Source organism: Sorex fumeus, unplaced genomic scaffold (assembly GCF_029834395.1).
Source record: "Sorex fumeus unplaced genomic scaffold, SorFum_2.1 ptg000075l, whole genome shotgun sequence".
NCBI classification, from domain to species: domain Eukaryota; kingdom Metazoa; phylum Chordata; class Mammalia; order Eulipotyphla; family Soricidae; genus Sorex; species Sorex fumeus.
The window spans coordinates 18,072,833-18,217,011 of NW_026606132.1; positions in this window are offsets into that span (position 1 = coordinate 18,072,833).

A 144,179-nucleotide genomic window follows, 5' to 3' on the forward strand; every position below is an offset into this window, starting at 1 on the left:
GCTTTAGAAGAAGCATCGTTCTTGCTGAAAACCAGAATGCATTCTATATAAACCTCTTAAATACACATCAGAGAGCTGGAGGAAAAGGCATTTTCATGTACACAGATGCTAGAGATTCTGTAACAGGGAAGGCTGGCCCAGAAAATTTAGACTCAGACACCATTTAGCACAGATTTTGGCAGGAAACTTCCAGACAGTCACTTTACAGACTTTTGGGAAGGGAAGTGTTAGCACGTTTAAGCACCCTCTCAAAGCGTAAGTCTACAAGTCCGAAGAAATTGGATGCCTCACCAGATGAACAAAACATCTCCCCTTGCTTATGAAGAGCCATAGACATTTTGTGGTAGATTGTGCTGATTAAGGGCTGGAGCGATAGCACAGTGGTAGGGCGTTTGCCTTGCATGCGGCCAACATGGCCGACCCGAGTTCGATTCCTCCGCCCCTCTCGGAGAGCCCGGCAAGCTACCGAGAGTATTCGATATGCCGGACACAGTAACAACAAAGTCTCCAATGGAGACGTTACTGGGACCGCTCGAGCAAATCGACGATCAACGGGAGGGCCTTTACTTACTTTACTTTTAAGAAAACTCACAAATAGTGATTGATACAGAAGACAAAACTTTCCTATACTTTTGGGGTAACTGGAGAGAACAAAAGAACTCCACATGGGAATTGCTTTCGCTTCGCCAATCATTGTATTCTTCTTCCTTTGGTGAAACGTGAGACCAAGGAGTCAGGGAGAAGAAGCGTGACTAATGACCAGATGATGAACTTATTTGGTAGATGAGTGCTTAAGTTATAAGTCAACTATCCCTCTGCTCCATAACTTAATATTAAGCAAGATGAGCAGAAGGGGATATTTGAACTAGGATTGCTCAATCTAGGCCATTCAGGGTATTTTGTAAGAAAACTGAAACAGGGAGGAAGATTAATCTGAAAAGTCATCAGAGAAAAGAGACAGACTAAAACAAAATCACTAGGTTGATTTAGCCCATCAGCAAAGATAAGTGTCAGAAGATGTGCTTAAATAAATATATGGAAAATCCACAAATACAAAGACTGGTTCTCTGAAAAGAATGATTACAAAAAATCTCGCAAAACATATCAAGAAAAATTAAGAGGAAAATGCAAAACTGAATAATATAGACATTGATGTATCACAGACAGAAAATTTAAAGATTTAAGAAAATAGCAAAATAGAATTGTGACAAGTTTTTTAAAAAATTAATTATTAAAACTTGCAGTGTTTGTGTCTGAAATTAAAATGGTTGTATAGGACTGGAAACCTAAATTTAAATAGTTAAATAACAAAATACATCTACAATCACTTATCAAAGCAAACTTATAGTTAATTTTTGCCACCACCCCAATAAAAATAGAACCAAGATAAGGAAGTTTGATAGGAAAATTTCACCAGATATTTAAGCAACTGATAATAAAATTTATATTAGTGGATAACAGAGAAGAAAGCAACTCAAAACATTTGCAAAACTAGTACAGCCATTGTACCAAACAGAAAAAGGAAGTTATTAAAAATAAGCAAATGTCATAAAGTCAAAATTCTAAATATACTATCAAATATAATCTCTATGTATGTGTACATATGTAAACAAAATGATCAAGCGTGTTTTACCTTCAGAACACAGGAATGCATCAGTAAGAGAAAAAAAAATCTGTACCATTAAAAAAATCAGTATCAGCTGTACTCTTAAAAACCTTGATAGTTGTAGAAGAAAAAGAAAAAAAAATTCATGTAACTTCACAATTATCACTTGTATCACTTGTCATCCCATTGCTCATTGATTGGCTCAAGCAAGTGCCAGTAGCATCTCCATTCATCCCTGTCACGTGCTGGTGTAGCAAAATGCTGTCTCCTCTCTCTAGGAACACGAAGAGCATCAAACCATTCATTCAGGGTCTTGACAAAGAAGTCCGACTATCTCGTAGGTGGGCGGCCAGGCGTTCTTTTGAACTCCTGTGGAATCCAGTTGGTAACAGCTCTAGTCCAGCAGTCATTTCCAAATCGCATTATGTGTCCGGCTCATCTGATTTTCGATGCCTTGGCAAACGAGGCAATTATTTACAACTGAAATTAATGACAAAATAGGAAATGATGAATAACTTTTTCATGAGACAAAATATACCTATTTATTTATTTTTTTAAAATTTTATTTATTTATTTTTAAATTTTTATTAGTGAAACACCATGAGGTACAGTTGTAGACTTACAAATTTTTGTGCTTGGGTTTCAGTTATACAATGATCAATTACTCATCCCTCCACCAGTGCCCATTTTCCACCACCACGGGAAACAGTATCCCTCCCACTCCCCAACCCCCCATCTAACCCTGCCTCTGTGGCAGGGCATTCCCTTTTGTACTCTCTCTCCTTTTGGTTGTTGTTGTTTGCAAAAGAGACATTGAGTTGCAATCATGTTTGGTCTATAGTCTACTTTCAGCATGCTTCTCCCATCCTGGGAGGATCCTCCCAACACCCTTTATTTGGTGCTCCCTTCTCTATCTAAGCTCCTTTTTTCCCCTAGCATGTGTGGCTGGCCTCCAATCCATGGAGCAAAATTCCTGGAAAATATATCTATTTAAAAACTTACAAATATATATTTAATAGAGAATATTAAAAATAAGGCTGTTATGCTGGGACTAAAACAAATATCACTGTGATTTTTATTTAGCATTGGATTGCAAATTTGGGGGTGGTGGGTCACATCCAGTGGGGTTGGGGTCTACTGGTTCTGTGCTTGGAGTTTGTTCCCAGCAGTATTCGAGCAGTATTCAAGGACCAGAAGATACCAGGAATGAAATCCAGGACTCTTGCATCCAAAGTAATCACTCAGCTCATTGAGTTAACTTTCTGGGCCATGGTAGCACACATTATAAAGAAAGCACTATAGGGATACTGAGAGGGTTGGAGGAGTTGCTGAGACATTGGTGGAGGGAAATTAGCACTATTGTGGAGAGTCTGGTGTTGGAATATTATATGAAAAAACACTTACTATTGACAGGCTTGTAAAATTATAAATCTTGGTGGCTAAATTTTTTAAGAGGAAACAAAAACAATATAAGAAAAAGAAGTAAGATGTAGTTTTAAAAGTCATGGCAATACAATTTTCATTTCTATGTTAAAATTTTATTTAGAGGACTAGAGACCACGTAGTGCAATTTAGAAATTTGACTTGCATATGACTGATCCCGACTCAATACCTAGTACTGCCTATGATTCCCTGAGCACTGTCATGATTCATTCCAGAACACAGAGCCAGGAGTAAGTGTGCCACCAAACTCTACCCAGAAAGAAAGGTTTTCTCATAAAATAAGAGAATGATAGATCAAGAGAACTGTTTAAAAACTTCAGCAAGATTTCTAAACATATGTCAGCATAATAATACAAACAGTGTTTCTTTATATCATAAATAATCATTTGAAACTTGCAATGGAATATAAATGATGCAGTTTTATAAAAGTTTAAGGTGCATCCTCATTGGAGCAAAATTAAAGACCTGAGAACTCCTTTCAAGGGAAAATGTTACTTTTTCAAAAAATATAAAAGCCCCAACCAAAAGGTAAAAAAACCACATACACGAATGAAAGAGCTAGAAGTCATACAAAGAAAATTCCCCTCCAAATTAAGGTAGAAATTAAATATCATTCAATCAAAATCCCATAAGAAAATTTCTGGCACTAAAAAGGTTTTAAAAATTAAGAAACCTTAAAATAATTTTAATAAAGAAAATATGGTAATAGTAAACAAATTTATTCTTCCAGACATCAAGATATATATTGATATATTTGTTTTGGGGGGTCATACACATGTTTGGGGCCACTCCAAGTTCAGTGCTCCGCTGTCACTCTGGGTGTTTCTTGTGATTTTGGGGTGTGTCTCCTCATGTCTAGCTAGTGTGCACTCATCCCCGTGAGCTATCTCTCAGTCCTCGGATATCAATATTTAATTCAAAGGGGCCTGAGAGAGAGTACAGCAGGTAAGGTGCTGAATTACATGAGGCCAACCTGGTTTTGAGGTTCAATCTACAGGAGCCCTGTATGGTCCCCTGAGCTCAGAGCCACGAGTACGCAATGAACACCACAGTTGCACCCTCTCCCCAAAAATGTGAATCAAATTTTAGCATTTGTTAATTCTTGATGTTAGGTATATATGAGTATCAATATTAAAGTATTATGTTTTTCAGTCTTCTGCACATTTAAACTTACATAAAAAATCACACATGGGTATACACCAAGAATTATTCCAGTGGAACTAACTGGATCTTTTTTTAATTGATTCACCATGAGATACAGTTACAAAGCATTCATGTTTGAGTTTTAGTCATACAATGATCGAACACCTATCACTCCACCAGTGCACATTCTCCACCACCAATGTCCCCAGTATTCCCCCTTTCCACTCTCCTCCTGCCTCTATGGCAGACAATTTTCCCCATTCTCTCTCTCTCCTTTTGAGCATTATGGCATTATGGTTTGCAATATAGATACTGACAGGCCATCACGTCTGGTCCTTTATCTACTTTCAGCCCCCTTCTCCCATCCCAAACTATTCTTCCAATCATCATTGACTTAGTAATCCCCTCTCTATTCCAGCTGCCTTCTCCCCCAGCTCATGAGGCAGACTTCCAACTATGGAGCAATATTCCTGGCCCTTGTGTCTACTGACCTTGAGTGTCAGTCTCATATTATCTAACTGGACCTTTTAGGGTGGAGAACAAGCTAGCATTTATACTGTGAATAGGTTCAGACTAAGGTAGAGTGCAGGGACACAGCAAAAAACAAGAACAAAAACAAAAAAAACAGCATTAAAAAAACCATGAGAGAGAGAGAGAGATATCTATACATGGAATACTATGCAGTCACCTGGAAAAAGGAATTCATGAAATTCACTTATAAATGAATGGGCACGCAGAGTATCATGCTGAGTGAAATGAGTTAGAAGGTGAGTGACAGACAAGGACAAGGAATGACTGCACTCATTTGTAAGATACAAAAACATAATTATACTAATATCCATGAAAAGTAGAAATAAGGTCCAGGAAGACTGACCTAAGCCTGGAAGCTTGCCACAAGTGGTGAGGTTGCAGGCAGTTAGGATAGAGAAAGGACCAATATGACAATGATAGTTGGAAATGATCACTCTGGACAAGAACTGAGTGCTGAAAGTAGGTGAAGCAAAAATCATGATGATTTTTTAGTGCCTATATTGCAAACCATAATTCCAAAAGGAGAGAGAGAGTGAGAGAAAGAGAGAAGAAGAAAAGTGGGGGTGGGGATGTTAGGGTGCAGGTCGAAATCTCCCTTTAACGTCAAAGAGACTCCAGAGACTGCAAACAGCAAACGGGGTTTATTGTAAGACTGGATAGCCAGGGTCTAGCTGCCTACGTGGATACGCAGGTCTAGTTGGTTAGGCAAGACCCCGAGCTTCTCCAAAGTAGATCTTATATAGGCCTTCACCGGCTGTTACAGCAGAGCCTGCACATTTCATAGCCAATAGATTTGTAACAACACATACTTTCCTAACCAATCTATTTAAAAGTACATCACTCCTTAGCCTGTAGTTTAAAGGTCAGCATTTGCATCAGTGCTTAGGAACGTCCTGGTTTTTAGGGCAGTCCTGGGTCTTGTGACATGGGTTTTGTGAGAGACATCTTATTATCTGGTCTGACCCCCACCCTTCCCGTGACTTGCAACTCAGGGCACCTGTATCCGAGTTCCCTGCTCAGGGGCAGAAAAACAAGTTATTTTGCAATGCGGGTTCCTGTAAAGAGGATCTAAAAAGGCTATCTAGACCTGATCCTGAACATTCTTAATCTAGGAAAAACAAGTCGGTCAGCATTCATCTAGTTCAGGGCCTCGTTCCTCACAAGGAAATGGGGAAACTGAGGACATTGGTGGTGGAAAATGTACACTTGTGAAGAGATGGGTGTTGCAACATTGTATGACTGAAATCCAATCATGAATAAATTTGTATATCTCACAGTGATTCAGTAGAAAATAATTATATAAAAGAGAAAGCGTGAGGTAGAAAGAGGGAGGGAAAAAATGAGGGAGAGAGAGACTCAGCTTCCTCTGGGGTAGAAGGTGGAGGCAGAAGGAAGAGGACTAGTAGGCAACAGGGATGTGTTCGGAAGGAATAGAACTTACCATGGGTAGTAAGTAAGATTCATGCAGTACTTGAGAACAACAAAAAGATAAAGTTGAATGATAGGAGGGTCATGAAGTCATAGATAAATCTGTCTTTTATCTAACAGGCTACTGGAGGTAAAACATTTCTGAAGTAGTAGGTGATAAAAGTCATCTCAGGAAATCCACTGGAATGGGAGTTAGGAGCTGGTCTGACTCTGCCAACCATCCCCCTCTTCTCTGCCTCTGAAGCAAAGGCGGGACACAATGGGAGCTTTGATTCCTGACTTCCATCATCCCTTGATGCTCTTCTATAGGAAAGGATCTGACAGCCGTTCTACATCCTGTCTGCCACTTTGCTATACAAAGAGTTTAGCAGCTTGGAGATTTTTTTTTTTAATCACAGACACTATTCACTGTACCAGATAGTTCATCTATATGGTGGCAATTTCAATAAAATTTTATTTATTCCTGACTAAAAATGCCATCAAAAATAATTTTGGAGAGCCATTAGGTATAGCAGGTAGGGCATTTGCCTTGCACACAGTCTACCCGGGTTCAATCCCAAGCCTCTCATATGGTCCCCGAGCACTGCCAGTAGTAATTCTGAGTGAAGATCCAGGAATAATCCCTGAGCATATCCCAAAAACAACAACAACAAAAATAAACACAAGAATAATTTTGCTCTGAGCAGAGATTAATTCATTGTCCTCTATCATATCCCTTCTACAAAAAGAAATGAAAGAGGCAAATGATTCAGCATTCTCATTCCAGGAAATAAACACTTCTAGTGAATACTTTCAAGGATTCTGGTTGTTATTTTTCTCCTAAAGTCCCAAAAGAAAATCAGTAGAGAAAGAGTTTAAAATGCTGCTGATTCAAAAGAACTGATATGCCAAATAGTAAGTATTGTTTCTTATTGCTGCCCTGTGGGGACTTGGAAAGTAATCAAAGATTAATTAAAGAATTAACTATAGCCCAACATGACAGAGAAAACAGCTTTTTTTGCCATGGAAATTTGGAGTAGTTAGCATAACACTGGATTAGGAATCAGGGCACTTGAGGTGGAGACCAGTTCCAACAATATTTGCTGCTGGTCCAAAATGGGAAAATATCTGCTCCTCATTTTAATTGTGGGGCTAGGATGATAATTAGCCACTACAGGATCCTTTGTAAGCTTTCAAATGCCACTTGAAGGCTCTTTTTCTGTTTACCTTTTTAAATAGAGAGCCAGCATCCAATGAAATTGGAGGGAATACCTTCTATTGTAAGATCTCATGAAAGTCATTATGTTATAGATTAGGTGGGATGATAATGGCAGGAAACCAAGAAAGTTATTTTTGCACAAATAGAAAAGATGAGGGAAAATGCTTCCTTCCTTCCTCATAAATACTTCTTTCTAAAGGAGCATTCCAAGATGAGTTAAACAAATACTCTCCACCGAGGAATTGGAAGAACAGAAACTCTCATAATTTTTTAATATTATGCCTTTAATTAATTTAATGGGGGGGTGGGCATTGCAGGTGGCATCAGGATCATATCTGGTGGCGGTCAAGAAGAGTGCTATGTGAGGGATCAAATTCAAGATCAAACTCAAGATCAAACTCAAGGGATCAAACATGCAAGACCAGACCTGAGCTTGACCAAGTAATCTACATTCTCAGCCTGTTTCATGCCTTTTAAATCATTTGTTCTGTTTTTCAATTAAAATACACATTTATACATATTTATATAGTCATGTATTTATAATTTATGTAAATAGCTGAATATCCGAGTTATACCATTTTATGTTTTTACCAAATTTTCTCTAAATTTGTGTTCTGATTGGTCCTAGTGACTCTAGTCTTCGCTAGATTCCCTCCAATCCCTTCTACAATGCTGCTAGAGCATTTTTCTAAAGGGTGCATCTGATTTTATTATTCTACATAAAATCTCTTCAAAGCTTCCTGTTGCCTGAAGGTAAAAATTCACAAGGCATGTCATGATCTGTTGAGCGCCTCCTTCTCCAAGTTAATTTCTCATCAGAGCCCCTTGATACTTTCACTCACACTGCACTGAATGACTTTGATCCATGTTAAATTTGTTCATATCATACTTCACCCATAGCAGTATTTTAAATTGGAAGTTTGAACTGAGTCACCACAGTCTAATAAACATGGAATTCAAGAGTGATGACCCAGAATACAAAGCAGACTTCTTTTTACAATGGAAAAAGAATTTAGAACCAGTTTGAGATTAATTTCAGGTCAAATGTCTTGGCAACAGACTATGAAATGAGAGATTACGCACAAGAGTTTCATTGGGAGTATTCTACGGAGATCTACTTGAAAAATCAGGAAGATAAAGTTAAACAGAGAGAGAATCTTACCTCCACTTTTTAAAAAATAGTGCTTTATGGATTATTCTGTAAATATTTGGGGCTTGGATGAACTTGGCAGGGCAGTGGGGCAAGAATGGTCCCGATTCTATAGATCCCAGGGCTTCTGGAGTTTGTGGCTACATATATGGCTGTGTGACACCTCCAAATATCACAATACTGACAACCCAATAGGAGCAGAGGATATTAGATGGGAAAGTAGCATAGAAGCACACTAAGTTCAATAAGTGAAAACAGTTCCATAGAAAATTAGCACCTAGTAACACCAAACAGCTCAGTAAATCCTCAATGACTTTCATAAAACCATCATGAGATATAAATATTATCACAAATTTTCTTCTTTTCATGACAATCCATTTACCATTTAGATGTAGCATGCAATATAAAATACCTTGTGCCTGTTAGGGTATAGGCTTGGGAGGTGGATGGGAAACTTGGGAAAATTATAGAGGGAGGGTCACACTGGTGGCGGGATTGGTACTGGAATATCGAATGCCTGAAACAACTGGACTATGAACAGCTTTGTAAATCACATCGGTTAAGTAAAGTGAGAAAAAAAAAACTGAAAGTGAAGAGGTTTGTGGTAGGACTAGTGAATTACTTTCTCTGATTAGGAGAATTAGTTAAGAAAATTGTTTCTATATGGTTTAAAGGTGAAAGATTTGAAGGGGAATCTTCCTTTCACTTATAACCTAGAAAAAGAAGCTTCAGAGAGACCAATTAAAATTTTTGAACTGGGTCTCTTGAAGTTTGAGAAACATATTGGATTATGATCTAACTCTAGGGGTTGGGTGAAAACAAGTTACTATATTCCACGGAAGTCATGTACTCCTCTTGAATCATCATTCAGAGGCCCAGGAGATAAGTGTGCAAAAGATGCAAATTAGTATGGTACCAGAAAAATCATGAGAAAAGTTCAAGAGAATTGCTAGTGGGTTTTGAAGGAGGAAGAAATTCTTTCTAGTAGGAAAATGAGAAAAACGTTCATACATAAATTAGCATTTTATTTGGGGATATAGAACTTCTCTAGGAAGGAAAGGAAAAGTCTAAGCAGAAAGGTTTAAAATGAAGCAAATAGCTTGAGGCATAGCACCTGAGCAGAAAGCATTATGAGAAAATATGTCCAATGACAAAAACAAAAACAGAAAAACTAAAAGACAATTAAATGCCACCATGGATCAGCATTAGCTTGCTAGGGCTGCCATCATAGAATAACACAGGTACACTCCACTACCCCTTGAGTGTGGGGTGTGAAATTCCTTGCCTTTCCCTCTCTAAGCTTTCTCCTCTCTCTAGGGAATTCTGATTCCTCTCTCAGTGCATTCCCTTTTACTCTCTGCTTTTCATAAAACTTCTTCGGTTAAAAAAGAAAGAGGAAAAGGGGGGGCACAGTCCTAGTGGCATAAATTAACAAATTTATTTTCTCAGAGTCATGGAGGCTCAAAATCCCAGATCAGCAAGTTCAATTTCTCCTGAGGCCTCTCTCCTTGGTTTCCTCAAGGCTGTGCAGGGTCATACCTAGTGACTTTGTGGACAAATTTCTCTGATAATGACACCAGTCACATCCGTTTAAAGCCTAGCCTAAAACCCTCACTTGAACTTGATTACTTCTTTAAAGGCCCTATCTCAGTCACAGTTCCTGGGGTTATGGTTTCTCCACAGGAATTGGAACACATGGATTTTATGTATTGGAATATCTAGAAGCTTATAACTGACAGGACATTAGTATTGTATATTAGCTTCGTGTTTGAGATTTAACAGGCACAATTGGCCTATAGAAGTAACAATAAAGATGACTAAAGAGTTTAAGAGTTTGGAGGGACCAGGATTCCGTTCATAATAAGTCTTTAGAATAAATAACCTACTCTACACTGTTTCTATGAATAAATGAGAGGCAGAGTTGTTTAACAGAAAGAATTTCAGGTTTTAACATGAGACACTTCTGAGATGACTCCTTCTTCTGCTACTTGGAAACAGATTAATAAAGCACTGTTTAAGAGTATTTTAATTTCACTATCTCCCCAACATTAAAGTGTGGACAAAAAAATCTACTTAATTAGGTGCTTGCTAGTACTAAATAATGATAAAGTTAAGCAGAGATCCAGATAAAAAGTTTTCCAGCTTTACTTTGTTGTGATGATCAGGAATCATACAAGTGCTTGGTTGAAGTGCTCCCCAGAAACTATACATCGGGGCAGTGTGCCGAACAAGCATCCACAGGTAACTGGAAGACCCCTCCTTGGATAAGGTACCTACATGAGCATCTAGGCCAGAGGGGCCTCCTGTGGTTTTAGAAGTACGCCAGAAATAGAACTCTAACACAGGATTGCCACCAAAGAGGGTCCTTCCCCCACAGGTACAGTGGAGGCAAGAGCCGTGACCTCCGGGGCAGTGGCTGCTCATGTGGCCGCAGTTGCAGTTAATTTCCCCTTTCATAGCACTTTGGATTCATATCTTAGCCTTGTTTTCTTAATTGTCATGAGGATAGCCTGGCTATCCCAAACACATAAGGTCAGTAGTCCACTAGCCTATTCCATTCAAAATACTCCCCAAACTCACCAAAATAATGGTGATCATAAACGAACATATCTCCTGAAGCTGCACTAGAGGTCACACATAAGTCACACAGGAGCAGCTAAGAAGTTAGTATTCTTGAAGGGAAAAAGGAGACCACCATACTGAGCTCATCCAGAATGCTCCCTCCCAGCAAGAGGGTCACACTGATAGTGAACTGGAGGGATCCACCTCTATATTAGTACAGTAACATGGAGAAACAGTGAAGATCCCCACCACAAACAGTGCATGAAGAAAAGAGCCCTGAAGCCTCAACAGGGGATACCCACATACGCAATATCTCTGTGAAAGAATTTAGAGATGAAATGTTGAGAATGTTCAATGAGCTCAAAGAAACGGCGAAACGAACATTCAGTAAATTAAAGGAGAATATGAAAGAAACCATGGAATGGACAGTTAATAAAATACAGAAATCATACATTTCATTGCCACTTTGAGGATCCCAGATGGTAGAGCTATGCTTGGTGCTTGTAGGAAAGTACCAGGATTGACCTTTCAGTCCCTTGCTTGCAAAGCAGGAATATTTGTGCTAAGCCATGCCATTTCATGACCCCTCAACCATGTATCTTTCAATTGAGGTAGTATTGTAGAGGTCTCATATGTCCAGCCTCATAAGTCAACCTATGAATAATTTAGCTATCAACATTAGTTCCTTTTACCTTAGCACTGTATAGTTTTCCTCCACCCTTAATTTGGTAAAAGACATTTCCTTTGAAAATTAGGAGTTATAGCACAGTGGGTAGGGCCTTGTACACAGCCAACCTGGCCAACCTGAGTTCAATTCCTCCACCCCTCTCAGAGAACCCCGCAAGCTACCGAAAGTATCTCACCCACACGGCAAAGCCTGGCAAGATACCCATGGCATATTCGATATGCCAAACACAGTAACAATAAATCTCACAATAGTGACGTTACTGGGCCCGCTCCAGCGAATCGATGAACAATGGGAGGACATTGCTACAGTGCTACAGTGCATTCTTCATGCCAACGTGACTTTATTTACCCTATTTATAGGGTATTTTCATTATCAACAGTAAATATTTCCCTTCTTCATTGATGACTATTTCCACTAGAAAGTCAGACCAGTTGCAGTGGAAACTTAATCTTGTTCTCTGGGGTGTTTACAGTGCCTAGAACGGGGCTCAGTGCATAATAAATAAAAGAATAGGGAATATTATTTAGGGGAAAATGACTCATCTGCTATATAGTCAAGTTTCTTTTATGTTAAAATTAATATTCAAAGAGAATTCAATACAGGAATTAGAACTACCATTAGAATAGATTGAAAATATGTATTGGAATACATGTCATACATGTATTGGAATATATAAAAAGTTATCATTGACAGGACATTAGTGTTGTGCACTACCATCACATTTTAGATTTAGCAGGCACAGCTGGTCTATAGAAATAACAACAAAGCTGATTGAAGAGTTTTAAAATTATGCCATTTGTATTGGCATGGAGCAGACTTGCAGAGAAAGTATAACATGAAAGCATTTTATTTATTGTTATTGAATATAAATAGACAACCCCCCAAAGTTTAAAATACACATTGTACTCTACTTTTTTCACTCTTAATAGAGAATAGTATTAAAATGAGTATTATAAATTATAGGAAGATATTATTTCTGCAACAACTATTTGTGTTCTAGGCACTTTCTGTATTTACATTAATCCAATTAATCCTCACAAAACCAGACTATAAAGGTACTGTTATAATCCTTGCTTTAAAGATAAAAACATGAGGCTCAAAGAGGTAAAGGGGACTCAGCATAAAGTCACCCATCTGAGCAGTAATTCATGCTTTGAATCTTATCTTCTTACACAGAGGTCATTGTTTTCCTTACTTTTCCATGTTGTCATGTTATCATTAATATTTTTTTCTGAGGGTGCAATTTATACCATAGAATTATGAATTAAAATAATTTCAAGCGATTTTTCTATTCAATTATATATTCTACATAGCTCAGCAACAAGTTAAGAGCATATGCCCAGATCATGCATGGAATAGCTTATGAATAGTTTATTAAAAAGAAACATAGATTAATACAGTTGGTAGTATTAAGTGCATTTTCCTTTTATGACTACTTAGTATACTCAAAGCAAAAACCATCTTAAAGAGACACTTTTGATGATCTTGAAGATTTCCCATAAGACTTTGATAGTGTTTTACTGTATGAATTTAGAAGAAATGTACTCTTCCTTTTCTGATTCAAGTAGAGGTGTGGAGAGTAATTCCAAAGTTAACTACTGGTTCCAAACCAATATATGTAAGTTCTATGCAGGACACATGACTCTACACAAAATTAAAATATTACAGTTTTTTGTTTTTTGTTTGTTTTTTGGTCGCATCTGGTGATGCACAGGGGTTACTCCTGGCTTTGCACTGAGGAATTACTCCTGGTGTTGCTCGGGGTACCATATGGGATGCTGGGAATTGAACCCGGGTTGGCTGCGTGCAAAGCAAATGCCCTACCTACTGTACTATCACTCCAGTCCCAAAATATTACAAAGTTTTGAGAAAACTGTTGCTTCGAGTAGTCATTTCAATTGATCATTGGGCTCTTAATTATAATGTAATTTGCTATAAAGATCACTGATGAAAATAGGAAGTTATGACCTAATTGCTCAAAAGTCAGTGCAGGAAAGTAGAAGATGGGAAGGTAGAATTGGCCACCATTTATTAACTAATTATGAGACTCATTATATGAAACTGGAAGTAATAACATATACATCATGATTGTTGTAAGCATTACATGAGTGAATATAAAGGATCTCAAGAGTCTGATACATAGTTGATGTGAAAAAATTGAATACATTTAGTGTTGACGTTATTATTGTTATTATTCTAAAAGGAGGCTAGAGTGAATAAGTAATGAGATAAATCTGTTGTAAAATGATAGAGTGCTACTTTGGTAATGAATGCCACTGCTAATTTTTGTTTTTTGTTTGTTTTTTTGTAATTTGTTTTTCTCAATGAGCTTGCATAATGCTTTTTTTATATTTTTTTTGGCAATTTGTTTTTCTCAGTGAGCTTGCATAATGCACTTTGTTACCTATGGGGGGACAAGTATGCTTCTTGTACAAAATTATTTTTTATGTCACTCATATGCAAAGTTCTTTCACATTCACAAAAAAAATCCTGGGAGTAAGTCAGAGCAAATTTTGCTGTCCCAGTTAAACAGGGGACAAGAAGTGGCTAGTTAGAAATGGAGTCAGGCTCTCCTGACACCAAGCACAATGAATTTGGTACCAGACGCAAAGCCTCTGATTTTAATGTGTTCCCGTTCGATGTCATTGACTCTAAACAAGTACGCTAGCTGGAAAAACCATTGAAAGGAAAACTCCATTTAATATTTTTCTCTATACCCATATCTATCTTCAGTAAAATGCAATGGTTTTACATTTTGAAAAGTTTGCAAGTTTGTTTGAGGCACCATAATTCACCATACTCTTTATGATAGGGTTCCATACATAGAATGTTCCAATCGATTTATAAGTCAATCCCAGATGAATATCAACAATTTTATATGGTTTTGCCTGCTTTGTTAGAGAAACGACCTAACTTTAAGATAGTGGAAGATACCACTTAAGCGGTAGCTGGTGCCATGGGACAGATGTCAACTTGTAGTTCAGCTCTTCTCTTAGGTTGCGTGATCAAGAGAGAAATCATTGACTAGTGTGAATCACAGAACCCTCCTGTTTTCGTGGAAATACTAAAAGAAGACTTTAAAAATGGAGTTGTGGCTAGCAATAACAAGCCTTCAGACTTTTAATTACTGGTAATAGTACTTAGCAGTACGTACTCTTGGTAAGAGTATAGTACTGGTAATAGTTATCATCATAAGAAGCAGTGAAGGTACTTAACTACAAAGCAGGAGCCATCCATATTTCCATAAAGCCAGTCATGCTAAGTGTTCCCCAATACATAAAAAGACTAATGTTGTATCCACTTTGACAACATTATATAATAATATAATTACTATAATAACAGTCACATTATGCTAGCTGCTTATAGTCTATACACAGTGATTACTAAGTGGCTTATGGGGAAATTTTATATATTACAGACACAAAATAAGAAAATACTATACATATTTAAACACAGGAAGTTCCTCGCAAAACAATGTGCATGAGTGTTCACATGTGAAAGGTATGTTGTCTCTATATGTGATGCCTAACCAGATGCGCCAATTTGTCTGACCCACATGGTATCCAGTTATTTGATGAAAATATTCTGGGTGTTTCTGTGAGGAGGTTTTTAGACTACATTGACATTTAAATTAGTAGATTGAGCAAAGAAAATTGTCTACCTAGTATGTCTAGGCCTTGTCCAATCGATGATTGGAATAGAACAAAGAGGCTAAAGGAACTACTGCTGCCTGATTGGTCTATGTTGGAACACTGGGCTTTCAATGATTTAAAATGTGCCTTGAAACATTAATTCTTCCTGAACCTTAAGCCTGACAGCTTTGGGATAAGAAATACATCTTCATCTCCTCTACTTCTTATTCCTTAGCCTCAGACTATAACTACACCATGAACAGGTCTTACAGATCTCCAGTCCACCAACTCCATATCTTGGGGTTTAGTCTACATATAGTGTGAGTAAATTCTTAATAATGACTCATATTAAGATTCATATACATGTATGTACACCCCACTCTAAGATATAAATTTATTATTTAATTTTTACATTTAATATATGCATTTTTTTCATTTTCTCCCCTCTTGGAGAGCCCGGCAAGCTAACGAGAGTATCTCGCCTGCACTGCAGAGCCTGGCAAGCTCCCCGTGACGTATTCGATATGCCAAACACAGTAACAACAAAGTCTCCAATGGAGACGTTACTGGGCCTGCTCGAGCAAATCGACGAACAACGGGAGGGCCTTTACCTTTTACCTTTTTATTTTTTCATATATGTACACATATATGAAATCAAATAAAATCTGACTTACAAATTTTATGACTACTTGTGATGAATAAATAATTAAGAAGTAATATCAAGAAAATTCTCGTAAGAAACTACATATCCAAAGCCCATGAGAGTGGAACGTGATTTTCTATACTAAAATATTGATCTTATTTATTTCAATATTGAATTGAAATTCTTGTATTAGCTACTACTACTTGGCTCCCACAACTTCCCCAGCCTTATAGTAATGTTTAAAAAATTAAATATTGCTTTGTTATGGAAAATTTTGACATTTTAATCGAAACTAACAGTTCTATTATAAACTTACAAACAAACAAACAAACACTGTCCTCCCGTTGTTCATCAAATTGCTCGAGCGGGCCCAGTAACATCTCCATCGTGAGACTTGTTGTTACTGTGTCTGGCATATTGAATATGTCACAGGCGGGCGAGATACTCTGGGTAGCTTGCCAGGCTCTTCAAGAGGGGCAGAGGAATCGAACCCGGCTCGGCCAGGCTGGCTGTATGCAAGGCAAACACCCTACCACTGTGCTATCGCTCCAGCCCTGAGGCAAATATTTTATTTTTTAAAAAACCCACCACAATACCATTATTTCCAAGACAGAAAGCACTGATTCCATCTCATGAACAAATACAACTAGTACTTATTTTTTTTCATTTTGTTTGCTATTTTCTTGTTTCCTTTCTTTTTTCTCTACTTAATTTTTGCCTTTTTTCCTTTCCTTTCCTTCCTTTTTTTCTTTACTTCTTTCCTCTTTCCCTCCTTCCCTCCATCTCTCCTTCCCTCCTGCCTCCCTTACTTTCTCCATCCCTTCCCTCCTTCTCTCCTTTCCTCCCTTTCTCCTTCCCTCCTACCCCCATTCCTCCCTCCCCTTCCTTCCTTCCTTCCTTCCTTCCTTCCTTCCTTCCTTCCTTCCTTCCTTCCTTCCTTCCTTCTTCCCTCCTACCCCCATTCCTCCCTCCTTCTCTCCCCACTCCCTCCCTCTCACCCCTCCCTTATTTCCTTTTTTCCATCATTCGTTCCTCCCTTCCTCCCTCCCTCCCTCCCTCCCTCCCTCCCTCCCTTCCTTCCTTCCTTCCTTCCTTCCTTCCTTCCTTCCTTCCTTCCTTCCTTCCTTCTCTTTTGTTTTTGTTTTGCCTCCCTTGTGGTGCTAGATACCCCGGGAGACCAATCTAGCAATGTGGGTCCAAGGGTTCAGTGATTGGCCCAATGCTGCAATATTGCTCAGACACAGAAAATCTGGGGGCCACTAGATCACATCTGGTGATGCTGTGGGAGTTAAGGTTCATGTGGAACCTGGAATTATATAAAAGGCCTCTTAAAGGTTACATTGTTTGAATAAGTATCCGCACAAATTTCCTATATTGATATAGGTTCATTTTCCTTTGAATCTCTTTTAGTCTATAGTTTCTTTCTTTATCCATTCCCTCCATATTTTTTTTAAAAAATTTTTAAATGATTATTTTTCATAGTAGCACTGTAGTACTGTCCTCCCGTTGTTCATCGATTTGTTCGAGCAAGAGTCAGTAACGTTTCCATTGTGAGACTTGTTACTGTTTTTGGTATATCAAATAGGTCATAGGTACCTTGCCAGGCTCTGGGTGCAGGCAGGATACTCTTGGCAGCTTGTCAGGCTCTCCGAGAGGGGCAAAGGAATTGAAACTGGGTTGGCCTTGAGCAAGGCAGACACCCTACTGGGTGTGCTATAGGGCGTTTGGCTTGCACGCGGCCAACCCAGGTTCGATCCCCGACATCCAATATGGTACCTCAAGCACCGCCAGGAGTAATTCCTGAGTGAAAAGCCAGGAGTAACTCCAGAGCATTGCTGAGTGTGACACAGAAAACAAAAGAGAGAGAGAGAGAGAGAGAGAGAGAGAGAGAGAGAAATCCATTTCACATAGTAGGCTTAAAAATATCCCCTCTCAAAGAATCATGCATCATAATCTATGGATACCTGGAATGTACCATATATAGCAAGGAAATATATGCTTTAGAAGAAATACTGTAATTAATAATCTTGGGAAAAAAATGAATTATCTTAGATTAGACGGGTTAAACCTAAATGCAATTATGAATATCTTTAGGATAATCCAATGGAATAAAGGAAATAGAAATTAGAGTGACATGGCCACAAGCCAAGGAGAGTTGACAGGAAGAAGAAACTGGAAGTGACAATGAATAAATTTATCCCAGAATGCGCAGAGATTTTTATTTCAACCAGTGATACTTATTTTAGGTTTCTGCCTCCAGAACTGTGAGAGAATATTAACTTCAAAACCACTGAAATTGTGGATATTTGTTACTGGAAAAATAAGAAACTAACATGTTTGACTTTAAGAATTCTATACAGTCTTGGCTTTATTAAACCCCTTTAATTTTCTTTAAGCAATTTTGTTATTTATATATACTGGTTTATAACAGTGAAGATTATTTTATGGTTTCAGGCATATGTCTTCACATTTCAATAATTTTATATACCATACTATGCCCTTTGATTTTCTTTAATATATGCTTTCTTCTTTATTTTCTATCAATCGATTTTCATTTTATAAGAATATTTTGTAGGTTCTTTGTGTACATTTATCTGAAAGTGTATATGCTCAGTTGTTTATTATAAAAATTTATAATGTTTTTGTCATTATTATTAAATTTTATGATTTAATTTTGTCAATAACCTTCCACTTTTGATATCATGGTCAAAAAGTCAATTAAAGAACCCCATTTTGAAAGGAGAGGTTAAAATTCAGTCTGTAACAATTATGTAATGTTTCACTTTTACCTGGGATCTTGAATAAGATAGAGACGAGATTTAGACCTGTTTAAATGACAACACCCACCATTGCTCTTAGCATTCATTATGCACTGATTAGATGGAGACTAGGACCCTTTGTGACAAAATTTTTCTCATCTAGATGTTATAGAAAAAACATGAACATTATTATCCTTCGGCTTTTCTTTCTCTTCTTTGTAAGATTATCTTGACCCAGATTTGAAGCCCTGGCTAGAGCCTTGTTGGTTCCACTTTTTGAGCGGTGAATAAGGTCCACACCCTAACAGTTTCCTCTGAGCAACTCTGTACCTGCTATAACTGGCCTTGGCAGGCCCTGTGTCCAGGATCAGAATCTATTCAAATCCCTCAATCCACAGAAGTTAGCTAACCCTGCCTTTCTTCTGTGTGTAAGCTTCCTGCCTCGAGCTCCAGCTGTTGTTACACTGGCTCCAGGTACAAAACTCTGAGTCTCTACCTGCTGCTTCCTCTAAATTAGAGCTTTGTGTCATAAAGCATCCAAGAATCCCACTTTCATTTCCTTCACTGTCAGTGCATTGTGTCCCATCACAAATAAATAAATAAATAAATAATATATATAATTTAATATATATGCATGTATATACTATTACGGATTTTCATAGGAAAGATAAGGTTAGGTTATTATTTGATTTATTTTTCCTCTAAAATCAGCAATAGCTGGGGACTGGAAAGATATCACAGCATGTAGATTGCTTGCCTCGCATGTGGCCAACCCCTGTTCGATCTCCAGCATCCCATATGGTGAGCACCATCTGGAGTGATTCCTGAGTGCATATTCAGGAGGAACTCTTGAGTATTTTCAGGAGTTGCAAAAATAAGTAAATAAATAAATTAATAAAATCACCAATAACTCTGCATAGACCTTTAAAACTTTCTTTTAAATATGAACCATTATATGTTTTTTTTTTCTAATCTCAGAGATATTTTTTGGGGCAGGAGCGATAGCACAATGGTAGGGCATTTGCCTTGCACATGACCCATGTGGCCGATGACCCGAGTTCAATTTCTCCGCCCCTCTCGGAGAGCCCAGCAAGCTACCGAGAGTATCTCGCCCTCACAGCAAAGCCTGGCAAGCTACCCATGACATATTTGATATGCCAAACACAGTAACAAAAAGTCTCACGATGGAGAATTTACTGGGCCCGCTCGAGCAAATGGATGAACAACAGGAGGACAGTGCTACAGTGCTACAGAGATATTTTATTTATATCTAGTTTTTCGAATTAACTCCCAAGGAAGATAGAATATGGATTATTGATTTTACTGTATAATGGAGGAATTTGAAACTTGAAAGAGTGAAGTGACTTGCTTAAAAATCAAAGAGTTAATAATAGGCAAGTCTGGGAATTAATCCAAGTGTTGTGACTCTATTCCATAAACTTAGTTTCAATGATCAGCCAGCCACATATCATGATGCAGGTCAACACTAGACTTTGGGAGATACAGTGTTTTATCAGGCGCAATTGCTGTACTCAAAAGATCACAAGAAACAAACAAACAAAAAATTAAATATAGTGTCCTGGGGAGATAGTGATGAAGGGAGGGCACCATGTATGAAACAAAGTTTGCTTTGAGTCTGGCACTGTGTTGGTCCCCAATACCCTGCCATGAGTATTTCTGAGTATAGAGCTAAGAGTAAGTCTTGACAGCAGACAGGTATATCCTCCAAACCAAATAACAAAAAAAATTAAAGATAACATATTTGGTTCTATTATAAAGACTTGATACTTTAGGAGGTAACAGATGGTACCTTTGCCCTGAGCCAAAAGAATGTTTTCTATTAGCATTTATGTCTGAATAACATGTGATAATTTGTATTAATCAGCACTGTAGCACTGTCCTCCCATTGCTTATCGATTTGCTTGAGCGGGCCCAGTAATTTCTCCATTGTGAGACTTGTTGTTACTGTGTTTGGCATATCAAATACGTCACGAGTAGCTTGCCAGGTTTTGCGTGCGGGTGAGATACTCTTGGTAGCTTGCCAAGCTCTCTGAGAGGGGCTGAGGAATTGAACCCTGCTTGGTCAGGTCGGCCACTCGCAAGGCAAATGCCATACCACTGTGCTATCGCTCCAGCCCCTGTATTAATCAGGAACACTTGAAATTTATTTCCTGAAACACCGCATGGACAATGGTAGAACACTCAGTTTTAAAAACTAGCATCAGAGATTCTTCCTTCAAAACATTTCTAGGCTAGACAAATGTATAAAGAAACATTAACGCTGTCTGGTAGTTAAATGAGTCAGGAGTGTACATATTGCAGTGGACACACACACACAGTAACAAACTCCACCTGGGGAAAGAGAAAAGAATCACAGACAGCTTCCAGCATAAGAGACTGGAGTAATGTTTTGATGTACTACATGATAACCTTTCAATATCTGTATTGCAAAAGATAATGCCTGAGACAGAGGAAGGGAAGAGGTGTAAGGAGAAGAAAAGTGTCTGCCATGAGATGGGGGGAGGAGATGGGAGCAAGACAGGGGGCATTGGTGGTGAGAAACGTGCATTGGTGAAGGGCCAGGTGTTGGAACATGATATGACTGAAATCCATTCATGAACAACTTTATACTTTGTAACTGTGTATCTCACCGTGATTCACTTTTTAAAAAAGTAAATAAAAATTTAAAAAACTAAAAATATCAAAAATATAAAAGAAAGAAAGAGTGAAGACTCATTCCTCCGGTAGGAGGAATAGAGGAAAGAAAGGGTATTCAAAAGTAAACCCAAGTAAGCTTACATAAACAGAAGGGACTGCTAGCCAATGAGAGTACAACCCTACCCTAGGCAGACTAACTACATATAGGTCACATTCTTAAAATAGCCAAATGGTACATCAAGTGCTTTTAACTCTTGGCACAGGCCTTTGATAACTTCTGTGCTTTGCATCAGATTCCTTTAGTAAAATTCAGTTTGATTAGATCCATTATTTCTGGTCTACCTCATTAAGGTCACTTGGGATTCCCTAGCAAGGCTGATACACTTGCCACTTGGCAAGGTAGAATGCCTTTGTACAGGGAAAGAACTGAACAAATCGCATTATAATTTTGGAAACAACTGTGCAAAAGATAACTTGGAAAGCAATGCACACATTTCCATATTACAACCCAGGTCCTTCTCTTTTGTTCGAGAAGGAAAAAAGAAGCCAAACCCTCAGCTCGGATTCATCTCACATTATTACTTCAACCTATGCCTCTTCAGTAGCCTGACCTTCACTGACTCTTTCTCACATGAATGCACTTTCTGAAAGAGTTATGGATCACTCCAAGAACTGGTTGGCCCCAAAGGGTGTCCTGTCATTCTTCATAAAAGGAATTCAGAAAGCAAACAAATAACGACCATTACAACTTTAGGCTAAAGCATGTAGAACGGAACATTCTTTTTTTCTTTCCACATTAAGAACAGGTTTCCTTGGGTACCAGAAAAATCCCTCCAGTTATGTAAATGAGTGTAGGACTTCAAAAAACGGACAAGTCATAAAGGGAAAAGGAGAGTAGGAAGTGTATGATATGTGCAGACATCTAATGAGTAAGTATGATTGAAAGCGAACTTTGATGTTCTTGCCCTCTAACTACTTCAACGTCCTGATTTTCACACACCACATACACATTCCTGTCAATCCCTTGAGAGATTTTCAAAAGCATTCTCTTCTCCTTTCAAATATAAAGAGATATTTTAAGTTTTAAGTTTTCATTTTAAAGCTTTATTTCTGTTTTTATACCTGAAATCACCTCGACTCCTCATATGTCTTTCCAAGATTTAAGCAACTCCCCAAATCTTTCCATACTAAGCTGCATTCTCATAGAATTTCTGAAATTTTTGTCATCAGTTACACATTGTAGCATCTAAGAATATATATTTTTTCAAAGTTTTCAGGACATAACTTAAACTTCCGGCATGACTAGAGTCATTATTTAGTTGTCCTGCTTTCACAGTAGCCAATTGATGCTATTTCCTAATAGTTCTCATACTGCAACTATAAGACTTCATAGGTTTGCAATTAAATATACTGCAATTGACTCAGAAAATAATACTTTTAACCACATTATTTTAGTCAAATATTACAAAAGTGGGGCCAGAAAGGCAGTACAGTGGTTAAGGTGCTGAACTTGAACCTAGCCTGCTCAGGTTTGGTCCACAGCATCTCACATGGTTCCCTGAGTCCCACCGGAAGTGGGACTCCAAGCACAGAGCCAAGAGTAAATCACACAATAGGGTGTGGCCACAGAACTAAACGAACAAAAATAAAGACATCAGAAAGCAACTTTGTCAAATATTCAATGATATAATTTTTTTTAAGGATTCTGAAGCAGGCATTACTCTGGTATTAAAAAATATAGGCTCCTACATACGAATTAGCTAACTGAAAACAATTAAAACAATAAAAAAATCTTGAAAAATAATACATTTACATGTGTATATCGTATGTATATATAAAACATTTAGATTGTAGTAGGAAGAGTTTAATATCAGGTCCACCCTCTTAACAAATGTTTATATGTGCAGTACAGTATTGGTAATTAGAGGTACAATGTGATATAACATATTGATTTATTTAATAAACTAGAATTTATTCATTTTGTATAGTATAAAATCTACACCCATTGAAAGTCAACTCCCAATATCCCCCAACCGCTCCCCACACAAATTTACCATTCTGCTCTGTTTCTATGACTTCAACTACTTTAGATATCTCATCTACATGAGAACATTTGTCCTATCATTGGCTGTTTTCAATTAATTTATTATCCTCCAAGTTCATACTTGTTCTCACAAATGGCTTGCTGTCCTTATTCCCAAAACCTGAAGAAAGTTTTGTGATATGGATGAAAAATAAGCTCATTCCACACAAAGATGGCCAACAAGCATATGGAAAATGGTCATCATTATTGACTATAAGGGAGATGCATGATTGTCATTTTATTTATCTGATGATATCACCTCACAACAGTGAGAATGGTCTATATCAAAAAAGATGAGAACAATAAGTGCTAGTGGAGATGTGGTTAAAAAAAGAAAGTCTCATTGACTGTTGGACTATCATATCGCGTGGCTCAGCTTCTTTGCAAAGTTGTTTAAAGATGTCACAAAACATTGCAAGCAAAACTTTTGTATCACACAGTGAGTCCACTCCTGGGCATCTATCCCAAACATGAAAGTACTTATGCAAAACTAAGCTCATTGTAGCATTATTAACAGTAACCAAGAGATTAAATCAACCCAAACATTTAATAACGGATAAGTAAATAAAGAAGTTGTGGTATGTTGGTACAACAAAATACTAATCAGCCTTAAGAAAAGATAAAATTTCGCAGTTTGCTTGCTGAAATTGGGTGGAATTTGAGTGTGTCTTATCAAGTGAAATGAGTCATATGGTAAAAGAAAAATACTGCCAGATCTCTCTCATATGTGAAATATAAATAAATAAGGGAATGAACATCTCTAATAGAATTAATCTCTAAAACATCAGTTATAAAGGTGTAGGAGGAGGAAGGAATTGTCAGACAGTGGTGGTGGAATCTTGATGCAGGGAATGGTGTGGTACAACTACAACCATAAAACAATGATTTCACTGTTATAAATTATGATAACTCAATATAAATCAATTAAATATTAAAAATAAAGGGCAATGCTTACTTTTCAAGTAAAAATTTCCTTTATACATACATTATTTCTATAGTCAGGATATTTTTATAATATTACAATGAATGAGGGACTATAGCATATCTTCAAAATCTCAATATCTATTCTTCTAAATAATTACCCTAAGGTGGAACTGCTAAACAATATGATAATTTTAGTTTTAATTTCTATAGAATTCTGTGCTTTCTTCTCTAAAATTGTTGCTTTATTCTGTGTTCGCAACAAGAGCACAATCTATTTCCAACGTCTCCACATTTTTATCTGTATCTATCTTAATTTTATATTTTATATTTTTTGCCACATCCAGAAGTCCTCAGGGATTACTCCTGGTGGTGATCAGGGACAATATGTGCTTTCAGGGATGAAATCAGTGTTGAATGCATGTGAGACAAGTGGCTTAAGCCCTATATTGACCCTCTGACATCTGTTTTCAGATTTAAAAAAAAAATGTTTATTATACATGATATAATGGATTGTTATCATTTTGTTTTCCTAATAATGTTTCATATAAACCCCAAAAATAAATGAGTACATAATAGTTGATAATATGACACACATATGCATATATATGTGTATAACATATATACACATATGTACATGTGTATATATATACATATATATACTTCTTTTTACTGGGGGGTCACACCCGGCAATGCTCAGGGGTTACTACTGGCCCTGTACTCAGGAATCACTCCTGGAGGTGCTTAGGGACCATATAGAATGCTGGGGATCAAACATGGATCGGCTGCATGCAAGGCAAATGCCCTACCTGCTGTACTATCCTACTATCACTCCAGCCCCTATATTAATTTAAGTGTAAAAATATGTAGTTATTTTTGTGGTAAAAATAAGACAATATTGGACCAGAGAAATAGTAAAGGAACTAAGGTTCTTATCTCATAAGCTGTCGACCCTGAAGAACAGAGAATTCCCATGGTTTCAAGACTCCCCAAAAACATTTATAGGTCTGTAAGCACTATGAAGTATCACTTCTGAGCACCACTGGGTATGACCTAGTTTGCCCCACACACAGAGCACAAAATTTTACACCTAAACATTTTTAAGCTCACTAGTATTAAGTATATTCACACTATTGTACAAGAGATTTTTAGTTCTTTAATTCTTGCAAAACAAACTCTGTGCATTTAAAACTAATCCTCCCTTCCTTTCCCACCACAGCTCTTGGCAACTTTTTGTTTTCTTATGTTATAATTGTATTACTTTGGGTGCTTTCTATGAGTAAAAAAATTTCCTATCTGCCCTTTTATGACTTTCATTTTTTTTTCACCTCATATAATTGTCCTTAAACTTAATTTAACCTGTAGCTCAGGATAGAATTTTCTTTTTGAGATAATATAACAGTCCCTTGTATACATATACAACATTTCTTCTTGTTTTATTGATATGTATTAATATATGACAGATATTTCAGTATAGGATAATTTTATATACATATATTGCAAAATGGGCTGGAGCGAGAGCACAGCAGGGTAGGGCATTTGTCTTGCACACAGCCAACATGGCAGACCCGAGTTCGATTCCTCCGCCCCTCTCAGAGAGCTCAGCCAGCTACCGAGAGTATCTTGCCCTCAAGGCAAAGCCTGGCAAGCTACCCGTGACATATTCGATATGCCAAACACAGTAACAATTATCACAATGGAGACATTACTGGGCCGGCTCGAGCAAATCAATGAACAACGGGAGGACAGTGACAATGACAGATATTGCAAAATTATTACCTCTTTTGGTGATGAGACAATTTAAGATTTGTTCTCCTAACATTTTCAATTCCTAAGTAAAGTATCACTAACTATAATTACCATGCCACATGTTATATATGCCCCAAACTTATTCCTTCTATAGCTGGAAATGTGAACACTTTAAACAGCATCTGTATATATCTCTCATTGCATCCATCCCTTTGGAAATATTCAGTCTGCTCTATTTATGAAGGTAACGTCTTGATAAAGTGCAAGATGCAGTGGTTAGAACCCTTGTCTCTTCTATGCTCCCTGAGAATCCCATATGATGCTCTCCCTGCAGTTCCCCATTGCGGAGGATCACAGCAATAAAACCAGATGAACCAGCACCTTTGGCTCTGTCTAGTCCAGTTGGTAGTAGAAAAGAAAAGCAATCTAGTGGTTTGTCTAGGTATCAAGTTAGGCACAACAGCCCCAGGCAAAAGGCTCCTTGGCCTTTTATTAGGTACCAAATCCATTTCTCTCTCTTCTTCCTGTCTCATGTACCATTCATAATGGCTTTGTATCTAAAACAAAGGAGAAACTAGTAATGTAGCAAAGTCCCATGGTAGCATAGTAGACCAGGTACAGACTTGAGACTATGGGAATCCTTTGCTCTTCTTGGAACGACTCTCTCTGCCAAGTTTTCTGTGTTGTAGCCTTTGTAAATGTCTAAGTCTATTTTTTCCATCATTGTCACTGTCCTCCCCTTATTTATCGATTTGCTTGAGTGGGCCCAGAAACGTCTCCATCATGAGACTTGTTGTTACCGTTTTTGGCATATCGAATAAGCCACGGGGAGCTTGCCAGGCTCTGCTGTGTGGGCAAGATACTCTTGGTAGCTTGCCGGGCTCTCCAAGAGGCGCGGAGGAATCAAACCTAGGTCGGCTGTGTTGGCCGCATGCAAGGCAAATGCCCTACCCCCTGTGCTATCGCTCCAGTCCTAGCAGGCTATCTCCTGCTTAGACCCCAATGCTCTCTTGCATGGTATTCCCTGCTTGGGCTTATACTCTGTCTACCGACCTAAACCTAAACTTTGCCTAGCACTATGTGTCCCACTTTGCTGACTATTTTCAGGTCATGAAAACTTGACAAGGGCTTGCTTTACCCAGGATACTACCCAGATTTTAGGGCATGCATTTTTACAGGGTGATTTTCCACACTCCACATCCCAGTCATGTAACTCTTTGGTCAATACTCTGGATGGGGCAAGAGACAAATTAGCCCCTTTGACAGTATCTCACACAGCTAAGAATGGCTAGTACTTACTTTAAGGCTCTCACCTTTCCCCACAACAGAAGTAATGGACTGAGGTCTTGGTTGGCCTCAGAGATCTGTGACTTCTCGGAAGAGGGATGACTTTAGAAAAGAAAAAGTGTTCCTTTAACCTTCTCCAATGAGTAAAATCATAGGTTTTAACCGCTATAGTGTTCAACGTGAATTGGAATGTCTCTGGTGGAAATCTAGACCTATAAAAAGGTTCTCTTACTCAGAGGTGACTGTCTGAGACTGTTTTCCAGGAATTCCTGGACCTTGGCAGTAGCAGTTCACAGTCAGGACTATATGTGTTGGAGAACAGTGTTTCCCCAATGTGCCCAGACACATTGTGTACCAGGTCAGCCCAGGCATGGGGTGAAGGATAATGGGTGCATGGAGATTCCAGTCCTGGAGACAGCTGATGGCCACTTGCTTTATTGCCAAATACACACATATCAGAGAGCCCAGCAAGCTACCAAGAGTATCCGTCCCGCCCAGCAAAGCATGGGAAGCTACCCATGGCATATTCGATATGCCAAAATCTGTAACAACAAGACTCACAATGGAGACATTACTGATGCTCACTCAAGAAAAGCAGTGAACAATGAGAGGACAGTGCTACAGTGCTACACACATATTTAATAGAGGGTCTTGGCTTAAGAGGATGGTCCAATCACAAAACATTTAGCATTTCTGACCTATCACTTTTCCAACTCTGCTTTACGCCACCCAATCCCAATTAGGGCTAGATGCTGCAGTTAGGAATGACTTGATAAGTGTAGGGTAGGTGACAATTCCTGGGGGTTTAGGTGAGATTGAAGGTTGTCAAATGCACTCAGACCGCTCCCTATGGGTTGTTATGCTGGGATAAGTCTTATTTGTTATGCAGAGACAGATCTTATCTGCTCTGGTGCCTGTTGCCATGCTTCACATATATGCCTATTAATAAACCCACAGTAGGCAAGACTCTTCTCTGATGGCTCAGAATATGGTGCTAGTTTATTTCCTCACATGTGGGACCCAGCGACAGCTTCCAAGAAGACACTGGTGTCTGTAGATAGTTGCAGAATTGTTTCTATTGATTGGTGGAATACGATGAGTCATATCTTGTAAAAAACTATGCATGCAGAAGGTTGTGTGTTCGCGGGCTCTCTGGACGGCTCTATCTCACCACCCGCATTTGGTGCCCTAGAGCCACTGTGTGTGGCCTGGATCCGGACAGCTGTTGGCCAAGGGCAGATGAAGGAAGAGACGAGGGCCAGGCTGGTTGATCTTTGTAGCAGTTTATTAGAAGGTAGTTTATCCCATAGAAGAAATTTTATGTTATGGAGGGCCTAGGTTCTCTCAAGCACATGTTCTCCTTACTAGTCTCTCTGTGGTCCATCTTGCAGCCCTGCCCTCTCTTTCTCCAGCTCTCCTCTCCTCTGGGCTGACACTCCACCCAGTCAGGTAGGCAAATCAACATAAGAAAGCCTTTCCTGACTGTCCCAGGCAAAATACCTCCTTAAGGTGTTTTTCTCTTTTCCTCAGTCCAATAAACTATCAATAAACTATCAACTATCAACTATTCCTGAGGCTATGCAGGAAGGACAGAACAGTGTTATCCTATTTAAATATGCTGCTGATTATTATAATTCATGGGAAATTTGAAGAGATTAGACAACCTGTTTTGATAAATATTGAAAATCATTTTGGTGGAATTACAAATCTGTCCTGACCTAATTTTTTGCAAAGTAAAAGTATTAGGGTCTGGTATCTGAAAGACCCCACACACAGCAATGAGCTTTGTAGTATAAAGTTTTACTTGGTATGTCAATAAAGTGTTGAGTACAGAAATCTGAGAAAGCTGAGAAAGCTGACACGCCAGGGCTGACCCCTATAGTAGAAGACTGACCCCCTCCTTTATTCTCGCACCCTTTTATCCCTGATTTCCTCAAGTTGCCTGATTCTTGGTGGTCTAGTTAACTTCCTGGTGACCTTCTACTTTATTGGTTGCCTCCAGCTGGTTTGTGCTGGGCAAGTGCCATGTCAAACTCCTATTGGTTGTTACGGTCTGGGGCTTCATGTCTCATCTCTCTCTGAGATCTGGCCTTCTGCAGGTTTCCACATCCTGCTGTGCGTCAGGGTTTCTAGCTAACTCTGCAATCCTGAGATATGCCTCAAGGCCACAGTCATGGCTGTACAAATTTTCCACTAAGCAAGCTTTGGGTGCAGAATAACTGATACTTTAAAATGCTGGTGTTTATGCTATGCTGAATTTTGCCTATTTACTCTGGCGGTAGTGGGGAAGGACTCACAAAAGCAAAAGAATATCATTACAAAAGTTGGCAAGTAATAACTAGCATCACAATTCCTCATACAACTTTATAATACACACCACTGTTTCTCAATATTTTTCCACTCTGGCCCCTTTTGGACTGTTTCCTTCCTGTGGCCCCCATACCCTATCTGTTGGTTCCCTAGTGTTGTATGGGACTTGTATCTGTTGACATGATTTTTCCTATTGCCCCCCCCCCCCCAGGAGTACCATGGGACATCATAGGTGTCGTACTGGGATAGAGATGCACCTTTCCCTTAAGAACACAAAAATGTCTGTTATCTACATATAAGTCCAGCAACTGTACTTGTTCTGCAGAAAAACAACATCAATAGGCTATTAATTTATTGATAACGAGGAATGCATAACACAATTATGGAGCCTGAAAAGTCCCATGATCTGTAAGCTAGAGACTCATAGAAAGTAGGCATTTTGGTTCCAGTTCAAGTCTGAGGACCTGAAGGTCAGACAGAAGGAGAGCATAAATTTTAGTTCAAGAGCAGAAGACTGATGCCCCAGCTCAATCAGCCAGACAGGGAGGAAACACATGCTTCCTTCCTTTGTTACTTTTATTCTCTAACTCTGTCCTTTTATTGACACCTCAGAGTTTGCAATAGTATTGATATATTTTATACACGCTTTGTAGTTGTACTCTACCCGATCCTATAGGTCACCCCAGTTCTGTGTGTTCACAAAATAAATGTGGAACACTCTTGTCATGTGTGTCTCATGGTCAGGCCACTTTCACAACCCAGAGGGTCAATGGTGTTGGACAAAAAAAAAGAGAGAGAAAATGAGGGCAAGGTTGGTTGGTGATCAATTGTTTATTGCAATCTAGTTTTCCTCTGCCTCATTCCAGTTTCTCTCACTCATTGCCCATATTCCATACACTCCATTCCCCAATCCACTCTCACGGCCTAGCTACAGAGAATAATCAGCAATGGTTTGGGGTAGCAATTACACATAGGTGTGGTAGCAAAATAAACATTTAAAAGTCCTTCCTACTGGGAAGCTCTACTAACACAAATATCTCATCCCGCTACGAGATCTTCTCAAGGTCAGAATTTCATCTAAGGCTGTATTATCCTTTCCTTAGTCCATAAACATTAAAACAGTCACCTCAAATTTACTTCTTAATAATCTTTCTAGTCATTTTGTATGGACACAGTAAAATACATGTTAAGCTTGTAGTGTGACTCTCCTGGACATCTCACTATAGATCCCAAACTACAGTCTTCGGGCCAGATCAGTCCTTCCTAACCCTAGCAGGGTCCTTATCCAGTCACTTCTGTTTGGGTCATGACAGGACATGTCCATGACCATGCTCTTAGCTTATTATAAGTTTTATAACATTTAGCCTGTCCCATCTTGATACCAGGGTAGCTTACCACTTGCCCTGGGTCCATACAATCCCTTTGTCGGGACCCTGCTTCTGGGTGCTAGGAACTAAAGGTAAATGAGACTTAAGCGAAGTAAATATGGCATATTACCAGGAGTAAATGTTATTCGGAGTCAATTAATTTCCAAACTATAAAAGCATAGCACTAACTGTCTTCCTGTGTCTGTACGAAAAGGACATTGCTCTAAAGTAAGCTATGCAAAGAATATACAAGGAAGAGAAAAGCATTATTTCACTTATAAATACAAATCCAGAGATCTTTGAAGAATTTTACTTTACAAGTCACTGGTTCTGGTAAGGGGAAATGAGTGATTAACAGATAGGGAACAAATGAGAAGTTAAAGATGAATACCAAGGAAATGGAGTACTTCAGGAGCATTGTGATGGTTATTATTCATTAAACCTAAGACCCTTGCAGTGGAGAAAAGTCAGAAAAGAAATGGCAAACCAGTGTAAAACCTAAAATTTTTAGAACAGTAATCCAACAAGTTCTATGTCTCAGTACTTTTCCACTACTCTGTTAATACCCTCAGATCACAGTTTTGTTGATTATATCTCAGAGTATTATTTCCATTAGAAATTTGAGCCCTTTTTATAATTATTTTATACTATGCAATATGAGTGAGATCCAATCATGTGGTATTAGTCTTTCATTTTGTTCTGACTCACTTCATTTCACATGGTACCTTACGATTCCACCAAGTTAAAGCAAAATTCAACTTTTAATTTTATGTCATAGCTGAATAGTATTCCATTCGGTGTCTAGGGCACAGCTTCTTTATTCACTCACCTGTAGTTGGGCAATTGTATTGTTCCAAATCCTGAGATTGTACATAACACTGTAACGAACATAGGGCATAGGTTCTTTAGGGTGACTGTTTTTATTTTCTGAAGTAGATGACCACAGTGAAATTGATGAACAATAATGGAGATTCTGTTTGTAATATTTTTAGACATCTACAATCCATTTTACAAAGAGGGTGAATAAGATAACAATTCAATCAGCAGTGGGTCTGCCTATGCTTTTGGCTTTATATAGATCCTCAGTGGGTTATATAATGCCCACTTAATTGATTTTGCTGAATTCTTCAATCACAGTGTTAATATCATCTGGAAACATCTTTTCAATCATATCCAGAAATAATATTTAATATGGACATACATGGACAACCAGTGTGACACAGAAAATGTATCATTACAGGGATGTTGTTGGCATATGACAGTGGGAAAACATCACTTAATCACTTAACTTCCCGTTAGTCTTTGATTTGCTCGAGCGGGTGCCAGTAACGTCTCCATTTGTCCCTGTCGTGTGCTAGTGTAGCCCAGTGGCATCTGTTCGCTCTGGGAACATGAAGAGCCTCAAACCAATCGTTCATGATCTTGACGAAGAAGTCTGGCCATCTGGTAGGTGGACGGCCATGCGGTCTTTTGACATCCCGTGGAATCCAGTCAGTAACAGCTCTAGTCCAGCAGTCGTCTTTAAATCTCATTACGTGACCAGCCCATCTGATTTTTGACACCTTGGCAAATGAGACAGCGTGCCTGATTCTTGATCGTCGACGGATGTCGGAACTCCGGATTTTTTCTCTCATTTGAGTGAAACGTGATATTACAAGCATAGTTCTTTCTATTCTTCTTTGGGAGACCTGAATAGCGTTCTCATCCTGTTTGCGTAGGGCCCAGGTCTCTGAGGCATATGTTAATGCAGGAAGAACAGTGGAATCAAAGAGATGTGCCCGGAGCCAGAGGTTCTTCGTCCTCTTAGCTATTTCTTCGACGTTCTTGAAGGCGTTCCAAGCTGCTCTCTTCCTCCTGCGCAGCTCGGGTGCCAGGTCATTTGTCATGTTGACTTCTCGACCTAAGTACACATAGCTGTCGCATTCGGAGATAGTCATTCCATTGACAGCAAATGGGGCATCAGGAACGAAGCTGTTTCTCATAAACGTTGTCTTCGTAAGATTCAGCTGTAGTCCTACCTTTCCACACTCACAGTCAAAGTCGGCCAGCATTTGTGCCGCTTGGCTGATGTTTGGTGTTATTAAAACAATGTCATCAGCAAAGCGAAGGTGGTGTAATTGCCGACCATCTATCTTCACTCCCATTCCTTCCCATTCCAGTCGTCGCATGATGTTCTCGAGGGTGGCACTGAAGAGTTTCGGTGAAATGGTATCACCCTGCCGAACCCCTCTCTTGACATCAATGATCACTTCTTTGTAGAATGGTGAGATCCTGGTAGTGAATCCGCAATACAGCTCATGGAGGATCTTGATGTATTGGGCTTGAATGCCCTGATTGGCTTGGGCTTCCATGACCGCTTCCGTCTCAACAGAATCAAAGGCCTTCTTTAAATCAATGAACGTTAGACAGAGCGGCATCTTGAACTCCCGAGAAACCCCAATGAGTTTGGTTATTGTGTGGATATGGTCGATGGTGCTGAATCCTTTGCGGAACCCTCCTTGCTCGCATGGTTGTCCTTCATCTAGTGTTCTGCCAATCCTACTTAGGATGACTCGAGTGAACAACTTGTAGATGACAGACAATAGGCAGATCGGGTGATAGTTGCCAATGTCATGGATGTCTCCCTTCTTGAACAGTAGTACGGTCCTGCTGGTTTTCCATTGGGATGGAACCTTGCATTCAGACAGGTAGCAAGTGAAGAGCCGAGCCAGTGTATTGATGAGTACTGATGGCAGGTTCTTCAGGTGTTCAGGTCTGACCTTGTCTGGGCCGGGTGCTGTTTGTTTCTTTACCGTATGTATATGTGGGAAAACATATACATTTAAAATTTGATAGCTTGGTTTGAAGACAGAGTCTTTCTTATCACCTGTGGCCTTAAAGAAATTAATTTTATTTTTATTTTGGTATTAGGCCATACCAGGTGGTAGTGCTGAGAGGACCATATAGAATGTCTAGGATTGGGACTGGAGCGATAGCACAGTAGAAGGGCATTTGCCTTGCACATGCCTGACCCGGGTTCGATTCCCAGCATCCCACATGGTCCCCTGAGCAGCAACAGGAGTAATTCCTGAGTGCAAAAGCCAGGAGCAATACCTGTGCATTGCTGGGTGTGACCCAAAAGTAAAAAAAAGAATGTCTCGGATTGAACCCAGGTGGGCCACATGCAAAGCAGTTGCCTTATGCTTTGAATTATCAGTCCAACCCCCAAAATTACTTTGTAGACCTTACATTCCTTACCTTTTTAATCTGTATAACAATGATAGCCACATCTTTACATTTTAGTAACAATTAAATAAGTTCATTGAATGTCTGCAACACACTGGTAAAACATCATACATCAGCTATTAATATTATTATTATGCTTTATTTGCAATTCAATGCTAAATAAAACTCAAGAAGATACACAGTAATTATAATATTTATTTTATCAATTATTACCAATGGTGAATCTGCCTGCTTAGAAATCTCAAGATAACCAATTAAAAAAATGGTCATATTTTTATCTATGACTTGATGAAAATTTAACAAACAGAAATTCCCTTAGAACTGAAGTAAAAAGTTAAAATAGAGAGGGAAGATTATAAAAGGAACAGGTATATTTTTAAATTTTTTAATATCACTGTGAATTACAAACTTACACTGATATTTGTGACCTAGTTTCAGGTATACAATGTTCTAATACCAATCCCTTCATTGTCCATTAGCTTCCATTAGTGTTTCCAGTTTCCTTTCTGCCCTGAGCCTGCCTTTGTGGCTGGCACATTTCCCCTCAAAGACTGTTCTAGTGTTCCCTTCCCTTAACTTATTCCCCCATCTCCAACCTCACCCCAATGACAAGCTTCCAACTGAAGACCAGTTCTGCTCTTAATTTCCATTGTCTTTGGGCATTTAATATTCAGAAAAAGAAGGTTTTTTTCTATCACACATATGAGAGAGATCATTCTGAATCTGTTTCTTCTTGGAACAGATGTATTTAATGTAAAGAAGTAGTGTAGCATGAATGTACAAAATCTATAATGAAGACAAGTTTTGTACAACTTCACAAGAAGTAATAAACAAATGGTGGCATAACCATTATCTGTCTTGCAAGATGCAACATTGTAAAAATATTAAAGTTAATTGATGTATTAATATAATTCATATAAATAGTGGTTTCATTTTTAGAATATCACAACATCACCATGTTTAAATATAAGTAGTTAATAACCCCTCAATATAAACAATTAGTGAGAGGAGTCATTCCTCATTATATATTAAATACCGATAAGAATTGAAATAGTTTGAGGGATATAATAAAAATTACTTTGTGGAGGATTTGATGCCATATGTGACGGTTTTTGGGTATTCTAGGTCTGTGCTCAAGGGACCATCTTTGGTTTCAGGAATCAATCCATGGTTGGCCACATGCAAGGCAAACACTTTGAAACCTATACTATCACTGCAACTCTAGAAATAACCAGATTGCCTTTTTATAAAAATAGATAGTGGAGGAGTACGCTTCAGTAACTACAATAATTACTTGCATTTATTGAGGCTAACTATGTAATGGGCATTCTTATAAATGTTTTAGAAATATTTAATCTGTGCCAAAAAACTTTAGCTCAAAGACCTAAAGGAAGTGAAAAGCCCTGGTTTGAGCCCTATATCTATCGGTTCCCTGAGAACCTCTAAGAGTCACCCCTGAGCACAGAACCTGAAGAAGTCCCCAATCTCTGCCAAGTATGACTCCAACATCCAGCCTCCAACACACACATTTAATCTTCAGAGTCACTTTCACATGACCACTGTAGACTTTTTTTGTGAATGAGGTAACTAAAGTTTAGAAACGATCTTAGGCACAAAAGATTTACTAAAAGGATGAACTTTGAACCAGGTCTCTGAATGAGTAATCCAGGTCCATAGATTTAGGTGGAAAGACAATTCCAGCCAAGAAAACAGCAAACCCAAAGGCCTTCAGGTAGGAAGTAGAGGCAGAGCAGTCAAAGATAATCAGGAAGAAGGAAGTCAAAGTACAGCAAGGGGAGTGGAAAGAGCAAAGTAGAACGAAGCAGGAGATGGCTTTAAGGAGGAGATAGTTTGAGTGGTACCTAGATCAAGTAGGGTTTCCAGGTCTTTTTTTCCCCATGCTCCAATGTTTCAGTAGGGTATTATGTATAACAACAATAAAGCACATTGTTTATTTGCTTACTTTTTGTTATTACCACAGACTACTTAGTCTATATTTCTTAGAGCATTTTTAAAAAGCAGTATATTTATTCTACTGAAAGAACATTTCACTAGAATATTATGAATGACATGACTTCCGTTAATAATCCGTTTCTTAGAGCATTTTTAAAAAACAGTATATTTATTCTACTGAAAGAACATTTCACTAGAATATCATGAATGACATGACTTCTGTTAATAGTCACCCCTCATTTATATCATATACTTAAAATATTCACTTAAGATGTGCCTGTCCTCTGATCCTATGACAGGTACAAATTATACCTGATGGGGTCTCCTTGTCCAGGGTATATAAAGACTTTTTACAATTCAATAACAAAATGTACTCAACTTAAAAAAATAGACTGCACTACAACATTTCACTAAAAATAGGTATCAATGGCCATAAACAAATATATACATGAAAGTAAATACTATACATTAGAGAAATACAAACCAAAGCCAACAGTGTGCTATTTCATACGGACTAGGATGGTTATGATTCAAAGAAAAACTAGATGAAGGCTAAATAAAAATGTGGAGAAACGGAAAGTTTCACCTACTGCTAATGGGAACTTAGATTATCCCAACAGCATTGGAAAACATTTTTGGCAATTTTACAAAAGGTTAAACAGGGTAAGTGTATGACCCAGTAATTCTACTCCTAAGTATCCAACTTCTACCCAAGAGAACTGAAAATATCTATTACATAAACCAGCACATGAATGCTCACAGGCGCATTGCAGTAATCAAAAAAGTAGAAACAGACTCCAAGCCCATCAGTTGATAAATGGATACATCAAATGTGACACAGCTATAAAATGATATAATTTTGAAATAAAAATAGAATGAAGCATTCATACCATGTTGCAAAGATGAATTCTGAAAGCATTATGCAGAGTGAAAGAAATCAGACTCAAAAGGACACAGATGATTCCACTGTGAGGGAAGGTCTAGGATAGCAAATCCACAGAAATGGAAGCGGTTGAGAGGGACTAGGAGAAAGATAAATGGGAATCGCTAATGGGTATTAGGTTTTTTGAGGTAATGAAAATGCTCTGAAATCAGATAGAGGTAATACTTGTACAACTTTGTGAGTATACTAAAACCACTGAATCATATACCCTATAATTGTTAATTTGATGCTAGGTGAGTTTTATCACCCCCCCAAAAAAGACTGAATGAGGTGTGGAAGAAGGGGTACCTGTTCTAGATAGAATGTTTAGTGAAAGGCTTTTTTACAGACTTAACATTCAAGCAGAAGCCTGAATGAGAAGATTGAAAAAGCCATGAGGAGGTCTAGGAGAAGAACACCCCAAGAATAACAAGAATAACAGCAACTAATGTGTAATCGTGACTGGAATTGTTTAGATAAAAAACACAAAAAGGTTACTGCTGTGGAATAAGCAGCGATCAGGACAGATTTTACTCTGAGTATAATAGGTGGCCTACATGATCTCCTGTATATTTAATAAATTCTGGTTTACTCAATAATAGTACCAACATTCTCCCAATTAGCCAGCAAAAAACGTCATCAAAGTCACGTTAGCAAACCCATTCATTTCCATGTACAGTTTACATCAGTTTGCTGATGCTAGTTCTTTCTGCAATAACTCTTTGAACTTGTCCTTCCTCTTCAGTCCATAACACCGTCTAGGTTCATGTCCCATAATCTCTCATCTGGATCATTGCAATTAACTTCTTAATGGGTCTTATGCCACCAAGCCAGACATCATGCTGATAAAAGTTATCTTCTTGAATTATAGGTGGCATCCTCCTATCTCAAAAACTTTATGGGACTTCATAATCAAATACTAAACTCTTTAACCTGACATTCAAGGTCCTACTTGATCTTCGTTTTATCGCAAAGACTCATTTGCCCTTTCATAGCAAATATGTCAAAGCTATTGATAAACTAATTACTATTTGCTCAGACATTTTCTACCACTACTGTCTGTCCTTCCCTCAGTATCATACCTAAACCTCTCTAAGGCTGACTTCCAGATTGACAAATAAAAGTCTTCCTATCTTTATAAATATCAAGTGACTCTCAGATAAATTCGATTTTCCTTTTTTTTTTTTCTTTTTGAGTCACACCTAGCGATGTTCAGGGGTTATTGCTGGCTCTGACTCTGCACTCAGGAATTACTCCTGGTGGTGTTTGGGGATGGGATGCTGGGTATTGAACCTGGGTCAGATAAATTCTTAAAAAGACCTTTTTCAGAGTATATTATAGGAACATTTTTTTCTTAAATATATTTGGAAAATACCAGGATAAAGAAAAGTAGCAACTTTTTGTGTTGTCAAACGTTTCAAGCATTTAAAACTGTATTGACAATACCAAGAAGAAGATACTGAACACGCCCATTCCCATTAAAATCACAGAGACATAAAAGCCAGGAAATAATTTTTAACGAAATATATGTACTAGCATTCCAAATTCCACAGAGATATTTGATAAAAGACTCAAAAGGTAATTTCTTATTCTTTAGCATGAACCAAAATTATTGTTTACTCTATGAAATGATAGGCCTTGATAAAGCTACAGTCATCTTTAAGGTTTGGAAGTCACTATAGTTCACTCACATTTCATTTGAGAGGAATCCATTTGACAGCTCTCTGCAAGGTTAGCAAAGAAGTAGCAATTAGACAGAAGTTGACTCTCAGATTTATTCCAAAGCTTAGTATCAGATGCACTTCATATGAACTATGTCGTTCAGAAGTATAAGGTCACAGTGCACAGTTTCCATTATTTTTTTATAGGTATAAGACAGCCTGTGTCAGGTTGAGTACCAGATTTCCTAAAACTAGAAACAAGATTCTCTTACTTTACTCACCCAGAGTTCTCAGAATCATTTGAAATAATGCTAGAGGAAGAAGAGAAGGATTATATAAGGTCAAATGAAAAGTTATTTGACCCTCAATATTAATTATCTACCTGTCTAGATATTAGCATCTTCATGGGTGGGCGTGGGTTGGCAGTGCTCAAGACTTACTCCTTGTTCTGTGCTCAGGGGATTCCTCCTGACAGTGCTCTCTGATTCTGATCAATATTTTCAAGTTAGAACAACCTTCTCTCAAATTGGCTGTATGGGTTTCTGCATCTCTGGCTCTAACTCCTCTTCAGCTTTCTCTGTCTCTCTGTCTCTCTGTCTCTGTCTATGTCTCTCTCTGTCTCTCTCTCTTTCTCACTTTTCTATGGTGCTTGTAATTGTAAATATATCTTGGCAGCTTTCTAGTACAATCCGGCTTTACCTGGTTGCCGTTAAACTAACACTTCCAACTGGCAGCAGCAGCTCCTGTAAAATCTCTTTGTCTGTAAGGACGTGCCTTTCATCTCCGTGTTCATAAAACACACACTCTGACCTCCAGTCAGCAGTTATGCCAACTTACACAAAATTTAGTACCCAACACTCTGTGATAACGGGCTTGGCTCCTTGCCAATGACACCCTAATCATTATTCTCCGGCAAAGTAATCTAGATCCCGAGACCAAACCATTTCCTGGCAGGAAAAATATGAAGAGAGTGACACCCTGATCTTTGCAACTTAGCCTCAGTTAGTCAAGCAGTGCAAATTTCTCTGATATTCATTCCCCTTTGCTTGCCAAAGATATGTGATGGCAGGGTCCCAGGCAATGAAGCAAGATCTATGATCGTCATGGTAGCGCCGCATCTGTTTGACAGATGACTGTGAAACTTTGGTACGTGACAGGGTCCTGGCCATAAGAGAAGTCTGTTGGAGCTCGAGGGGGAAATTTCAGAAAATACACTCTCCTGATTGGTTTCCCCTGATGCACCAAATCAGAAACTTCTTGGTGCTGCCTCTGTACACGATTTTCAGAATATCAGTTGCTTGGTTCTGTGGCAGGCACCTCGTGAATAGCAGAGGGAAGCAAATAGCAGAGGGAGTGACATACTGAAAAAGGACAATCCTGAAGCCAGGATAATGTGACATGGGGGTCCGAGGGTGCCCTCTCCAGCACTGCAGTGAAAAGAACAGAAACAACAAAGGGGACTTTTCTGGAACCCTGAGTTCACTAGATTGCATTAACCCTGCGCTGCGTCTGGCGACAATCCAGTTATGAGATTGACAGGTGCATTCTAGTATTTCTAATCCCGGAACATGTAGTCCCATGAGGGATCCGAGGTATTCCGATATGGTCATGGGTGGGGGTGGGGAGATCATGCATATGGAGGGCCACGGTAGAACAGAAAGGATAGGAGGGCAGAAGGGCTCCACTTTTAGAAGAAGGTTGAGAAATACTGATCTAAGCCAGTGCTCAGTCTTTTTACACGTGGCAACTGGAGAAAAAAAGGGAAACTATTTTGCAGACTTGCTGACGGCTGAGGCAGAAACACTGAAACATCAGTGTAAATAGTATTGTTATTTATGAAACCCACCGTCCTACAATTTGCAATTTTTATTGTGACACCAGTGACTGCTTAGATGTTAGGAATGTTTCGTGGACCAGCCGAGAAATTTCCACAGCCTGCTACATGCAGGTTCTTGGGCTACAGACTGAAGACAGGTCTCAAAGCTACTTTACATCCTGAAAGGAGTTAGTTGCTTACAAGTCATTTTAACTAAGAAAACCTGACTTCATATAAACAGATTTTTTGTGGGTTTTTTTTTGGTAGATTCTTCTTCCAAGCGCCCCCATCCCCACTATCCCCCTGGCCCCAACCCTTCACCCAGTTTGGATGTAGGATGTAGGACTCTTGGGTCAGAGCGCCCTCTACTGTTCAATAACTTCACTCCCTTCAAATGTCAGATTCCAAATTGATTCCCTTGACAGAACTGCTTTCTACCAGGCATTTTTCAAAGTCCTAATGTATGTCGAGAATTTTCACAGTCCGCACTTCAATTCTCTCTATAAGCCTAGATTACTACAGTTTTCTGCTAGTCTAACCTTGGTTTCACATGAAATTGTTATTGTTCATCCTGCTGCTTTTACCGATCAAAGGCATGCCTATTTATATGATAATCTCCAATCTCTGCATGCCAGGTGGAGATCCCACATCACTGGCTTTCAACATAGGGCAACGAGTTTAAATATGACCTGAATATTAAAGTCCCTATAGGAGATTAAATATAATCCAGTTCCTGCACTTCACCCAAGAACAATTCCTTAAGAATTTCTGGGGGTGGGGCTCCGTGTCTTGATTTTATTAAATGACTCTAAGTGATTCTACTTGCAACTATTGCCAGGAGTCATTGATTTTGGAGGTAGGGAATGCATTCTAAATTTACAAGGACTGAAAAATTTCTTTAAAACTACAGTATATCAGGGCTGGAGAGATAATGACTGGTCCAAGGGTAGAACTTGCATGCAGCTGCCCTCTGTTCTACTCCTGGCATCATAGTCGCCAAAGCCTCTATGGATGCACAGAGGGACCTAAATACTGCCAGGGTAATCTCTGACATCACAGCACCAAAGAAATAGCATGTCCCTGGCCCTCACATTGAACCAACAAACCCTGTTGCCAAGAAGTGCTTGGGATAAAAAGTAAAGCTACAACATACCTCTTCTAGATCACTGAAACCATGATTTTATATGTCTCTGGCTGTCCTACTGGATTTGGTGGGCTCCTGGCGGGTGGCTTGCGGAAGGCCAAGAGGAGAGAAACATCCCTTTCTCCCGATCTGTCTTTCTTTCCCAACTTGGTGCTAGGAAGTATACAATGGTGCAGAACAGGTGTTGGAAGATTATATGACTAAAACCTAATCATGCACAGCTTTGCTCATGATTCGGTTTATCTCACAGGAGGGTCTGTCCCACGGTGATACAACAAAAAGAAAAACTTAAAAATCAAATAAAGATACTCGGAGTTCAAAAGTAAACAAACTGTATTGAAAAGTCGAAGATAAAGGAAAAGAAGCTCCCCACACAGGGATGAATGCAGTATAGGACTAAGTTAAAAGTCAGTTCTGTGTAGGCCTCTTTCAAAGCCTTTCTCATTTCTTATCAATAGCCAAGTATTCCTGAGAATGCAAGGAATGTACCAGGGATCTGGCTTTGGAATCTTTCTGGGCAGCTGCTTCATGTATTGTCCATTATCTCCGTCTCCCTGGAGCTTAAGCTGTGAGGCAGAATTTTATGAAGGACAATTGTTAAACTCCCTCTTTCTCAGAAAAGTCCAGGAATTTGCCAAGGTCAAAAATACTGGATGGACCAGCAAAATAAATAAATAAAATTAAATAAAAGAAAAACAAAAACAAAAAACCCTGACAACTGCTCCCAGCTGCTGGCAAAGGAAAGCTGAGGGATCTGCTTCAGGGATCCACATAATGGGTGTTTGGAAAAAGAGTCTGAAACCTACAGCTGCCCTAAGGCTTGGAGATCTTTGACACAAAAGACTCATCTCAGGAGCCAGGAAAGTCATTGAGATGCAGAATACCTGAGAGGAGAGGCCCCAAGGAACTCAGGAACTCTAGCATGGACCACCACAACCAGTGCTTTTCCCCACGTAGAGCCCCATGAACTCCTATACGTGTAAAGAATTGGGGACAAAGGCAGTTGTGCAAAATATTTAATGTTCCCCCGAATGTTACGTGTTCTCTCTGAGCATGAATCAAAATCTAGCTCCCCCTTTCCCGGCCTTCATTTCCCCAATGAATGGATGTGTTTTACTTCCCTATTCATGTCCTTTTGAAATTCATTTTTTTTTCTATTGGGATTTGGGCCATTCTGGCTGTGTTCCAGCTTACCTATGGCTCTGCAGCGTTCAGGAATTGTTCCTGGGGTCAGGACACCGTATACAGGACAGGGGATTGAACCCAGGATGATGTTGTGCAAGGCAGGCAAGTATTTTACCTGTTGTACTATCTCTTCAGCCCCAGTTTTCCTGAACGTTTTTTTTCTCTTTTATCTGGTTTGTTTTGGGGTCACATGCAGTGATGCTCAGAGGTTACTCCTGGCTCAGCCACTAGGAACTACTTCCAGTGGTGCTTAGGGGACCCTATGGATTACTGGGCATGGAACTTAGGTCAGTCACGGGCAGCACATGTGCCCTACCCACTATGCTATCTCTACAGCCCTACTAAAATTTTCTGTGAGGGAAAGGTAATGGCTCTGAAAGCCTGGGTAAGATTTGTACTGGGGACACTGGAGCGATAGCACAGCGGGTAGGGTGTTTGCCTTGCACGCGGCCAAGCCAGGTTCGATTCCCAGCATCCCATATGGTCCCCTGAGCACTGCCAGGAGTAATTCCTGAGTCAAGACCCAGGAGTAACCCCTGTGCATTGCCGAGTGTGAACTAAAAAGCAAAACAACAACAACAAAAAGATTTAGGACTGACTTTTCTCTCCTGCAAGGAACAATTCTGAGTCCACAGCTCCCCAGAAGTTTGGTGGTACAGATCATATCCCGTGTTGTACAGAACAAGTGGACTTCATGTTCAGCTTGACGGCCATGCATGGGGTTCACCACAGACTGTCATCAGTCCTGGAAGTCCCAGGAACTTCCCTGGCTGACTGAGGTGGGTAGAGAGAGAAGTGGTAGATTTCCTTCTTGAGGTCACTGCCTCTCTCCTCCCCACTGCACGTAAGCCACCCCAGGGAACCCTTCTCCTCCACTGCTGGGGGTTGAGTCTACCACAAGCAACAGTAACACTGAATAGAAGGAAGATATGAAAGTGATCTTCAACTTACTCCCCCAATTCAAACCCATAAGTTCTAGAATCTTCTCTGGTTCCTATAGACTTATCTAGAAAAACTCGTCAATTCAAGTGTGTATCTATGTTTACGGTCATTGCCAGTAGTACTGTAGCATACTGTAGCATTGTCCTCCCATTGTTCATTGGAGAAGAATTTGTCACCTACAGGTATGGCTATGACTCAAATGTTACATGGGCTCACATTTTTAAATGGGGTCAGAGGGCAACACCTAGCAGAGTTTGGGACTCAGGGCCACACCTGGCAGTGCTGCAGGGGTGGGTGATGTGCTTGAGGTCCCATAGAGGCATGAGGGATTCAACTCAGAGTCCAGAATATATTCTGCCACATGAGCCATTCCCCAGGCCTATAGGACCGGTAATTAGTGAGAAACATCATCTAGGGTTGCAGAACCCCACAGCAGGTATTATCTCTTTGCTTGAGCTTCGAAAGCCCAAGAAATGCCAGGAATGGCCCACAAACAAAATCAAAATAAGATAGAAAGTTTCAAAAGCACACAGGAGAAGTAGAAATTACTCTTTCAAATAGAGCTTTGTCTCAAAAAGCCATCCTACCTTACAAAAAGGATTACCCAATTTTTCCTATAATTCCAAGACAGCCTGGATTTTACATATTATGTAAATATGTTAGTAAAATAAATATATGATATATACATGTAGGTATATATACATATATAATGTACATATGCATGTTAGTAAAATAAATACATGATATATATACATATATATGCATACATATGATACACATGATACACATACATATTATGTATTTATTTTGCTAACAGAAACATATATATATATATATATATATACAAACACACAAACAAATACATATGTTTTTCTGTCAGGATCTGGCAGTCTCTGTACTATCAGATGTCAGACTCAAATCTTGGGCTACAAAATATGTCCAGTTTTTCAAACAGGGCAGAATATGGGCACCACAGTCAACAACAGTTATGTAATAAGCTTCCTTTAATTTCTGAAAAAGGCTTCTTTCTGACTCAGTTTTCATCCTTCTGCCCTGCACTTAGATATGAGTTGGGAAGTTTCTGGTTTGATTTCACCTGTGTAGACAGATGTCACTGCTGCCCTGGACTTGGAATAACTAAATTTGCTCTTGGGCTTCTCCCCATTCTGAAAGAGATTAGAAATCCCTGCTTGCTTACAGCAGCCCAGTAGTATATCCCAGTTGTTAATGCCAGCCTTGAATATCTTTTCTTTGTGGAAGGGTAGATTTGGACCACAACTGGCAGTGCTCAGGGCTACTCCAGGATCTGTGCTTAAGGAGCACTCCTGGCAGCGTTCTGAGGACCAAAGGTGATGCAAGATCAGCCCATGGTTGCAGACCTGCAAGGCACACATCTTAACTCCTGTACCATAACTCTAGCCCTGATCTTGAATATCTTGAACGGCCTATTTCCTGCCTACCAATCAAGTTTTGTAATAGAAGTTTTAAGCCTGGATTTTGGCTTGCTCCTCTGTTTTCTGAGGGCAAAAGTTCCATGCCTTAGCAGTCTGCACTGTACCTCCTCCTCCCAGGCTATCCTATACCTTAGCTTTCAAGTAGGTCATTCCTCCTGGTTTCACACAGAGAATCTCCTGAAGATGGTGATGGGGTTCTCAGATGATGGTCATGGGAACTTTTTTAGTGGGATTCCAGACAGGATTCAGGACTTAACTTGGTCTTTGATGTCCATTTTGTTGTGGGATCGGAGGAAACTCTCGAATCACTCCCTCCCACTATCTTGAGAGAACAATTTGAGAGTGTTCCAACAAAACTTAGTCTGATACAAACAAATCCTGTGTGATACACAAGCAAAGCAGAGTTTTCTTATTATCACTGAGTAGCTACCATCAGGTTGAGTGTATCAAAAAGAGGAGAACAATTAGCTTTTAGTTTCTGGTCACTGTGATTTTTTGAACATGTCTCCAAGGAATGAAAAACTAAGCAAAGAACATCTTTATACTAATTGGGTATATTTTATGCTTAGGGACTTGCTTAATTTTAACCCTCCATTCTGTGTTGGCCTGAGATAATGATATTTCTTCTATTAAGAATCATTATGAAATAGTTCAATCAGGGGAGGATTAAGCTAACAGAGTCAGATTGACGATCAAAAAGGCTTATTTTTGTCCTTAATTTATTTTTTTTTTACTATTCACTGTATGACTTTGAACAAATTATTTACTTGCTGAGATAATCATTTAAGCAGTTTTGTTGCGAACAAAAGAAACCAAATCTAAGTTAAGCAAAAGTAACTTATTGAGATGATAGCAAGATAAATCAGTGAATGAAGGAGGAGCTAGAAAATCAAACTCTGCTAAGGATGGGAGTCAGAGTCATGGTCACGGTCGTGGTTGTCCCGTTGTTCATCAATTTGCTCGAGTGGGCCCAGTAGTGTCTCCATTGTGAGACTTGTTACTGTGTTTGGCATATCGAATACGCCACAGGTAGCTTGCCAGGCTCTGCCGTGTGGGTGAGATGCTCTCGGTAGCTTGCCGGGCTCTCCGAGAGGGGCGGAGGAATCGAACTCGGGTTGGCCATATTGGCTGAGTGCAAGGCAAGCACCCTACCCGCTGTGCTATAGCCAATATGGGGGGGGGGGGGTGGGTCAGAGTAACTGACAAAGCAAAGGGAACTCTTAAATTCTATTTAGGATACTGCTCTCAGATGATTTACTTACAGACACTTCAGTCTCTGTATATCACTGCAATATTGAAACTCTAGAAAAGTAAGGAAGGTGTCTTTAGCCCAGTCTTGTGTGGCAGCCTAGAACTCCATTGCATATAGCATCACAATAGTTACAGAGAAACAGGTAACTGGAAGACTTGTAGGATAGTTATAGTCAAGTCTATGTTTCCTTGTCTGTCAATAGGTAGTGTGGCTGAACCTCATCAGTGTTGAAACAAGTAGATCAATAGATTCACAGATGTATGTATCTGTCAGTATCTGGCAGGTATACATATCCTATTTATTAGATATGCATAGTACACATGGGCTGGAGCGATAGCACAGCCATAGGGCGTTTGCCTTGCATGCAGCTGGCAAGGCTGAGCAGGGTTCAATTCCTCCACCCCTCTCAGAGAGCCTGGCAAGCTGCCGAGAGTATTTTGTCCGCACGGCAAAGCCTGGCAAGCTACCCATGACATATTCAATATGCCAACCACAGTAACAAGTCTCACGATGGAGATGTTACTGGGCCTGCTTGAGCAAATCAATGAACAACAGGAGGACAGTGCTACAATGCTACAGTGTTACAGTGCTACAGTTCATAGTATACATAGTATTATGATATATATATATATATTTATTTATAAATAAAAATCTTCTACTGATGAATCCGACATGGAAGTTATTAGTAAATCAGCAGTGGCCTGCCAGGCACCTCTGTGAAAGTAATGGTTGAAAATGATTTGGCTCCGTGTTGTTTAATATCCTAGCCAAAGTCCTGTTTTTTTAACTGTTTTGACAAAAATCTTTCTCTCAGAGTTTTTGTTTTGTTTTCAATAAATTGAGTTCTATTTATAGGAGGTCCAGGGTCATTGTTGTGAACATGAAATACTGTCATGGACTCTAAGAGTGCCTTGTTTTCATTTCCTCCCTTAAACCCAGGATGCCAACTGTCACTACTTCTGTCACTACACTTAATATATCTTTTGTCCAGCCTGCTTCCAATGTGCTATTTCTGTGAACTCAAAATCTAAACACCAAATTATTAAGAGTTTAGAAGAGGAAAGTTGGAAAATGTGTGATAAAACTGCCTGCAGTTATTAGAAATCTTGTATCTTCTTGCCACTGATGTATTGACAAGGAGACATTGGGCACATCACTTCCTCTCCTTGACTTCTAATTCTTCTAGCATGAATTAGATCATTTGTGTCTAGTACAGTACCTGACTTGTTGCTCCTCAAAGCACGTTGTTACCTTGAATCTCATATCCTTCTACTTCTGAGTTGATGAATTTTAATATTTTTCTTATGAGTACTATTGTATTATGTCTAAAATGGAATATATGCACAATGGAATACTATTTGGCTCTAAGGAAAGGTGAAATATTGGCTTTTGCTACAATAAAGATGGGACTAGAGTCTCATGGTTAAATAAGTAAGGAGAAAGGCAGATTACAAGATGATCTTATTCATAGGTAGTAAATAAAATAAGAACAGAAGGGAATAGAAAACTTACAGTAAAACAACCCCTCAAACTCTGACAACAGAATTAAGATTACCTCGTATGGTAGGGTCGGGGGTGGAGTAGAAGAGAAGGGTTCTATGGACTGTGGTGAAGCATTACAGTACTTAGTGGCTATATATGGATATTTAGTACTTAGTTTTATGTACTTAGTGCTTAGTGGGTAACTTGTGGATCCTTTTCTTTCCTATTGGCTCCCCTTTGATGTTGGGCATGGTGTGGTAATATTGTCTCCCTAAAACATAAACATTTACACACTTGTAAACCAATGTTGCCTTAATAAATTAAGAATAATCATTAAATATAATAAAAAGCAAACTACGCTTATTTCTAATTTCTTAATTCAGATTTCTATTGTCCAGGATAACTAATGAAAACATACAATGATGCAATATGCAAGACATTTTAAACATGCTTTCTTCTCTAAATTGAAGATCAAATTATTTACATGGCGTTAATCATATTACAAGCTTAGAGTGAGGTACACATTTTCAAATCAGACCGGATCCGATTTTCTCAGGATCAAAGGCCTTGAGGACGGGGAGAAGAGGATCAGATTTCTTAGCTCATAGAAAGTTTGTAGGAATAGAAACAAATAATGTGTGTGAAAGATATTTCAAAAGTCCAAATGAAATAAGCATAACATCACCATCAGCACTATTCTTATTATAAATTGAGTATGTGAACTAAGGTAAGAAAAATCCTGAGGGCTTCCATGATGCAAACACAGAGCAGAGATCTGTACCATTGGTGAAGCTTTCTCAGTCTCCTTCTTTGTTTTATTTTGTGTGTTTTTGTTTGTTTGTTTGTTTGCTTGGTATTTTGATCCAAGGAAGCCAAAAAAAAAAAAAACTCCTAAGAGCCACTTCAAGTCCATCAGAGATCAGGCACAAGTGTGCAATGCATGCCTATAGTATAAACTATTCTAAAGATGCAAATTTGAACTAGGAGATGCTGCATCAATCAGATGGAAATGGAACATTAGTTCCATCTTCTGTCTACTGACTTTGAAAGATATTGTGGATCTATGTTCAAGTAATCAACTAATCACATTTATTGGCTCTAAGTTCATTTGAGATTTGCAATAAAAACACCTCTGCCAAAAACTAATTTTACAAAATATATTCCACATTGCAATTACCAGCAAATAGGCTCTAACATTTGAATCTTGGGGATCAGAACTTGGAATGAAAGCAACCTTTCCTTCAGCAGCTGGTGTTGGTTTTTTCTACTGATCACTTCCCCAATAATGACCCGTATGGACTGTTTAAGGCAGAGATAAATTTTGCTATATATTTTCTGGAAGTCGTCTGATAACGTTTTTCTATACTTGTTCTGTCGAATGTGGTAACTGTAAGCCTGGAAAATGTGGTCAGTCCCTTTTGAAATGTGTGGTGGAGTAAAATGCTCATGGACCTTAAAAGAATAAATAGTAAAAAAAGAAAATAAAGAATCTCACTAATACATCTTTATAATATTGATTACGTGCTACGGTGGCAATGATTTGGGATAGATTTTATTAAATAAAATATATCATTGAGATCAATTACATTCATTTCTTTTTAATTTTTAATGTGGCTGCTAGACAATTTAATATTGTGCATGTGGTTCATATCCTCCTGTCAGAGAGGGTTGCCTGAGAATAACGGGCACTTATTTGCCTTATATTCGCTTTTTACATTTGAAGGACAATAATTGACTTCTTTTTATAAACACAAAACCCCAAATTAGGCAAAACTATCTCCGAACTTTCTTGGGGAAAGTATAGTAGTTTTGCATGGGACCTGAGAGATAGCACAGGGATAAGGCACATGTTTTGCACATGATCTTCCCTGGGCATGCTGTATGCTCCCCAAGCACTGCCAGAAGGGATCCCAGAAAAGAACCAGGAGTAAACTCTGAGCCCAGTGGGCATGGATCCAGTTGTTCCTTCCCCCAGTAACTTCAAAAGGAATAAGGAAGCAAATCGGTCGATTTTTATTTTTTAAATCCACGCCAGCGCCAGGTTGGTCCCATCAACGGCCAAGACGCAGAGACTATAAAACTCAGCTCCCAGAGGAGAACGGCGCAGAGTCTCCTGCCCCCGCGCCTGGCTGTCCTCACCGGGGCCCCTTGGAAAGGGGAGGGTTGAGTTTCTCTTCCCCCTCCCCGCTCCGAGCAGAGCCTCAGCAGCTGAGGACCTCCGGAGCCAGCCATGACCATGCTGGGACCACTCTCCGCACGTCCGGACGGGCCTCATGCATGAAAGAACTGGCAGAGGAACCCAGGCATGCAGGTCCCAGGACTGAGGTCTCCAAGCCTACTCAGATTGGGACTGCGCCTTCTCCACCCAGATACCCCATCTTCCAGTAGGTAGGCGTCACACCCACCAGCTGACGCCAGCGCCAGGTTGGTCCCATCAACAGCCAAGACGCAGAGCCTGTAAAACCCAGCTCCTGGAAGTGCATGGCCACATTCGCAGCCTCGCAATATCTTATTATCTTATTTTTTCTTTGGAGAACCTGGAAGGCTACCAAAAGTATCCTGCCCACAAGGCAGAGTCTGGCAAACTTCCCGTGTTGTATTCAATATGCCAAATACCAGTAACAATGATGGGTCTCATTCTCCTAATCCTGAAAGAGCATTGAAATGGCTCTTTTAAAATCTCAGGGCTAGGGCAAAGGAGGCGTTACTGGTGCCTGCTCGAGGCAATCGACAAACAACAGGATGATCGAGATCGTGATCATGAAATCCATGCATGCAATATTTTGCACCAAGAAACAGTACTGATTCACCATGAGACACCATGGCTTTTCTCTACATCTTAATTTTATTCAGTCTACTATTTCAAAGTGTCCCTAGATTGGGGAATATGGCTCTAATGGAATTATTCCTGCTAAATGCTGTTTCAAATGGTTTTAATATTAAGATTCTGGAATTATTTTTCCTTGGTAAAATAAGCCGAGCCTTGTTACTATATAATTGTCGATGCTTAGAGATGACATAGTGTTGATACATTCTTCTTTTAAAAAATTATTAATGGGAAACCTGACAAAGTAGCAAAAGGCTGAATCTGACCTATTTACAAACAATAGAGAGCCTTCTGGATTCTGTCACCTGAATCACTTTTTTTTTTTACTAACATGGCGCACTTACGCAACTATTTCCAAGTTGATCCATCGCTTACCATAGACATAAAAGCTTCAGTTGTTTTAAGAGTCTGGGTCATGGTGGCCAGAGCTATGAAGAGCAGGCAGGGATTTGGACTTTCAGGCAGCCAACCTGAGTTCCAGCCTAGATCCCCGACACCCTATTTGCCTCTCCCAGCCCACCAAGAGTAAGCCCTGGACTCAGAACTAGAAGAAAGCCAGAACGCTGCCTGATGTGGCCCCCCAAGCCCAAACCAAATACCCAACTAAAAGAATATCAATCAAAAACGAACCACTAGCTAGCTTTCTTTTACAATATTCAAACAATAAATAAATGAATAAATAAAAATAAACTTGCTATAAAAACATGGATAGAATATAAAATGTGGGCGGGGGGTCTTCACACATTAGACAGTGACTTGGCGCTATCTGCATAGCAGTTTTTCCTGCTGAATCAAAGCATGCATTTATTTCTTCTTTTTTTTTTTTAATTAGTGAAACACCATGAGGTACAGTTGTAGACCTACAAACGTTTGTGCTTGGTTTTCAGTTGTACAATGATCGAGTACCCATCCCTCTACCAGTGCCCGCTCTCCAACACCAATGATCCCAGTAGCTCTTCCAACCCCTGACCCCATCCCCCCCCCCTCACACACACAACTCTGTGGCAGGGCATTCCCCTTTGCTCTCTTTCCTTTAAGGTGTTGTGGTTTGCAATAGAAGTATTGAGTAGCCATGGTGTTTGGTCTATAGTCTACTTTCAGCACACATCTTGCATCCTGAGCAAGTCTTCCAAACATCCTTTATTTGGTGTTCCCTTCTCTATCTGAGCTCAGGCTGCATTTCTAAGGGAGCAATGCCAAATTGAGTGTGTCCTCTTTGCTGTACTTTTAAAATTTAAATGCAGTTTATGCAGTTTTCTCCCCAAACTGCTGAGATTGTTAAGGTGTCTGGCCCTTTGCCTGCTTTACAGTCAAATAATTTTCTACAAATCTGGACATACAAGAGCCTGTGTTTCCTCACTGTATCACTGTCATCCCATTATTCATGGATTTGCTTGAACGGGCACCAATAACGTCTCCATTCGTTCCAGCTCTGAGATTTTAACAGTCTCTCCTTACTCGTCTTTCCCAATGACTGGAGGCTCTTTCAGGGTCAGGGGAATATTTTCTCAGCTCCCAAATTATTTGTGATTCAGGTTGATTTAATTTACTCATTTTAATTCATCTTAGTTTTTAATGAAGGCATGCTAATGTTACCAGTTAAGTGAAATCATGCAATCCTTATATTCTAGAAATCTTAAACCTTCCCAAGTTATTTGTTCATTCATTTCCTGAAAAGTACATTTCTTTCTTTCTTCCAAATAAATCTACCTTTGGTGTCTTTTATGATGAGATATTTCAAAGATAAATAACATACAAGTAATAATATAGCACCCAAACGTCTACGATATAAATATTAAAGTTTTAATTGAGTCATACCTACCTCAGAATTAAAATCACTGTGGTAAGATATGTGTAAGATGTGCCAACTTAATCAATTTTAAGTGTATGATTCAACTGGGCAGCGTTACTACTAAATTCAAAGCTTTTTTATCATCCAAACAGAAAATCTGTTCCCACTAAATAATTATCCATTATGTCAATATATCAAAGTCTGCATACGTATTTATTTGTTGAGGAACATAATTATATTCACCTATTGACTATTATAAATAATGCTTCAATGATATTTATGTGTGTGTCCGTCCCCACTTTCTGTTTGGAGTGATATTTCTGGATCATATGATAATTCTGCTTATCTTTTTGAGGAACCAACACATTTTTCTTTAGTGGACACACCATTTTACATTTCCACTGGCAACATACATGAGTTCCAAGTTCTCTGTGTCCCTGAAACACTTGTTCTTGTTTTGAGGATAGTCATTCTAGTATATAGAAGAAGATTTTGATATGAATATTGATTTCCGTTCCCCTAATGTATAATGATGGTGAGCATTTTTCCATGTGCTAATCCTCCCACATGCACAAATTTGGAGAAAAGACTGCTCAGGAACTTTTCCCTTTTTCTCTCTCCTTCTCTTTGTTGTTGGGGTGGCTGAGGTCACACATTTTGGTACAGTACACAAAGAGTCACACTTGTGGTGCAGGGGATTACATCAACAATGCCAGAGATTGCACTTTGTGATCTGGGGAGGTGTTGGAGCTTGAAGTCATGACTATGTGCAAGGAAGATAGATACTCTACTGGTGAGCTATGGCCACAGCTCCTTGATTGTGTTCTTAGTGTCTGTGGTGTTTAGTTGCAGAACTTTGCTTCAGATTTTAATTTTTTTATTGAATCACCGTGGAATACAGTTACAAAGCTTTCATGTATGAGTTTCAGTCACACAGTGATTGAACACCCATCCCTCCACCAGTGAACATTTTCCACCACCAATGTCACCAGTGTTCCCCCACCCCTTCCCAACACTCCCTCTTCCTCTATGGCAGTCAATTTCTCTCATACTCTCTCTATACATTTGGGCATTATGTGTCGCAATATAGATACAGAGACCTTATCACGTTTGGTCCGTTATCTACTTTTAGCACACATCTCCCACCCCTAAAGATTCCTCCAACCATCATTGACTTAGTGATCCCTTCTCTATTCCAGCTGCCTTCTCCCCCAGCTCATGAGGCAGGCTTCCAACTATGGAGCAATATTCCTGACCCTTGTGTCTACTATCCTTGGGTGTCAGTCTCATGTTATGTTATTTTGTATTCCAGAAATGAGTAAAGTCATTCTATGTCTGTCCCTCTTTCTGAATCATTTAACTTAGCATATTACTCTCCATGACCACCCACTTATAAGCGAATTTTATGACTTCATCTTTCCTAACAGCCGAATAATATTCTATTGTGTAGATGTACCAAAGTTTCTTTAATCGGGAGCTTGGATTGTTTCTTGGGAGCTAGGGTTGTTTCCAGGTTCTATTAGGTTGTTCTTGGGAGCTAGGGTTGTTTCCAGGTTCTGGCTATTATGAACAGTATTGCAATGAACATACAGGTGCAGATGTCATTTCTACTGTGCTTTTGTGCACCCTTGGGATTTAATCCCAGAAGTGGTATTGCAGTGTCATAAGGAAGCTCAATTTCCAGTTTTTGAAGGTATGCCCATATTTACTTCAGATTTTTAAGAAATCTGGTTGACTTCCTTTTCATAATCTCTCCTTAAACCCATAATTTCAATCACCAACCTCATCTGGACAAACTTGCAGGCTATCGAATGTAGCCTGCCCACAGGGCAGAGGCTGGCAAACTCCCCGTGGCGTACCAAATATGCCAAATACCAGTAACAATGATGGGTCTCATTCTCCTAAATAGCCTTGAATATAATCTCAGGGCTAGGATGAAAGAGACGTTACTGGGGCCTGCTCGAGGCAATCGACGAATAACAGGATGATGAAATGAAATGAAATGAACCTCATCTGGAAGTGACCACTATTTTAAATATCTGCAATACACCTGTTTGTAAATTTACATTTTGTTTCTTTTTTTGTTATGAACACGTGGAAAATTACATATAGAATGTAGTAAGACATCTGCGTTTTTGTTTCATCCCTAATTTGATGTTCTGAGATCTGAGATTTTAACTTTCTTTTACTCGCATGTGGTTTTCTGCTGCACGATGATTAACAACTCATTAGCCACTTGATACTGCAGAATAATAAAGAATTTTCTCTCTAAAAATACTTTTTATTTTAGTATAGCCTACAATGTTGAATCAAACGTATGTATGAAAGATTTGATAGTGCTGGCCAAACAGACTGCTTCCGGGTCCAGGGAGAGCACTGTGGTACCAAACAAGATATATTGGATGTAAAAAAGTGGGAGTCGATGATCAAATGTGTGAGAGAACTGCAATAAAGTATTCATCCTTCAGAGAGGTACAACCAAAGTGTGTGAGCACTACAGTTGAGTGCAACTGGTCATTGAAAGAGCAACAGCAAAACAATGAAGGGAAGCCAGGGGGATTTGACTTTTGAAGGGAACTTTTAAAAAGAAAAGAACTAGACTTTAGAGACAGACCAATTGTGTGTCAACCCCAGGTCTTTGGCCTGGTAGCTACGCATGCCTGGACACCTAATGTCATCTCCCTCTGTCTCGGTTTTCTATCTGTAAAATGGGACAACCGTAGTGCCTGTCTCATGCACTCAGCTTGAAAATTCAGGACAGTACTCATAACTTAGCACAGAACTATCCTTGAATCAACTTTTACATGTCAGAAATATACTCTATACCTAGAGGTAGAATGGAAGTCATATGATCCACCCAAATGTTAACTTTATAAGATACTGGTATATTGCCTTCCAAAATAGTTCTGTACCAATTTATCTTCCTACCAGAACTGCATGAGAGATCACATATCTTCACATCCCCTCAAGCACTTGGAAATATCAGAAACTCTCATTTTAACTACCTGTTGAAGAGGAAATGACATTGTATTGCTTTGATTTGCTTGTCTGTGTCTACCTAACACATCTTCAGATATGTCTTGCAAATAAAGACATCACTATTGTTTTAATCTACTACCTAATTCTATGTCCTCTTCTCTTATTTTTTTGTGGTTTGATGTGTTCTAATTTCTTTTTCTAAGTTCTTTACATATTGTAGTTATTTTATCTACAATATATTTTGCATATTTCTCTTCCAAGTTTGTGGTTAAACATTTTATTTGCTCACAGTGTGACTCATTTAATGTTTCAAAAGATTTTTATGCACCAAACTGTTATGTAGCAAACTAATCAATACTTTCCTTGACAATTTTTATTTATTGTGCTTAAGAAATTCATTCACAAACAGAGGTCATAGAGATATTATTATATATTTTCACCAAATGAACATGTTGTTTCTTATGTTGTATCTTTTAGCACGCATTGGTTTACTTTTGACTATGCTGTAAAGTAGGTATATGTGTGTATGTGTGTGTGCATGCGCACATGTGTATATATATATATATGTCCATATGAGAAGTCAATGGCCACAACCACTGTGTTTACTAACATCATTTCCATCCACACAATTTCTGCTCTGCTCACATAATTAGTTCTGGATTCTCAAATTCCACATGACAGTCAAATATTATTGCATTGATCTATCAATCCCTGCATCAATAATATGTTGTTATAATCAATAGCATTTAAAAATATTTTAAAACATGTACTAGGATTGCTTTGTCACCTTCGAAGAGACTCTATGTTGTTGCTGACTCTTCCCCCTGTTTTAAAATGTACTTACCTAATATACTCTGCTTACCATGTAGCAAGTCCTTTTTGCCGTGCTTTAAAAATAGTTCCTCATTTGTTTCTCACAAGAAAAAACCCTATGATGTAGCAGTGGTATCAGATGCATTTTATAGATGAAGAGCCAAAAGCACAGAGTTCAATTAATTTCCCAAGGTCACACAGTTTGCAAGTAACAGAGCCTGAATTTGAATCTATTTTGACTCTATCGTTTCTGATCTTATGCACTATGTTCTGACCTCTTATTATGAATTTTTCATTATTTGTGGTTAAATATCCACTCCACTCAAAAACTAATAAAAGTTGCATTGGAAGGCCAGAGCAATAGTACAGAGACTTAGGCACTTGCTTTGCATGTGGCCAACCTGGGTTCAATCCCTGACACCATATGTGGTCTCCTGAGCCCACTTGGAGTGATCTCTCAGCAAAGAACCAGGAGTCAGTCCTGACCACAGCAAGGTGTGACTTCAAAATAAAAAAAAAGTTGCATTGGACACAATGAGATATCACCTAACACCAGTTAAGTAACCTACATAGAAAAGACCAGAAATAACTGGTAATAGCAGGAATGTGGGGAAATAGGAAATGTTGGTAGGAATGTAAACTGGTACAGTCTCTATGTGAAACAGTAAGGAGATTTAAAAAAAATAAAAATAGAACTACCACCTGACCCAGAAAGTCCATTCATATATCTACAGCAAGAACACACACACAGAAACACACACTCGGACACACAGACACACACAACCAACAATATGAAAATAGCTATGCAAATCTATGTTCACTACAGCATTATTTGCAATACTCAACATCTAGAAATAGACCAGATACCTAACAACAGATAAATTAATAAAGATGTGATATATGAACACAATGGCATACTACTAAATTAAAATAAAATATGATTTTTTGTTGTTAGTACACATATGCAATTGGACAGGATCTTCCTAAGTGAAAAACACCAAAAAGAGAAATACAATGATACAATGGTTTGTCCAAAATGTGAATATAAAGAAACAATGAAATGGCAGAACTCAACAAAAATAACTCCTGCTCAATCACAACAAAATGGTGGTTACTTAGAAGAGTGGAAAGTGTGGAAGTAGTCAATCTGATGGTGGGGTACAGTACTAGATCTTTGGTAGATGACATGTGGTATATGAATTCACTGAGGTGTAAAACTATAGCCCTAAAACTTACATACTTATGGAAACCAATGGGAAATCAACAACAAAAAATCGTTGGAGTCGTGTATTAATTGCGACAGAATTAATATCACATTGATGTTGAGTTTTCACCTTTACAAACTAGCAATAACTTTCAAGGTAGTAAATGTAGTGTGAACTGCTGCTTCCCTATCCAATACCCAAACTCCTTCTTCCTAAGTTCACTTGATCACTTGTTGTCCTGCTGTTCATCGAGTTGCTCGAGCAGGAGCCAGTAACATTTCCATTTGTCCCTACTGCATGATAGTGTAGCAAAATGGCATATTGGGGGTTCTTTCAGGGTCAGGGGAATGAAGCCCGTTATTGTTACTGTATTTGGCGTGCTGAATACATCACAGGTTGCTTGCCAGGCTCTACCCTACGGGCGGGATACACTCAGTAGTTTGTAGGGCTCTACGAGAGTGATGAAAACTTTTGGGGCAGACTCTAATCATTTTTACAGGTTTTACCAGTATTGAATGAAAGTTTTTGGTCGACTGGCATGTTGTAATGATCTGCATGCTGACAAACACACACCTTCTACGTCTATGGGTAGCGCCTGGGACATATGCGGCCTCAGGTTGATCTCCTTGAGGTGGATGGAGTATGCCAAGAGGTTGTTAAGCAGCTGGCAGAGAAGGACCCCATCACAGAGAGTCTGTGCCAGGTCAGAATAGCATTCTCATCCTGTTTTTCTGAGGCATATGTAAATGCAATAAGAAGAGTGGAATCAAAGAGATGTGCCCAGAGCCAGAGGTTCTTCATCATCTTAGCTATTTCTTCGATGCCCTTGAAGGTGTTCCAAGCTGCTCTCTTCCTCCTGCGCAACTCAGGTGCCAGGTCATTCGTCATGTTGACTTCTCAACTTAGGTACACATAACTGTTGCATTTGGAGATGTTCATTCATTTGAGAGTGAATGGAACGTCAGGAATGAGACGGTTTTTCATACACATTGTCTTTGTGAGATTCAGCTGTAGTCCGACCTTTCCACAATCACAGCCGAAGTCAACCAGCATTTGTGCTTCTTGGCTCATATTTGGTGTTATTAGAACGATGTCATCAGTGAAGCGGAGGTGGTGTAGTTGCCAACCGTCTATCTTCACTCTCATTCCTTCCCATTCCAGTCATCACATGATGTTCTCGAGGGTGGCACTGAAGACTTTTGGTGAAACGATATCACCCTGCAGAACCCCTATCTAGATATGGATAATCACTTCCTTGCAGAATGGTGAAATCCTGGTAGTGAACTCTAATACAGCTCACGGAGGATCCTGATGTATTGAGTTTGAATGCCCTGTTTAGCTAGGGTTTCAATGACCGCTTCCATCTCAACAGAATCAAAGACCTTCTTTAAATCAATGAACATCAGACAGAGAGGCATCTTGAACTCCCAAGAAACCTCTTTGAGCTTGGTTACCATATGGATATGGTTGATCATGCTGAATCCTTTTCGGAAACATGGTTATCCTTTGTCTAGTGTTTGGCCAATCCTTTTCAGGATGACTCGACTGAACAGCTTGTAGGTGACAGACAATAGGCATATCAGGCGATAGTTGCCAATGTCGTGGATGTCTCCTTTCTTGTACAGTAGTACAGTCCTGCTGGTTTCCCATTGTAACGGAATCTTGCATTCAGACAGGTAGCGTGTGAAGAGCTGAGCCAGTATATTGATGAGTAACTGATGACAGGTTCTTCGGGTGCTCTGGTCTGACCTTGTCTGGGCCGGGTGCTATTTGTTTCTTTACCGAAGAAATGGCGTGTCAGATTTCAAAAGGGAGAACATTGGGGAAAACATATCCATCCTGCGGAATTTGGTGTGTGCAGGTGGACATGGCTATCGAAGATATCAGAGTAGAAGTCATGGATAATCTTCGCCATTGCCCTTCTGGAAGATGTGATAGATCCATTAGGATGTAGGAGGGCAGTCATCTTGCTTGGTCTTGTAGTTGGCAAAGGACAGGTGGGTGTTAACAAATGCTTTTCTGGCTTCTGCCACATCTGCCAGCACTGTTGCTCTTCTCTCTTTGAGGTCTTCCTTCATCGCTTCTCTAAACTGCTTTGTGAGCTCAGATGTTCGCTTGCGGCTGCCTGAGGCTTGCGCCAATAAGCTCAAGAGTTGTCAAAGATAGGCGTCATTTTGCAGCTATCTCTCTCTCAGCGTTCCTCACACAATTATGGAAGTGCTGAACCAGTTGATCCTAATCCTCATCAATGTTATCAATGACTACATGTTCCCATGTTTCTTCAATAGTGCCAAAGAGCTTCCAGTTGGTGGGTGTTCTGGGTATTCTCTTAAACTTTGCAGCCCTTTCTCCCTGCTCTGTGAAGTAGATTTTTGCACAAAGGAGATGGTTGTCTGATCCTGTTTGGAATTTTGGGACAACAGCAACATCAGGTAGGCAAAAACGTCGATTAAATATGATGTGGTCAATTTCTTTGTGGAACTGTCCACTGGAAGACTCCCATGTTCAACGTTTATATTTGGCCTTCTGGAACTGTGAGTTACCATGGATGGTCTTGGTCGACATGATGAACTCAGACAGTCTCTCACCCTGTTCGTTCCATTCTAGGCCATGGGTCCTGATGTGGAGTTCTTCAGATGATCTTCTTAATCCTATCTTGGCATTAAAATCACTGACAATGATCTTGTAGAAGTTGTGGTCTTCTTTATAGAACTTCTCCAGCTCCATGTAGAACTTCTCAATTTCTCCTACATCATAATTGGATGTTAGTGCGTAGACAACGAAGATAGAAACTACCGGCAGTGAGCCACATCTATTCAAGTGTAATCGTCTGATTCGGGTTGTTAGGCATTGGAATGAATCAATGCTCATGGCCAAGTTCATATTGACAAGGACACTGACACCACCGACACCTCTTTTGTCGCATGTTCTGGGGAAGATTTCTTCTCCTGTGTCGAAACCGGCATGATGTGATTGATGCCTTCTCATCTCGGTCAGACCAATGACGTCATACTTGAGCTTTCGCGCTTATACCATCAGGTCCTTGATGAATGCATCTGATGCCAGTATATGTGAATTGAAAGTACAGGCAGTCACTTTTATCCTTCTTTGTTTTGGCAGCCTAGTTCGGCCTTGAGATTTTATCACCCTCTCCTTCTTCACCCTTCTTAATGCTGACATATTGGTGGCTCTTTTAGGGTCAGTGGAATGAGCCCCATTATATTTACTGGTTTTGGCATATCAAATATGCCACGGATAGCTTACCAGGCTCTGCGGTGCGGGCAGGATATTCTCTGTAGCTTGCCAGGCTCACCGAAAGGGATAGAGACTTTTAGGGTGGCCTCTAATCGCCCTTGCAGGTGATCCCATGGTTCAAACCATATTTGAACCCTATCAAATATGGTGCAGTAATCTTGGAAGTGAGTATTATGTTTCCTGGAGCGTGGCAGCACCTGGATAGTGGAGGTAGTGGAGGAAAGAATAAAAAACAAAAGAAAACCTTAAAATAAATAGGGACCACAGAAAATAGTGGTACATGGTGCCACTAGAATGAACGTGGCAGTTGTTTGAGAGAGGTATGCAGCGTCAATTATAATGCTGTTATATCAACTAAAATGAAAATAATGTCGTCTTCTCCCAATATTTTCCATAGCAAATACCTTGATGCAGTCTCTGACTCAGTAAATTCTTCTAAGACCACTGGTGATAAATTTCATGTTTTAATTTTGGCTGGTCTAAGGGAGGCCAAGATAGTAAAACTTTATTTATAGGTATGTCTGTGAGTAAATTGAGTATATACTGTTCTTACCAATATGGTGAACATTCTTTAATCACTTGAAAATATGAATAGAATAACAAACACTTGAAAATATGAATAGAAGGAACAGTCATCTTCTCCTGCCCTCAGGGATCAGAATTCCTGAGTATTCCTACTGTCTGCTCTGGTTCTCAGGCATGTAAGTTTGCAATAGGACTGCATGACCAGTTCTCCTGGAATGCCTGCCCCCACTCTTGTTTATTGTGGATTATCAGTCTCCGCCATATCAGTCTATCCTTCATAATAAATCCTTCTATACACTGATATGTATCTCATAGCTTTTATTTCTTTTGAGAATTCTTACATATGACCTTCAATATCTTTAATACTATTTTTTCAGCCTCATACATGAGAGGAAACTATTCTACTACTGATTAACATTCTGTGGATCAATAATGCTTGACATTTTAGCTATAAAATCTTCCATGAGTTTTGCTAAATTCTTTACTAAGTACTTATGGGTTTGTATTTAAAGTAACGCTTTTTCTTTAGTAGTTTCAAGTGGGCTGTTCAGGATACAGGGTAGTTAAAAAAAACTATTTCACATAATGGTTTACTCTCTAAACTGTTATTATTTTCCAAGTGATAATAGTTTTAGAGGTCACTGAAATTTGTGCAGATAACTTTGTCATCTGTGAGCAAAGACAATTCTTTTAAAATTTTATTTTATTCTTTTCTTTCTCTTGCATTTTAAAAACTTTTCTTCTTTTATTGCAATGGATAAGCATTGTGTTATAATGTGGATAGAATTATACTTATAGATTCTCTTTTGTTAGGTTGAGTCAATTGAAAGTGTGCTTAGGGCTTTATAAAATCATGAAGGGGGCCAAAGAGAGTACAACAGGTAGAGGAAGTGTCTTGCCTTTCATACTGCTGAAACTGCCCTTCAGTCCCTTCTACCCGATATGATCTGCTGAGCGCCACCAAGAGTTATCCCTGAGCCCAGAGACAGGAAATAGCACCGAGCACTGCTGTGTGGGCCTCCAACAAAATAGAAAAACCAGGAGTGGGTATTCTATTTAATCGGCTATTTTTCCTACATGTATTAATATAATCAGATTTTTCCCATTAATCTTTAAATAAACTACAGTGTTGAATTAAAATGACAGGTTCTGAATGGTGAGCCATAATAAAACATTTGCACAGATGGCAAGTTTCCCTAAAATGTCCTAGGGGCATTCATGAGAGGAATTGTACTCCAGCCTGGCCAGGTGGAACAGCTCCTGGAGCTCTTTTGCCTTATGTGAAGTTGTAATTTCTTCTCCTGTAGATTCAGGTCTATTTATCTTAGAAATGTGCTTCTATGTGAGTAGATGATAGGATGAGAGTCCAGTGGGATGTGGCAACCTGGGTTTGATTCCCTGTACCTCTTTTGTTCCCCCGAGCGCAGCCAGGAGTGAGCCCCGAGTGGAGAGCCAGAGGTAAGCACTGAGCATCAAAATTGTGCCTCCTGTTCCCCCAAATAGTAAACCTGTTTTTCCTGAAGCATATAAGGAGTATTGGAATCATTTAGGGTCTCATCAGCTTATATTTAATGCCAAACTTGAAAGTTTTTCTTAACTTCTATTACCTGAAGATTGTTTTTCCTTTTCCTTGAGTTTATGTAATGAATTACAATATATGTATAGTATATGTATTAAATACATGCATTTAATTTTATTTATATGTATTCTGAGAGTCTGACATATTAAATTACTAGATATTTAACTAGGAAGTAAAGTATGTCTTGTTCAAAGACTGGTTACATATGGTGAGAGATGGGGAATTTTGCCTAGTATTTTTTTTCTTTTGGGTCAAACTTGGCGGTGCACAGGGGTTACTCCTGGCTCATGCACTCAGGAATTATTCTTAGCGGCACTCAGGGTACCTTATGGGATGCTGGGAATCGAACCCGAGTAGGCCGTGTGCAAGGCAAACGCCCTACCCACTGTGAACCACTTCAGCCCCTTTGTCTAGTATTTCTATATGCTTAGAATATTGAATTGGTGAACAATGAGATATAAACATAAACAAAGCTGTTTAATTAGTACATCTCTTTAAAATGGAATTGCAAGGACTTCAGTTGAAAAAACTTTTGTTAGGGCTTCACAGTTTCCTTGATTCTTTCCTGCATTACATTTAGTCACTCCAAGTATTCATTTGAATCTTCCTGGACACTAAGAATATTTCAATTAATGAGTTCTATCAATATATTTAAAACCGGAATCTTCAAATTAAACACATCTTTGTGATATTATTTTTGAATGTTTTGAATAACTATTATACACTAATGAGCGCATTCAAAAATCTCTTAAAACTACTATCTCTTTTATTTTTAATCAAAATCCTATTAGGCAGATATTGTCATTCCAGATAATAGATAAGGAAATAAAATTTTAAGAAGATTGAGCCACCTGTCCAGCATTATGCGAAAGTACAAAATAAAGCTGTACTTAGCAGTTGTACACAATAGTCTTTAATAAGTCTTCAAAACCAGATTTGTCCTTAAAACATGTATCCTTTTTAATAAATAAAATTTGGACTATTACTGTTTCCATCATATTTCATTTTACAGTTAAACAACCCAAGAGCTATTGTCAGTAAGTCACTTTAAGTGGAGTACAAAGCCATTAATTCTCCAATATGTCCTTTAACAACTTTCATGAAACAATCTTGGGATGGCAATTTATTAAAATCAGAAGCTATGGTAGGTTGGCTTTTTTTTGTTTTTGCTTTTTGGGTCACACCCAGCGATGCACAAGGGTTACTCCTGGCTCATGCACTCAAGAATTACTCCTGGCGGTGCTCAGGGAACCATATGGGATGCTGGGGATCAAACCCATGGTGGCCATGTGCAAGGAAATGCCCTCCCCACTGTACTATTGCTCCAGCCCCTAGGTTGGCTTTGGTATTTAGAATTTCATTTTTCAATCCATAAGACATGAAAATAAGTGGAAAGCAAATTATAATTTTGTATGTCCATGATGAAGTTATGAGACTAGAATCTTCTCTATTATGTTACCTCCAACCATTAATTAGCATAATAGCTTTGAAAAAAATCCCTTTAAACTTAATTATACAGGGCCGAGGGCGATAGTACAGTGGGAAGGGTATTTGCCTTGCTTGAGGCCGACCTGGATTCGATTCCTCCATCCCTCTAGGAGATCCCGGAAAGCTACCGAGAGTATCCCTCCTGCAATGGCAGAGCCTGGCAGGCTCCCCGTGGCATAATCGATATGTTAAACACAGTAACAACAAGTCTCACAATGGAGACGTTATTGGTGCCCGCTCGAGCAAATCGATGAACAATGGGAGGACAGTGATAAAGTGCTATGATGGTTAGTCACTGTCACTGTCAATGTCCTCCCGTTGTTCATCGATTTGCTCGAGTCGGCTCAGTAATGTCTCCATTGTGAGACTTGTTGTTACTGTGTTTGGCATATCGAATACATCACGGGTAGCTTGCCAGGCTTTGCCATGTGGGCGAGATACCTTCAGTAGCTTACTGGGCTCTCTAAGAGGAGCGGAGGAATTGAACCTGGCTCAGCCAGGTTGGCTGCATGCAAAGCAAAAGCCCTATGCTGTGCTATTGCTCCAGACAATCAGATTTACTTTTTTGTGTGTTTGTTTTGGGGCCACACCTGTAGTTCCTCAGAGGGTATTCCTGACTCTGTGCTCAGGTCCCTTGCCAACCTTGGGGGACCATAAGTGGTTCCTCATCTGGTACCCAGATGGGTCACGAACAAGGCAAGGGTTCTACTGCTGCACTATTGCTCATGTCACGGCAGTCAGATTTTAGAAGAGAATGGGTAATTTATTCCAAAGCTCAGTCTACCAAAATCACCAATGGGTTAATTTGTATTTGAGGTCTGTCAGGATGACTTTATGTTACTAATTATGAAGGTCCTGGGGAGCAGTCCTTGGCGAGAAGCTTTGACTTTCATCTTTTAGAGCTAGATTTTTCTACAAAGTCAAGCAGAAAGGCTGGAGATAAAGAATGCAGAGCAGAAATATGGATGAAAAGTACCCTTCACTTAAGGTTTTATCTCCTCAGAAACTTCAAAAGAAATAACTTCCCATGAATTTTAAGAAATACATGACATCTAATATATATTTTTAATTAAGGACAGAACTATACAAAGCAAAGACTGTCAAAATTGATTTGTTTTAGGAAGAGAAAAAAGAGGAAAGTTTGAATCTGAAAAAACAATGAAAAACTTCAGCACGTGTCAATTTTAAAATAAACATTAGAGGAAATTAAATAAATTCAATAAAAATATGACACAGTGAATAAATGTCAGAATAAATAGGTTCAGAGTAATTCAAGTATAATTATGAATGTCACTACTTGTACATATTATCTGTGACTTTGATCTAGCTTTGGGAAATTCAACATCTTGGTTGTCCGATGGAATATTAATACTAACAATATCTATGTGCAAAGAACTTTGATTAATAAGGAAATTGGGCTATATGGTCAGAATACTTTTGTCTGTGTCATAATAAACAATTTATAAATGCTTATATTATTCATTTTCCCTTCTCTTTTCAAATAGTGACACAGTTCAAGGAACAGTTGATTTGACTTTAGGAGAACTGACTTACGACTCTGAGCAAGTGAGTTCGACTCTATGTCCTTCAGAACACTCATCATTTTAAGTGAGTACTGGTTCATTTTTGCCCTTGTTGAATGTCTAAGAGGTAGCAAATGCTGGATCCACATACAGGTTTATGGATTTGTAACACAATCCGGATTTATTTTTGCTGTAGACTTGATAGTTTTATAAGATCTTTTGGTACTGCCACATGAACAAAAGGGCACTATCCCTACCCCCAATCCTCAACACCTTGTAGCAACAAGAAGAGAGAAGATAAAGTACTATGGATTGAATATAGTGAGAACTTAACGTTTTTTAAGTCCTTATTATTTAATATCTGTGGTTAACAGTCATGAAAGTAATAGCTATTTTCCAATGAGTCTATGTGCACAAACAAGTATCTGTATTTTTCTCCAAGGATAGGTGATAGTTATGAGTCTGAAGACTTGCGTTTCCAAGTCTACAAGAAAATCTTGAAGTTTTGTTACCTACCTGCAACTTTAACACATGGTCTCTTTTAAATTTTGATTGCTCCAAAACAGACCACTTCAAGCTTAGTGGCAATAAACAATAATCAATTATAATTTCTCATAATGCTATGGCTTTACATTACTCACCTTCATCACTCTCACTTGGAATTTCTTGTATATAATCTCAGTCAGATGAGTGGAACTTGATTCATCTTGAAGGCTTCTTCATTCATAAATCTATCAGCCCAAACAAGCTGATAGCTGGTACACTGCTCTGGTTACCAGTTCCACTTATAGGTAAAAAATATATACATTTATTTAACAGTAAGCCATAAGGTTAAAAGATGGTGGATACATATCCTCAAAGCAGCCATCTTTTCTGCACAATAATAAGTAGTGATTTTTATAGAAAAAAGAGCAGGAAAATACATCTTTCCAAAGGTCTGTTCCAGAGTAGTAGGCGTTTGGGTGATCAATACATTGCTTTGTGAGCCCCTGAAAGCAATCTTCTGAGGGACTGACCCCTGGGCCCCTGGGGCACATTTCCGTATTATCATCAAAGATTTCTCATTAAGGGTTCCCTGCTAATTTAGATACGCGATGAAGGTTTTTCAATCCCCCTCTTCTTTAGAATAAGATGAGTTGTATTTTGGGGGGACATTCTGGACATTTTCAAATATCCCTGCCCAAAAAGTTCCCTGATTTTGAATTCATGCCAATATGTTTGAGTTGGATTCAATTTCTCAATGTGTCAAAGACTTCCTCCAAGTCTGGCATCTAAGTAACGAAGATGGAAGACAAAAAGGGGGAGGAAGAGGAAGAGAAAGAAGAGGAAGAGGAAGAGGAAGAAGAAGAAGGAGGAGGAGGAGGAGGAGGAGGAGGAGGAGGAGGAGGAGAAGGAGAAGAAGAAGAAGAAGAAGAAGAAGAAGAAGAAGAAGGAGAAGGAGAAGGAGAAGGAGAAGGAGAAGGAGAAGGAGAAGGAGAAGGAGAAGGAGAAGGAGAAGGAGAAGGAGAAGGAGAAGGAGAAGGAGAAGGAGAAGGAGGAGAAGGAGAAGGAGAAGGAGAAGGAGAAGGAGAAGGAGAAGGAGAAGGAGAAGGAGAAGGAGAAGGAGAAGGAGAAGGAGAAGGAGAAGGAGAAGGAGGAGAAGGAGAAGGAGAAGGAGAAGGAGAAGGAGAAGGAGAAGGAGAAGGAGAAGGAGAAGAAGGAGGAGAAGGAGAAGAAGGAGAAGGAGAAGGAGAAGGAGAAGGAGAAGGAAAAGGAGAAGGAGAAGAAAGAGGAGAAGGAGAAGGAGAAGAAGAAGGAGGAGGAGGAGGAGAAGAAGGAGAAGGAGGAAAAGAAGGAGAAGTAGGAGGAGGAGAAGATGAAGGAGGAGGAGGATGAGGAGGAGGAGAAGGAGGAGGAGAAGAAGAAGAAAAAGAAGAAGAAGAAGAAGAAGAAAAGAAAAAGAAGAAATGAAGAAGAAAAGAAGAAGAAGAAGAAGAGGAAGAGGAGGAATGGGAAGAGGAAGAGGTGTAAGGGGAAGGGGAAAGGGTAGGGTAAGGAGAATGGGGAGAAGGAGAGGAGGAAAGGAGGAGGAGGAGAATAAGGGGGAGGAGGGAAAAGGAGAGGAGGAGGAGGAGATCAGGAGAGGAATGATAGGGAGGGGGAGAAATTGAGATAAAGAGAAGAGTGGAAGAGAGAGACTATGGCTTAGTACCAGGTAGAAGCTGTATTGTCTTTTTTAATAGTGTCAGATATCAGAGTATCACTTCTGTAATATTATGTTAGATGAAACCATCACAACATTCCAAGGAGAAAATCTCTGAAAGCACATTGAACTTTAATAGAAAATACCATTCTTACTACCTGTACACATACATGCCATCATGAGAAGAACCACAAAATTGTATTCAGGTGACACTTCCTGACCCTCATTATAATGTCAAAAGTAAATGTGGCACACCTATAAATCTAGTGTCTTGCAATACCAAGTAGGTAATTGCAAGTTTTCAATTCCTCTTGGCACATTAATTTCAAAGGCTATGCTTCATTTTCCTTCATAGAAGCTACTGCTCAAGAGAAGTGTTTATGCAGACATCTCAGACAAAACAAAAGAGAACATGTTCATTTATAACTGTCAAATTAATTGTAAATTATTTTTCATTCAACTGAGAACAAAAGAATCTCATAATGGCAGTGAAAATTTGTTACATAGCGAAGTCATAGTGAAAAAAGGGGCAAGAGTGGATTAATTGAACCAGGTGCCATGTTCTGACAAATTTAGCAAGGAAATTGACTGGCTAGTTGGCTTGCCAGTCTTTCTTAAGGGGGAAATATAAAATAAACAAGTTACAAATAATTCAGTAAGCATGTAGAAAAATCTCAGAAATGATTAATGATGTTTTAACATGAACCAATCTTTTAAACATCAATCTCTCTTCATTCTGTATATGAAAAAAGGTTCCTTTTCTTTTTGTTTATATATCTTTGGGTTTTGGGTCATGTCTTCCCATGTATGGGGCTTACTCCTGACTCTGCACTCAGGGATCACATCTGGCAGAGTTCAAGGTGCCGTAAGGGATGCTGGGAGCGAAGGGTAGGTCAGCAACATGCAATGCAAGAACCACGTCTGTTGTTTTATCTTCCCAGCCCCCAAACAAGGCTCTGAAATCAGTACAAAAAATATATGAAATAGTATTCGTTGACATATGAGTTCATGTTTCCATGTTATAGCATGCGTGAGACTCCATATGTTGACTTGATGGCCTAAGATGATGTTTTCAAGTTTTAATGAAATATAAATTTATTAACCTCATCATATAACATTCCAGTTTAAACAATCTTAAAAGGTAAAAATGATTAAATTATTTCACCAAGAATTTAATTGTTATACATTGTACCAGTAGTAATATACGGGATTATACTTGAGCAAAATAGGAAACACTAAATGTCAGTGGCTTACAAAAAATATTTATTTTTAACTCACAAAATTTGCTGTGTGGGTTAATTGGACTCTGTGTGCATTTTATTTGCTCAGATGTTTAGGCAAAAGAAGAAACTCTCATAAATGTTATTGGCTGCTGTGTTAGATGCAGTAAAGATAGCTTTGGAAGATTTTGCACTTCCAAGAATGCTCAAACAACATTCAGATCAAATCAGTGGCATCCAAAGGGAGCCAGAAAATGGCTTTGGGAAGCCAAGATTAAGTAGATATATTTAATAAACACCAACAATGACTAGCATATAACAGTGATTAAGGAAAGTTGGCCAGAGGTGAATGATTGAAGCAGAGAGGTAGAAAGGAGTTCTAATGAAATTCTCCAGATGGTAACTGCTTTTCCACACAAGGCTTTTTGGAGTACACAAAGAGTATGCACTCCTTTTAGCAGCAATGGAAACTGTAAATTTATCATCCCAGGAATGGTTTTAGATAAACACTTAAGGTGTAGCTGATCAGGGTGTGTCTATCTTTCCCAATTCCTCCATATGTAAAATAAATAACAGAATGATGCTTTTCTCAGAAAAAGTAAGCCACTGAAAAGAGAAATGATTATATGGGAGCAATTTTACTGTTCTCATAAAATTAATTTAAAGCTCAGTATTAGATAATACTTTGTGTTCCTTTTCTTTTTTTCAGAATTTAGGCATTTACATTGCCATATTGAATACAATGCCCCTCTTCTTTATTTCTATATCTTATTTTCATTTGTTTCTTTTTTTCTTTCCTCCAGAGGGAACTAATCTAATCTATTTGAATGTATATATTTTCCCCTGATGTACATTTTCAAAATGTGTGTTATTGTAATACGTGCATACAGTTTGAGTTTATGTAAATGGAACTTTATTATCTTTCACTGTGTTTTGTCCTTTTCCCACTCATTGTTGTTTTCAGAAACATCTCTGTGTACATCTACATCTAGTTGAATACTTCTAAGTATGACAGAACTCTTAGTACTAGGTGGCATATTTTTGCCTACATACTAGCCCAGATTGAATACTGACTGATACATATTATTATAAGTACTGATACTTATACAGATAGTACTGACTGATACATATTATTTAATGTCAAATCACTGTCACTCAGATTCAACTCTCAAACTCTCTGAAGAACAAACTAGGAAGCAGAGTTCTCATCCTCTCTACCCATGACACAGAACAAAAGTGTTGAACATGGTATTGCCTCTCACAGCCTGTCTTTCTTGTCATGCACCAATTTACATTAAACTTCCAGCTCATGAAAAATACTCATTACTCTCTTGAAGAAAATAATTCTGAGCTCTATCTCACACAGGATCTGACTTGAAAGAGAAAACAATAAGTAAAACAACAACAATATAAAGGGTCTTTTTAAAAATTTTGGAAACTTTAATATTTTAAAAAAATTTTTAAACTTTTTTATTGAATCACCGTGAGCTATGATTACAAAACTTTCATATTTGAGTTTCAGTCATACAGTGATTAATACACATCCCTCCATCAGTTCATGTTTTCCACCACAAATGTCACCAGTATCCCTCCACCCCTGCCCTACTCCTCTTCCTGCCTCTATGGCAGATGATTTTGACCTCTAATTATCTGTATTGCAAACCATAATATCCATAAGTAGAGAAAGAGTAAGAGGGAAAAAATAAAGGGTCTATTCGTTTGAGTGACATATGTAATTGAAAAGACCAATTATATGCTATGCCCTTCTCATAAATTTATACTTGTGGAACAGGAGCACAATAACTACTCTCAGTAAAGGGGGTATGAGAGATATACCAAAGTCATAGGCAACAGATACAACTTCTGAAAAGACTGCTTTCTGTGAAGGCTGGTCTTCTATATTAGGGTCAAAATTGATTGCTTGATTTGACTCATTCCATTTTCTAGCATAATTTTTATCAACTGTTCTCAGTGGCTGAAGTAGGCTACCAAAACTAGAAGAAGGACTAAAATGACTGTCTGTACTTTCAACACACGTATGCTGGCATCGGAAGCATCAAGGACCTGATAGTGCAAGTGAGGAAGATCAAGTACGACATCATTGGTCTGACTGAGATGAGAAGGCATCAATCACATTACGCCATTTTCAACACTGGAGAAGAACTATTCCTTGGACCATGTGACAAAAGAGGTATTGGTGGTGTCAGTGTCCTTGTCAACACAAACTTGGCCATGAGCATTGATTCATTCGAATGCCTGCAGCACCGTAGCACTGTCATCACATTGTTCATCGATTTGCTCAAGTGGGACCAGTAATGTCTTCATTGTGAGACTTGTTGTTACTGTGTTTGGCATACCAAACGTGCAACGGGTAGCTTGCCAGGATTTGCCATGCAGGCGAGATACTCTCGGTAGCTTGCCAGGCTCTCCAAGAGGGGTGGAGGAATCGACCCAAGTCAGCCAGGTCAGCCACACACAAGGCAAATGCCCTACCTGCTATGCTATCGCTCTAGCCCATTAGAATGCCTAACAACCCGAATCTGATGATTACACTTGAATAGTTGTGGTTCACTGTCGGCAGTTCCTATCTTCACTGTCTATGTACCAATATCCAATTATGATGAAGAAGAAATTGAGAAGTTCTACATGGAGCTGGAGAAGTTCAAGATGCTGCTCTGTCTAATGTTCATTGATTTAAAGAAGGCCTTTGATTCTGTTGAGACTGAAGCAGTCATCAAAGCCCTTGCCAAACAGGGCCTTCAAACTCAATACATCAGGATCCTCCTTGAGCTGTATTGTGGATTCACTACCAGGACATCACCATTCTACAAGGAAGTGATCATCAACATCAAAAGAGGAGTTCAGCACGGTGACACCTTTTCACCAAAACTCTTCAGTGCCACCCTTGAAAACATCATGCGATGACTATAATCGGAAGGAATGGGAGTGAAGATAGATGATCGGCAAACACCACCTCTGCTTCGCTGATGACAATCATTCTAATAACACCAACATTAGCCAAGTGGCATAAATGCTGGCCGACTTCAACTGTGATTGTGGAAAGGTCGGACTACAGCTGAATCTCACGAAGAAAATGTGTATGAGAAAAGGACTCATTCCTGATGTTCCATTCACTCTCAACGGAATGAACATCTCTGAATGCAAGATTTATATGTACCTAGGTTGAGAACTCAACATGACAAACGACCTGGCACCTGAGTTGTACAGGAGGAATCGAGCAGCATTAAAATCTTTCAAGAGCATCAAAGAAATAAGCTAAGAATATGAAGAACCGCCAGCTCCGGGCACATCTCTTCGATTCCACCATTCTTCCTGCATTAAGATATCCCTCAAAAACCTGGGTGCTACAAAAACAGAATGAGAACGCTATTTGGGTTTCCCAAAGAGGAATCCAAAGAGCTATGCTTGGAGTCTCACTCTTCACTCGAGTGAGAGAAGGAATCCAGAGTTCTGACTACATTGAAGATCGAGAATCAGGGGACGCTCTCGTTTGCCAAGGCACCAAAAATCAGATGGTCTGGACACATAATGCAATTTGGAGAAGACCACTGAACTAAAGCCATTACCAACTGGATTCCACTGGACACCAAAAGATTGCATGGCTGCCCACCTATGAGCTGGTCAGACTTCTTCCTCAAGACCCTGAACGTTTGTTTGAGGCTCTTCATGTTCCTGGAGCAAGCAGATGCCATTGGGATACACTAGCCCGTGACAGGGATGAATGGAGACGTTACTGGCACCCGCTCAAGCAAATTGGTGAGTAATGGGATGTCAAGTGATCAAGTGGTCAAGTTCTCAGTGGTATCTTGATTTGACTTTTGATAGATCTGTTTTAAATTTCCCCCACGTTTTTTTTGGTTTGCTACATTTAAGTATATATTGGGGAATATGCTGGAACTAAGACCTGCATACTATTCTTAGCAAATTTATCAATTTCACATGTTTGGAAGTTGAAGGATTCTAAATCTGCAAATATCAAAACACTCTTTGTCAAGTATAGTGCTTTTCAGGCAAGAAAATTCTCTCCAAAACTTGGTAGACTTCTAACCTATTTTGTAATCTAGCCATTACTGTGTGGTAGCTGCCACACCCAAATTTTATTTCTAGATCTATTTTGTGAAAATTATTTATCAAATTTCTAATTCTAGTGCTTCCCTTTTTCACCTTAGCAACTAAAATCATATGTCATCGAGATACATTTCAAATCAAGTAAAAAATACTTTTATGTCTCTTGCTTGGTTGCACACAGACCAGGTGCCAAGAAACTGAGGAAACACAATTTCAGAGCATTGTTTGTTCCTCAAGATCACCATTTTCCCTCCAGGTCAGGAGACCTGACAAAGTGCATGGCTGCATAGAGGTCATGTATTTTTTGGCCCATTCATATTTAACACTGAGCATACAAAGACATCCTAACTAAAGTCACCTAGCCAAATAACACACAAGAAACAGCTCCAACTACAAAGTTACAATGGAAAACAATGCACATCCCTACCGTGCTTAGTGAGTGATGATGGAAGCCTTGAAAACCCAACCAGTAATAAAAAGGTATATTACCTCTCTGATAAGGACTTTAGAGAGGAATTATTGAGGATATTTCAGGCTCAAAAAAAAAACAACTGAACAGGCTGCTAATAAAACACAAGAGGACATGATAGCAGAAATGAGAAAACTACTAACAGAAATTAGAGAACTCAAAAACCCATTAAGAAAAATGAAAAACTCACTGGAAGGTCTCAGCAGCAGAGTAGCAGCCACTGAGGCCAGAATCAGAGAGCTTCAGGATGAGATGCAGAAAACCTCCAGGGATCAGTAGAAGATGTAAAACAGCTTCAAAATAAATAAAGAGCTGACAAGAGTACTTTGCAATGAATTCAATATGAAAAATATAACATAACAACAAAACAACAACATAAGAGCACCAGGAAGGCAACCCTGATGAATGAAAAAGCAATAGTCAAAGCCATCATTGTTGAGTAGTTTCCAGAGTTGGAGGATGCATGCACCCACATCCAGGAAGTCCGAAGAATACCAGCTAAAAGAGATCCAAATAAAAATACCGCAAGACACATCCTATTCAGAATAACAAAAGCAATAAACACACAATAGTAAAAGTTGCAAGATCAAAGAAGAAAATTATGCACAAAGAAGCATTCTTAATTGCCTGGAAAACTACCCAGATATGCCAAATACAGTAACAATTGTCACAATGAAGACGTTGCTGGGCCCACTTGAGCAAATCGATGAAAAATGGGAGGACAGTGACAGGGACAATTAAATCTTTTAATGAATCTCTGTGAGATGCAGTTGCAAATCTTTTATGATTGGGTTTCAGTCATACAATGTTCCAACACCCACCCTCCACCAGTATACATTTCCCAGCACCAATATCCCCCATAACCCTCCTGACCCTCCTCCAGCCCGCCTCTATGTCAGAAACTTTTCTGTTCTCTCTCTCCCTCTCTCTGTGTGTTCTTTTGGGAATTATGGTTTTCAATACAGATACTGAGAAGCCATCATGTTTGGTTCTTTGCTCACTTGTTTAGTTCTTTGCCCACTTTTTGCACGCATCTTCCATCTAGAATGATTCCAACAATCATTGCATCATTGCCATTATGGTCCCTTCTCTGTCCCAACTGTCCTCTCCCCCAGTCTTTGTCCTGGCCTTTGTTTCTCCTATTTTTTGTGTTAGTTTAATATTAAAGTAAAAGTAAAGGCCCTCCCGTTGATCATCAATTTGCTCGAGCGGGCCCAGTAACGTCTCCATTGGAGACTTTGTTGTTACTGTGTCTGGCATATCGAATATGTCACAGGGAGCTTGCCAGGCTCTGCCGTGCGGGCGAGATACTCTCAGTAGCTTGCCAGGCTCTCCGAGAGGGGCAGAGGAATCGAACTCGGGTCGGCCATGTTGGCTGTGTGCAAGGCAAACGCCCTACCGCTGTGCTATCACTCCAGCCCAGTTTAATATTATGATTTTTTAATTCCTCAAAAGAGTGCAATCATTCTATGTCTGTCCTCCTTCTGACTTATTTCATGCAGCATGATACTCTTCATGTACATCCATCTATAAGTGAATTTCATGACTTCATTTTATAACAGTTGTATAGTATTTCATTGTCTATATGCATCATAGTTTCTTTAACAAGTCGTCCGTTCTCGGACACTTGGGTTGTTTTCAGGTTCTGGCTATTGTGAACAGTGCTTCAATGAACGTACAAGTGCAGATGTCATTTCTGCTGTGTGTTTTTGAGCCCCAGAAGTGGTATTGCTGAGACAAATGGAAGCTCAAACTCAGGAACTTTATAGACTCAAACTCATCTTTGCAGAAAAAACTAAAAGTGGTAATTTAAAAGTAGGTGGATCCCAGATACACACCAAACTCCTGCAGAATGATGGAATAAAACTCCCTAACAATGATTTTTTCTGAATTTTAATGAGGTAAATGAGACAATTAATAGAAACAGAGTGGAAGGCTGAATTAGAAAATTGAATCCAACACTATGCTATCTGCAAGGAAACCATTAAAATAATCAAAGCAAACACAGTTTTTTTTTGTTTTTTTTTATGTATTGAGACTTTTTTTTTCCCTTTATTTTATTTTATTTTTTTTTACAGTTGTAGATTTACAATTACACAGTTTTAAAGTCAAGTTTGAAAAACAATTCTTCAAGCTAAGAACGCCCTCAAAAAGTCCTGGTAAAACCCAATCATGAACAGCTTTGTAACTGTATATCTAATGGTGAATATACTTATTTTAAAAAAATAGTACCACCAATACTGACATAGGTGTGTGGATAAAGGGATTCTCACTGCTATGGGGATGTTCATTGGTTCATTCTTTCTGGAAAACAATATAGACATTCCTAAAACATCTAGCAATTGAGCTTCCATTTTACCCAGAAATTCTTCCCCTTGGAAAATACTCCAAGGCCCCTAAAAAATAGATCAAAGACATCTGCACCCTATATTTCTTGAAGCAGTGTCTATCCATAATAGCCCAAACCTGGAAATAACCCAAGTGTCCCAGAATAGATGACCGAATAAAGAAACTATGGTATATATACAGAATGAAATTTGCTTGCTATATGGAGGGACCTGTAGAGTATCATGCTTAATGAAGTGAATCAAATGGAGGGAGAACACAGAATGATCTCTTTCATACGTGGCATATTGTGTAAACATAAAAGGGTCAGCGGCACTCTATCTCTCCCGCCACCCTCGTTCAGTAGTCTCAGACCACTTCCTCCACTCCAGGGATGTCAATGTTGATGGGGTCACCTCAATCTCGGATTATAGTGCTCAGGCCAGATTAGTCTTTCCTAACCCTAGCAGGGTCCTAATCTCATCGATACTTTTGGATCACGACAGCATCTGTGTATAACTATGCTCTCAACTTATAGTTGAATATCGTGGCACTTTGGCCTGGCCCATTTCGATGCCAGGGTAGCTCACAGCTTTCCCTGGATACATTCAGTCCCTTGCCGATACCCTGCTTTTGGGGTGCTAGGAACTAAGGGCAACTGAGGCTTATGGTGAGGAAGCAGATGACAGGGAATGAATAATATTCAAAGCCAATTAAATCCCAAATTACAAAAGCATAGTATTAACTGTCTTCCTGTGTCTATGCAAAAATGACATTGCTATAAAGTAGACTATTCAAAAGACATAAGGAGAAGAGAAAAGCAGTATTAACTCACAATACAAGTTCAGTGTCCTAGTATGATTTGACCTTCCAAATTAAGAGTCTGATTAGGGGGAAAAGCTGATTAACTGGTTGGGGAAGAGAGCATAGAGAAGAGGTTACAGATAAACAAAGGAATGAGAGTGACTCGGGGGCACTGTGATGGGTGTAACATGATAAACCTAAGCTCCTTGTGGCAAGGGAGAAAGGACAAACCAATATTTGGCCTAAAATATTTAGAGCTATATTCCAACAGTATATAAAGAAACATATGATGGAATTATGGCTACCTAAAGGCAGTGGAAACAAATAGCATGAGAATTGGTATTCAGTAGGAACATTCCACTTGTGAGAGATGGTGGATAGTGCAGTGAGGAAACAACATCTATGGTGGAGGGAATCAGTCAGCCTGGAGGAGGGGATGATGGTGAAGGGCAATGATTATAATGTTGAAACTATATCAGCAACAGTACTGTAAACCACAGAGCAGAACCAAACAAAATACAGTGCCTCTTGAGGAAGCATAATGGAAGGTGGGAGGCAAATGAGGGTAGGAATCATTGGTGAAGGGAAATGGACATGAGTCACGAGTGAATAGATCATTGTGGAAACAATGTAGGCTTGGAACACAGTTAGGAATAACTTTGTGATTTCACCGTGAATAAATTTAAAAAACAAAGATTTTTATATGAGCATGTCAAATGCAACTTTGGGTCATACATACTAAAAAAATTTTTAATATTTTTTAAAATTCAAATTTAACTGACTAATCTGTATTCTTTGATTTGACAACCCTATATATGGAGCACCTGACTTCAAAGGGAAAATATGAATGGAGGGAGCAGAAAATGTGGCATGGGAAGTTTCACTGTCATAGAAAACGTCACTTATGCACCTTCTTTGTGGTCTGCAAGTCACCCCCATGTACCCAGGTTAGCTTGATTAAGAAATAATGGAGCTCTTTGTGTCACAAAAGTGGAAATAGTAGGGCCAAAGAGACAGAAGACATGAAGGGCACCCTGTTTTGATCCGCATCAACCCCATATGGTTCCCTGAGCACCACCAGATGATCCCTGAGTGCAGAGTGGGGATTATGCCCTGAGAATAGCCAGGTGAGGGCCAAAAATAATCAAGCAAAAAGGGAAAGTGAAAATAGGGTGATAACTGCATAACATACTGTCTTATAAAAACATTATGAACCTCAGCTAGTAGACATATAGATTAATTGATAAGTAGTGGACGTTCATTATTTTTAAGTACACATAAATCATTAATAAATTATAACATACTTTAAGCCATAAAGGTAGGCTACATCCATTTGAAATAATCAATTTATCTCAAATGATGCTCTCCAACCTCAATAAATCCAATTGCATATTTAATAGCATAGCACATTTTCAAAAACCCTCACATGTGAAAAGAGAAGATACTTGAACAGATTCTTTTCTGATTTTTTTCTGCTTGTTTGTTTTATTATTGGGACCCACACCCAGCAATGGATTATTCTCTGTGCTCAAGGTTCATTCCGGACAGTGCTCAATGGGATCATATGGGATGTCAGAAATTGAACTTGAGTTGGCTCCATGCAAGGCAAATATCTAACCTGCTGTACAATGTCTCTGAATCACCTCTCAACCAAAAAATAAATAAATTAAAACACTGAAAAGTGAAAAAGAAAATTAATTGGAAGAATAAATGTTAAAGTTGCACAAATAATAAAAAACTTGTATAAACACTTTTAGAAATCCAAAAAATAAACTCAACATAATAGTGGACAAAAGCCTCTTGATTTGAAAAAATATATACATATTTAGTCAAGTAACCAATGGACATTTTGTAACTACGTAAGTTGATAGAAATATTATTCAAGAAAGTCACCTCAAAATTATTGGTCTTTGGACACCTGAGTGACAGTACAGAGAGTAGGGCACTTTTTTTTCAAAGGCCAACACTACTTCAATCCCTAGCATCTCATATGACCTCATGGTCCTGCCAGCAGTGATCCCTGATCACAGAGCCTGAAATAAGCCTGGAGCACAGCCAAGTGGGACCCAAAATGAAAAAAAAAAGTAATATTAATTCTGTTGGTCCAGAAAGAAAGTACAATGGTCAAGGTACTTGCCCTTCATACAATTAATCTAGGGGTATCTTTTTCCCACAAAATAGAAATAAACTCTGCTACACAAATTTTAGTATCTCTAATCTTGATTCCCAAACCATGTGGAAATAAAAGTGAAATCTAAGTCCCATTCATATACAAATATATATATGCAGACGCAAAGGTCTTTAAATAAAATATGAACTCCAAGTTCAACAGTGTAAGATAATAGGATTTTCCCCTAACAATACAGAGATTTCATTACAAAAATAATGACAAAATATAAACGGAATGAATATTTTTATTTCTCTCTATATTTGTCCACTTCCTACAATTTCACTGTTGATCATTTATCTTTCTTTGACTATTTGCTTTGTTGTTTTCTTCTTCTGATTTAATTTTATAGAAAGAATGAGTGGCTGAGAATGTTCGTTTATTAGAAACCAGTGTTTTCCATACTCAGGTAATTTCTATTTGTAGAGTTTCTGTGAATCTATGTTTATCTTGTTCACACATAGGCAGTTTTGTTCAGGATTTCTATTATTTTTAATATAGTTTCTTCACTCCTTATTCAAATGTTTTATTGTTCATGTTATCTGCCCGAGTCCTAATGGCATTAGAATTTGCTAATCCTGGCATAATGTTGTAAGCCCCAATGGATTGAGAGATGCCTCCAGACAATTTGTTGAATAAGCCAACAAAACTATGAAATTCCACCTTCAAAGCTTCTTATACTGTGCACCGTGACACCATACAGGATTTCATAACTAAATGTGGTAATGTGAACAATTAAAAATAAATAAATTTCTTCGTGACTTCTCATCAGTAAATGTTTATTTACTTAAACTTATTTTATATACCGAGGCTCATGTACAATTTTCTCATACAAAAAGTGGTCATGAATGGAAAGTTTAAGAATTCCTGCTCTGGATGAAACTCTTGCATATGTGGCTTTTTATGTATTCATTACTCTTTTCTGTTAATTTTTTTTCTGCCTTCCCTACCCTAATGGCAAAACTTCAGGCTGAATTATTACTACGTTACTTTTAAATATCTGCTAATATAAGTCATCATTTATTGCTATTCCATTTTATAGTTTTATTGGGTAATCTCTTGCATGAATATTATTCTAGGGGTTTTGAAATCTTATTTTTAAGCTTTAAAAATACTGTTTGGATTTTAATTGGAATTACATAAAATCTGTATTATGTAGAGAGATCTGACATCTTATTAAATCCTGTTCCTACAGTTGTTTTCAGTTTTTTAGAGTTATGAGAAATTTTATAGTCAGTCCTTAAAGAAAAACAGTTCTATTCATTTAACCAGTATACTGAATCATTTTCTGATATAATTATTTTATTTACCATTTGATATCTTTTCTGTGCCTTCACAGGCTTTATCTTGTTACATTTAACATTTGGTCACGTTGAATGATAAGCTAGCTTATTTTTTACTCACCTGTTTTGCTAGAACCTGCATTTCCAAGGAAAAAGTAACACTAAAGATTTATAATAAGGAGTAAGGAATCTAGGTCATATTCAGTTCAGAATGCTATCTGAAAAATAAATCAAGAGGCAGCCTCTCCTAATCTTCTGGTAAAGAAGCAAAAGTAAAGTAACAAGAAAAATGCACAGAATGCTACAGCCTTAAAAATTAAGACATACACCATCACCAGGATCTATAATAGAGGTTGAATGGGGAAGTTGGGAGGAAAACACAATGGTATTTTCATATTTGGGAAAGAAAGGGAAGAAATCCCATCATAAAAATAAACAAATAAAAGAGAAATAAAATGCACATTCTCACCATGCTATGTACTCCCAAACCTAGGAACAACTTTCACCAGAAAACTAATAGCTGACTGATTATTTGTCTTATTTAAAAATTTTATTTTATAGTGAACAACCTGGTATTTATCACAGCTGTTCTTGGGTGTTAGTCTCTTATTTTGTTACTTTATGTTACCCAGATGAATGCAATCTTTCTATGTCTGTCCCTTTCTTTCTGACTCATTTCGCTTAGGATAATATTTTCCATGTAGTACCACTTGTATGTAAATTTCATGACTTCAATATTTCTAACTGCTACATAGTACTCCATTGTGTAGATGTACCAAAGTTTCTTTAACCAGTCATCTGTTCTCGGGCACTCAGGTTTTTTCCATATTCTAGCTATTGTAAACAGTGCTGCAATGAACAAACAAGTGTAGATGTCACTTTGACTATACTTTTTAGCCTCTCCGGGATATATTCGCAGGAGTGGTATGGCTGGGTCAAATGGGAGCTCAATTTCTAATTTTTTGAGAATCGCCCATACTGTTTTCCAAAAGGGTTGAAACAGTCGGCATTCCCACCAGCAGTGAAGGAGGGTCCCTTTCTCACCACATCCGTGCCAACACAGGTTGCTTTTGTTCTTTTGAATGTAGGGGTAAAGGCAGCTCAGATAGAGAAGGGAGCACCAAATAAAGGGTGCTGGGAAGATCCGCCCAGGATGGGAGTTGCATGCTGAAAGTAGTCTATAGACAGAACATGATTGCCACCCAATGTCTCTTCTGCAGACCACAGCATGCAAACGGAGAGATAGAACAATAGGGAGTACCCTGGCACAGAGGCAGGGTGGGATGGGGGATGGAGGGGTGGGAGGGATACTGGGATTGGTGGGGGTGGACAATGGAAACTGGTGGTGGGATGGGTACTCAATCATTGTGTACCTGAAACCCAAGCACAACAACTTGTATGTCTACAACTGTACCTTATGGTGTTTCACTAATAAAACAAAAACAAAAAAAGAATTCCTTGAAATAATACATGAAAAATCTCAAGTTTCCAGTACTCAAAGAAGAGTTTTTTAAAAAGTTTTTATTTAAGCACTGAGATTTCCAAAGTAATTAATAATAAAGCTCCAAGTATTCGATGTTCTAATTGATTTCCAAAGCAATTAATAATAGTTTCAGGTATCCAGTGTTCTAATTTTGAACCCACAACAATGTTATAAAAAATGCAGGTTGAAAGTAGACTATAAACTGAACATGATTGCTACTCAATGCCTCTTTTGCAGACCACAACACCCAAAAGGAGAGAGAGAACAAAAGGGAATGCCCTGCCACAGAGGAAGGGTGAGGGGGGGGATGGGTGTGGGAGGGATAGTGGGATCCATGGTGGTGGAAAATGGGCACTGGTGGAGGGATGGGTATTTGATCATTGTATAATCGAAACCCAAGCACAAAAATTTGTAAATCTACAACTGTACCTCATGGTGTTTCACTAATAAAAATTAAAAAAAATTATTTTATAATTATTGTAGCTTCTGTTACATAGTTGCAACTTTGTCAAAGAACATGATATTGGTGTCAAAAATCACTGCATCCCACGACCATCAAGTGCCAATCACCGGCCAGCACTCTCCCTAGGTCACTGCTGATCTGAGGTGCATTTCTGTAACCCCCTCATCCGACAGAGCCCAAGAGACGTCTCCTAAGTTGCTCAAAATCACCATCGAGGAACTTGCAATTTTCAGGGCACTGCAATTAAGTTAGATAGGATTTCCTGTTCTCTCATGGGCTATAAATGATTATACCCTCCCCTACCTCTTCCCAAATTTTAAAACTAAGGCTTTTTTTTCTAAATTTTTATCAAATATACTTTCTCCAGTATGCGTTTTAAATAGGCTTGGGAATTTATGAAAGACTTTTGGAATACTGGTTTTAGTTTGATCAAAAGGTATGGGCTTTATGGCCCAAAAGGAGAGAGGAAGGCTGTACTAAGATGAAGGGTTCCTTCCATAGAGGCAGACTTTGTGGGGAAGGTGTGGCGGGATGGATATTGGATATTGGTGGTGGGAAATGCATTCTGGTGGAGGTATGGGTGTTGGAACATTTTGTGAGTTTGTGATTTTTCACCAAGAAACGTTTACAGTTATAACAATTATAAAGACCTAAAGACACTGAAAAACTGAACTTTTTCAAAATATGTGCCCTAATGAGGAATTAATTTAGATGTAGAACATATTCTGTATAAGATTTTAATTATAGGTGATACAAACACTATTGTGTCATTTTCATTAAAACAATAAAAAGGAGGGGCTGGAGAGATAGCACAGCGGGTAGGGTGTTTGCTTTGCACTCGGCCGGCCTGGGTTTGATTCCTGGCATCCCATATGGTCCCCTGAGCACTTCCCGGGGTGGCTCCTGAGTGCAGAGCCAAGAGTGACCCCTGTGCATTGCTCGATGTGACCCAAAAAGCAAACAAACAAAAACGATAAAAAGGCATTAAAATCATGTAAAAGAAATAAAAACAGAACAGTTTACTCCAAAGTCAGAAGAAAGTCTAACAATTTTCTGTAAGGAGAGGCAGTGAAACCTGCTTATCCATTAACTCACGATCACCATCAGGATCACGATCACGACCATCCTGTTGTTCGTCGATTGCCTCGAGCAGACCCCAGTAATGTCTCCTTCGTCCTAGCCCTGAGATTTTTAAAAAAGTACCATATTCAAGGTTCTTTCAAGGTTAGGAGAGTGAGACCCATCATTGTTACTGGTATTTGGCAGATTGGGTATGCCACGGGGAGTTTGCCAGACTCTTCCATGTGGGCAGGTTACATTTGGTAGCCTGCCAGTCTGTCCAAAGTAGGAATGAGATAAGATGTCGCGCGGCCACAAATGTGGCCGCCCACTTCCAGGAGCTGGATTTTATAGTCTCTGGCTCTTGGCGGTTGATGGGATTACATGGTGCCAGGGGGCCAGTTGGTGGGTGTGACCCCTGCCTACTGGAATTTGGAGGATCTGGGTGGAGGATGCTCATCCACTAACTCACAATGCAATTTTCATAGGACAATATCTAATCCTTTTTGTTTCTTTAACCTATTCTTTCTCTCAAAAAGCACAAAATGTATCCTTCATCAGAGATCAAGAACGTAGAGAACTTTCAGTAACTGTCTGAAAAAGCAGAACTCACCTATGTTAAAGTAGACCCTAACATTTAGAAAACTTTTTCAATCGAATCACCATGGATTGCAGTTATTCGTGATTAAGTTGCAGGTGTCCAATGTTTCAGCACTACTCTCTTCAGTTTTGTTCACTTTCCACCACCAGTGTCTCCAATTTCCCCCCAGTCTGCCTCTATGACAGACACATTTGTCTTTTTCTTTTCCTATTAGGCATGGCGATCTAGCATTCTGTAAACTGAATGCTAGAATATACCACTTGACCTCCTCCACACACCCAGGCCTTGTCCAGAGTGACCAGTTCCCTCCATCATTGTCCACCATTCTTAATGTCTCTGCAGAGTTATGCAATAATTCACATTCCGGAAAAGTGGGTGGGGGAGCAATATTGTATCAAATAAATTGCCAGCCTGTGTGTTCACTCAGCCTGTCCAGGTGACTCAAAAGTTGGAACAGTCTCATCATGCCTATTTTTGCCTCATTCTCACTGATCCACACCTTCTAGACGGAGGTTGAAGATACTAATCCTATTGGCTGTAGGTGACTCCTTGGTAGGGCTCAGGAGAACATATATAATGCCAGGCATTGAATTTGGGTAAGCATGTGCAAGGCAAAAACCCTACATGCTGTATTACTGCCCCTGACCCAAACTTACGAACATCTGTAAATATTTTAATATGTGTGCACTGGTATTACATGCAGTGCTAAGCATCTGGAATCGAACATGCCTGATTCAAATCATGCCTGATTTGGTTATGAGTTACCAATGGCATGGAAACCTTAGGTTGTCTTTTCCTCAAATATCTTAATGAAATTAACCAGATCTACCTCATTGCTATAAAGTGCTGAGCCCAATGTTTGGCATGTAATTGTTCTATAGCACTGTCCTCCCATTGTTCATCGATTTGCTTGAGTGGGCACCAGTAATGTCTCCATTGTGAGACTTGTTACTGTTTTTGGCATATCAAGTACACCATGGGGAGCTTGTCAGGCTCTGCCATGCGCCAGGATACTCTCAGTAGCTTGGCGGGCTCTCCAAGAGGGACAGAGGAATCGAACCCCCCGTCGGCGAGTGGAAGGCAAACACGCAATCTGCTGTGCTATTGCTCCAACACTTTCAAATTAAACCCAAAAAACAAACAAACAAAAATCCCTTAAATTTTGTCACCGAATTAGTGTCAGTCAGGGATCAAACCCAGGGCCTCCCACATGCAAGGCAAGTGTTCTAGACCCTTTGCCAATAATGGAAATGTGAAATATAACACCAATTACGCCTCCCAGCGCCATCTTACAGCACACAGCAACAAAGAAGAAAACTGGCTGGAGGGCCCCACAGCTCCTGGAGAATGCTCCAGGTCCCAAACAGAGCCGATATCACTGGGAGGTCCCAGATGGGGTAGATGCTGCATCTCGCCTTCTCCAGATGGAAACCCAGTGACCATGAGCTTCTACAAGCATAGCTCTGGCATGCGGGTACCAGGACATTTTTTCGTACGCAGCCACGCAACATCTCCTTATATACAAAGTGATCACTGGAAAGTAAATTATCCAACGTTTCTTCCTGAAAATCAAGCTTAACTCTTTTGCAAACCAAAACACCGAAAATGAGAGAGAACAAAGTGGAATGCCCTGCCACAGAGGCAGGGTGGGATGGGGGGGGGGGAGGGATACTGGGATCAGTGGTGGTGGGAAATGGGCAATGGTGGAGGGATGGGAATTTGAAGTAAATAAAAATAAAAAAGAAATATAACACCAATTAATGACTGCAGGCTAAGCAAAGCAACACTGCAAGTCCAATGAGGACCAGACGCTTCTGCTTTAAATCTCTTCCTTCCTAAGCGAAAATCTCTTCCAAAACCATCTTCACGCCCACTCCTCTGTCTTGAGTCCCCAGAACACTCCTGCTAATTACTTTCCTTTTCTTGGCTTCACACTTTGACTTTGTATATAACTATTCACACAAGAGAAGCTGTGCGATTTGGCTGCACGATTCCAGGTAAAACCACTGCACTTTTTCTTTCCTATCCCTGAACATTTTCTGTCTTATTCTTTACAAGTACAGAACAAAGCCCTGAAGGACAGAAATTATTTCCTGAACCACTGATTGTCTTCAAACAAAGATTCACAAACAGGAACTGAATTACTTAAGAGTGTAACATGTATCTCAGCATTCAAAAGTACAGGCTCTTTTTTTTTAATTTATTTTTTATTAGTGAAACACCATGAGGTACAGTTGTAGATTTACAAAGTTTTGTGCTTGGGTTTCGATTATACAATGATCAAATATCCATCCCTCCACCAGTGCCCATCCTCCACCACCATGGATAATATACCTCCCACCCCCATTCCCCCCATCCCAACCTGCCTCTGTGGCAGGGCAATCCCTTGTGTTCTCTCTCTCCTTTTGGGTGTTGTGGTCTGCAAAAGAGGCAATGAGTAGCAAACATGTTCAGTCCATAGTCTACTTTCGACATGCATCTCCCCTCATGGGAGGATCCTCCAAACAACCTATATTTGGTGCTCCCTTCTCTATCTGAGCTGCCCTTTCCCCTAGAATGCCCGGCTGGCCTCTAAGCTATGGAGTAATCCTCCTGGTGCTGATCTCAGCTATTCTTGGGTATTAATCTCATATTTTGTTACTTTATATCCCCCAGATGATTGCAATCCTTCTATGTCTATCCCTCTCTTTCTGACTCATTTCGCTTAGCATGATACTTTCCATGTTGTACCACTTGTATGTAAATTTCATGACTTCATCTTTTCTAACAGCTACATAGTACTCCATTGTGTAGATGTACCAAAGTTTCTTTAACCAGTCATCTGTTCTTGGGCATTCAGGTTTCTTCCAGTTTCTGGCTATTGTAAAGAGTGCTGCAATGAACAAACAAGTGCAGATGTCACTTCGACTATACATTTTTGCCTCTCTGGGATATATTCGCAGGAGTGGTATTGCTGGGTCAAATGGGAGCTCAATTTCTAATTTTTTGAGAATCGTCCATACTGTTTTCCAGAAGGGCTGAACTAGTCGACATTCCCACCAACAGTGAAGGAGTGTCCCTTTCTCGCCACATCCGTGCCAGCATCGGTTGCTTTTGTTCTTTTGAATGTGGCCCAGTCTCTGATGTGTGAGATGGTATCTCATTGTGGTTTTTATCGGCATCTCCCTGATGATTAATGATTTAGAGCATTTTCTCATGTGCTTTTTTGCCATTCGGATTTCTTCTTTGAGAAAGTTTCTGTTCATTTCATTGCCCCATTTTTTGACGGTGTTGGATGTTTTCTTCTTGTGGAGTTCAACCAGTATTTTGTATATTCTGGATATCAACCCCTTTTCAGATGTGTATTCGGCGAATATCCTTTCCCATTATGTAGACTGTCTTTGTATTTTGGTCACTGTTTCTTTGGAGGTGCAGAAGCTTCTTAGTTTAAGATAGTCCCATTTATCTATCTCTGTTTTCACTTGCTCGGCTAGTGGCGTGGCATCTTTGAAGGTACCATTAGCTTCAATGTCATAGAGGGTTTTGCCAACTTTGTCTTCAATGTACCTTATGGTTTCTGGTCTGATGTTGAGGGCTTTAATCCATTTTGATCTTACTTTTGTACATGGTGTTAGGCAGAGTTCTGAGCCCACTTTTTTGCATGTAGCCGTCCAGTGCTGCCAGCACAATTTGTTAAAGAGGCTTTCCTTACTCCACTTCACATTACTTGCACCTTTATCAAAGATTAGATGATCATATGATTGAGGGGATGTGTCAGTGTATTCAACCCTGTTCCATTGGTCTGCAGTTCTGCCTTTGTTCCAGTACCATGCTGTTTTAATTATTACTGCTTTGTAGTACAGTTTGAAGTTTGGGAAGTTGATTCCTCCCATTTTCTTTTTCCCAAGAATTGCTTTAGCTATTCGTGGGGGCTTGTTGTTCCATATAAATCTCAGGAGTGTTTGCTCCATTTCTTTGAAGAATGTCATGGGTATACTTATAGGGATTGCATTGAATTTATACAATGCTTTCGGTAGTATTGCCATATTGATAATGTTAAGTCTCCCGACCCATGAGCAGGGGATATCTTTCCATTTCCTCATGTCCTCTTTTATTTCCTGAAGTAGAGTTTTGTAGTTTTCTTTGTACAGGTCCTTTATTTCCTTAGCTAAGCTGATTCCTAGGTACTTGATTTTCTGGAGCACAATTGTGAACGGGATTGTTTTTGTCATGTAGCTTCCTTATCTCTCACTGTTTGCATATAGGAAAGCCGTGGACTTTTGCATATTGATTTTATAGCCTGCAACTTTACTATACGAGTCTAATGTTTCTAGGAGTTTTTTAGTGGAGGTTATTGGGTTCTCTACGTATAGTATCATATCATCTGCGAATAGTGAGAGCTTGATTTCTTCCTTTCCTAACTGAATGCCCTTAATATCTTTTTCTTGCCTAATCGCTATTGCAAGTACTTCCAGGACTATATTGAACAGCAGTGGAGAGAGTGGGTATCCTTGTCTCGTCCCTGATCTTAGAGGAAAGGCTCTCAGTTTTTTCCCATTGAGGATGATGCTTGCTTTAGGCTTATGGTAGATGGCTTTAGCTATGTTGAGGAAAGTCCCCTTTATACCCATTTTCATCATAAAGGGGTGCTGGATCTTGTCAAATGCTTTCTCTGCATCTATTGATATGATCATATGCTTTTTATCTTTTCTTTTGTTGATACTATGGATTATGTTTGATTTCCAAACGTTAAACCATCCTTGCAGCCCTGGGATGAATCCTACTTGGTCATGGTGTATGATCTTTTTGATGAGTAGTTGGATTCTATTTGCTAGTAGTTGTTGAGGATCTTTGCATCTGTGTTCATCAGGGATATCGGCCTGTAATTCTCTTTCTTTGTAGTATCTCTGTCTGCTTTTGGTATCAGTGTGATATTTGCTTCGTAGAAACTGTTCGGAAGTGTTTTTGATATTTCAATTTCGTGGAAAAGCTTAAAGAGGATTGGGAGTAAGTCATCTTTAAAGATTTGGAAGAATTCACTAGTGAATCCATCTGGGCCAGGACTTTTATGCTTGGGGAGACTTTTTATTACCATTTCAATTTCCTTGATGGTAATAGGTCTGTTCAGGTATTCCAGGTCTTATTGGTTCAGCCTTGGAAGTCTGTAGGAGTCTAGGAATTTATCCATTTCCTCGAGGTTTTGATGTTCCGTGGCATAAAGCTTCTTAAAGTACTCCCTGAGGATACTTTGAATTTCTGTAATTTCTGTTGTAGTGACCCCCTTTTCATTTCTGATTCGGTTTATTTGGGTTTTCTCTCTCCCTTTCTTTGTGAGTTTTGCTAGAGGCTTATAGATCTTGTTAATTTTCTCGAAGAACCAGCTCTTGGTTTCATTGATCTTTCGGATTGTTTTTTTGGGTTTCCATCTCGTTAATCTCTGCTCTGAGTTTTATTATTTCCTTTCTCCTGTTCGGGTTGTGCTCCTTTTGTTGGTCCTTCTCCAAGCTCTTAAGCTGTGAGGTTAGGTTATTTATGTGTGCTCGCTCCTCCTTCCTGAGGAATGCTTGTAGAGCTATAAACTTTCCTCTTAACATAGCTTTTGCTGTGTCCCATAAGTTTTGGTAACTCGTGTTCTCATTTTCATTCTTTTCAAGGAATCTTTTGATTTCCTTTCTAAGCCACTCGTTGTTTAATAGTGCACTGTTTAATTTCCAGGTGTTTGATTTAGTTTTCTGTTTTTGTCTGTGATTTACTTCTAATTTGAGCACATTATGGTCTGAGAAGATTGTTGATACAATCTCTATCTTCTTAATTTTATGGAGGCATGTTTTGTGGCTTAGCAGGTGGTCTATCTTGGAGAATGTTCCATGTACGCTTGAGAAGAATGTGTATTCAGCTTTATGAGGATGAAGTGTCCTGTATATATCTATTAAGTCTCTTTCTTCCATTGTTTCCCTCAGATGAAATATGTCCTTGCTAAGCTTGAGTCTGGTTGATCTATCAAGAGGTGACAAAGCGGTGTTGAAGTCTCCCACTAGTATTGTGTTGCTATTGATGTCTTTTTCCAAATCTATGAGTAGTTGTTTTAAGTACTTTGCTGGTCTCTCATTAGGTGCATATACATTTATTATTGTAATTTCTTCCTGTTGTACAGATCCTTTGATCAATAAGAAATGGCCTTCACTGTTTCTTATGACCTTCTTCACTCTGAAATCTATGTGGTCTGATATTAGTATGGCTACCTCAGCTTTTTTATGGGAGCTGTTTGCCTGTAGGATTGTTTTCCAGCCTTTGACTCTGGGTCTGTGTTTGCTTTGACTATTGAGATGTGTTTCTTGCAGGCAGCAGAATTTTGTGTTCAATTTTCTAATCCATCCTGCCACTCTGTTTCTTTTAATTGGTGCGTTTAGCCCATTGACATTGAGAGAGATTATTGTTATGGGATTTTGTCCCATTGTTCTGTTGAAATTTGGTGTATTTGAGGGGCCTGTCTTGCCTTAAAGTAGCCCATTTAGTTGTTCTTGTAACCATGGTTTTGAGTTTATGAAGTTCCTTAGCTGTTGTTTATCTGTGAAACTGTGTGTTGTTCCTTCTATTATGAATGAGAGTCTCGCTGGGTAAAGTATTTTTGGGGAGGCATTTATTTCATTGAGTTTTTTCACTATGTCCCACCACTGTTTTCGGGCCATGAGGGTTTCATCAGAAAAATCAGCTGTGAATTTTAAGGATGCTCCTTTGTAAGAGATTTCTTTTTTCGATCTTGCTGCTTTCAGAATTTTGTCTCTGTCTAAGGTTTTGGTCATTTTGATCAGGATATGTCGTGGGGTATTTTTATTCGGATTTCTTCTAGCTGGTACCCTTCGGGCCTCCTGAATGTGGTCACAAGTTTTCTTCAGCTCTGGAAATGTTGTAGCAATGATGTCTTTGACAGTTTCTTCTTCATCAAGGTTTTCTTCCTGTCCTTCTGGGACTCCAATAATTCTTATGTTACCCCTCTTGGCTTCATTATGATCTTCTCTTGCCATCTGTTCCCGAATCGTGAGTCTCTTTTCCATTTTCTGCTCTTTTCTGGAGAGTCTCTGAACTTCATCTTCGAGCTCACTGATTCTGTTCTCAGCAGCTGTTACTCTGCTGCTGAGGCCTTCCACTGAGTCTTTCAATTGGCCTACGAGATTTTTCAGGTCTGACATTTCCGATTGCATTTTCCTCATTTCTGCCTTCAAATCCTCTTGTCTTTTATTGGCACTGCTTTCCATTGTTTCTTTTTGTTCCCTAAGCATCCTAAGTAGCTCCCTTTTGAATTCCTTGTCAGAGAGGTTGTCTAACACTACAGTACTGTTGGTGTCATCCGGGCTAGACTCTTCAATAAGAAAGTTTGGTAGGCTTTTGTGTTGCTTTACCATTGTGACAAGTGTGGTTTAGTCCTTCACGTTCACTGTTACTATTCTGCTTGATATGCAATGTGAGTTAAGATAGGCTTATGAGTTATTGGCTACTGTGTTTCTAGTGGCTGAGCTAAACTCGACAAGTTTCCATCTAAGAAGGTAGCTTATGGTTCCTATGGCATATGTATTGGGAGGATATTTCGCCACCACATTAGCAGCCGCAGCTCTGGAAAGAGTCCCTGGCACTGGGCGAGGAGTTGGGAACGTCTCATGGTTGGAATGAGGAGCCATTCAGCTTTGTTGTCCAGAGCTGGGCCTCTGTTCCCGTCCCGCACAGATCAGGGGAGAAAACCGGCTTTCTAGGAGATGGAGCAAGCTGTGTATGCTCAGAGAAAGTCCCAGGCCCTGGGGGCGGGCTAGTACAGGCCCTTTTAAAAAGGAAATATCTGCTCTACTTCTTTGACAACAGTCATGAACAGTCTGTCATATTATTCAGTTATACACTTACATATTGCAGTAGCTTGTCTTCCATAGACCATTCTACAACATGGTCTGTCATTGTCACTGTCCTCCCGTTGTTCTTCGATTTTCTCGAGCGATCCCAGTAACATCTCTATTGTGAGACTTTGTTGTTACTGTGTTTGGCATATCCAATATATCACGGGTAGCTTACCAGGCTTTGCCATGTGGGTGAGTTACTCTTGGTAGCTTGCTGGGCTCTCCGAGAGAGGGGTGGAGGAATCGAACTCGGGTTGGCCAGGTCTGCCTTGTGCAAGGCAAACACCCTACCCACTGTGCTATTGCTCCAGTCCGTAACATGGTCTATGGAAGACAATTGTTCTATAAAAGTAGCAATCCATATCACTTGCCTGAACCTACAAGATATAATAAAAACACACGCATATTCTCTCTTACCTATAAACACAAGTGATGCAGTAGAGAACATAGCTTAAAAAGGAAGTTAGTACCAAGTTAGAACGACTTAGGCTCCAATCTTCATTAGTTGTTTGAGCTGTTGTTTAACCTTGCTGGGCTGCGTTACTTCATCTGCAAAATACAGAAAATCATACAACATGCCTCAAAGGGTTGGCTCTGAAGATTAAAGGAAGGAAAACATACAAAGTCCTGAAAATTTCACTTGGCAAGCAGAAAGTACTAGGATAGGGCAGCCACTAGCAAAAAGAGAGCTTTAGAATAGAATTGGAAAGGTGCACCTTCAAGACACTTTCGTCACTGGAAAATCTAGAACATATACTGACTTTGCAAGAGCAAGCATACTACTATTGTCATTTTAAATCAATATTTGAAATGAACCGAGCATGGTATTTTAATTTATTCATTATTTGATTTATTCATTATTTATTTAATTTAATTTATTCATGGTATTTTATTCATTATCTTTTCACACAAGTATTTATTTTCATTCTGGTTGTTTATCAATAATTTGTTGTCACATCTTTTAATTATTTTTTCATGCTTTCTGATTTTTCTTTCTACTATGACTTCTCTAGAGTCCCCTACTAATTTGTAGCAATACTCTATATATTAGAGTATTAACTCTTTATTATGTTCCTTACAGAAAATTTCCCCAGATTTCATGAAACATGATATGCTAATTTATTCATGATAATGAAATAATCGATCATTTAAAACACAGCTTAAAATCAAGCACTTTGGCAGAGCTAGTTTTAAAAGGTGTGGTGACTGGTGGGAGTGGTAGGAATGGATAGAGAAAATTATACGAAGCACTAACATGTTGAATCTTGTTTGTGCTTGGTTGAAGGAATTTAACTATTTCTGTAGAGAACAAGAGACAAAGAACAATGTTACACTGCAAAGTGACATTGTCAGATTAAGATCATCCTAGCAACCATGCAATAAATGGATTGTTTGGGGCCAAACACTTTGGATCTGAGTAAAACTGTTTCTAGCTTTTTTAAGTAGCACAAAGAGCCCATCAAATTTATATCTTACCCTGCTAGTGCTAATGAAGGGAATAAAACTAATGAAAAGTTGGACTGCTATCAGATACCACGTTAAGCAGTGACAGTAATACTTGAGCCATTACTCACAGTAGCATTGATAGCATCTGAACGTGAGTAACAACCAGAGCAACAAGCAATCAGACAAGATATGGTATGGGTTCTTTATATATTAATCATGCACAAAGTGCCTACTCGGGAAATATCCAAGCCAGAAGAAAACTTTTGATAGGCTCTTAAAGTATGATAGCAAAGATGCTGATACCGAATGACTTTGGTGAATATTCCTAACATATACTCTGCTATAGATTTGGTCTCCTCTGAAAAATATCTTTTATGTATTGATTTGAGCACTATTATCACGCAGAAGGTTTGTATTCACACTTAGATTTTACTCATTGCCTCATCACTCCCTTAGAAATTCATTTAATTTTTTGGTCATTTGTCTTTATGGTTTATTGTATGCTGACAAAAATGAAGTCTATACTCTGGTCTCTTAAAGTATGGCTTGTGGCACTTGAGGATTGTAAAAAAAACTTAAAATTTTGTTTTGCAGGGGCTGAAGATATAATACAGCAGGTAGGGTGCTTTCTTTGCATGCAGAAATCCTGAGTTTTATCTGCAGCATCCCATACGGTCCCCTGAGCTCACCAAGATTTATCTCTGAGCAAAAAAGGGAGGAATAAATCCTGTGCATCGTCAGGTATGGCCAACAAAGTCAAAATTATGTGTTTTAGATTTCTCTGTGATTTATTATTATTAAATGTTTGATTTTTATTTCTATTTTATACACATATATACCTGGGGTCCCATAAAAATTTCTTGGACAAAGAGAATTTGTGAGTGAAAAAAGTTTCAGTCTCTGGTCTATACTATTTCTATTGACAACTCCTTGATTTTCTTGTGCATTAATATATGATCAACTTTGTCAAGACTCTATGGTTGTTTGAGAATAAAGACTATTTTCTGTTTCTCTGATTATTCGATATGCCAGACACAGTAACAACAAAGTCTCCAATGGAGACGTTACTGGGCCCGCTTGAGCAAATCGATGATCAACGGGAGGGCCTTTAATTTACTTTTGATTATTGTGTAATGTGAATAAATAAAGTGAATCCACTGATTTTTATATTTTGGCATACTTAAGCATCTATTCTTTTTAATTTTAATAATCATGGTTCACTGATTTTTGTAGGTTTTTGTAGACAACCTGTGGAATTTAATATCCTGACTGAGTCTGCTAAATTATTACTTTAATTAGTGAATGCATCTAGTGGATGTTTCATCAAGTGCCCCCCATTTTCAGTGATTTCTCATTCATATATTAGTTTTTTCAGTCTAGCATTTAAAGCATGTTTTTCTCTTATAGGTTCTTCACCTTCCAATTAATTGAGAAAGTAGACAGTAGCTTCTTTGTTCAATGATACTTACGTTAGCTTTGGAAACGCATGCATAATCAATTTATCTACTAGCATTAATAACAAAGGATTTATAATGATTTCCTCTAAGTAAGTTGAGGAAATTAGCACATTCATATTTTCAGCTCCATGCCTTCATTCCCTAAGTTCTCACACTTCCTAGATTTTGTTACTGTGATTTGAAATTTTGTCCCAGTTACATATTATTACATTATTTTCCTATTCCCCATGCTCTCTTTCAAGAATTATATTTGCATTGTTTTACAACAATATTTACATATTCATTTACATATTTATTTGCATTTGAACTTATATATTTCTCTTATTTCTATGTTGGCCAGATTACATCTTCAAATATTTTTCCATGGAACACTAATCTTCTTTTTTTCTATTTCTAGATAATTTAATTGTTCACTTAAATATTTGTGTTATTCTTCATCATCAAATATCAGCATTCTCACAAAAATGTGGTATAAGTATTATGTTTATTTCCCTTCATCTATAGTATACCACTAGATATAACTCTTCTAAAATATTAAAAATACTATTCAACTATGTCCTTATACCACAACTCAAATGTCTCCAAGTTTTATGCTCCTGTAGTATGAATAAGGTCATATTTATATGACTACTAAAATCTTGCTAGCTCTAAATCCTGTTCCCAAACATAACCATATGCTTCTCTCTCTGGATTGTTATCAGTTTAAAGAATGTTTCCTAATCAGGATTTTTTGAACTCTAAAGCAGTAACGTTTCTGAGGTAGAGATGACAGTTTAAATGTATCCCTTCTTTTCCTGCCTTATTTTATTACAAAAAGAAGCATAACATCCGGGGGCATTAAACAGTCACCAGAGCAATTCTGAGACCAATTCTGAGTCTGTTTCTAAATTCTGGGTTAATTAAGGTAAACTTTTGGCAGCTACAAGTCTCAGTGTCTTCTGACATAAAATGACAATAATAATGAAACCTTAACCATAGACTTATCAGAAAGGGAGAATGAATTAACATACACACACCATGTAATTCTCTGGCAGAGAAACTATCATTAAACTTTGACTATTTTTAGTCAGTCCAAGGTGTATAACTAGAACCACTGATTTCCTTTGTTATGTCATATGTAGGCAGATTAGGCTCAGTCTTCCTCTGTGGTAATTCTATTTTTGAAATCCTACTGTATACTCTTCCCATAATCTGGTTTTCTTTCCCAGACCTCCAGAGCCTATGACATGGGGTCTGAATCCTTTACAATTACCTTATATAAGTAAACCATCATTGATAAATATGCCAAAGACGGAAAACTTTTACATCTAGCCTGGACCACTTTACTGCATTTTAGACTTTGATATCTAGCTGTATATTTGATATCTTCATTTAACATATGTTAATAGGTATATCAAGGTTAATGTGATCAAAATCCAACACTTTATTTCCACCATCCTCAAACTTACTCTTATCTTCTACTCTTCTACCATGATTTTCAGTAAACACCAGTTAGTTATTTGCTGATTATGTGTATTATAGAATTTTTGCCCTAACTATGACTTACTTATCTTTGAACTTATTGATACATCTTTTTCAAATAATGTCATAATTTCAAGATGTGTTATACTTCTCTACCTTTTGTGTAGTTTCTCAGCTTTATCATTTAATTCATTAAGTCTTCATCTCTATTATTTTGTTTTGCTTTGTATTGTGGGTACACAGGAAGGTGCTCAGAATTTACTTTGGATCTGTGTGCAGGGATCACTCCTGTGATATTCAGGGGACCATATACAGTGCTGGGGTGAAACTAGGGTCAGCTGAATGCAAGGCAAATATCTTTTCTGCGAAACAATCTCTTCTACCCCTTCGTCTCTATTTTGTCCATTGAGCTATCTGATTTCCTTGGCAATAATTTTTCCTTCAAGATGTGCAATATGAATTTATCATTTAGAAATCCAGGCATAGTTTAGTTTTGCCCAGGACTTGAAAATGTTTTGATTCTGATTTTAATATTGATTCTATAATTAGCTATACCCACCCCACCCCAATCCCCACCGCACACACAATGTCAATATTTCTAACCATTTTTATAAGTAACTTCTGAGATCTGAGTCCAACCCTGTACAGTTTACTCAACTTCATTGCCAAGCTTCTGGGAGGGAGCATAAAAGTTAATGTACTTGGAAAGAAAAAAAGGAAAGTGAATCTCTGGCAGTGGCTAAGGGAAAGGAAAATTTTTCTTATTATGTTAAGCACCATAGAATCAAAGAATATTAAAGCTAGAAATGTACTTGCAGATCAGTTCATGTTATAGCAAAAAAGATTCTTAAGCTAGGTCAAGAAACATCTTTCAAGTTAATATGCATAAAATATACGGCAAATGAACAGAGTGGCTGATATTCTTTAAGAACCACCTTACGAGCCATCTAGTGCTATTTCTCTTGTAAAATTCTTCTAGAATAATGCTGGTCCCCCAAAAATGAGTTTCGACCTTCTCTGTAAACGTTATCCTTATAAGAAGCATCTATAATTCAACTGCACCATACAATCTGACATACATCCAGCAAGGTGAGCCTAATGTCTCAGATGATTTTAAAAATAAATAAATAAATAAATAAAAGAAATATTTTAGAAGATAAGCAAAAGGAGTGCAGGTATCTACAGCAGTGGTTGGAAAATGGCTCCTAAAGATATCATTTATTTCTCCTTAGTCCTGAAAATAACATCTTACTAGAAAAAGGGTGTTCTTAGATATGATTAAGTTAAAGATTTTATCCTGTACTCTCTAGGGGAGTTGTAAGGATAATCATATGTATCCTCACGAGAAAAGCTGAGAATGATTTGACCCAGAGAGAAGAGATGGCACAATAACCATGGGGGCAAAGATTGGCATGACAACTATGTGTCAAGGCATGCTGACAGAGTTGTTGGAAGAGAAAAGGAGCTTATTTTTCTCCAAAATATCCATAGTGAGCTGAATCTTATGGCCTTCTATATTTCTGTTCACTGAAAATAATTTCATACGGCTGATATCTAGAAAACACATTTCTTTTTATAACACTGTCTTCCCGTTGTTCATCGATTTGCTCGAGTGGGCCCAGGAATGTCTCCATTTTGAGACTTGTTGCTACTATGTTTGGCATATTGGATACGTCACAGGTAGCTTGCCATACTTTGCTGTGTGGGCGAGATACTTTCGGTAGCTTGCTGGGCTCTCCAAGAGGGGTGGACGAATTGAACCCGGCTAAGCTGAGCTGGCTGTGAGCAAGGCAAACCCCCTATCACTGTGCTATTGCTAAGTCATCACAATATTGTGGTAATCTGTTCAAATTAATCTGACCAAAGTCAGACACCTGCACGCACCCGTCAACACAAAGCCAAAGGGATAAATCCAGTTAGTTATCATCACTCAGGATTTTCAAAGAAGCATTCCATCTCTCTCCTGGGCAGGGGTTGCATCATCATTGAGAAATTTTCTTTTCATTTTTTTCTTTTTCTTTATTTTGTGAAACACGATATTACTGAAACTTATTTAGAAAGATGTGAGGAAAAAGAAAGAAAGAAATTGTGTACGAGAGGATGTAGGCTTCTCTAGAGTGGAAATTCATAAGCAAAGAAACAGAGACAAGCAAGTGAGATATGCTTTCAAGGGAGAACATGACTTGAAGATCAAACACCTTGCAAGATTTTTCTTTTTCCAAAGTCATTATACCAGTGCCATTTCATTCTAGAGATCAACTAGGTAACACATACTCATAATTAGACAGTTGTCATTTCTTCATGGAGGAACCCAAAGATTCATCAACCCAGGAAAGTGCTTGCAGGACTTGTCATTGCATGCAAGGTACAAGACCTTAACCATGTAAACATCGTGGCAGTGCAACATGTCTCTTCTTTTTGTCTTCAATTTCAACAATCAATTAGACACAAACAAAAGTACCTCCAGGAGAGTCATGACTTGTATGACATGTCAAAGAATTTGAGAGAACTCTTAACAAGTTAGGTGTTTGATAATATATATATATATATTTGGCTCCATATGAGGAACCATCAGAAGCCAGTGTCCTTGACCCAGTCTCTTTTGACAGCAGCTGGGAAAAACCAGGAGAGTTGTGATTTTTGGTAGACACCTGCAGATGACACTTTGTAGAGTCCAACCTTCTTGAATGAGAGTCCAAAATACCAGCAGAACAAAAAACGTATGGGTTTGGCCTCATTTGAGATGGTAAGAGGAACTTGACCAGTGTTTTTGCTCTCCAAGATGACATAGCACAAGATTTAACTAACCAGTGGCCAGCTGAGTTATGTGTAGAAAGGAGAACGGTGAGGAATTTTCCAACATCACCACAGAAAAACCACTTCTTTTTAGCAGCACTGGGAGTACTGAGACAGGCTTCCAAGGCAAAGGAAAGTGAGGATATCAGAAAAGAGATAAATTTGAATAGTAGTTTTTAACCTTTTGATACCTGTTGAGCATTAGATGTTGTAAACTACTACATTAGACTTTCACAGATTATTAAACGAACCTGGATCCTCCTGACAGAATTTGGAACTGCAGCAAGAAGTCCACCCAAAAGGCTCTGGGGACACCTAACATGAATATTCCTTTATCAGGTCCATGAGCACTCTCAGAATTCCATGTACTTCATTCTGTGACCAGTTTCTTGGAGATCCACTCTTGAGTGTGATGGCAATAATGAAGTCCTATAAATGGCATGCATTAAAGTTATCAGATGTGGCTGGAGAGTTAGCATAGCAGGTAGGGCATTTGCCTTGCACGTGGCTGACTCAGGTTCGATTCCCAGCATCCCATATGTCCCCCTGAACACTGCCAGGGGTAATCCTGAGTGCAAAGCCAGGAGTAACCCCTGGGTGTTGCAGGGTGTGATCCAAAAAGCAAAAAAAAAAAAAAAATCAGACATGGTCTACTTTTGGGATGCAACCAACTAGAGTAATAGCACACCTTATAGAAAATGTAAAGAGCCTGGACAGATGGTAAATTGTAGAGGCCAAGAAGGGAAAACATAAAAGTTTAAAGATTCTACCACAGGAAGGAACAAGAAATGTTGGGCAGATGTACCCATACAAAATAAGAAGAAAACTCAATTAGAATTCAGTTAAGGAACAGTATATCCTACTTTTAGAAGTAGTAGATTTGGGTGGAGGCTATTTTTCCATTCAAATGTGATGGTAGTAAAAGAAAATTCTAAGGAATATGTGAGAATCAAGAAAATATAGATTACCAAATTCTAACAATAACCACGTAATAATCAACCTGAGATGTATGAATTTTTTTACTCTCACTGATAATTCAAAAACTGATAATTTTATTGAACTCAACAGATGATTCTATTTTTTTTAAAAAGTCAATTCAATGAAACCAGGAATACTATATGAACAAAATAAAAAATTTTACAGAGGTGGAAACATAAGCAGAACCTAACAGATCTTTTATTATGAAGAATTCAACAAACTAAAAGAAAAATGTGATGGAAAACATCTACAGTTGAACTAAAGTGAAATATGGAAGAATAGGTCATTGCATTTGGAATAACTTAAAGGAAAGCAAAAGAAAATGAAAATGTGCAAGTAAAACCTACAGGTGTCATCACGGGGATCCATCAAGCATGAAAGTAAAATAATTGTGGAATCAGAAGGATACGGGAGAAGAGGACAGTGAGTTTATTTAAAATGGCTGAGAAACTCCCAAGTTTGAGAGGAGATTTTTTCTTCTTTTTTTGGCACAGGTGTTATTTTTTGCTTTGCACTCAGGAATTACCTCTGTCGGTGCTCAGGGTACCAGATGGGATGCTGGGAATCGAAAACGGGTCAGTCATATGCAAGGCAAATGCCCTAATCATTGTACTATCGCACCAGCCCCCTGGGAGGAAACTTTTACGTCCTAATTCATGAAGCTGAAAAGTTAGTTTATAATATCAATTAAGCTGGTATTCTCCAAAAAACATTATAGTGAAACTGTCAAAAATCAAAGAAATAATTCTATAAACAACAATAGGAAAAAATCATTATGACCTACAAAGGAACTTTCTACCAGCTTCAGTGGGTCTCTCGGCAGAACTTTAGAGAGTGAAACGGTATGTTCAAAGAATTAGAGAAAAGTTGTCAGCAAGGAATACTCATTTTAACAAAATTATACTTGGTAAGTAAAGGCAAGACAAAGATTTTCCCAAACAAAAACTGAGCAAACTCCCAGAACTTCTTTGTATGAAATGCTGAAAGGAAATCTTTAAGCTACTAATTTTTTTTTATATCATGATCATGGGCAATAGCGATGTAGTTAGATTTCAAACCTTATATAATCTATAACAGAACTGTGTTAAACACTTAATGATAGTGTAAAGGGTAGCATTGTAGCACTGTAGCACTGTCCTCCTATTGTTTATAAATTTGCTTGAGCGGGCACCAGTAACATCTCCATTGGGACACTTGTTGTTACTGTTGTTGGCATATTGAATACGTCATGGGTAGTTTGCCAGGCGTTGTCATGCGGGTGGAATAATCTCGGTAGCTTGCTGGGATCTCCGAGAGGGATGGAGGAATCGAACCTGGGTCGGCTGCATGCAAGGCAAATGCCCTACCCGCTAAAGGAAAATACTATTAAAATAATAATTAGGGGTTGGAAAGAGGTCAAGATTTTTGCCCGTCATGTGGCTGACAACGCAGGGTCACTGGAACTGCACTCGGTCCCTCAAACACTGCCATGAACACAGAACCAGGAATAAGTCCTGAACACTAACTAGTGTGATCTTCCAGGACCCCAAAAATTAAAGTAAAAATTCCTCTGGTTACTGTGACTTGTCAATGAATCTGCACTATGGAAAGAGGCAATGTGACATGGAAAATGTAAATGGGTAGATTCTGCATGTAGTTGATGTTAAGTTAGTTAGCTTCGAATGTGTTTTTTTATGTACATTCATGATAACCATAAGTGACTTATGTCTATAGCAGATTCACAATGGCTGGTTAGAGAATGGAACAGCAGAAAATCACTTATTTTCAAAGGAAGATGGAACAGAGGGGAAAACCAGAGGGAACACTGTGTGCACCATAATGAGGAGGATAAAGGTGAGAATTGTGTGATATGTACAACAAAGCACACTTCAGTCAGTGTACATTTGTGGTGGGTGCAATGTGAGTTGGAATCTACACTAAAGAAACATATGCAGGATTATCAGGAGTCTGACTCTGCTAAGTTCCATATAAATTCTTGGAAATTTGGTTTTTGTTTTGTTTTGTTTTGCTTTGCTTTGTTTTTTGGGTCACACCCGGCGATGCACAGGGGTTACTCCTGGCTCTGCACTCAGGAATTACTCCTGGCGGTTCTGGGGGAGGGAACTATATGGGATGCTGGGAATCAATCCCGGGTCTGCTGAGTGGAAGGCAAACGCCCTACCCACTGTGGTATCTCGCCAGACCCAATTTGAGTATTTGAGTATTTTACCCTTGGGGTAACATCGAAGGGTTTATCATGCAGGGGAGTTATGATTGCCAAAGATCAAAGTCCGCCACTGGCACAATGAAGAGATTAAGAGAGCAGGGCCAGCAATTAAACTTATGTAGTTCTACATCTATATTTCTCCATGATGATAATAAGTTCCTATGGATTATGGAAAAGGACTCCATCACTTGAGTATAAACAGTGACTATTCTATGACTGTATCCAAGCTTCCTGATTTCCAGGTACAACAGCTAGGGACTGAATATATCTCTGCAAAAGTCACAAATTGAAGACTAATCCCCTGCATGATACTTAAAGGTGGAGACTTCTGAAGCTAATTTGATTGAGTTGACCTTTAGGAACAAGGTCACGTTCAACTTGGACTTGAAAGAAGTTATGAGTCCTGGGTAAATCTGCTCTTAATCACGTTTTGAGGTTCAACGAAACTGTCGTAGGTGGCTTTCTGGAGGCAAAGCAGGAAGCGAACGCTTATTAAGAAAAAAAAAAAAACTACTTTGACAGGAGCAACTATACAGGTGGAAAGCTTTAGCCTTACACACAGCTAACCCAATTCAACTCATCAATGCATGCGATGCCCTGAGCACTCTGATAGCAGAGCCAAAAGTAAGCCCTGAACACAGCTGGGTATGAACCCCATGCTAAACCAACCAACCAATAAAACAAAACAACAATGACAACAACAAAACCACCACTCTACTTACCAATTCCATAATCTTGGACTTCTCAGCATTCAAAATTGTGGGGAATAAATGGTGCTTAAGACACCTGACCTGGTGATTTGGCAATTTATTGTAGCTGTCTAAATAAGAACAATGAGCACTATCCATATGTTTTAGCACAGATGAGGAGGAGAAAATGCAGCAAGGATTGAGGTTGATAGACATCACCGTTTGGAAAACATAAAGAAATAGCTACTTCAGGTCCATTAGCTAGTTAGGTCAGAAATTATTTTTTCCTTGTTTGTACCAATTTACCTGGATACTCAAAAGTAGTTCTCTAAAATCCAATCTGTACAGTTAGGTGATCTTGACTCCTGAATACACCATCAGAGATTGTTTAGACCACACTGTCACTGTCACTGTCCTCCTGTTGTTCATTTATTTGCTCGAGCGGGCCAAGTAATGTCTCCATCATGAGACTTTGTTGTTATTGTGTTTGGCACATGGAATATGTCACGAGTAGCTTGCCAGGCTTTTGCCATGCAGGCGAGATACTCTCCGTAGCTTGCCGGGCTCTCTGAGAGGGGTGTAGGAATGTTCTCTGCGTGCAAGGCAAACGCCCTACTAAGAGGCCAGAGAGATATCTCAGGGCTTATGTCACTTTATTACCAGTCAACTGACCCTGATTTGATCTCCCACACTACATGTGGTCCCTAGAGTACTTCCAGGAATGACCTCTGAGCATAAGATATAAGAGTAATCTGGATGTAGCCCAAAACAAACAGAATTAGGATAAATGAGACTCAAAGACAAATAAGTTTATCCAGTGTAACCTGGTTAGCTAGTTGCAGGTTTGAAAATGATAATTTTGGTATCTGTCTTACAGTTCAGTATTTTGTTGACCTCATTCTGAAATGCTGAAACATTAAGACTCTGAGAAATGGTCGCTAATATTCTACTATTATGTCTTCCTTATTATGGTCCTCTTATGATGAATTCGGCTGCCTCATTTTTTTGAGCTCTCTGAGCTCCTGTCTCATGTGGTGATATAAGAAGATTGGGTCAGGGAAAAGTGAAAGAACTGGATGCTACCTAACAACCTATTAGAAGTTGAAAAGCCTTCTCTCCATTAGATACAATTATAGTCAGCTCATTATTTGTTCATTTCAAATTTTGGTAACTAGTTTGTTATAATAACATTTTATGTCACCAGTAGGGTTCAGAGCAGCATTTATTGGATGAAAGCAAGGTTTGAATATGTTTATTTCTTTTTTCAAGGAAGTACACTTAGGTACAGCATTTTCAGTGGTAAAATTTTCACCTTTGGGAAGGCAAAATCATAATTTTAAGTCAGTCAATGTTACCAAAACCGAGAAACAGAAATTTTACCATAGTCATTCCTTTGGGGGTATTTATGAGATTATTTGATGAAACAATCCTAAGTTAAATAAAGATGAGCTGGGAGATGATTCAAAGGACTGGAACACATACCTTTCATGTAGGATCCAGAGTTCAATCCCTAGCACTGTATGAGTCCTGACCACCCTCAAGGCTGGACCCAGCACACTGCTGAATGGTGTTTCCTCAAAGAGAAATCTGAATAAAATTTATACAGCAAAGGTCGTTGTTTCAGTTAATAACTCATAAAGAGTTTGTCTAAATCGTTTGTTTTTCAAGAAAAACATTTGCTGTCTCTGACTTCTGACTCCTCATTTCATTTCATTTCATTTCATTTCATTTCATTTCATCTTCTTGTTATTCGTCGAATGCCTCGAGCAGGCCCCAGTAACGTCTCTTTCATCCTAACCCTGAGTTTATATTCAAGGCTCTTTAGGAGAATGAGACCCATCATTGTTACTGGTATTTGGCATATTTGGTACGCCACGGGGAGTTTGCCAGACTCTGCCCTGTGGGCAGGCTACATTCGATAGCCTGCAAGTTTGTCCAAAGTAGGTATGAGATGATAAGATGTCACAAAAGATGTCCTGATAAGATGTCGTGCGGCCGCGAATGCGGCTGTGCGGTTCCGGGAGCTGGATTTTATAGTCTCTGAGTCTTGGCCGTTGATGGGATTACACGGCACCAGGGGGCCAGGTGGTGGGTGTGACCCCCGCCTACTGGAATTTGGAGGATCTGGGTGGAGGATGCTCAACTCCAATCCGAGTAGGCTGGGAGATCTCGGCCCCAGAACCCGCATGGATTTGTCCCTCTGCCAGTACCTTCAGGTGTGCGGAGAGTAGTCTCAGCATGGTGGTGGCTGGTCCTGGAGGTCTTCGGCTGCCGGAGCCCTGGTCAGGGTGGGGAGGAAAGCTCAACCCGCTCCCCTCCAACGGGTCCCAGCAAGGAACAGCCAGGCGCGGGAGCAGACTGCACTGCTCTCGTCCGGGAGCTGGATTTTATCTGACTCCTCTGTGACTAAAATTGCATATGGCTTCACACATGTGCATATCACCCAAGGTTAATAACCCTTATAAAAAAATTCCGTCTTCGTCTGGGGGAGGGCACATCTTAGAGAAACTATTTTTCATTCCATTCTCTCCTTATTTCTCTCCTGGCCTTGCCCAGGGCTAGAGTTGATGGTATAATGGAGTGATTGCATAGCAGGGAAAGTGATTCATTACTGCAGATGCCATTTTCTACACCAAAATCAGAAAATACTTAATCTCAGTCCCAAGTGTTCACTACAGAATCTTTATCTCATCTCCTAACAGATATGCACACTTCATTCTAATCATACAATTTACCTCAGAATCCAAATTCCTTATCCAATAATTTCTCAAATATCAAACACAGTTTTAATCTTTTGGTCAGTGTAAAATACCTATCTGGATATGTAGCACTTTAGTGTGTAGCATGCAAATATTTTTCAATTTAGTAGGTGGCTATAATTTAACCCTTTTTTGCCATGTAAAAACTTTCAATTTGATGTCCCATTTACTTATATTTGGTTTTGTTTTATTAGTCAATGTAACTAACTCTCTGGAAACATTAAAAAAATACAAATTCTACAACAAGAAAAAGAAGTCCATCAAAAATTGGGAGAGATGATGAATGGACACTTAACCAGAGACAATGTATGAACAGCCAATAAGAATATTATAATTTGTTCCCCATGGCTTATTTCCAGGCAAATGCAAGTGTAGAGATAAACTAACATACTAACATCAGTGGAAATGGAATATATATATACACATATATATGTATAGATAGATAGATAGATAGATAGATAGATAGATAGATAGATAGATAGATATCTGTCACTGTCCTCCCACTGTTCATTGATTTGCTCGAGCTGGCCCAGTAATGTCTCCATTGGAGACTTTGTTGTTACTGTGTTTGGCATATCGAATACATCACGGGTAGCTTGCCAGGCTCTGCTGTGCGGGCGAGATACCCTCGCCCCCGAGAGGGGTGGAGGAATCAAACTTGGGTCGGCCATGTTGGCTGCGTGCAAGGCAAACGCCCTACCACTGTGCTATCGCTGCAGCATATATATATATATATATATATATATATACATATATATATATATAGAGAGAGAGAGAGAGAGAGAGAGAGAAAGAGATAGAGATGGGGGGGAGATAATCCGTGTTGGTGGAAAGTGCTGAAAAAGAATCCCCATTAGCTGTCGGTATGTAATGTTGTCTGTTTTTTTTCCTCTTTTTTTCCTCTGTGAAAAACACTATGGCAATTTCTCAAAAGATAAGAATAAAGCTTTCAGTGACCCAGTGATTGCACTTTTCAGCATCTCCCACCAGAACATAAAAACATCAATCCAAACATCCATGTGCATAATTAAGTTCATTGCAGCAGTTCACACAATAGCCAATATCTAGAAACAAACCAAATATCCAATGACAGATGGATGGATAAAGAATTCAGGGTATGTATACACATGGTTTTTTTATACATCTATAACATAGGATGAAATTTTATAGGTAAAATAGTTGGTTTCTCATTTAGATGGAACTAGAGTGATTCATATCAATTAAAATAATGCAGAATGAGATGGAAAAATGCAGGAAGATATAACTCCTTATGGTTTATAGAGGGACAAAACAAAGAAATAGATAGTATAGGACAATAACAGACTCTTGGTCTTGGGTTACAAAATTCACATTACCAAGCAAAGTGAGGAGATACTTGGGAAGAGGTTAAAGAATAGGGAGTAGAATTGGCATAAGAACAGGGATGGAGTGCCTTGGCACCTTGGTGGGGGTGAAAGCACGGTAACTTTGTATATCAAAACCATAAGTGTCAACACTCCTGTAACCATGTTACCAAAAATATAATATAAAAGAGAGCTGACAGGTACAAGTATCTATTATATGCTTGGTTGTTTTTAGACCTTTAATATATATTCCTTTTTCATCCTAAGAAAGTACCCTGAGACAGAAATCAAGGGCATCATTTGATATTAATAAGTATATGAATTAGTTTTTATATTAATAAGCATGTGATTAGTTTATTGTGTCTGCCGTAACAAATCACCATGAAATGTGTGTCTCAAAAATTCTTTTATTACTTTCAATTCTGAACTCATTATCATTGGAGTAAATCTAAGTATTGGCAGGACCATTTTCCCATAGGAGAATCAACTGGTTAATCCATTTCTTGGCACTTCCAGTTTCTGGGGATTTGTTAACACTCCCTGGCTTGGACTTACATCACCTCAGTCTCTATTACCAAGACTGCATCTCTTTCTCTCAATCGTAGGTCATCAAACTATCTTTTTTTTTTCTTTTTGGGTCACACCCAGTGATGCTCAGAGGTTACTTCTGGCTCTGCACTGAGGAATTACTCCTAGCGGTGCTTGAGGGACCATATGTGATGCTTGTGATTGAACCCAGATTGACCACATACAAGTCAAATGCCCGATCCATTGTACTATCACTCTGGCCCATTCTTTCTCCCCACGCCTCCATGCCTATTTTTTAAAAGTGCACGTGATAATATTTAGAGCCTAGTTACATAGTCATCTTATTACATCTGCAAATTTAGTCGCTATGGACTTGGACTCAGGTAGAAAATTTCTACCTGTAGGATTAACATACACACACACAACACACACACACGCACATACAAAGAGAGAGAAAGAATTTGAAGTAAAAGAGTAGATTAGAGATGTGTATCCACCTTAATCCTTCTAGAAGCCTTGTGTAACTTCTTCTAGTCACTTCCCAACAGAAACCTATACTATAGTAACTGGAAATCTGTCTAGTAGTTTATAGATATAGATGTACTTAGCTCTGCAATGATAGTGCAAGAATATTTTGATTATTCTTATAGGCTGAGTTGTGCTCCTCAGAATTCTCTGTTGGAGTCTCAATTCTCCAGACTCAGTAATCAACATTATTTTAGAATAAGATTGTTGGAGTTGAATGATAGTACAGAGGGTAGGGCATTTGCCTTATACATGGCTGATCCGGGTTCGATGCACAACATCCCAGATGGTCCTTGAACACTACCAGGTATCACCTCAAAACACAAATAAATTTTAACATATTTGAAAAAAATTTTAACATTTAAAAATGTGTTTCTTTGTTGGTACATCTACACAATGGAATGTTATGCAGTTGTTAGGAGAGATGAAGTCATGAAATTTGCTTATAAATTGATAGACATAGAGAGTATCATGCTAAGTGAAATGAGTCAGAAAGAGAGGGACAGATATAGAAGGACTGCACTCATTTGTAGAGTATGAAACAGCATAATATGAGACTGACTCCTAAGAACAGTAGATACATGGTACAGGAAGATTGCTCCATAGCTGGAAGCCTGCCTCATGGACAAAGGGGAGAAGGCAGCTGGAATAGAGAAGGGATCACTAAGAAAATGATGGAACCGGTCGGGATGGGAAATGTGTGCTGAAAGTAGATAAAGGACCAAAAATCATAACCTCTCAGTGTCTGTATTGCAAACCATAATGCCCAAAAGTAGAGAGAGAGGATGGGGAATCATGTCTGCAATGGAGGCGGGGGGGGGGGGGGGGATGGGAAGGGGGGGGTATACCGAGGATATTGGTGGTGGGGAATGTGCACTGGTGGAGGGATGGGTGTTTGATCATTGTGTGATTGTAACCCAAACATGGAAGCTTGTAACTATCTCACGGTGATTCAATAAAATTAAAAAAACAATAAATTAAAAAAATGTTGGAGAATGGCAACATGTATATGTCATGGTTATTAAAGTTGTCTCTGTCAAGATCATGGATATCTGAATAAAATAGATGGCTATGTTGAAGTCTTGGAGAATAATCAAGGTTCAAACAAAATGTCATACAAAACTGAGACTGCAAAGATAGTTCAGTGGCTAAGGAACCTGTTTATATGTGTGTGACCCAAATTCAACACCTGGCAGCCTATATGGTCTTCCAAGTCCATGACAAGTAAGTCTCTGACTGTAGAATTAGGAGAAATCCCTGAGCAAAGCTCGGTTTAGCCCGCAAAAAAATAAAAATATTGGAAGTAAAATAGTTTGAAGTATGAAAATAATCTGAAATACAAATATTCCCAGAAATTACAAAATAAAGTTATAGGAATCCGAGATAAATGACAGTTGCGAAATTTGTGATAATGAAAATTCTACTATTCAGTAAAATATTTCAGCTCAAAAATTTTAATAATGATGACTTTTATTGGTATTTGTTTAATAGGCTAGCCATTCTATCAAAAGATATTTATGCATAGATACAATTTGATCACCACAGCAGAAAGAATTCGCATGTTAGAAGGATAAAATTTATCAATGATTAATTAGCAATAAAAGAGACAAAGGTCACTATATGTCATCTACAAATGGTGGAAAGAATTAGCAAAATGAGCAAAATAGAAACTTCTAATTGGTGGAAACATTTTTCCATATTGATAATTAGATAGAAAATAAAGTGTAATATCTGATGGACTTTTGGAATCCAAGAAAAAGTCATTGTTTATCAGGATAAATACTATGGATTAGATGCCTTGAATTTTTGTTTAGCATGGATTTAAAGCTTTAGAAAATGATAAATTTATACTGTTAACGTGTCCATAAATATCATAGCATCATATATCAAGACAACCAATAAATTGTTAGTTTGTCTGATATTATTGTTAACAGATCAATCCTTAGACTCGCCAATAGACGCAGTTGCCTTTTGCAATCAGGGCCACATGGGAGGCAAGAAAACATCATTAGTGATCTTAGAGAGGCTCATGCATTTCTATATGATTTAGATCTATGTGATAAATTAACATGGAGTTTTCAGAATCGTACAGCATATTTATTGGAAAGAAAAGGACATTGTGCACTAAAACAAACCTTTTCACTCTTAAGTAACCTTGGCCTTGTTATATTTTTACTAAATATTTTGTGATTATTCTGTAGGAAATATAAAACTATAATAACACAAGCACAGATTTTTTTCTTTTTGGGTCACACCCAGCAATGCACAGAGGTTACTCCTGGCTTTACATTTGGGAATGATTCCTGGCGGTACTTGGGGGACCATATGGAATGTTGGGAATCGAATCCAGGTCAGCCGTGTACAAGGAAAATACCCTACCTGCTGTACTATCACTCCAGCCCCACAACCACAATTTTTTTTTGTATTTAGCTCTAGTTGTTTTTTTCAATTTTTATTTGTGAAACACCATGAGGTACAGTTGTAGATTTACAAAGTTTTGTGCTTGGGTTTCGATTATACAATGATCAAATACCCATCCCTCCACCAGTGCCCATTTTCCATCACCATGGATCCCAGTATCCCTCCCATCCCCCATACCCCCCATCTCACCCTTCCTCTGTGGCAGGGCATTCCCTTTTGTTCTCTCTCTCTCTCTCTCTCTCTCTCTCTCTCTCTCTCTCTCTCTCTCTCTCTCTCTCTCTCTCTCTCTCTCTCCGTTTGGATATTGTGGTCTGCAAAAGAGGCATTGAGTGGCAATCATGTTCAGTCCATAGTCTACTTTCAACATGCATCTCCCCTCCTGGGAGGATCCTCCAAACACCCTTTATTTGGTGCTCCCTTCTCTATCTGAGCTGTCCTTTCCCCTAGAATGCCCAACTGGCCTCTAAGGTGCAACCACAATTTTTAAAATAAATTTTATTTTCATAAATAGTGAATCATATACTTTACTAGTCTAACACTTATATTTCAGTATAAGTATCATGAGAGTGAAAGTAAACTATCATCAGGAGAAAAATGAAGGGTTCCCCTTTGTATTGGTTTTCTAAGTCAGATTTAAAATACATTTATTTCTACTAATGAAGGAAAATACTGAACGACCAATTAAGATTATTAGGAAGTCTATATACCAGTTCCAAAATCCACATTGATTAATGATAAAGGCTTACAATTATTCATGGGAGAATAACTATTTCAGGTAGCAGAATCAATTTCCTGGGAATTAAAAAATAACCATTCTCAAAGAGCTGTGCTCAGGATTAAGAAATAAAAGTCAAACATGTTCTTCAAACCAATCGTAAAATAATTCCCTTCCAGTTAACTTGCTCCCAACTTCCCTAGTCAACAAACTTTAGTCAAAAACCATTGCATATAGCAAAGTCTCTACTTGTTCTGCTTTGGCTTGACTCCATTATTCCCACTGGATAGCAAGTCTTAAATTGGTCCCTCACATCAACTGTGAGCACTTTTAATTTAATGTCTTTTATTCAAGGGCAGGGGAAGATTTTTACATCCTTCTTCCAGATTGTAGGATAAAATTGGTTTGTCCTTTCTCCCTTGTTACAGGGAACATAGGCTTATCGGGTTACACCCATCAAAGAGCTCCCGAGTCACTCCCATTCCTTTGCTTATCTGTAACTTCTCTGTGTTCTCTTCCCCACTGGTCTATCACCTTTTCCCCCTAATCAGACTCTGTTAACTTGTAAGGTCAGATCCTTCTAAGGACACTTGACTTGTATTCATGTATTGCCTTTTTTCTCCCCTTATGTCTTTTAAATAGTTTACTTTAAAGCAATGTCCTTTTTGTATAGACACAGGAAGACAGTTAATATTATGCTTTTGTAACTTGGGAATTAATTAACTGCGAATGATTTTCACTTCTGGGCATCTGCTTTCTCGACTTAAGCCTCAGTTGCCCTTAGTTCCTTGCACTCCAAAAGCAGGGTCCCAAAAAGAGCCTGCATGGACCAAGAGCAAGCTGTGACCTACCCTGGCATCAAAATGGGCCAGGCCAAAGTGCCACAATACTGAACTATAAGTTAAGACCACGGCCATGGACCAATGCTGTCATGATCCAAAAAGTAACAACAAGATTAGGACCCTGCTAGGATTAGGAAAGCCTAATCTGGCCTGAGCACTGTAGTCTGAGATCTACAGTGAGATACCCCAGGAGAGCAATCCTATAAGCTTAATGTATCTTTTACTGTTTCCATACTGTAGTGCTGTCCTCCCGTTGTTCAGCAATTTGCTCGAGCGGACACCAGTAACATCTCTCAACAAATTGTGAGACTTGTTGTTACTGTTTTTGGCATATCGAATATGTCAGGAGTAGCTTGCCAGGCTTTGCCCTATGGGCGAGATACTCTCGGTAGCTTGCCTGGGTCTCCGAGAGGGGCAAGAATCAAACCTGGGTCATCCGCGTCCAAGGCAAGTGCCACATGTGCTGGACTATCGCTCCAGCCCTATTTCCATACAAAATGATTAATATTATGAGTGTTTATATGTTTTTTGGATAAGGAGAGGAGAAACACACTCATGGGATTATGCTCTTGGGTGGGTCGTCCTGCTGGATGAGAATCTGTCCTGGTGGAAGTTTCCCCTGAGGGAAAGACTTTACTTCTGTTGATTGTATGACCACACCTACATGTAATTATGACCCCAACCCCTCATGCTTTGGGATTTAACTAGGCTGTAAGAATGGGAAGGGGGAGCCAGAAGGAGAATGGAGTAGAGGGGAGGAAGAAGCAGGAGGAGAATCATTGGAGAATGGAGAGAAGATTGGAATAAATGGCAATTGAGACCAACCAGCCTGGCCCTCGTTTCCTCCTTCATCCTCCCTTCGCCATTGGCCACACTGGGATGGGGGAAGCAGCACAAGACTACTGAACATAGGCGGTGAGAGAGAGAGAGAGAGAGAGAGAGAGAGAGAGAGAGAGAGCCTCTTCGAAGCCCTTTCATATCTTATTATTTTAATATACTCACCAGATTCAGATACTTGTCTTCAATGTCACTTACAGATAGGTATTTACCTTGTTACTACGGAACACAACTACATCAATCTTTGTCTCTATTTTATGTATTCCATATACATATAAGAATAGAGTACTTCAAAACATAAACATGTGTTATCATACTAAATGCAAGCTCTGAAATATCCTTTTTGCATCTGATAGTAATAGACAATTAGCAAAGTTCATGGCTGCCCCATTGAGATGCAATGAGACACATATAATAATGATCATTAAATTAATGAAGGTACAAGATGCTAACATTTTAATAACTATTACATTAGTGATAATCACCATGAAATAATAGCTAAGTGTGTTCAATGGCCACTTTAAGAAGATGAAAGATGATTTCATTTTGCCAATTGATCAATTAGAAAAGAGACAAAATGCGTAGCTGGGATTAAATAATATATGCAGAGTAATGAATAAAAATCAGTGTAAAACTTACCTGCAATCAATTTGAAACCTAAAACATGGCAGATTGTTTTAAGTGCAAGGAGAATCTTATAAGGATCACAGAGACTTCTGACTATAGACTAGCCAGAAGTACTCTGTGATATTATAAAATATCATAAAATATTCTGGTATTATAAATAGCAAATAGAATGTGAATTGGCCTTTCTTCAAGTTTTCTAAAAAAAGTTTTTTTAAAAAAACCTCAACATTCTAAGGCAAAATTCTGGTAGAGAAATATTCAAAAATTATGCAAGAACAAATGTGTCTGTGTGTGCAGATGAATTTATATACATGTGTATTTATGAGAAGTGGAAAGAATGAACACCAGTAGATGAAAACTCTTAAAATAGAGATTCACTAGACATTGATAAATTTTTCTTGGAATTTCCTCACTGACATCTCTTACCACAAAAGAAATCAGTTGCCAAATTTGACAGCCTCTATTCCACTCACTCATTGAATCAAGAAATCGCAGTGAGAAACAAAAACCTATGACCTATGTCTGTCTTGCTGTTAAAATGCAAATCCAAGGATATTGCAACACCATGAAGAACGAAGAAGGTGCAATAGACCTTCAGTAAGTAACATGACCTCTTAGGGACCCAGTTTCTTACAAAGAGACATGCTCATACTTGCCTAACAAGAAAATGGTGATGATTAAATGAGATAATATGTGTACACAGAAATGTATGGGGATAGGGCATTACTTGGCTTCTACTTCCCTAGCATGAATAAGACTGAAAAAAATCAGGTAAGGGTAACAGCCTAATAGTTTTGATGCAGTGTTTAAGGTCTAAAACTTCATTGGTTCAGTGTCACTTTACTTTATAGACACTTTTCCCTGGGTGATATATGAAGCTAAGTGATCAAATCATTAAGTAAGAGCTGGAAATCTAAGAGCACAGAGCAGATCACTTTTTTTTTTGCTTTCTAGGTCACACCCGACGATGCTCAGGGGACTCTTGGCTCTGCACTCAGGAATTACTCCTGGAGGTGCTCAGGGGACCATATGGGATGCTGGGAATCAAACCTGGTCTGCCGAGTGCAAGGCAAATGCCCAACCCGCTGTGCTATTGCTCCAGCCTCAGAGTAGATCACTTCTTGATCTCTAAGGTAGAGATCTCTAAAGGCAGAGAGTAGAACTCATTCTGAGTGCCAAAGATGATTGGTCTCTCTGCTTTTATTGACAAGTATAAGGTTAAGGTAAAGGTAAAGGCCCTCCCGTTGATCGTCGATTTGCTCGAGTGGGCCCAGTAACGTCTCCATTGGAGACTTTGTTGTTACTGTGTCTGGCATATCGAATACTCTTGGTAGCTTGCCGGGCTCTCCGAGAGGGGTGGAGGAATCGAACTCGGGTCGGCCATGTTGGCTGCGTGCAAGGCAGACGCCCTACCCGCTATGTTATCGCTCCTATCTTTGTCAAAATGGATTTAACATCGGCTTTTATAACACCTGTTAGAAAAAGAGCGTAAAGAGGCTGAGAAGTCTGGAGGCTCCTCAGAGTGAGGACGAGCAGCCTCTCCACCCCCACCCCACCCTCTGCTGTTTCTAGAATCCCTGCAGCCATGCTTACCTTACACAGCCTCCGTGGTCATTCACCCACGGGTCCTGATCTTCAGATTCATGACCAAATCTCTAAGGAAATGCAAGCAATACCACTAAAATTCATGGACACGACAGACTTCTGGCTGAAACTCCTTGGGTACTCTTGGAAGGAGACGGCTTGAACCCCTGTACTGCTGTAGCCTGGGAAGATGTACCCACACCCCATTGTTGCTGCCATATTAATGGCCCAACTCCACTGATTCACTAATAATCTCTGCAGACACCAAACTGCAAAACCTTCAGATACTCCAGTGTTCAGGATGGGAACTTTGGGGTTGTTTTGGAGTAGACTCAGGCAGTCTCCCCCAATTCCCCTGTACTTCCAGAAGCCCTGGCAGCCAAGCCACCTCCCATAGCCGCTGTCAGGTTGACTTATAAGCCCACATCTACAGATTCTGAAATTTCTGGCCCATGAAGTTGTATACGTGGCCACAGAATACCTCCAAATCCCACAATACTGAAATTCCAGTAGAAATACGCTCCTGGGAAAGTAGCATAGAAGTCAACTACACTCAACAAACAGAAACAATAACACAGAAAGCTCAATTAGAAATAAACAGCTTACTACCGTTGGTTTCCCCACTGCACTGCCCCCGAGACATTTGGACAATGCTATACTGTTGATTACATATGCAGGGATCCCCCTTGAGATGAGAGAGTTTCAGAGACACTGGCCCAGAAGCAAAAGACAGTGCCAAAAGGAGTAGACTCCCCATAATTTGTAATCATTGCTCCTCTACGATGAGCAGTTCAGCTTGGCTCAGGTATATTCCCCTTGCTAGCAGCTGATGTTAATTGAGTTCCTTGCCACCCTTTTCTTTCGCTCATTGCAGTGCTTCTGTGGCTCATTGACTCCCTATGGAAATTCACAATTTCATTTGCCTGAGTTGAACTTCTCTTTTGTGCTACAATTCCCCTGCTTTGTTTCCCACTCGATCATTGTTCCCCCACTCTCTAGTGATTCCTTTTCCTTTTACTGAATCTGTTTAATTTGCAATAAAGGTGGTTGATTATTGTCTAGCAATCAGTCTACAGCCCATTCCTTGTCTATCACTTGGGAATTGTCTATTGACCCTGAAAACACTGTAGCACTGCCATCTCATTGTTCATTGATTTGCTCAAGCGGGCGCCAGTTAATGTCTCCATTGTGAGACTTGTTGTTACTGTTTTTGGCATATCGAATATGCCACGGGTAGCTTGCCAGGCTCTGCCATGCAGGCAGGATACTCTCAGTAGCTTGCCGGGCTTCTGCGAGGGACAGAGGAATTGAACCCAGGTGGGCCTCGTGCAAGGCAAATGCCCTACCCACCCTAGGGCACCCAATCACTGCAGGACGGAACTGAGAACAGCTACAAAGACTTAACAACAACTGGGTGAAATTTATCAATTTTCACAAATTTTCTTTCACTGAAGTATTTTTGATAATTTTGTTAGCCAATTAGTTATAACAAGCAATATAAAGTAAATTACTGTGTGCCTGCTACAGGGACAAGCTTGGGGTGTTGCTGGGGAAATGGGGACAATGGTGGAAGGAAGGTCACTCTAGTGATGGAATTGGTATTGAAATATCGAAAGCCCGTAACACCTGTATTATGAACAACTTTGTAAACCATGATGTTTAAATAAAGTATTTTAAAAAGATAAAATATCGGGGGTATAGTGCTGCCAGCAGGTCAATCTGTACCTGTGAGGCAAATGCATCAGCAGCTTGATGGTACTGTCAGACTTTCAGATACCCCAAAATTGCTTCTGTGCCTTTGGCCAGACCCCCAAAACTTGGGGCAAAGTTTACCAAGAAAGTAAACGGCCAAAAATTAGGTATGTATGTGGGAGACACACTCACAAACCACCTCCCGCTTAGCTATATAATTGGAGGCATGGCCTCTCTGATTCCTGATCGAATTGTTCAACGGCCATGATCTCAGAGACTCAGAAACGAATCTCGGAACCCAAAGGCTTTTGGAAGAAATGCGTCCTGTTCCTGCAGTAGGTTATTGGCACTGGGCCACTCCAGGTGGGAATAGGTTTCGTGCCTTGGCCTGTTCCCCCTGGTGGTCTGGTTACCGCCATCCTCCAGAGGCCACTGGACAGTCAGGTTTGGGCCAGCAGTAATGAGACATGCGGGGCCTCACCAGATGGGGGTGGAACCAGCCCTTTCCTCCCCATCCCAACTAGACCCCAAGTCGCCGCCTACAAACAGCCTCTCTGGCTCCTGATCAAGCTGATTAATGGCTATGATCTCAGAGACTCAGAGACAAATCTCAAAACTCAGCAGCTTTTGGCAGAAATGCATCTGGACTGCATACAAGGTGGCTGCCACCTCAGAGCTTATTGGAAAGCCAGGTATGAGCCAGTGGTGATGGGGCAACTGCAGTCTCATGGGAAGCAGGGCTGTACCGGCTCGTCCTTCACGCCTTACCGAGGTCACGAGTTGCCCCCCCATGAGCAGCTCTCCGGCACAGCCATGGCTCCAGAGGCAAAAGAACTTAATCCAGAGCCCGGCAGCTTGCAGCAGAAAAGTGAATGGACCATGTGTTAAACTGCTGCATTATGCCTCCCCGGGAGGGAAAGAGTGTTGCTCGCTTCCACCTCCCCCCCCACCCCAGCAGCAAGGTGGCCACCACCTCAGAGCTTATTGGAAAGCCAGGTATGAGCTGGCAGTGACAGGGCAACAGTCTCATCATGGGAAGGGGGACGGTATCAGCTTGTCCTTCACACTCTACCGAGGTCACGAGTTGCCCCCCACGAGTGGTTCTCCAGCACAGCCATAACACCAGACACACAGAAACCAATCTCATAATTATCTGTATCTTTGCAGAAATCCAAAATCATTATATGATTTATATAATAACATTATATGATTCTCATAACCAGCTATAGAAAACAAAGTATTTCACAATGCCTTTTCAGCAATTCTGATTGTTGGGGGGGAAATTCTAAACAATAATGGTGCATGTTTTGTCGAAATAATGAATGTAATCAATGTAGAGAAGAGTTAAGTGGAAATAATCTGCTTCACAGGCATTGAGAGGGGTGGGAAGGGGGTATATTGAGGTTCTTGGTGGTGAAAACTGAGTACTTGTGAAGGGAAAGGTGTTTTATCATTGTATGACTTAGACTTAAACCTGAAAACTTTGTGACTTTTCCACATAAGTGATCCAATAAATAAATATAAGAAGAAAAAATTAAAAATTAAAAATAAATAAAAATATTTTTGACATAAAAAATAAATAAAAAACTTACGTCCTTTTGTAAAAAAAAAATAAAATGTGTGATCAAAAATTAATCACTTAATCACTTAATCACTTAATCCCCATTATTCATCGATTTATTCGAGCGGGTGCCAGTAACGTCTCCATTCATCCCGGTTGCGTGCTAGCGTAGCCCAATGGTATCTGTTCGTTCAAGGAACATGCAGAGCCTCAAACCGATCATTTAGGGTCTTGACGAAGAAGTCTGACCATCTTATAGGTGGGCGTCCACGTGATCTTTTGATGTCTCGTGGAATCCAATCAGTAATGGCTCTAGTCCAGCGGTTGTCTGTAAACCTCATTATGTGTCCAGCCCATCTGATTTTTGATGTCTTGGCAAATGAGACTGCGTCCCTGATTCTTGAGCGTTGACGAAGATCAGAACTCCGGATTCTATCTCTCATTTGAGTGAATCGTGATATTCCAAGCATAGTTCTTTCGATTCCTCTTTGAGAGACCTGAATAGTGTTCTCATCCTGTTTTCGTAGGGTCCAGGTCTCTGAGGCATATGTTAATGCAGGAAGAATAGTGGAATCAAAGAGATGTGCTCATAGCTGGAGGTTCTTTGTCCTTTTAGTTATTTCTTCAATGCTCTTGAAGGCATTCCAAGCCGCTCTCTTCCTCCTGCGCAACTCAGGTGCCAGGTCATTCATCATGTTGATTTCTCGACCTAGGTATATATAACTGTTGCATTCGGAGATGGTGGTTCCGTTGAGAGTGAATGGAGCGTCAGGAACAAGGCTGTTTCTCATAAACATTGTCTTCGCAAGATTCAGCTGTAGTCCGACCTTTCCACATTCACGGTCAAAGTCGTTCAGCATTTGTGCCGCTTGGTTGATGTTTGGTGTTATTAGAACGATGTCATCAGCAAAGCGGAGGTGGTGTAGTTGCCGACCATCTATCTTCACTCCCATGTTTTCCCATTCCAGCCGTCGCATGATGTTCTTGAGGGTGGCACTGAAGAGTTTTGGTGAAATGGTATCACCCTGCCGAACCCCTCTCTTGATATGGATGATTACTTCTTTGTAGAATGGTGAGATCTTGGTAGTGAATCCGCAATAGAGCTCACGAAGGATTCTGATGTATTGAGTTTGTACGCCCTGATTGGCTAGGGCTTCTATGACCGCTTCCGTCTCAACAGAATCAAAGGCCTTCTTTAAATCAATGAACGTTAGACAGAGTGGCATCTTGAACTCCCGAGATACCTCAATGAGCTTGGTTACTGTGTGGATATGGTCGATGGTACTGAATCCTTTTTGGAATCCAGCTTGTTCACATGGTTGTCCTTCATCTAGTGTTCTGCTAATCCTATTCAGGATGACTCGAGTGAATAGTTTGTAGATGACAGACAATAGGCAGATTGGGCGATAGTTGCCAATGTCGTGGATGTCTCCTTTCTTGTATAGTAGTACAGTCTTGCTGGTTTTCCATTGGGATGGAAACTTGCATTCAGACAGGTAGCGTGTGAAGAGTCGAGCCAACGTATTGATGAGTACTGATGGTAAGTTCTTCAGGTGTTCAGGTCTGATCTTGTCTGGGCCAGGTGCTCTTTGTTTCTTTACCGACGAGATGGCATGTTGGATTTCGGAAGGGAGGACATTGGGAACGACATATCCATCATGTGGTATGTGGTATGTGGGCAAGTGGATGTGGCTATTAAAGAGATCTGAGTAGAAGTCATGAATAATCTTCTCCATTGCCCTTCTGGAAGATGTGATAGATCCATCATGATGTCGGAGGGCAGTCATCTTGGTTTTGTAGTTGGTGAAGGACAGGCGGGCATTACGAATGTTTTTCCCAGCTTCTGCTGCATCTACCAGTACTGCTGCTCTCCTGTTTTTGAGGTCATCCTTGATGGCTTCTCTGCACTGTTTTGCCAGTTCGGACGTTTGCTTGTGGTTGCCTGAGGCACGTGCCAAGCCACGTTGGCGAATAAGTTCAAGAGTGATCAAAAATTAGGTGGAAGAAAACATATAATACAGTAGCCATTTATATTTTCCAAAGGCTAGAGAAAATATCAAAGGACTCTAACTTATGAATTACTAAATTAACTTTAATTTCTATTACCTGTTCCAATGAAGTTGAATTTTTAATAGGCTGAAGATCAGGAGTGTTTGGTAAGCAGTATAAAGTTTGGGTAGCATGCAGAGCTCATGATTAATGTTAAGAACTTGAACATGTGAGCCATGTCCTCCCCCTCTTGAACAACAACAACAAGATTAAATTTTTATGTTGGTCTAGATAAAAAGAAAGATATAGATTACTTCCCCAAAAGATAAAAAATGGAAGTTATTATGTATGAGCCAATTTCTCAGGTTTCCAGTTGTTTACATGAAAAAGGAAAAAGTTCCAGAGATTATTTTCAAATATGTTCATAGCACCACGTTGTAATTGCACTGGGAATAAATGGAAATCAGAGAGCCAGTCCAACATAGGAGACAAGTGTCACTTATATTCCTGAGGACTTGGATTATTTTCAGATTTAAATTGGTAGGCAGTCAGGGCTTATACCTTGTTCAAGTTACTAATCTTAGAAGAATTAAACAAAAGTATAGAAAAAATAAATCTGACTCAGTTAATATATGCCCAAGAATTATACATCATGATCTTAACAAAGACTAAATTTGAAGTTTACTCTCCCCAGGAAGGAAGGTGTTCTTTGGGAAATTCTTGAAAAAGAGTCTAGCATTCTCTTCACGGATTGAGAAGCTATCTCCATTCCACCATGAGATCAGTATTTATAGCCCAAAATAAGAGTTGACATATAACTAGTACACATATTTAGTGACAAATGGAAGAATTTATCCTTAAACCTAAAGATGACGCTAGTCATGAACAGAGTTGTGAAGAGAAAACAAATCCCCACTTAAAGTAGAAGAGAATCAAGTTACTTTGACAATTATTTTAATGAAGTAAATGAAACATATACCACATCTCACCAATAGAACTTCTTTAACATATTAGATTGTGTAGAGACTAGGGAAGAACATTAGGAGTTTTGTAATTGGCAGAAAAATGCTTACACAGGAGAGTCAAATTACTCTGGTGATTCAAGCACAGAGGAGCTATAAATTGACTAGAAGAGAGATAAAATAATTGTTGAAAGAAAGATGGACCTTGAGAACAAAATTCACAGACAATCATCAATAGAACTAATTAAGGAAGTACTAAGGAAAAAGAACATCAGTTCCAGAGGCAATTCCTGATGAGACAATACTAATGGGGCAACGAGAGAGGTTTGGAATAGAATTCCCCCTCCAAGAATAAATATGTCATGGTCAAATGGTAGCAGTTATTCCAAGTGTGACATTGGCCTAGATAATTTTCATGAGATTCAAAATGGCAGCAGAGAGAATTACCGTTAATTCACACAAAGCACAAATCACAAATCATCCTGTTAATTGTCGATTGCCTCGAGCAGGCCCCAGTAACGTCTCCTTCATCCTAGCCCTGAGATTATATTCAAGGCTCTTTAGGAGAATGAGACCCATCATTGTTACTGGTATTTGGCATATTGGGTACGACACAGGGAGTTTGCCAGACTCTGCCGTGTGGGCAGGCTACATTCGATAGCCTGCCAGTTTGTCCAAAGTAGGAATGAGATAATAAGATGTTATAATAGGATGTTGCGCGGCCGCAAATGCGGCCGCGCGGTTCCGGAAGCTGGTTTTTATAGTCTCTGAGTCTTGGACATTGATGGGATTACTCGGCGCCAGGGGGTGTGACCCCCGCCTACTGGAATTTGGAGGATCTGGGTGGAGGATGCTCGGCTCAAATCTGTTAATTAACAATGGCTGAAAAGTAATGGTTTGTTTGAGAAATATAGAATTGTTTGGGTGATGCAGACATATAAGCAGTGAAAATATACATTAAACAGAAAATGGTTGACCCACTGGGACCTATAACAAATAATATCCAGAGCCCTGGTCTGCGTGGGACGGGCACAGAGGCCCAGCTCTGGGCAACCAAGCGAACGGCTCCTATTCCAACCAGGTACAGCCCGCCCCCAAGGGCCTGGGTCCCTCTCTGGGCATGCGCAGCTAGAACCAGCCCCTAGAAAGCCGGTTTTCAACCCCTGATCTGTGTGGGACGGGCACAGAGGCCCAGCTCTGGGCAACAAAGCTGAACGGCTCCTATTCCAACCAGGTACAGCCCGCCCCCAAGGGCCTGGGACCCTCTGTGCGCATGCCCAGCTAGCTCCACCTCCTAGAAAGCCGGTTTTACCCCTGGTCTGCGTGGGATGGGCACGGAGGCCTAGCTCTGGGCAATCAAGCGAACGGCTCCTATTCCAACCAGGTACAGCCCGCCCCCAAGGGCCTGGGACCCTCTGTGCACATGCCCAGCTAGCACCACCTCCTAGAAAGCCGATTTTACCCCTGGTCTGCGTGGGACGGGCACGAAGGCCCAGCTCTGGGCAACCAAGCGAATGGCTCCTTTTCCAACCAGGTACAGCCCGCCCCCAAGGGCCTGAGACCCTCTGTGCGCATGCCCAGCTAGATCCAACTCCTAGAAAGCCGGTTTTACCCAAGGTCTGCGTGGGACGGGCACAGAGGCCCAGCTCTGGGCAACCAAGCGAACGGCTCCTATTCCAACCAGGTACAGCCCGCCCCCAAGGGCCTGGGTCCCGCTCTGGGCATGCGCAGCTAGAACCAGCCCCTAAAAAGCCGTTTTTCAACCCCTGATCTGCGTGGGACGGGCACAGAGGCCCAGCTCTGCGCAACAAAGCTGAACGGCTCCTATTCCAACCAGGTACAGCCCGCCCCCAAGGGCCTGGGACCCTTTCTGCGCATGCACAGCTAGCTCCATCGACGTTCCCAACTCCTCGCTCAGTGCCAGGGACTCTTTCCGGAGCCATGGCCGCTTTAGCGGCCGCGAAATATTTTCCCACTTCATATGCCATAGGAACCATAAGCTACCTTCTTCGATGGAAACTTCTCTAGTTTAACTCAGTCACTAGAAACATAGTAGCCAATAACTCATAAGCCTATCTTAACTCACACTGCATATCAAGCAGAATAGTAACAGTGAATGATAAGGACTAAACCACAGTTTTCACAATGGTAAAGCAACGCAAAAGCCCACCAAACTTTCTTATTGAAGAGTCTAGCCCAGATGACACAAACAGTACTGCAGTGTTAGACAACCTCTCTGACAAGGAATTCAGGAGGGAGCTACTTAGGATGCTTAGGGAACTAAAAGAAACAATGGAAAGCAATGTCAATAGAAGACAAGAGGATTTGAAGGAAGAAATGAGGAAAATGCAATCAGAAATGTCAGACCTGAAAAATCTCGTAGGCGAATTGAAAAACTCAGTGGAAGGCCTCAGCAGCAGAGTAACAGCTGCTGAGAACAGAATCAGTGAGCTCGAAGATGAAGTTCAGAGACTCTCCAGAAAAGAGCAGAAAATGGAAAAGAGACTCACAATTCGGGAACAGATGGCAAGAGAAGATCGTGATGAAGCCAAGAGGGGTAACATAAGAATTATTGGAGTCCCAGAGGGACAGGAAGAAAACCTTGATGAAGAAGAAACTGTCAAAGACATCACTGCTACAACATTTCCAGAGCTGAAGAAAACTTGTTACCATATTCAGGAGGCCCGAAGGGTACCAGCTAGAAGAAATTCGAATAAAAATACCCCAAGACACATTCTGATCAAAATGACCAAAACCTTAGACAGAGACAAAATTCTGAAAGCAGCAAGATCGAAGAAAGCAATCTCTTACAAAGGAGCATCCTTAAAATTCACAGCTGATTTTTCTGATGAAACCCTTATGGCCCGAAAACAGTCGTGGGACATAGTGAAAAAACTCAATGAAATAAATGCCTCCCCCAAAATACTTTACCCAGCGAGACTGTCATTCATAATAGAAGGAACAACACACAGTTTCACAGACAAACAACAGCTCAGGAACTTCATAGACTCAAAACCGTGGTTACAAGAACAACTAAATGGGCTACTTTAAGGCAAGAAAGGCCCCTCAAATACACCAAATTTCAACAGAACAATGGGAAGAAATCCCATAACAATAATCTCTCTCAATGTCAATGGGCTAAACGCACCAATTAAAATACATAGAGTGGCAGGATGGATTAGAAAATTGAACCCAACATTCTGCTGCCTGCAAGAAACACATCTCAATAGTCAAAGCAAACACAGACTCAGAGTCAAAGGCTGGAAAACAATCCTACAGGCAAACAGCTCCCATAAAAAAGCTGGGGTAGCCATCCTAATATCAGACCACATTGATTTCAGAGTGAGGAAGGTCATAAGAGACAGTCAAGGTCATTTCTTATTGATCAAAGGATCTGTACAACAGGAAGAAATTACAATAATAAATGTATATGCACCTAATGAGAGACCAGCAAAGTACTTAAAACAACTACTCATAGATTTGGAAAAAGACATCAACAGCAACACAATACTAGTGGGAGACTTCAACACCGCTTTGTCACCTCTTGATAGATCAACCAGACTCAAGCTTAGCAAGGACATACTTCATCTGAGGGAAACAATGGAAGAAAGGGACTTAGTAGATATATACAGGACACTTCATCCACAAAAAGCTGAATACACATTCTTCTCAACCGTACATGGAGCATTCTCCAAGATAGACCACATGTTGAGCCACAAAACATGCCTCCAAAAAATTAAGATAGAGATTGTATCGACAATCTTCTCAGACCATAATGCGCTGAAATTAGAAGTAAATCACATACAAAAACAGAAAACTAAATCAAACACCTGGAAATTAAACAGTGCTCTACTGAACAACGAGTGGCTTAGACAGGAAATCAAAGAGGAAATCAAAAGATTCCTAGAAAAGAATGAAAAGGAGGACACGAGTTACCAAAACTTATGGAACACAGCAAAAGCTGTGTTAAAAGGAAAGTTTATAGCTCTACAAGCATTCCTCAGAAAGGAGGAGCGAGCACACATAAGTAACCTAACCTCACAGCTTAAGAGCTTGGAGAATGACCAAAAAAAGGAGCACAACCCGAACAGGAGAAAGGAAATAATAAAACTCAGAGCAGAGATCAACGAGATGGAAACCCAAAAAACAATCCGAAAGATCAATGAACCAAGAGCTGGTTCTTCGAGAAAATTAACAAGATTGATAATCCTCTAGCAAAACTCACAAAGAAAGGGAGAGAGAAAACCCTAATAAACCGAATCAGAAATGAAAAGGGGGTCATTACAACAGAAACTACAGAAATTCAAAGGATCCTCAGAGAGTACTTTGAGAAACTGTATGCCACGGAACATCAAAACCTCGAGGAAATGGATAAATTCCTAGACTCATACAGACTCCCAAGGCTGAACCAAGAAGACCTGGAATACCTGAACAGACCTATCACCATCAAGAAAATTGAAATGGTAATAAAAATTCTCCCCAAGCACAAAAGTCCTGGTCCGGATGGATTCACTAGTGAATTCTTCCAAATCTTTAAAGAGGACTTACTCCCAATCCTCTTTAAGCTTTTCCACGAAATTGAAATATCAAAAACACTTCCGAACAGTTTCTACGAAGCAAATATCACACTGATACCAAAAGCAGATAGAGATACCACAAAGAAAGAGAATTACAGACCGATATCCCTGATGAACACAGATGCAAAGATCCTCAACAAACTACTAGCAAATAGAATCCAACTACTCATCAAAAAGATCATACACCATGACCAAGTAGGATTCATCCCAGGGATGCAAGGATCGTTCAACATTCGGAAATCAATCAACATAATCCATCATATCAACAAAAGAAAAGATAAAAAGCATATGATTATATCAATAGATGCAGAGAAAGCATTTGACAAGATCCAGCACCCCTTTATGATGAAAACCCTAGCCAAAATGGGTATAGAGGGGACCTTCCTCAACATAATTAAAACCATCTACCAAAAGCCTACAGCAAGCATCATCCTCAATGGGGAAAAACTGAGAGCCTTCCCCCTAAGGTCAGGGACGAGACAAGGATGCCCACTCTCTCCACTCCTGTTCAATATAGTACTGGAAGTACTTGCAATAGCGATTAGGCAAGAAAAGGATATTAAGGGCATTCAGGTAGGAAAGGAAGAAATCAAGCTCTCACTATTCGCAGATGATATGATACTATACTTAGAGAACCCAATAACCTCCACCAAAAAACTCCTAGAAACAATAGACTCGTATAGTAAAGTTGCAGGCTATAAAATCAATACCCAAAAGTCCATGGCATTCCTATATGCAAACAGTGAGAGAGAGAAAGCAACATGAAAAAAACAATCCCATTCACAATTGTGCCCCAGAAAATCAAGTACCTAGGAATCAGCTTAACTAAGGAAGTAAAGGACCTGTACAAAGAAAACTACAAAACGCTACTTCAGGAAATAAAAGAGGACATGAGGAACTGGAAAGATATCCCCTGCTCATGGGTCGGGAGACTTAACATTGTCAAAATGGCAATACTACCGAAAGCATTGTATAAATTCAATGCAATCCCTATAAGGATACCCACGACATTCTTCAAAGAAATGGAGCAAACACTCCTGAAATTTATATGGAACAATAAGCCCCCACGAATAGCTAAAGCAATTCTTGGGAAAAAGAAAATGGGAGGAATCAACCTCCCGAACTTCAAACTGTACTACAAAGCAGTAATAATTAAAACAGCATGGTACTGGAACAAAGGCAGAACTGCAGACCAATGGAACAGGGTTGAATACACTGACATCTCCCCTCAATCATATGATCATCTAATCTTTGATAAAGGTGCAAGTAATGTGAAGTGGAGTAAGGAAAGCCTCTTTAACAAATTGTGCTGGCATCACTGGACGGCTACATGCAAAAAAAATGGGCTCAGAACTCTGCCTAACACCGTGTACAAAAGTAAGATCAAAATGGATTAAAGCCCTCAACATCAGACCAGAAACCATAAGGTACATTGAAGACAAAGTTGGCAAAACCCTCTATGACATTGAAGCTAATGGTATCTTCAAAGATGCCACGCCACTAGCCGAGCAAGTGAAAACAGAGATAGATAAATGGGACTATCTTAAACTAAGACCTTCTGCACCTCCAAAGAAACAGTGACCAAAATACAAAGACAGTCTACAGAATGGGAAAGGATATTCGCCGAATACACATCTGACAAGGGGTTGGTATCCAGGATATACAAAATACTGGTTAAACTCCACAAGAAGAAAACATCCAACCCCATCCAAAAATGGGGCAATGAAATGAACAGAATCTTTCTCAAAGAAGAAATCCGAATGGCAAAAAAGCACATGAGAAAATGCTCTACATCATTAATCATCAGGGAGATGCAGATCAAAACCACAATGAAATACCATCTCACACCTCAGAGACTGGGCCACATTCAAAAGAACAAAAGCAACCGATGCTGGCATGGATGTGGCGAGTAAGGGACACTCCTTCACTGTTGGTGGGAATGTCGACTGGTTCAGCCCTTCTAGAAAACAGTATGGACGATTCTCAAAAAATTAGAAATTGAGCTCCCATTTGACCCAGCAATACCACTCCTGGGAATATATCCCAGAGAGGTAAAAATGTATAGTCGAAGTGACATCTGCACTTGTTTGTTCATTGCAGCACTCTTTACAATAGCCAGAAACTGGAAGAAACCTGAATGCCCAAGAACAGATGACTGGTTAAAGAAACTTTGGTACATCTACACAATGGAGTACTATGTAGCTGTTAGAAAAGATGAAGTCATGAAATTTACATACAAGTGGTACAACATGGAAAGTATCATGCTAAGCGAAATGAGTCAGAAAGAGAGGGATAGACATAGAAAGATTGCATTCATCTGGGGGATATAAAGTAACAAAATATGAGATTAATACCCAAGAATAGATGAGATCACCACCAGGAGGATTACTCCATAGCTTAGTGGACAGTTGGGCATTCTAGAGGAAAGGGCAGCTCAGATAGAGAAGGGAACACCAAATAAAGGGTGTTTGGAGGACCCTCCCAGGAGGGGAGATGCATGTCGAAAGTGGACTATGGACTGAACATGTTTGCCACTCAATGCCTCTTTTGCAGACCACAACACCCAAAAGGAGAGAGAGAACACAGGGGATTGCCCTGCCACAGAGGCAGGAGGGGATGGGGGGATGGGGGTGGGGGGGATATTATCCATGGTGGTGGAAAATGGGCACTGGTGGAGGGATGGGTATCTGATCATTGTATAATCAAACCCAAGCACAAAAAAATTGTAAATAAAAAAAATAATATCCAGAACTTTAGAGTTACTAATTAGACTGGATATATAAATTTGGTATAAGTCATTTTCAGTCTGATAACTGATTCAATAATTTTGAGATTATGCTCAAAAGACTAAATCAAACTGCTTTAAATTGACTACCTATATTAAATATAAGGTTTATATTAAATAGAGCAGCTATACACTACCTAAAAAATTAAAGATGGAATTATCACATGGTAATTCTTACAATGGGCTGGAATGATAGCACAGTGGGTAGGGCTTTTGCCTTGCACACGGCCGACAGTTGACCCGAGTTCGATTCCACTGCCCCTCTCGAGAGCCCAGCAAGCTATCGAGGGTATCTGGCCCACAAGGCAAATCCTGGCAAGCTACCCGTGATGTATTCAATATGCGAAACACAGTAACAACAAGTCTCACAATGTTACTGGGCCCACTTGAGCTAAACAATGAACAATGGGAGGAAAGTGACAGTGACAATTCTTACAGTCCAACTCCTGGTGAGTTATCTAAAAGGATTTAAACCAGGGACTCAGAGAGATACAGGTTTATCCACAAACATTAATATTATTCCTAATACCTTAGTGGCAGAAGTGTAAACTTCAGTGTAAACAGCCATGTAATCTTCAATGGGTAAATGGATAACAAAATGTTCTATGTACATTCAATGTTTTATTGTGTAATCTTAAAAGGAAAACTATTTGACATATGCTATAACACAGATGAACCTAGATTATATTACCCTATGTAAAACTACTCAGTATCAAAAGGATGACTATAGTTGGTTTCACTTGTAGAGTAGTCAAATTCAAAGGAACAACTGTGCAGTGGTGACTTTCTGAGACCAAGTAGAAAGGATTGGAAAGAAATGAGAACTTCAATGTGTGAGGAGTTTTTGTTTTAAAGACAAAATAAAATTGTGAAGATATACAGCACAAGAAATCAATAAACTTCACATTGCTCAAGTGTACTCTTAGAAGCAGCTAAGTTTTAGATTCTGTATATTTTAGCACAATTGAACTAAATGTCAAAGGATAATTATTAACATTTGTGCACTTACCATGCAAATCACAAAATGAAATGCTTGGGTGGGCTGAGAATATGGTTCAGCTGTAAAGTACTTGTCTTGTATGTGTGAGGTCAAGGGTTTGGTTCCCAGGACTACAATGAAGAAATGAGTAGCACTTTTTAGCACTTTCCTCCCGTGGTTCATCGATTTGCTCGAGCGGGCCCAGTAACACTGTAAGACTTGTTACTGTGTTAGGCATATTGAATACGTCATAGGTAGCATGCCAGGCTTTGCTGTGTGGGCGAGATACTCTCGGTAGCTTGCCAGGCTCTCTGAGGGGGAGGAGGAATCAAACCTGGGCCAACCGGGTTGGCCACGTGCAAGGCTGACGCCTTACCTGCTGTGCGAGTGAATAAATAAAATATTGTGACCAAAACTGTCAATGGAAGGGAAAAAAGGATATTCTAAATAAACCATCAAAATGAATTGGAAACACCCTGAAAACACTTTAAATATGAAATATGTGAAAAACTTGCAATCTCAATTTAATCACTTAATCACTTAACTTCCCGTTAGTCGTCGATTTGCTCGAGTGGGCGCCAGTAACGTCTCCACTTGTCCCTGTTGCGTGCTAGTGTAGCCCAATGGTATCTGTTCTCTCCGGGAACATGAAGAGCCTCAAACCGAACGTTCATGATCTTGACAAAGAAGTCAGAGCATCTGGTAGGTGGGCGGCCACGCGGTCTTTTGACATTCCGTGGAATCCAGTCAGTAACAGCTCTAGTCCAGCGGTCATCTTTAAATCTCATTACGTGACCAGCCCATCTGATTTTCGACACCTTGGCAAATGAGACAGCGTCGCTGATTCTTGATCGTCGACGGATGTCAGAACTCGGGATTCTTTCTCTCATTTGACTGAAACGTGATATTCCAAGCATAGCTCTTCTATTCTTCTTTGGGAGACCTGAATAGCGTTCTCATCTTGTTTGCGTAGGGCCCAGGTCTCTGAGGCAAATGTTAATGCAGGAAGAACAGTGGAATCAAAGAGATGTGCCCGGAGCTGGAGGTTCTTCGTCCTCTTAGCTATTTCTTCGACGTTCTTGAAGGCGTTCCTAGTCGCTCTCTTCCTCCTGCACAGCTCGGGTGCCAGGTCATTTGTCATGTTGACCTCTCGACCTAGGTACACATAGCTGTTGCATTCGGAGATGGTTGTTCCGTTGAGAGCGAATGGGGCGTCAGGAACGAGGCTGTTTCTCATAAACATTGTCTTTGTAAGATTCAGCTGTAGTCCTACCTTTCCACACTCACGGTCAAAGTCGGCCAGCATTTGTGCAGCTTGGCTGATGTTTGGTGTTATTAAAGCAATGTCATCAGCAAAGCGAAGGTGGTGTAGTTGCCGACCATCTATCTTCACTCCCATATCTTCCCATTCCAGTCGTCGTGTGATGTTCTCGAGGGTGGCACTGAAGAATTTTGGTGAAATGGTATCACCCTGCCGCACCCCTCTCTTGACATCAACGATCACTTCTTTGTAGAATGGTGAGATCCTGGTAGTGAATCCGCAATAAAGCTCACGGAGGATCCTGATGTATTGGGCTTGAATGCCCTGATTGGCTAGGGCTTCAATGACCGCTTCTGTCTCAATAGAATCAAAGGCCTTCTTTAAATCAATGAACGTTAAACAGAGCGGCATCTTGAACTCCCAAGAAACCTCAATGAGCTTGGTTATCATGTGGATATGGTCGATGGTGCTGAATCCTTTGCGGAATCCGGCATGCTCGCATGGTTGTCCTTCATCTAGTGTTCTGCCAATCCTATATAGGATGACTCGAGTGAACAACTTGTCGATGACAGACAATAGGCAGGTCGGGTGATAGTTGCCAATGTCATGGATGTCTCCCTTCTTGAACAATAGTACGGTCCTGCTGGTTTTCCATTGGGACGGAACCTTGCATTCAGACAAGTAGAAAGTGAAGAGCCGAGCCAGTGTTTTGATGAGTACTGACGGCAGGTTCTTCAGGTGTTCAGGTCTGACCTTGTCTGGGCCGGGTTCTGTTTGTTTCTTTACCGACGAAATGGCGTGTCGGATTTTGGAAGGGAGAACGTTGGGAACGACATATCCATCCTGTGGAATTTGGTATGTTGGCAAGTGGACATGGCTATCTAAGAGATTTGAGTAGAAGTCATGGATAATCTTCTCCATTGCCGTTCTGGAGGATGTGATGGATCCATCAGGACGTGGGAGGGCAGTCATCTTGGTCTTGTAGTTGGCGAAGGACAGGCGGGCATTACGAATACTTTTCCCGGCTTCTGCTGCATCTACCAGTACTTCTGCTCTTCTCTCTTTGAGGTCTTCCTTGATCGCATCTCTGAACTTCTTTACGAGCTTGGACATTAGCTTACGGTTGCCTGAGGCATGCGCCAAAGCACGCTGGCGAATTAGCTCAAGAGTTTTCGAAGATAGGCGATTTTTTGTGGCTATCTCTCTCTTGGCGTTCCTTGCACATTCATGGAGGTGCTGAACCAGTCGATCGTATTCCTCGTCAATGTTGTCAACAATGGCATCTTCCCATGTTGCCGCAATAATACCAAAGAGTTCCCAGTTGGTGGTCATTCTGGGAGTTCTCTTTTTGAACTTTGCAGTCCTTTCTCCCCGCTCTGTGAAGTAGAATTTTGCACGAAGGAGATGGTGTTCCGATCCCGTTCGAAATTTTGGGACAACAGCGACATCAGTCAGGCAAAACCATCGATTGAATATGATGTGGTCTATTTCGTTATGGAATCGTCCACCGGGAGACTCCCATGTCCATCGTTTAGATTCTGCCTTCTGGAAATGTGAGTTACCATGAATGGTCTTGGTCGACATGATGAACTCATACAGTCTCTCACCCTGTTTGTTCTATTCTAGGCCATGGGTCCCGATGTGAAGTTCTTCAGCTGATCTTCTCGGTCCTATCTTGGCATTAAAATCACCCACGATGATCTTGTAGAAGGTGTGGTCTTCTTTATAGAACTTCTCCAGCTCCATGTAGAACTTCTCGATTTCTCTTTCATCATAATGAGATGTTGGTGCATAGACAAAGAAGATAGAAACTGCAGGCCACCTCTATTCAAATGTAAACGTCCGATTCGGGTTGTTAGGCATTCGAATGAATCAATGCTCTTGGCCAAGTTTGTGTTGACAAGGACACCGACGCCTCCAACACCTCTTTTATCGCATGTTCCGAGGAACAATTCTTCTCCAGTGTCAAAAACGGCATGGTGAGATTTGTGCCTTCTTGTCTTGGTCAGACCAATGATGTCGTACTTGATCATTCGTACTTGTACCATCAGGTCCTCGATGGATGCATCTGATGCTAGCGTACGTGCTTTGAAAGTACAGACGATCATTTTTGTCTTCCTTCGTTGTGGCAGCCTAGGACGGCCTTGAGATTTTGTCGGCCTCTCCTTTCTCATCCTTCTCAGTGCTGCCATGTCGGTGAAGCCGTCAGGGTCAGGTGAATGAGACCAGTTGTAGTTACTGGTTTTGGCATATCGAATACACAACGGATAGCTTGCCAGGCTCTTCCATGCAAGCGGAATACTCTCGGTATCTTGCCAGTCTTTCTGAGAGGGATAGAGGCTTTTGGGGCGACCTCTCATCACCCTTGTAGGTGTTACCATATTTGAACCCTATCAAATATGGTACGACAATTCTGGAAGATGGGTATTTAGTGTCTTATGATGATCAACACTACTTCCACTACCCAGCTGTCGCCACACTCCAGGACACTTTCCGGACCCACGTGGCCGCTTTGCGGCCGTGCAACACATCATAAGATACTCAATACCCATCTCAATTTAATTTTCTTTTATTTTTCCTTTTTGGCTCACACCTGGCAATTCGTAGGTGTTATTCCTGGCTCTGGGCCGGAGCGATAGCACAGCGGGTAGGGTGTTTGCCTTACATGTGGCTGACCTGGATTCGATTCCTCAGCCCCTCTTGAAAAGCCCAGCAAGCTATGAAGAGTATCCCATCCACACAGCAAAATCTGGCAAGCTACCTGTGACATATTCGATATGCCAAACACAGTAACAACAAGTTTCACAATGCAGACGTTACTGGTGCCCACTAGAGCAATTCAATGAACAACAGGAGGACAGTGCAGTGCTACTCCTGGCTCCGCACTCAGGAATTACTCCTATCAGAGCTCAGGGGACCATATGGAATTACGGAATTACTCCCAAGCACCACCACGAGTAATTCCTGAGTGCAGAGCCAGGAATGACCCCTGAGCATTGCTGTGTGTAACCCAAAAAGAAAAAAAAATTATATCACTTTTAAGAACCAAGTAGTTTGTTGAGGAGAGCAGAATAGGAGGGAGACAACAGCAACCTACATGTTAAAAGCTGTTGAGTAAAAACCATGACTAGTGACAACTCAGTGGTCCTTGCATGGACTTTAAATATGTCAATTGCCAGACTTCAGAAACCCCATCAGAAACTCATCATTCTACAGGCTGGAAATGGGCCCGGCAGACTTAAGAAAAGACCAGTTGTGTATCTGTCAGGATAAAAAACTACAGAAAACAGAAATCTCTCTATGAGAAGCAAAGGCATATTTCCTGCAGAAAATTTCGTGTTGACAAAACCGAGGGAGGATCAATGAAACAGGGCTGGGGAGAGTCTTGAGCTGCCAGAATGTCAGCACAGAATCAGCCTGTCACCACACTGTCTCTGAGCTGGCCAAGAAGATGAAGAAGGAAGATGAACCTGAACCGCTGCATCCAGACTCATGCCAGCCTCGTCGTTATCTGGGGACCAGCTGTGACCTTCAATGGTGCCAGGGTTGGTGACATTATGAGCCTTTGTACATCGGCTGAGTCTCTGTCATCAAAATGAATGCAACATTAGCTGCATCCTGTCTCTTCCTTAACTCAATTCCTAATTAACATGCTATCTAGAAAGCTTTGTATCACTGACAAACAAAGTGTAATTTGGGGTCTTCTTTTGCCCTTATGGGACAGAAGAAGGAGCTTAAGATCCATTTCGATTGAAATGATGTATGGCATCCTCTAGAAAGTAGCAAAAGTTCAGTGAAAGACATTCCAGTGGGGGATAGGCAGTTAAATAAATAATAGTTGCTCAATTCTTCTGTATGTTTGAAACTGAAAACGTAGTACACAATATCCTCAAAAAGTCCTTAAAGGGCTCCCACTTATGCCGAGAATCCAATCCTATCACAGAAGAGGGATCACACTAGCTCCATGGCCCTCCACGTGGAAGTGTGCCACTCAGCCACTTGCTGTGCTGCTGTTTCCAGGAAGGACTGTGTCACCATACCTCATGCTAATTTGAAATGGCCATCTGATAGCTTTTTTAGAGCAAAGTGCGTCTCTGTCTTTCCTAGTGGCTGGCAGTCCTATCCAAATGAAAAGCTGCTTTCACCTTAAGATGGGAAAAGAAGGGGCTGGAGCGAGTAGTTAGGCATTTGCCTTGCACGCAGCAGACCCGGGTTCAATTCCCAGCATCCCATATGGTCCCCTGAGCACTGCCAGGAGTAATTCCTGAGTGCAAAGCCAGGAGTATCCCCTGTGCATCCCCTGGGTATGACCCAAAAAGCCAAAAAAAATGTGAAAAGAAGGAAGCCTGCCTCAAGTTCTAGGGAAGAAGGCAACTGAGATAGAGAAAGGACTATTATGACAAAGAAAGTTGGAAATGATCATTCTGGATAGGAACTGCGTGCTGAAAGTAGGTAAGGGAAAAAACACGATAACATCTCAGTATCTGTGTTGCAGATCATATTGTCCAGAGGTGGGAGGGAGACAGAGACAGAGAGAGACAAATATAGACAGAGAGAGAGAGAGAAAGGTAGAAGGAGAGAAGGAAGGAAAGTGCCTGTCATAGAGCCATAGAGGAAAGTTGGGGGAGGAATGGTGGGAGGAAAGGTAACTGGGGTCATTGGTGGTGGGAAATTGACACTGGTGGAGGGATGGGTGTTGGATCATTGTATGACTGAAACCTGATCATGAACAGCTTTGTAACTGTGTATCTCACGGTGACTCAATTAAAAATATATTTTTTAAAAAAGAAAGAAAGCAAGAGAAGATGGGAAAGCAACTAGCAAAGTGCATTAACATTCATACATTCCTGGGAAGTTAAAGATGAAGAGGAAAGAACCAGTTTAGTTCTTGCACTTGGGCTTGATGACAACTGAGGTGGTTATATTATCAAATAGGTTGAGAAGAACAAATGCTAACTTGTTAATGAATGAAAGAAAACTTAGAGATAGTCACTGTTTCATGTGTGTGGGTGGGTGAAGGGGTACACTAGCCACTCAATATAATGTTCCAGATTAATATTCCAGCCTACTAAAATGGTAAGAGAACAGCCTTCAAATATAGTAGAATTAGGTTTTAGAGATAGTGGTGTAGGTGTAAAACCATTGTCTTGCATGTAGACGACCTTGGTTCAGAAAACCCACACAACACATAGTCCCTTGAGCACCATCAGGAGTAATCCTTGACCCTAGAACCTAGAGTAAGCCCTAAGCAGAACCAGATAAGGTTCAATGTCCACGCCTGAAAAAGGTAGACAGATCCCATAGTACAGTGAAAATGAAATGCTGCAGTCACATGATCAATAAAATTTAAAATAGAGGAGTTGAAACAAGAGTTTCTAGCATCAATGCTTTCTTAGAGTGTTGAGAGTTATACTTATAAAGTATCTGTACCTCTGGCCAGTACCGGTGTAAAGGAGTGGAGTGTATAAAGAAGAATTTGGCTCCTATGCCCAGCAGGTAAACTGATTCAGAGATGTATAAATAATTCTTAAGAAAGAGCACCCACAGGACTAGTTTCTGGGCAACATTGGCAGATTGACTACAGGTCCTGCAAAAATGTGCCGATAAACAGCTGTTTTGCTACTGTTTATTTGCATTTGGGGTTTGGAATTGCATTTGCTCCTTTGTGATGGCTAGCTAAACCAGAAAAAAAAACATAAAAATTGCAGAAAACAAATGTGAAGCCTGTGAAACATTTTCCTTGAAACAGAGATCATATTTCTTGACAAAAATATTGTGGAAACTTGTGAATATCATAGAGAATCTATAATTTCCACACCTATTTTATTGGACTTGAGATGAAGTAGGAGAGAAGTAAAATGATATCTTTTAAAAGATCATTTAAAAGCAGTGTATCTGAGGAGCCAGAGCAATGTGTGGTAGGTAGGGCACTCACCTTGCATGCAACTGATCTGGGTTCGATTCCCTATATCCCATATGGTCTTCGGAGCTTGCCAGGAGTGATTTCTGAGTGCAGAGCCTGAACAGCACTGAGTATGACCCCAAAATAAACAAAAAAATTAGAAGAAAAGTGTACTGCATCCTCGCTTCATAGGTGAATAGGCAAAACACACATCATGATGAGGAATGAAGTGAGAAATCACATTCAAAGTGGGGTGTGCAACATTTCTGGAAAGGAACGATCAGAGGGAACTTAATACTGTCACAATAAAAGTCAAGAGGGACCCCTATGAGGCAGTACATAGAAAACTCAGCTTAATTTCTATGAAGTCAAATGACAATTTTCCACTGCTCTAAAGCCAAGTAAAGATTCCTAGCAATATTAAAGGATATATTTCTTAGACAGTATGATGGGTTGTCAATTTTCCTCAGGATGATAGATTACTGAGAGTAAACCTATAATGCTAAAATTATCCATTGATAGGGAAGTGAACTATTAGGGCAGGATATCTCTCTTTTTATAGTGCTTTTTAAGTGCCCATGTGTAGGAACACCTCAGATGCGCTTAAAGAATATTAATTTAAAGTCTAAAGTATTCCCAGGCAATTTGGGAGATGAGACAAGGGTTCAGACCCATTGCTTTAGCACTAAACCAGGCAGAAGCATTCTCTGTGTCTGTGGGTCCATTGATCTGATTGCTCATGGAGAGTGCTCCACCTAATTAAACTAATGGTTTGAAGATAGCATGTGTCATTAATAATTAGCTTATACAATTTCAAAGCAATATTGCGTGTCCTTAAGACAGTCGATAGGCATTTAGAATAGAATGTTCCTTGTTCTATAAATGATGTTTCATATGAAAATTCTAATTAAATTTTATATGAATATAAAATATACATTGAAGTGAAATTTATATATAAAAATCACATAAAAATAAAATATGCATTGACATAACATTTTATATCAATATAAATGTATAATGAAATAATACTTAGATTTCCCTTGGAGGTTCCAAGACCACACTTACAATCAACATTCTACAAGGACTCACAGAACACAAAATAAAAAGTTATTATACTCATGGCCACAGCCACGGTGATTGCCAAAAGGAACCAATGAATGATTTACAGAATTCACTAAGTATCCAAAAACCTTAATAATGGAGTACATCTTACATGCTTGAAGCCAGTAAATGCACACACACAAGCAAATGCATACAAATATGTAAATATATCTGAAATGTTTAATTAAAATATAACAAAATATGTAATGAAAAGATGAATGCATTACATGTACTTTTAATTACATACACTGTATATTACACACACTACTTATAACATCCCAAATGTGGAGACAAATGGAGCGATAGCACAGCGGGTAGGGCGTTCGCCTTACACGCGGCCAACATGGCTGACCCGAGTTCGATTCCTCCGCCCCTCTCGGAGAGCCCGGCAAGCTACCGAGAGTATTCGATATGCCAGACACAGTAACAACAAAGTCTCCAATGGAGACGTTACTGGGCCCGCTCGAGCAAATATTCCTACAGTAGAATATTTTTTTAGCAATTTCAAAGAATGAAGTACTTGTACCTATTAGATCATGGAGAAACCTTGAATACATTAAACCAAAAAGTCAATCAGAAAGGAGAAGATGTTTTCTAATTCTACTTACACAAACTTTTAGGATAAGCAAATCTATAGAAAGTAGATTAGTGATGTCAGTGTTGCCAGAGAGGAGAGTTACTGGGTAGGAAATGCCTCCAAAGAGGCACAAGAAATCTCTCTACGATGATTTTAATGCTTTCAAATGGCATCGCTGTGAAGGATTTACAATGTTGCAAATTGATTAGACGCCATTGGTTTGACTGCATCATATTATACATATATTATTATTTCAGCAAATGTATTGAAAAATTAAATAAATAATATGCATTTATATAATACTAGTAAACATTCTACATGTCTGAAGGCTTTAGGGACTAGCAGTGATATTTTATATCTGAAACTGAAAGATTAACTAGAGAAAATTGGACTTTGTCCTTTCCCTTGATGATTTTACTGAACAATCTTTTATGAAATTGCATTAAATGTGTGCCAACTCATAGAACACTTCAAATAGGTTTAAGGCAGAAAGCAAAGGTTTAATTTATCAAGCAGTAACTAAACTGATTGGCAACTTTAATTACTGAATTAGCAGATTAGGTATTGTTAAATGTTCCAAAGGAATAAAATTTGACAGGAGACTAAAAGACAGATGCTCAGCTTGTTCTGACCCTATGCCAGTTTGAGAAACAATTAAGGGTCAACATTTATTGGGCATTTCCAAGGAAACGGTGTTCCAAGGTAACCAAATGTGCTATATAAATTTCCAATAATTCCCACTATGGAGCCTGCGAATATGATGAAATATTGTTTCCGCAATAATATTACCACATATAACTATGAGATATGCTGCCAGGTCTACATTGAATCACACAAGCATCTTCTTAGTAGAATTTTTTCATCCAATTCTTGTTTGAAGACTAAGTCAGAGAAGTTTTAAACAAAGTGCTTGACAAAGTGGGGTCTCATGTCATTAGAGTCAAGCCCCTGGTTGACAACCAAAAATATAAAGAAGACTTTAGGGGACCTGAGCAGTAGTAGAGAAGGTAGAGCATTTGTCTTGCATGTGTCTGATCCAGATCCAATTCCTGGCATCCATATAGTCCCTCAAACCCACCAGGAGTGATCCCTAGGCACAGAGCCAGGAGTAAGCCCTGAATAAAACTGGGTGTGGCCAAAAGAAGAAGCAGAAGAATAGGAAGAAGAAGAAGAAGAAGAAGAAGAAGAAGAAGAAGAAGAAGAAGAAGAAGAAGAAGAAGAAGAAGAAGAAGAAGAAACAGAAGAAACAGAAACAGAAGAAACAGAAGAAGCAGAAGCAGAAGCAGAAGAAGAAGAAGAAGAAGAAGAAGAAGAAGAAGAAGAAGAAGAAGAAGAAGAAGAAGAAGAAGAAGAAACAGAAGAAACAGAAGCAGAAGCAGCAGAAGAAGCAGAAGCAAAAGCAACAGCAGAAGAAGAAGCAGAAGAAGAAGCAGAGGCAGAGGCAGAGGCAGAGACAGAGGCAGAGACAGAAGCGGAAGCGGAAGCGGAAGAGGAAGAAGAAGAAGAAGAAGAAGAAGAAGAAGAAGAAGAAGAAGAAGAAGAAGAAGAAGAAGAAGAAGAAGAAGAAGAAGAAGAAGAAGAAGAAGAAGAAGAAGAAGAAGAAGAAGAAGAAGAAGAAGAAGAAGAAAAGAACAAGAACAAGAAGAACAACAACAGGAAGGAGAACATGATCAAGAACAAGAACAACAAAAAGAACAAGAAGACAACTACAACGATGACAAATTTAGGTTCTTAGGTTACAATTGCTGGAAACTCATTTCAGTCAACATGGGGGTATTTAGAGCTTCCATGCCAGGGCCCACCCCACTTAACAGCATAATTTTAACTCTGTGCATAGATAATCCCTTTGACACAATTTGGACTTTTGATGTATGCAGAGTTTAAGAGTGGGAGTTCATTTTAACCATGAAGAGTGTGGCAATTTGTTCAGCAATCGAATCCCAGTAAAGGGGGGACAGGTTTAATTTTAAAGAAAGCATCCAGAAAATATTGGAATACTTTCCTATGCAATCATGCATGAGATTTGTAATGTGAAAAACTTTTCAGCTGGTACTAAGTAAATAGATAGTAGAGGATGAGACATCGTTGCTGTGCCAGATAACGCCATACAGGTGCTCTCTGAGCACAAATGGAGATGAAAGGGAAAAATGAGAATTTTCTCATGCTGCCAATCTCAGCAGCACTGTCAGTAACATGGCTAGGTGCCATTTTTTAAATAAATAGCGTCACCTCTGTTCTCATGTTAGTAAAGATATTCAATTTGCATTTAATTACAATAAGCTAAAATCACAAGAAGATAATAAAGCAAATTTAAAACGTGGGATGTTCAATAGAACAAATTACAGACTTCTCAGTAAGTCAAAACGTTTTCACAAAACATCTGCGGAACATCTCTTTAACAATTTAAGCAAAGATAACGCAACGTGTGATTTGGATTGGAGCTTAGTTCACGCTGACCCATTGGAAAGAAATATATTTGCCATAACAAAGACTAGATATTATTTGTACCCTCCCTTTGCGGAAGGCTGATTCTAAGAACCCAGGTGCTTAATAACTATGGAGCAGTTCCTTGAATCTAGGCAGACTTAGTCATTCCAAGTCACATGCCGGAGGTCAGGATGAGGAGTTCGCCTTCAAGCCTAAATTCTGCTTGGTATCCTTCAAACCCAAAGAAAGACAATTGGAAATACTTTACCTGGCTGACCTTGTGGAGCAAAGCTGCCTTCACCGCATCAGATAGGAAGCACAGTTTAAACGAGATGCCTTCCAGGGCTCAGGCCTCTTTGCAGACTAAGGTTTTTGTGCATGCCGCATTCCTAATTGCTTTCTTTGGAAGACTTCTTTTTCAATGGCCTCTCAGGAAGTTGCATGAGCTGACCTTATCAAGGAGTTTAGAAGATGCTTCTACACTCTGACTCAGTCCTCAGTATTTTTCCACTAGAATTTTCTTCTATCTCCCCTCAGTTTGAATATATAGAATGACAGGAGTCTTATTCAGAGATCCCTTGTGAGTAAGATGATTCCCCCTACCCCCCATGAATGATGAATGATGATACAACCAACTCATTGCCATTTCGGGAGGAAAAGGGGGGAGTTGACATATTATGGAATGAATCGTGTTCCCCAAATTCACATGTTGAAGTCCTATGTTTCAGTAGCTGAGAATGTGGTCTAGTTTAGAGTTAAGCCATTCAGAAAGGCCATCAAGAGAAATTTGAGTACCCACTCAAGCCAGTGTGCACCAGCCTCTTTAATGTGCGTGCGCACACACACACACACACACACACACACACACATTTGCAAATAGAGGAAGAAAATTGTGTGAAGATGAATGAAGAAATTGGGGTGATGTGTCCGCAAGACAAGTAAAACTGAATGTTTGTAGCAAACCACAAGAAGAAAGAGCCATGGAACCAATATTTCCCTCAAAGCCATCAGAAGGAAACAACCATGGCAATTTCTTGATCTTGAACTTCTGATCTCCATAAATGTGAGACAATACATTTCTGTTAAGTCATCTGCTTTGTGGTACTTGTTACTGAAACCCTAGGAAACAAATGTATGATGCTCTCTGGTCCCTTGCTCATATCAGTTCAGTAAGTAATTGATTGTTACTTTCATTTCTGTCTTGTTGTCTTGCCATCCAAATAACATTGTATAATCACTGCTACCCCTAATGCAAAGTGCAAGCAGAATGCCTAAATGCAAAGAACGGTCTTCCTCTCAGTTTTTTAATACAGGTTATTATGCTGATTCTGGGCTTGCATATTTATAAAACAGTGTACACTTGTCAGAATTTTGTGCAGGACTTTTCATAGTAATAGATCACTTGCAAAAGAGGCTTTGCAAAAGGGAAATGTAGCAATGATAAATGTATAACTTTCACTCTTTCTATCAAATGCTACCTAAGTACTCTTTCTATAAAATGCTACCTAAGTATTTACTAACAGAAATCCATGTATTGTTGAAAAGTCAACATTCACACTTTCTATCAAATGTTACCTAAGTATTTACTAAAATAATTGATGTATTATTGAAAAGTTAAATTGTTTAAGCTTACTTGAAAAACTTGCATTTATACATTAAAATTATTGAAGTAATATTGATATTAATGTTTGTTTCTTAGACCGCACCCAGCAGAGCCCAAGGCATACTCTGTGCTTGGGGGTTACTCCAAGTAGTGCTAAGGCTAGTGAGACTCAAATAACATAGAGATGAGTCTTTGCTCTGCTATTAACTACAGTATGTTGATTAAATATTTCTTTTTTTTCAAGTTCACAACTTTTTTCAGTTTTAGTTTGTTTTGACCAAAAGTATTAAATCATACAATGTGATGATTTGATATATACATATGTTAAAATTACATCTAATTTTTTATTAGGTGGTTTTCTTTTCGAACTGTATTACTACGTAGAAATATACTTTTATAACTGGAGAATATATAGGGTCATTATGAAATTTAATTTTGTGGATAAGGACGTTGAACTACAGGTTAGGTGAGATGACATGCCTAAACCATATAATTGTGGCATATCTACGGTTCAAACCCAGGCAATGGGTATGTCAAAATAAACTTTCAGCTTTCTTCCAGTTCTATACTTCTATGATCCAATGAAGGAGGCAAGGATTTTTAATAAAATAGTATTAAATGATAGTATCCTTTCAAGTTTGGATATCTCCTGGAAGTAGAATAAGATATGTTTAAGGATTTATGTGTAATAGTAACAAGAATAGTATATGTATATGGTATATTATTTTTTCAAATGGGGTGTTGCTTTTCATTTATAGTAACTTTAATATGTAAGTGGAAAAAAGATCATTCTAAAATTCAGACATAGTCTCTGTTTTAGTTTTCCTCTTCTCCAAAGTGACTCTAAATACAATCCTAATACAAAAGTTTTATAATATCACTCTGTAACAAAATAAATGCCAAAGTTCCCATTGACATGACACTAATATCAAGCAATTTTTAATACAACAAGCTCCCAGTACACAACAGGATAACTGACATTCTTTGAGTTATTTCTAGCAAAATTTGACCAATGGATAGATATATTTCCCAGCATGCCACAAATCAAAGCAATAAGGATGATAATTAAATTTCAGTCTCTACTAGGAGGACCTAAGATTAATGATAAAGCAACTCCTATTAAATCATGCAACTATCTGCCATCTGAGATAACCTGTGAGTTTCAGAGAATCATCTACAGTCCAGTATAAGTGTCAAATCACATCAAAACACCCAACCCCCTTAAAAACATCCTAAAGATTCAGAAAGATATACTGAATAAGTATTCATTGTTTCTATTCATTAGTGTTGAGTTCTGTGCAATGCCAAATTTCTTCAGGTCATAGTCAACTGCAGAGGTCTTCTTGGCAATCCACACTGGGT